Raw genomic sequence first — 120,794 nt, 5'->3', positions numbered from 1 at the left:
GGCGCAGCGGGTTGCATGTTCATCATTATTATTAATTAAATAAATGTGATCACGGAAAAAACAATAAACAAAGAGAACGACAGACGACAGTTTCACAGGCTACGACAACTAGCAGTGCGAAATACAACTACCCACAAAATACAAACAAAACCCATACCTATATATAGGACTCTCAATCAAAGGCAACTACAAACACCTGCCTCCAATTGAGAGTCCAACACCCAATCCTAAACATAGAAAAACTAAACTAGACAGAACGTAGAAAATACAACCTAGAACACAAAACCCAGAACATACATAAATAAAACACCCCTCTACAATACACATAACCCACAATACACATAAACCACTTAAACAAATTCCCTCTGCCACGTCCTGACCAAACTACAATACAAATAATACCTAAACTGGTCAGGACGTGACAATATCGCTAGATAGCTACTCTACTGGTGCCAAAATTTGACTGCAGGGTGTCAGTAAATATAAATAAAAGTTTACGCTATTTATCTATGGCAAAGGTACTGTGAGGGAAATTTTCTGTTAAACCCTACTAATGCTTGTGTACTAAAATATCCTTCTTTGGGCTTGAGTTTCTTTAACTAACTCATATAAGCTAAGTAACAAAGATAATTAAGATGTCTTATCTGCAGAACATTTACATACATTTACATTTACATCCCAATTTGTAAGTCGCTCTGGATAAGAGCGTCTGCTAAATGACTTAAATGTAAATGTTATCTGCAGAAAATGCTTATATGATTGAACTGTTGAAACTCTTGTTATTAGAAGACTCCTTTCGGACTCTGGTGTTGGCAGCTGCACTTCCGCCCTCATATGGGCCTCAGTCATCTTGGGTCCAGAGGGGAGAAGTCAGTCTTATCTATCACATGTCCCTGTTGCTATGCAGAATATCAGCAAGGAGTATGGCAAAGGAGGTCAGAAGGAATCATTGTTTCCATATGTGAACTGTGTGTCTTTATTGATAACCATGTGAAGGGATGACGTGAGTAATGGGGAACCAATCACTTGTCTCCACAGTGTCTGTGCGTCAGTCACCTCCTCCTAGGGGGAGATTGTTCTCTCCCCTAGTTCAAGGTGGAAACTAAGTAACAACAAATGTCCTAACTTCTTAGTACTGAACAAAACAAGTTATTTGTATTTTGGGCCAAGGTCTGGCACAGGATGTGTGGGGTTAGTGTTTGGAACCATTGTACGTCATAACTGAAGTTGCACCTGAGATAGTATAAAACCCAGAAGCTAACTCCACTCAGGGGGCTCTCACTCCACCACCTGCGGGGGAGGGGCGACCAGCCTCCTTGTTATAACCAGCCTCCTCATAAGTCTTTTAATAAAAGTAATACCTTGATTGATTGTTCATTTTGCCTCTCATTATTGATTAAGGGTAGAATTTCCACCACATTCTTGGCGAGCTTGCCAGGAGGTGTAACTCCACCCGCTGACCGTTCCTGAGGACCTGGGTAAAACTGTGCACAGGGGGCTCCAAATTGAGACCACAGGGAAGTCGCACTCCTGAGGAGGAGCAGATTAAGATCTGCCTAAGGATCCAACAGGAAGACTGGGCGGGTGGATACCACCTCCGAACATAGTATCAAAAAAATAATTTGAATCCCCTGTTGAGGGTACACTCGGAGCGAGGTCTTCCTTAGGAGGGCCACAGTTGACGTAACTGGAAAGACTGAGTTGAATTGATGAGAGTGTTTAAGTGAGGTATCCTTGGACATAATTGTTAATTAGCCAGTTGCAGGAAACCAAGATTCCAGCTCCGTGGTACTGATTTGATCACAGTAGGATGTGGTGTGGTGGTGTGGAGTGAAGGACCAGAGCGCGAGTGCACTCGGCTTGGCGAAGCTCATTGAACGAGGGAACAGAGTACAGATGACAGAGTGCTAAACATTTGGCTTGGTGAAGTTCAATGTATTATGTGGAGCAAGGGACCAGTGTACAAATGACAGAGTGCTAAACATTTGGCTCGGTGAAGCTCAATTTATGAATGTAATGAATAAAATGTTTTGTTGTAAATAAGGTAAACATGCATGCCCTGGGTTACTATTGGTAGATGTCGTGAGAATTTAGATCTTTATGAAACTTCACCTGAAGTAGAGTTTAGGGAATACAAGGTACAATTGGATTTTTGGGACTGTGTTACATAATTAGATAGGAAACAATTTTGCATATTTGGGTAAACATAAAAGGAGTTGTATCACAGTTGTTGCAATAGGTAACATTCCCGTGTGGAGACAACATCCCATTCTGGGGCTATTGATTAGGCAATGCTCTGAGGGTAATATTGGAAACCCTTTACAAGTGACCAAGATTTTGAAATCTAAAAACAGCGCTAACCGGTTTTCCTCGTCTGCCTCATTCCCCTGTGTGTTCGTGTTCCTGTGTGTGTGTGTGTGAATGTGATATGAGAGTAGAAATAAGTGTTCATCTGAAGTTTGGATAAATAACATACAGAAATTATCATAATAATATATTGAAATGTGTGATTTAAATGTGTTTAATACGTTTCGATATATAGCGTTATCTTGGGGTTCCGTCCATCACTGCCCATCATAGAATATCACGGGGTAAGGGCAAGTCTATAATTCTGGAAGTCTAGAGTTTATGGATTCTGCTGGGAGTGTTTGCAGAGCTGCCGTGTAGCAACCGGGAGTCGTTGGAAATGCACATGGAGTGGTTCATTAATGTGAGTACCTAGGATTCTAACGTTATGTATGGATTCTGTGAAAATGCGACAAATTGTATGTGTGTATAATCGATTACTAGAGATTTGATGAAGTAATGATGGAACTAAATGATGAATAATATACTAACTTGCGCACCCAGACATAGACGTATGTCTGGTGGGAAAATAGTTAATACGAGTTTTTTCTGACTTGGTCTCCTTCATGGATCATTTGATATAAGGTTGAAGCATTATATGACTGTCTAAATACTTATGGGATATTTTCCGTCCAGGTAATACATTTAGAGAAACTGCCCTTAATGCCTGAAAAAAATGTATTTTTTTCCAGTAAGAGATGAGTTGCTATATTTATTGAATAGATCCTTTTCCCATACAGGTACAGTGAATTAAGATGGAATCTCGACGTAATTTATACGTCATACAAAGCCAAATTAGGGTTAGCGTCAAACAAATTATCTTTGCGGAGCTACTGTGATGTAGTAAAGTAATTTAAATATGTTGCATGAGAAAAGATAATCTGCTTTTATTACAAGGCGCAAGATCTGGTTTTGAGTCAATGGATGTCAATTTAATTTGTTTGGCTGCTATGATAGATCCCTTTTGCGCATGTGGAAATCTCTGTGAAGAAACACTTGACTGGACTTTAAGGCTATTTTCTGGTAAATTGTGTCCGTATTATATGTCAGATGTTAAAATTAAAACTACAGACCGTTATAATTGGATGACCTTCGGGATTTGATTGTCATTTCAATAGCATTGGGTCTATGTTACTGACTGTTTCTGATTGTGATTTCAACTATTGTCATGTTTTTTTTCTTAGAAAGTTATAGCAGCCATTGATTTGTTTTAAGATATAAACTGGACGATTTTGCAGCTTGCTTAGTTCAATTTTGAACGACCCTTTAATCACCTGATAATATTAATGATATGGATATGAACTGAATCTATGCTTGTGTTACGAACCCATTTTGCCCTGCAGTCTAGGGGCGATGGAAACAAGACCCGTAACATATATCATGCAAATCATAACAGTGAAAAGGAACAGTGAGAACTAAAATAAATCCACAGACAACCTAAACCTACCTTCAAACACTTACGGTTTATTTGTTAAACACACGGTAATGGGGGGTGAGGGGGCTGAGCTGGACCCATGGAAAGAAATAATAAATATCCCAAAACCCCTAAGCTAGTATTACTTGCTTCAATAACCGCTAGCTAACTAACCAATAAAATACAGAGGGTGGTCCGCCCAGTTCTAACTAGGTTTCTTAGACAATGTTTTCCTACGGGTAATGTATGCCCATGGGCGACTTGTCTTGCTATCCCCTTTTCCTACCAACAAACAAACAGTCATACACCATAACAATACATAATAACGGACAAATGTGACATGTAGGTGCAAAAACAAAAGCGAGATCCCTCCAGAGACAACTGATTGGGATTATTTTAAACCAAGAGAAAGGGGATGTGATTGGGTAAGGGAAAAGGAGCAGGTGTGTCTTCTGATTGGCGACCGATGAGTGACACCTGTGACTAGGGCAGAAGGAAAGAAAACAAATACACACACAGGATACCTGTATCCCTAACAGCTTGTTAAAAAAAATGCAAGTGTTTGTTTTATTACCTGTAGCCTGATCAGAAGGGACAGTTACTAAATCTAATGAATTTTAATAAATAACTAAATATGGGTATTCATTATTGCATGATAACAAGGCTACAACAGCAATGGATTGATGTTGTGGACAGAAAGAGGCTCTATCATTGTGAACTATTGGCTCCCATCGAAATGTATTTTTTTCCCCTTATGAATTTGACGGATGTATTTTATTTAGCGCATTACCGTAGAGCTCCGCTATGCCCACGGTGCTGTCCATCTCTGTATGGCTCCAACAGCCAATCAAACAGCACAGGGCCTTGGCTATGGCGTGTGTTGGAGGAGAGAGAGAGATAGAGGATAGCTCACTATCACTCTGTGCTGTTCTTCACAGTATCATTAACTCCAAATATACAGTGGAGGATTTCACTCAGACACACGGCAGTGCATGGCTGGGTCAGTACCTGGACTCTATGTCTGCGCCCAGAGGGCTGGAATGTGCAGGGTTTTTCTTCAGCCCAGTATAAACCTGACTCTGCTAATTGAGGTAGTAGTATGTCTCTGCTCCCTGCAGCTCCTGTTTATCCCAGTCGTTCATCGTTGCCAGCAGCTCATAGAACACATGGTAATTCCTCTCCTCGTTGGCCTGATGACAATACAGTAAAAGTCTGGTGAACCAAGTCTCTGATTCAGTACAGACTGAGGCTAGGAGTAATACGCACCCAATCGTCTCACCTGGAAGACAACTCGTGACTTTTCAAGGAAGAACTTTGACATTGAAGTCCCCACCACCACACCAATGTCGACCTATAACATGATAGAAATAAATGTTTTCTCCTATTTTATGCCAATTGAACACAACCTTGTTTATCTAATGGGTGAAAGAGAAGAAGTTACCAGAGGAGGACTTAGTGGAGAATGTGGCGGTGAAGGTATTTGCCAAAGCGACTAGAGTTGTTGTTGAGGACGGTCTTGGCATTACCAAAACTCTGAAAGATCGTCAGCACCTCCATGGGCTCTCTGAGGTTATTGTTCCTGCCCTGGTACATAAAGCCGAGACTTGGACTATCCGCTTGGTGGCCTCAGTCTTACCTGATCCACTCTGGCCGCTATAGAAAGACGCAACAGACTGTAGACTAGAGGACAGACCAATACCGTACTCTAAAGAGAGAAAGAAATAAACTGGTGCCTCTGACGTACTTTATGACGATCAACTGTTCTTTTGGTGAGCTCTGAGATTGGCTGAAGGCAGCATCAGCGATGGCATAGACATGATTGCATCAATACAGAAACTTCCACAGACTTGCATTAGCAACAGGAGGGTTCCCTTGGCACTAGTCTCTGCTTGTTACTTTGCCGTTACTCAGGTTGGTGGCATAGTAATAGTAATCGTTGTGTCACTCTTTTGTATTTGTATTTATTATGGGTCACCATTAGTTCCTGTCAAGGCAGCAGTTAGTCTTCCTGGGGTTTATTAGGGGTCCCCATTAGTTCCTGTCAAGGCTGCAGCTACTCTTCCTGGGGTTTATTAGGGGTCCCCATTAGTTCCTGTCAAGGCAGCAGCGACTCTTCCTGGGGTTTATTAGGGGTCCCCATTTGTTCCTGTCAAAGCAGCAGCTACTCTTCCTGGAGTTTATTAAGGATTACCATTAGTTCCTGCCAGGGCAGCAGTTTCAGTTGTAGGGTTACCTACGTAGATGGCGTCACGGTAAAACCTCATCTTCAGATTCAGCAGCAGAAAGCTCTCACACACCTCCCTAAAGACAAACACCAGTTAACACAGAGGTGTGCGTGTTTGTGTTGGCTGTGCATTGCATTAGCTCTCACTTGTAGTGTAGCTGGGACAGTTCCTCCACCTCCACAGCCAGGTCAGTCCCTGCCATCACTACTTGGGAAAGGTGAGCCCAGAACGGGTATGCGTCAGCCACACGGCCCCCTTACAGAACCAGGCACAATGGATGTCTCATCTCTTCTAACCCACTTACCTTCATTATTTTGCTATCTTCTTGTGCTACTCTGTAACTGTAGTTACTCTCTTTGCATTATCCTCTAACCCTATCCCCCAGCCTCATCTCCCCCTCATAGCCACTCGACTACAGGCAAACAAATACACCTGTATTTCTGGAAAGGTCTGACTGTGATAGCTGACATACGGTAGGTCTGAATCAGCATTTATTTGTGCTCTGCTCTGTTGTATTGGCACTGACTGGCAAACAAATCGACTAGTAGAGGTCTCTGATGGGTTTTAGTCAGTAAACACTGACTGACAGCGAATAGGTTCTGTGTTACATATTGAACCAGCATTAAATCAAATTCTATTTGTCAGATGAGCCGAATACAAAACTCCGGTACCTTACGGTGAAATGCTTACTTACAAGCCCTTAACACTTATATTTCTATAAACTGCATTGTTGGTTAAGAAAGTATTTACTAAAATAAATTGAAGTATAAATAAACAAAATAATAGAAAAATAAATAATTAAAGAGCAACAATAAAATAACAGTAGCGAGGCTATATACAGGGGGTACAGAGTCAATGTGCGGGGGCACAGGTTAGTCGAGGTAATATATACATATAGGTAGAGGTAAACTAACAGTCTAAGCACACCAAGACAGTCGTGAAGAGGGCACGACAAAACCTATTCCCCCTCAGGAGACTGAAAAGATTTGATATGGGTCCTCAGATCCTCAAAAGGTTTTACAGCTACACCATCGAGAGCATCCTGATGGATTGCGTCACTGCCTGGTATGGCAACTGCTCAGCCTCCGACCGCAAGGCACTACAGAGGGTAGTGTGTACGGCCCAGTACATCACCGGGACCAAGCTTCCTGCCATCCAGGACCTCTATACCAGGCGGTGTCAGAGGAAGGCCCTAAAAATTGTCAAAGACTCCAGCCACCCTAGTCATAGACTGTTCTCTCTGCTACCGCACGGCAAGCAGTACCGGAGTGCCAAGTCTAGGTCCAAGAGACTTCTAAAGAGCTTCTACACCCAAGCCATGACTCCTGAACAGCTGATCAAATGGCTATCCAGACTTTTGTCATTTTTTTCATTTCACTTCACCAATTTGGACAATTTTGTGTATGTCCATTACATGAAATACAAATCCATTTAAATTACAGGTCGTAATGCAACAAAATAGGAGTCGTGCTTGGCCATGCAGTCATGGGTGAACAGGGAGTACAGGAGGGGACTGAGCACGCACCTCTGTGTTGAGGATCAGCATGGCAGATGTGTTGTTACCTACCCTTACCAACTGGGGGGCGGCTCGTCAGGAAGTCCAGGATCCAGTTGCAGAGGGAGGTGTTTAGTCCCAGGGTCCTTAGCTTAGTGATGAGCTTTGAGGGCACTATGGTGTTGAACGCTTAGCTGTAGTCAATTAATAGCATTCTCACGTAGGTGTTCCTTTTGTCCAGGTGGGAAAGGGTAGTGTGGAGTGCAATAGAGATTGCATAATCTGTGAATCTCCTAGGGCGGTATAAAAATTGGAGTGTGTCTAGGGTTTCTGGAATAATGGTATTGAGTTGAGCCATGACCAGCCTTTCAAAGCACTTCATAGCTACAGACATGAGTGCTACGGGTTGGTAGTCATTTAGGCAGGTTACCTTAGTGTTCTTGGGCACAGGGACTATGGTGGTCTGCTTGAAACAAGTTGGTATTACAGACTCGGTCAGGGACGAAAATGTCAGTGAAGACACTTGCCAGTTGGTCAGCGCATGCTCGGAGTACACATCCTGGTAATATGTCTGGCCCTGCAGTCTTGTGAATGTTGACCTGTTTAAAGGTCTTCCTCACATCGGCTACAGAGAGCGTGATCACACAGTCGTCCGGAACAGCTGATGCTCTGATGCATGCTTCAGTGTTGCTTGCCTCGTAGCAAGCATAGAAGTAATTTAGCTCATCTGGTAGGTTCGTAACATTAGGAGTTACGGTTTGCTCCTCCAGTTATTTACATGGAAATGCTACGAAAATAAAGGCTTTTCAAATTATGAATTTTCCTCACATCATTCAACAATAGTGTCTTTGTCAGGGTAAGCAAGCATTTGTTTGTATATATTGGGTGTTAATCAATGGGTGGCAGTTGTTTCTAATCCCTTTGTGTTGTTGAGGCAGCTCTCCAGCATGTCCTGAGCAGGTTCCCCCAGACTCCTCTCCCATCCTGGCCTGCTCCCCATCCTCATACACTGTCCACTTGGTCAGCTTCTCCACTATCTGCTAGGGCAGGAGGGTATCCTGAGGGTAGGGCAGATTGGGGCGGTAGTGGGGTTTTGTATCATGATAATAATTCATGATAATACATCGGCTATGATCACGATAATTGCTACATTGTGATAATGGCTCTCTCTTGATAACTGAGTGAGCCGTATACATAACCAGGCTGTGAGGGGGGACTGTGAGCTATTATCATGATAAAAATTAAACAATTAAATTCATTAATCATCTGTAACCTTTAACACTTGAGGAGGGTGAGGTCTGGTTCCAGCAGGCTGTACTGGCTGGCCTGGTTGTGTTGGCAGGATTCCATTGGCTTTGCCCAGCTTGTTTATTCTGGGGAGCACGATGGTGGCTGGAGGGAAGGTGGAGTGGGGATCCAGAGACTCTGCTCTTGCTGGCCAAGCTGGTATTACTAGCCACACACGGTCATCCTGTGTTTGAGCAGGTGGCTCCCTCCCTCTGCTTGATGGCTTGGAGAGTGAGCCAGTGGGAGACACCAATAACCTGGGTCACTGCTCAGTTTGAACCCTTTGGGCATCTTCCCCCTGATCCAGCCCGAGACATGTCGTAGAGTCATCACGCCATTCCTACAAGCGATGAGACGGTCCGTGGGTTTGGCTGAGACTGCATCTGTAGACCTGGCTGTAGCTGCTTCCTCTCCAGGCTTTGCCAGCAGCTTACTGGTCCTGTATCGAATAGACGCCATCTTGACTCTGCCCAGGACCAGGCCAATGTTTTTCCTGTTCAGGCCAATGTTTTCTTCGCCATCTTGTTGTTCCTCTTTCGCTCGTTCCTGTTCTCCTTTGTCAGATGGGCTTTGAGGACTTTTCTTTTTGCTTTCAACAGCATCATCAATGATGGGCCTTTAGGGTTTTTTGATGTAGCTGAGGTAGCTTCATCCTCCTGCGTCTCCACTGGGGAAGAAGCATCGTTGTCTTTGTTGTCATCATCACCTTTCAGAGTCTGAGCTCCTTCCTCTGCTTTCCGTTTCCCTCTGCTTTAATGGGTTTCTATTGTTACGGGTTTGTCAGCCATCTTGGATTTCAGACCCCAGCTGGGTCAGGGACGCTGGTTGTCAAACTGAGTGGGGAGCCAGGCCCAGCCAATCTGAATGAGTTAACCCACAAAATGTCTTTATTACATAAATGCAGATATCTTAATAGACAAGTACACCAGGTCATGTAACGAGCTTGTCAACCAGAGTCAGTCAGCATTAGGACACAGTTTGATGTTTTACACCCTGATCCCCACTTGACACACAGGCCATAGGTTAGATCAAGTTTAGCTACTGACCCCATTAGCTACAGGATCACAAAAGTACCATCATAGTTCCTGTACTGTGTAGTGAAGTGTATTAGCACACCACATAGGACTTGCTACGATTAACTACCACAAAGACAAAAATAATTTCAGATTTTTGTTTTTTGGTTAATGTTAAACATTTTAATAATAATTTATTACATTGCAAAAAAATAAAAACATCCTACGTGGTTATAAATGTTTGATCTCCGCTTGAAGTAACACCAGCGGTAGATGGGTCTAAATGATGTGCCACCTCTATAGGTATTCAGGTGTCGCTGGTGAACGAGGGAGTGGAACGGTGAGAGCAGGTGTGTAGAGATTGACAATAGCTGATGACAGACAAGGGAGAGACGGAGGGATGGATAGAATGAAAGAGCAGTGCCTTCTCTTGGATAGAGATACCATCTGTGCTCTGGAATGCACAGGCTAAGCTCTCCTATTTCTTGCTTCATTTTCCTCCCCCTCTTCTTCACAGTAAATTCATATCACCTTTTATCAGTTCAAGAGCATTATATCTCATCTACAAAACATGCAACTGAAAATGTTTTACTTATGGACCAGGTAACTGTCAGCAATATAAAATGGCATTTGATTGGCTACATGAGTAAACAAATATGCTCTAAACAGAACATTCTGGCAGAGATCATTATAGTCCATATGGGCCAAGGTGCTTTGTGTCATGTTTGAGCTGACAATAAATACATTCTCCCTTTCACCACCATTACAGCGTGAACGGTCTGGTCTTTGAGAGCAATCTTATAGGAGATGTTACGTTTCAGCAAAGCGATGGTGGACCAGCCAATTAGTGCTGCTCAATAATAGATAATTAAAACGCTTGGCTGTGCTTGTATGACAACCGATCCCTACTTTATCCACTTGACCGGCCAGCACCAAACTCACCAGGCTCAGGGTATACCCTCGGATGAACATACCTTGTTGTGAATGTGCCGATTAAAGGGGAGGAGAGTCAGAGCAAGGCTTGAATCAGGAACCCTAATGTTCAATCAAGCAGTCAATAAAGTCCAACTTCATAGAAAGGAACAGACATGAACTCTTGTGAAAAAAAACTTGTATTCATTTTCCAGCAGGACATTATGTAGTGTGAAAGTTAGCAATCCAAAAATTAGGGTTCTCATACTCGACCATTCACTACAAAAATATATTCTAGAGACCATAAAATGCTAAAATACCCAGCATTTCGGAGAAACAGTACCAAAATATTTCCTTGTAAGATCCGACTATAGCAGCCAACCCCCATTAACAAAACAGGCCCAACTGCAGGCCTAGAATCATCATATAGTACATATATATATTAAACATTTGACTACAATATCTTAAAATTACATTCCTAAATTACATTATTCAATGCGGTGTTCAAAACAAAAGACGTTTAACATGATAAAAATGCAAAACCCCCATAGAAAGTTGTTCCCCTAGACATTGTGTGCTACACGGTAGTGGACAAGTACCTACGACAGGTTATAACTTATAACTGGTTATTACACCTTAACGAGCGGACGGTAGGGGAGGCAAAGAGGGAGGTCAGTTAGCAAAAACCGCTTGGGGAGATATTTACGGCACAGTGGTCTTGCACGACTAGTCTGGTAGTTAGATCAGTTTCTGAGGTTGGCTAAAGCAGGAACAGGGCATGTATACACAAGGAATGCTGATCTAGGATCTGTCCATATAATCTTATAAACCTAAACTGATCCTAGATCATCACTCCTACTCAGAGGCTTTGTGGATACGGGTTATTTTTCTGGCTGCCAGGCTGATGTTCTAGGATTAGGTTTGGTTTAGAATTAACTGTTCCGATTCGCCCCAAACAATGTCTTGTCAGCATTAGCAACAAACTACCATGTCAAACAGGTCACTTTCTAAACATTCTTGTACAATTCCCCCCCCCCCCCCCCCAATCCATCTAGATTGTAGGTTGAATCAAAACAAAAATACTAAAATCACATGTCAAATTAAATTACAAATAAAATGGGAATAAAAACATGTCCATTGTTCCTCCCTGTATCACCCAGTCTCCAACCTTGTCTCTCTCGGAGACGAAGGCAAGCGAGGATGTGCCGAGGCAGGGTTGGGATTGGACGAAACAGAGTTCCACAGGTCAGCTTGGGTTCAAATGGTGAAAGGCTGAAGGTCGGAAGGCCGTGACTGGGGTCGGGGTGAGGAGAGAATGGGTGGGTGAGCGAGTAGGGTGTGTTAAATGCAATTATGGCTTGTGTGTGAATGTGTTTGAACTGTTAGTGGCTTTGGACAAGCGTGTCAGCGGAATGACCATATCATTACCACTGTGTTGCAGGTGTAGAGGTACCAAGTGTAGGATGGTATTACAGTACAGTGGTTGGTCTCTAGGCACAGCCGGTGGACCCTGTCTCCTCTCTAGATGGGCACAAATCACACCCTAGTCCTCATACACTACTCGCCCTATATGGGCTTGGTAAAAAGCAGTGCACTACTTGGGGAAAAGAGTGCTATTTGGGACACACAGTGAGTCAGTCTTTTTGGGTTAGGGGGTGAGGTTTCAGTCTCTGGGGGCTAGGGGTCATGGTTCAGGGGTCAGTAGTGGCAGTATTAGTAGTGTTGGCGTAGTTTGCTAGGCAGACTCCACGACGTCTCATGACCAGGAAGGATTGGCTCAGTCTTGAGAGACAGAGAGAGAAAAAGACATGAGCAAAACAAATGAACAGCCTCAATGCCATTGTCATAGCAATCATCATCATCACCACCATTGTGATACTCATAATACCATTTCAGACCTGGGTCCAAATATCTGTTACTTTGACATAAATAGTAGGCATTCAGTGGCTGAATATGTTTGTGCATTTGGAAATACACTTGGAAAATATTTGAAAAAAACTAAAATATATTGACTAAAATACACTCCCAAGCATTTAACCTAGGTATTTGAAAATATACTGAAATATAAACACAATATAAAAAGTGTTGGTCCCATGTTTCATGAGTAGAAATAAAATATCCCAGAAATGTTCCATATGCAAAAAAAGCCCTTTTCTTTAAAATTCTGTGCACAAATTTGTTTACATCCCTGTTAGTGAGCATTTCTCCTTTGCCAAGATAATCCATCCACCTGACAGGTGTGTCATATCAACAAGCTGATTAAACATGATCATTACACAGGTGCACCTTGTGATGGACAATAAAAATAAAATGTGCAGTTGTCACACAACACAATGCCACAGATGTCTTGAGGGAACATGCAATTGGCATGCTGACTGCAGAAATGCCCACCAGAGCTGTTGCCAGAGAATTGAATGTTCATTTCTCTACCATGAGCAGCCTCAGTCGTTTTAGAGAATTTGGCAGCATGTCTAACCGGCCTCATAACCACGTGTAGCCACACCAGCTCAGGACCTCCACATCTGGGTTCTTCCCCTGCGGGATTGTATGAGTCCAACCACCCAGACAGCTGATGGAACTGAGGAGTATTTCTGTAAGCAATAAAGCCGATTTGTGGGGGAAAACTCATTCTGATTGGCTGGGCCCACCAAGGCCCACCTATAGCTGTGCCCCTGCCCAGTCATGTGAAATCCATAGATTAAGTTCTAATTTATTTATTGCAATTGACTGATTTCCTTATATGAACTGTAACTCAGTAAAACCTTAACTGTTGCATGTTGCGTTGATATTTTGGTTCGGTATAGTTCTAGGTGTGATGGTCTTCCTTTCTCCTGATTGGTTCACTGGGACAAGTATTGCGGCTTCATGTGATCTCTGTCTGGTCACGTTTTCATTCATCTCGGTTAACCCAGAACTAAAAGCTTGCGTAATATGGTCAGATGCTTAGTTATGTTTAGGTAGTGTCTGTCAACGAGAGATTATTAAAATGTAAACTCCCTCCCACTGTAGGCTGGCAACATTCATTTAAATGGACTGTCATCCTAGTGGGTATGTCACAGTCGAGGCCAGGTTCACAGTGAGGTCACTATAAAAGAGGAATTCAAAATGCTCACTAAAGTAGTGCACTGGACCTTTACTAGTCCTGTATTAGAGGACTGATATAGCTGTCTGTAACACTGGGCCTTTACTCGTCCTGTATTAGAGGACTGATATAGCTGTCTGTAACACTGGGCCTTTACTAGTCCTGTATTAGAGGACTGATATAGCTGTCTGTAACACTGGACCTTTACTAGTCCTGTATTAGAGGACTGATATAGCTGTCTGTAACACTGGACGTTTACTAGTCCTGTATTAGAGGACTGATATAGCTGTCTAACACTGGGCCTTGACTAGTCCTGTATTAGAGGACTGATATAGCTGTCTAACACTGGGCCTTTACTAGTCCTGTATTAGAGGACTGATATAGCTGTCTCTAACACGGGCAGAAAATATAATATTTGAACCCAGTTCTTCACTGATCATATCAAACTCACCTCCATTGGTCAGCACCTTCCCTCCAGCGAGAGCACTCTTCACGTTGTTCTCCAGGAACGTCCTGTAGCAAACACAAATGAGTACCAACAAAACACCTTGGAAGGAGCAGCTAGCCTAGCGCTTTAGCGCATTGGGCCAGTAACCGAAAGGTCGCTGGTTCGAATCTCTGAGCTGACTTGGTGAAAAGTCTGTCTGTGCCCTTGAGAAAGGCACTTAAATCCTAATTGCTCCTGTAAATCGCTCTGATCAGAGCGTCTGCTAAATGACTCAAATGTACAGTACCAGTCAAGTTTGGACACACCTACAAAGCTGTCAGAGGCAAACGGTGGCTACCTTAAAGAATCTCAAATATATTTTGATTTGTTTAGCACTTTTTTGGTTACTACATGATTCCATGTGTTATTTCATAGTTTTGATGTCTTCACTATTATTCTACAATGTAGAAAATAGTCAAAATAAAGAAAAACCCTGGAATGAGTAGGTGTTGTAAAACTTTTGACTGGTACTGTCAATGTAAAATGTAACGGTTTGTCATGAACACTTGGCTTTAGGGCCGAATACTCACGGCTGGTATCCTTCTAGAGACTTCTGGATCTCCTGAAGCACAGCTGTAAGGAACGAACAGGTCAGACAACAGACACATAATGATGATTGACAGTTGCCATGAGTTAAGTTGGTTATGATGAAACATGCAGTAAGGTGGTCGTGGGTTGCTATGTAACAGACAGAGCTGGATGCCAACAGGACAGTTAGAGTAGACACACTTCAATGTGGCTCAGCTGGTGAGATCATGGCAGTAGCAAACATCAAGGTTGCTGGTTCAATCCCCCACAGTGATCACATCCTAAAACGCTGTTTTGGTTACGGTTATGTTCTGCGGGCTACTCACTCTCGTCATTCAGCAAAGCATGCTCCATCACACGTCTAGCAGAGCTCTCTGTAAACAAACAGCACGGCAGGATGCAGTCAGCACATCAACACACGCAGCATGATCGACAACCAGTGTGTGTGTGTGTGTACAAACTGTCATCTTAAACACACATGCAGCAAGCTGATCAACACACAGACCGGCTGACAGCCTAACAGAAACCTTCCTACTGTTAGGCACAGACACGATGTAGTACTAGTGACATAACTACAGCTAACATTATACTGTAGTTGTTTACATCTTACCCATGTCATCGGTGTCCCGCGTGGAATTTCTGGAATGACAGAGAAAAAAAAAAAACTTCAGTAAAACGTGAAAAGGTTAGTTGAATCAAAAAGTAACGGTCAGAAAGCAGTGCTTCCAAAGTCGATAGTGAATACCACTAAAAGAGAAGCAGTGGGAGTGTACCTGTGCTTCACAGACGGCCCGTCAGGCTGCGCCCGAGGCAGGGTGGTGCTGGGCGTTTGGGAGGGCACCTCCACTAGAGACCTGGGCTCCACCACACAGCGAGCGGACAGAGAGAAACGCTCAAACTCAGACGGAGAGATCAGGTAGAAACCTGGAGAGGAGAAAGAAGCTGAACACATGAAATGGAAAATGCTTGTGAGAGGTCAAATGTGTGGTTGTCTCTCGCCCTACCCTGTCCGTGTTTGGTGAAGACACAGGATGCGATGCCGCTGACGTCCTCTCTGCGGATACAGGGGTACTGGACCTGCAATTTCACCCCCGGCAATGACACCACGTGGAGGTCTCCCTGATTGGTCAGGACGGTGAGGCCGCTCTCACCGTAGTCCTCCGAGCGGTTGCTGCCGAACCAGGCCACGCCCACCCTGCGCACGCGCGAACCATCGATGGCGGTGAGCTTTAACTTCATCTTAGCGCTCACCTTCGGCAGGGTGAACACCTGGAAACAGACAAACATTACATATTCATTTAAAAGTCTTGGAGGACAAAACATTCTGCGTTTCTTTATCAACCTGTGGCCAAATAAAGTCTCCCCATCAGATGAGTGAGAGTGGGTAAGATGTGCGTGTTCTCACCTTGAACTGTTCCTCTGATATGACCAGTAGCTGGTGGCAGCCCTGCATGTCAGCTGAGCGGGCCAGGTCGTGGGCCACCTCCAGGGGCTCAGGCAGAGGGGAACCGTGGCCGTCCAACACCACGATGCCCACGACTGGAGCACGGTGCATCAGCTGGATCTCCTTAGCTGAGAGAGAGATGGACGAGAGGAGAGGGTCGACGGAGAGAGGTGGACGAGAGGAGAGGGTCGACGGAGAGAGATTGACGAGAGGAGAGGGTCAATGGAGGCACGAGGGAGAGAGATGAACAAGAGGAGAAAAAGGCATGCTCTCACCAGGGTGGGCGGAGACGGGGTCCTCTGCTCTGCGTTCCACAGGCGGTAGGCGGAGCTGGTAGGCGAATACCGAGCCCCCATTGGTCCCTGCCCAGAGAGAGGGCGTGTGATGGGAGCCTTTTGGACGAGAGAGGAATGAGAAATATGAGACATCAAACATTAAATACCCCAGGGTCTGTGTGTGTGTGTGTGTGTGTCTGTCTGTCTTACTGTCTGAGAGGAAAGTGTCAGCGAAGTACAGCGTGCGAACGAGGCCAGTGAAGGAGTCGTCTGAGGATCGAGCCTCTATCTTTCTCTGAACAGGAGCCAACTCCATCTCTGCTAGCTCAGCCTCCAGACGAGCATTGGCCTCCTGCACCTAGACACACAGAGACAGAGGAGCCTGTTTGAGACACTTCCTGTCTTCAACAACTGTGATCTTTAGGAACTTGGTTCAATAAGGATATATGCAGTCATGTTTTATTTTTATTTTGTTGTTTACCTTAGCAGCGCTGTTGACGTGGTGTTTGCGTAAAGACACTCGGCTGCGTCTGATCCTCCTGAAGGACTGGCGGAGAGACTTCTTAATGCTCTTTACTCTGGACAGAGGACCTTCCATAGCCAGCTGGTCACTGGGGTTCAGAGTACACCTACAGGGGAGGGTTAACACACTGTAGTCTATATCCCATCTCGACTACCTGTCGTTATATTGAAGACATACAGGCAGAAAGATGCAGAAACACACTTACCTGACGAGGACGTTGCTTTTCTGCTGGTAGTCGTAGAGTCCGAAGCCGTGGCTGGTCCCGAAGGTCACTAGCTTCCACTCAGAGTGCAGGGTTAGGGCGGTGACAACGGCAGGAGGCTGACACTGGACCAGGGCAAAGGGCTGGAATCCTGGGGGGAACCTCACCGGCTCCTCCTTCACCTCCAGACGCGTGTGGCCCTGATAGGGACAGATGGTTAGAGACGTTATAGAACGTTACCCGAAACGTTATACAATGTATTGATCACTCAGTCTTTATGCTCAATGAAATCCAATTAAATAAAAAAATTGCATTGCAGTGTTTACGCAGATTTTTATAACGTAATGTTGTTTACCTTCCAGCGGAAGCCCTCCTGTCCCTGTAACAGGTCAGCTACCGTGGCTTCCACCGTCTGTTCCGCTGCCTCATCATTCAGCTCTAACACCAGGATCTACAGAGGGAGAGGTCAGACGATCAGTGTGCTGTTCTGTTGTTAATGACAGATAATAGAGAAGACTTCCCACTGATGATCCAGTGCTCTATAAAAGGATGGGAGACCAGTTTCATTAGTTATCATATTACAATATAGGAGAGCTATGCAGCCTGGGTCTGGAAAATGGGTCGTTCACTGAATGCGTGACTGTCTGTGAGCCAAATAGCCTCAGGAAAAGATTGGCATGGGGAGCGAAGACCTAGTGCCAAAGAATGTTGGAAATGAAGACAGCAGCAGTAATGCCCAAATATGTACGCCGCTGCGCTTTGACTCCTGGCCACCAGAGGGAGCAGTGGTTGTTTCCCCTGGTCAACTCACCTGTCCAGCGGTGCCAGCTACAGTCAGGTAACCGCTGTATTTACACAGATGGATCTTCTGAACGCCCAGGCGAGGGTCATCACTGTACGGGTCAAAACAACCCACCTGGGGGGGGAGGAGAGGGACCGTCTCAGAATGAATAACCAGCCGAATCACACCCTGAGTCAGTACAAACATTTCCTCTAACAGAAACACACCTTCCTCCAGGGACACCATTATGTTATTACACACACACACCTTCCTCCAGGGACACCATTATGTTATTACACACACACACCTTCCTCCAGGGACACCATTATGTTATTACACACACACACCTTCCTCCAGGGACACCCTTGTTATTACACACACACACACACACACACACACACACACACACACACACACACACACACACACCTTCCTCCAGGGACACCATTATGTTATTACACACACCTTCCTCCAGGGACACCATTATGTTATTACACACACACACCTTCCTCCAGGGACACCCTTGTTATTACACACACACACACACACACACACACACACACACACACACACACACCTTCCTCCAGGGACACCATTATGTTATTACACACACCTTCCTCCAGGGACACCATTATGTTATTACACACACACACACCATTATGTTATTACACACACACACACCATTATGTTATTACACACACACAAACCTTCCTCCAGGGACACCATTATGTTATTACACACACACACACCATTATGTTATTACACACAAACCTTCCTACAGGGACACCATTATGTTATATTACACACACACACACACACACACACACACACACACACACACACACACACACACAAACCTTCCTACAGGGACACCATTATGTTATTACACACACATCAGAATGGTGGTAACTTTGGTTATTTATATATACCCCCCCACCTTTCTGAAAGGTGGCCACTCTCCCTCCGTGCACTGGTTCATGTTGTCATTGGGTTCTGCGTCAGTGAGGAACACCCCTGCCGTGCTCAGCTTGTACATGGGGTACAGACAGACCCCCGACGCATCCCAGAAACGGACCGTACCGTCCTCGTGCCTGGGAGAGAGGATATTAGGACACGTTTGTGAGAATTAACAACCGGAGAAACAACTTGACTTTAACCCTTTCAAACCCTATTCACGGTCTCCACATAGTATCTGTGTTAAATGTTGCTAACTTGTAATGAAACTTGAAATGAAGCTGATGAGCTGTGAATGTCCACTGACCCTGTGAGAAGTAGGTCTCGCTGAGGAGCGTCGGGAGACAGGTTCTGTCCTCCTGTTATAGGCCACGGCTAGACAGAGGGAGAGAGAAGGGATGGGGGGAGAAAAGGCGGATGAGAGAGAGAAGGGATGGGGGGAGAAAAGGCGGATGAGAGAGAGAAGGGATGGGGGGAGAAAAGGCAGATGAGAGAGAGAAGGGATGGGGGGGAGAAAAGGCGGATGAGAGAGAGAAGGGATGGGGGGGAAAAGGCGGATGAGAGAGAGAAGGGATGGGGGGGAAAAGGCGGATGAGAGAGAAGGGATGGGGGGGAAAAGGCGGATGAGAGAGAGAAGGGATGGGGGGGAGAAGGCGGATGAGAGAGAGAAGGCCGATGCGAGAGAGAAGGGATGGGGGAGAAGGCGGATGAGAGAGAGAAGGGATGGGGGGAGAAAGCGGATGAGAGAGAGAAGCGGATGAGACAAGGGATGGGGGAGAAAGCGGATGAGACAAGGGATGGGGGAGAAAGCGGATGAGACAAGGGATGGGGGAGAAAGCGGATGAGACAAGGGATGGGGGGAGAAAGCGGATGAGACAAGGGATGGGGGGAGAAAGCGGATGAGACAAGGGATGGGGGGAGAAAGCGGATGAGACAAGGGATGGGGGAGAAAGCGGATGAGAGAAGGGATGGGGGAGAAAGCGGATGAGAGAAGGGATGGGGGAGAAAGCGGATGAGAGAAGGGATGGGGGAGAAAGCGGATGAGAGAAGGAGAGAGAGAAGGGATGGGGGAGAAAGCGGATGAGAGAAGGGATGGGGGGAGAAAGCGGATGAGAGAGTTTAGTCAATTTGAGCTCCATCAATTCAGACTGACTTTCTGCTCAGGTGTTTGCATGGGTGCCTGTATGTGTGGTGCAGGAACTTGCTTGAGCAGTGTGTGTGTGTGTGTGCACGCGCGCGCGCGCCACCTACCTTCTTAGAGTAGTGTGTGTTCTGCAGTGCTCCGGCAGACAGGACCTTCTCCCACAGCTTCAGTGGTATAGCAGAGACATGGTGGGAGCAGGTGATGGCAGAGCAGTGGAGAGGGACCAGGTACGGAGTCTGGATGACTGGCCACCCTTCAGTCTGGAGATCTATCACTACCAACTCCTCCTCTACTAAGACCACCAACGCACTGGGGTCGCCTGGACAGAGGGAGAGGGGTTAGACTGGGTGTGTGTGGGTGTGTGTGTGGGTGTGTGTATCCCCCTTGCCTTTCTACCTGTATGGTCTGGTCCGTCTCTGATGACAAAGAAGTCGATGATTCTGGAGGTGAAGTCCAGAGCCACGTGTGTTTTACTGTGGATCACACTGATAGAGTGTCTGTCTCCGTAGCTGGCCCGGGGCATGCCGCCACTGAGGAACAGGAAAGGAGGCCTGGACACACGGAGAAGACAGACGACCAGATCTTTACAGTTGGATTCATGTGGAACAGGTTGACGCAGCGAGAGGAAGGGGACACAGACAGACAAAGGAAAGAAACTCACCCTTGTTCTGTAGGGAGCTGGATGATTTTAGAGATGGCCTTACAGGGGAAGTGGCCTACACAGGAGAGACAAACCGTCCAATCAATCAACTAACCCATTCAATCAATACCGTCCTCACCCGTCACTGTGTTCTGTGAGGTTCAACAGAGAGGAACAGGACATTGACTTGTGATGCCCCCTCACCGTACGGTACTTCAGACTTCTCCTGTTCGCTCTGTGTCCCCTCCCCGGCCACCATCCAGCGACAGTAGCTCCCGTCGCTATGGGAACTGAGAACATGGCCACCGTCCTCCGTCCACCACACGCTCTCTAGTTGCTAGAGAGACACACAGCCAAACAGGAAGTCAAGACCAGAGCCCTCGAGACGCAGACATCAACACAGAGACTCACACTGTACCTGAGTAGCGGGGATGTGTTTGACGGCTGATTGGCGCTCCAGGTCCCAGATGACCATGATGCCTCGTCCGTAGCCAATCAGAACCTGGCGTGGGTTGACAGGATTCTCCTGTAAGGACTCGACATGCTCCAAGCTCCTACGACCTCCATAGTCCTCTGGTAAACTACAGAGGGAGGAAACGACAGGGTTGGGTTTTAGCATCATTATGGATAGCCTAGTGGTTAGAGCGTTGGGCCAGTAACCGAAAGGTTGCTGGATCGAATCCCCAAGCTGACAAGGTAAAATTCTGTCGTTCTGCCCCTGAACAAGGCAGGTAACCCACTGTTCCCCGGTAGGCCGTCATTGTAAATAAGAATTTGTTCTTAATTGACTTGTCTAGTTAAATAAAAGGTTCAATATATTTTTTTTTATATAAAATGGATCAACTGTTTGTGTACGTGTGTGAGAGAATGTCTGGGAGGTATTAACATTAATCAATAACAGATTCCATCTGTTTAGGGGAAAAATATTTCCAACTCAATGAGCCAATAAAAGGCAGTACACTAGTGTGTGTACCTGTTGGTGACGTTCTCCAGGCTAATGTTCCTCTCCTCTAGTTCTCTGAAGCCCGGTACCTCCACTACGAACACGTGTCCCCCCTCTGTTCCCAGAAACAACAGGTCCCCAGAGGAGTGGGTCAGCACCGCCGTCACACGAGTCACACTGGGAGAAGCACTGACGGAGGGAACGAGAAATGGGTACAGTTAAGAGGTTGAATCTGCCAAAGACCAAGTTAAAAAGGGTATTACAGTAAGAAGAAATAGTAAATGTAAAATAAGATATTTAAAACTACTCGCTCAAAGACACTATGGAGAGGCTACAGAATGATATTACAATGAAAGCCAAATGACCTGCTCTAAAGTGCAGAAGTATGAAGAACAATATTGTTATAATGGGAATAAAGGAGTATGAAGAACAATATTGTTATAATGGGAATAAAGGAGTATGAAGAACAATATTGTTATAATGGGAATAAAGGAGTATGAAGAACAATATTGTTATAATGGGAATAAAGGAGTATGAAGAACAATATTGTTATAATGGGAATAAAGGAGTATGAAGAACAATAGATATAATGGGAATAACGGAGGATGAAAACTAAAACAATCAGTCAACGGAGGAAAAAGTCAAGGTGTTCACGAAAGGCAATCTCAAGATGAAAGACAGGTGGATACAACTGGCTGACCGTTTCAGTGGCAGAGGGGAGGGAAGGCCCAGTCCCATAGTAGCTATGCTAACTCACTACCAAATGAAGAGAGCCTTGTTACAACAGGGTAGGGAGCTGAAGAACACCCCCTTCTCTATTAATGAACAATTTCCCCATGAAATAGTGGAGACGACATGCCCAGTACCCCACTTTCAAAAGGCTCTGAGCAGAGAAGCAGAATGTTCACGTAGTGGTCAATAAACTGTAGGTAAACAACCAAATGTTCAAGGACTGGAAGATTCCAACGTAGCTGTGAGAGATACCTACCTCCTGAAGTAGTCCCCCATAAAACACTACCACATTACAATCATCGATTCATTTTTACAATTGTTTTACATTTTTATGCATGGACTAGTTTTATTAATGCATTACGGAACCGTGGACTTTACATGAGGTTGGACATGTGGGAAAACAATTGAGCATGGCGGACTAATCCATTTTTTTACCTTATTTAGGCAATACGGAACTTTGGACTATATGGACTTAAATTTGATTTTGATTCAGGGAATGCGAAGAAGGGTAAGGCTGATTTTTTAAAATTAATTTCATTTGTAGATTGCACAGGCAGTATATTAGAAATACCACGGTAGTTTTTGTTTGATATGGCCTAATTGTAGAGATCGGGTATATTATGATTATATTACGGCCATTTTTGGCAGATGTGAATCGGAGCTAAAAGAATTTAAGATAATGTAATGTAATAAATATAAGGCATCCCGAGTGGTGCAGCGGTCTAAGGCACTGCGTTGCTAAAGCCTCCACTACAGACCCGGGTTTGATCCCGGCTGTATCCCTTTATGGGTAGTGTGATGCGTAACACATTTTTACTGGGAATCATTATTGGCTGTTAGAATGGATGTTCCTTTTTGCCGGAATATAACAGGATATAATAAGGATATGAAATATGTCTCTCTGTTGATAGGCAGCATGCAGGTGATGGACAAAGAACTAATCTTTTTCCTCTTCTCTAATATTTTAGAACAAATCGGATCCAGAGAACTATGCAGGTCAGGCTGACGCGCTTATAGCCAATCGGATCCAGAGAACTGTGAAGGTCAGGCTGACGCGCTTATAGCCAATCGGATCCAGAGAACTGTGCAGGTCAGGCTGACGCGCTTATAGCCAATCGGATCCAGAGAACTGTGCAGGCCAGGCTGACGTGCTTATAGCCTTGCCTTGGACTTTCTTAATATGAGCATGAATCTACAATATTGTGCTGTTATTATTTCTAATATAATCTCGTATTATTATTTTACTGACTTTCCCATCTTATTTGGTTAGTTCTCTTAAAGCACCGTCAGATATGCAATAGACATACAGGGCTTTGAACGTGTGAGTGAAGGGTTTCAGTATTGAATGATGTGATCATGGGAATGCTCAAATTCCCCTCTGGCCTACGCCAATTGGCAGCAAAGGGTTTGTCTTAGGACCCAAAGGTGCGTCATGAGTCAGGGAGATGGTCTGATGGTCTTATTGACAACAAACCTAGATTAAACAAACACTTGATTCAACATGGAGTTTTTCCATTTAAATTATTATACAAAATTCTTGCCACCAACAGAATATGCTGTATATGCTTTCGGAAAGTATTCAGACCTCTTGACTTTTTCTAAATTTGGTTACAGCCTTCTATTTTTTTTTTTTTTTTAATCTACACACAATACCCCAATATTAAAAACAAAAAAACATATTTACATAAGTATTCAGACCCTTTGCTATGAGACTCAAATTGAGCTCAGGTGCATCCTGTTTCCATTGATCATCCTTGAGATGTTTCTACAACTTGATTGGAGTCCACCTGTGGTAAATTCAATCGATTGGACATGATTTGGAAAGGCACACACCTGTCTATATAAAGTCCCACAGTTGACAGTGCAGGTCAGAGCAAAAACCAAGCCATGATGTCGAAGGAATTGTCTGTAGAGCTTCAGGGACTAGTCTCTGAATGTCCTTCAGTGGCCCAGCCAGAGACTTGAACATCTCTGAAGAGACCTAAAAATAACTGTGCAGCAACACTCCCCATCCAACCTGATAGAGCTTGAGAGGATCTGCAGAGAAGAATGGGAGAAACTCCCCAAATACAGGTGTGCCAAGCTTGTAGCATCATGCTCAAGACGACTCGAGGTTTTAATCACTGCCAAAGGTGCTTCAACAAAGTACTGAGTAAAGGGTCTGAAAACTTATGTAAATGTAATATTTCCATTTTAATTTTTTTAAATAAATTTGCCCTCCCCCAAAAAAACGTGTTTGCTTTGTCATTACGGGGTATTGTGTGTAGATTGATAAGGAGAAAAAACGTAATCAATTATAGAATAAGGCTGTAACCTAACAAAATGTGGAAAAAGTCAAAGGGTCTGAATATTTTTAGAATGCACTGTAAGGGGCATACAACAATCTCAGCTCTGTAGATTTTCCTGATAAAAGACAGAATCACAAGATTATTTATTCTGGTATTGCCCCTATGTAGCTTGTTTCTGGTCACAGGTTCAGGAATGGTATAAAAATAAAATAAAATCATTCAATTAAAATGTACCTCACAAATAGCAGTGTCGGGCGATTTGGAATGCCATAGTCAAATCAATCAATAATATAATACTCGTAGGAAAGGTTTTCATGTTTCGCTGACAATCTGTGGATACTATACAATTAGAAAGGATCAAAATTCATGCTAAACATCAAGGAACAATTGAAATATATGGCACATGGAAACCAAACAAGGTCTATGGTGATAGGTGGGATGGGCTGAGAGGTGGGATTAAAGAGCTCATGTTCGGTAGAGTATTATTGTGATGTGATTGCTGTATATAAAAAGTACCACGTATGTAAAAATGGATGTATATGTAGCAGAAAGGCATTACAAACTAAAAAAGGTGTGTCCTCCAAATAGGTCGGGGGTGGTGGATGGGTTAGTTAAACTAAAAATAGACTATTTAAGGTGCATACGTGTTTGTCATTGAACGTGTGCATGTCACCATTTTCAATCGAGTTCTGTGCCTCTCAGTGCGTCTCTTACATGGCGATACAACGAGTGTGTGAGAGAAATCAAGTCAGGAAGTGGTGGGGTGTTATGTAGTGTGTGTCTCACCCCGGTGGTCCAGTAAGTGTGAAGCGGCCTATCTCCAGCAGCTCAGAGACTCCTTGGTGAGCTCTGAGGGTCCACATGTGGAGACTGTTGTCATCCAACAGAGTCACCAAGTCAACCTATTCAACACAGACCAACCAGGGACGTTGGCCACAGCTTCACTACTAACATTTCCAGCAATGTCAATAGGACCAGTAATGGGAGCACATAGCTATCACATACAGGGCTCTACATGAATATTTTATAGAACTTTAAAAAGTTAGGAGCACAATATAAAGCCTAGGAGCACCAGAATATCTGTGTAATTGATTGACATATAGCATATCAGGCCTATATGAATTCTAGTTACTTTTGAAGCAAGTTGTGCTATAAAGACATTTGATTATTAGAAAAAGCTGAAAGAAAAACCTGTCAATGATATGAGTCATCTGTGCAATATCAGTTTCTACATCAGTACTACCTATTGACATGCACGACATTGAACATTCTACACTGTCTCTTTAACAGCCTCAAGTTAGTGAGTGACGACATGCAAGAGATCAGTCATTCATACCTATGATCATTGATCTCCTATAATAAGATATGCCCCTTCCTTTCTTTCTTTCTGTGATGTTTAGAAGTACTGGTAAAGTTACCAGGAAGTTATCTCAGCTAGCTAACACGACTGAACAAGGTGTAAACAAATGCCTGTGAGTAATTTTGAGACGACCCGCGACATGGTTTATGAACTGGGCCTAAGAACTCCCTTTATGGTCCACCAGCCACTGTGGCCAATATATTTATTTGCGATAATAACAAAACAAAAAGTTCTTGGCTTTGTAAGCTTGTCTTTTTGTGATTTCACCTAGTTTATCCCCCTTCAGGTTTTCACTCAAAATCAATCTAAACATGTTTTATTTATTTTTTTAATAGATAAAAACAACCAAATTGGATGTTCTAAGTCCACAACAATGCTTAAAGTACAGCAAGAAAATACTTTTCAGGTCTGGGGAAGAAAATATTTTTGGGGAGGGTATAATTAAAAAGAAAACATGGCACCTAAAGAAACTGGTATTTGTACTGCATGTACAATAGCAGAGTTAGCGAAACAAAAGACCACCCGATTGAAACAAATCATCATGATATCATAATCATTCTGCCAGGTAAGCCTACTTCTAATTTGGAAAGTTTTCTGGGAATGCCTTTAGCAATGACTGGCTGGCTACAGTAAGTGGTAGACAGAGGGATTCCCATGCCGTCACGTCTTCATAAAGTTACAAGAAATACAACAATAACAGATGCCTTCTTTAAATGTAAGCTTTTCTCTCCAGGGCACTCAGAAACAACGGCCCAGTGAAGACTATTACTATCTGGGAGAGTTATCTTTCTGGTCACACTGGTGCTCCTAAAATAAAATGTCAGGTCGCACAGAAAGTTATAGGTTTTCAGTAACAGGTGTGAATGGAGCATGAGATAAGGGGTTGCCACAGCACTCTTCAGGCCTGTACAGTAGGCGTGTACAGTAGGCGTGTGTGTGGAGCAGCCACTCACCTGCTGTGGTAAGAAATGGACCTGTGTTACGGCAGCGTTCTCATCATGTAGACCCATGAACTCGACACCTGGAGCCCCATAACTTACCTCGGGTTAAAGAACACACACACACACACCTGAAGCATTCATAGACTTACACACGTGTTTCTGTTACTACACTGTACTGAAAGGGTCCACATGCATCTACAGAAAGAGATTGTCTGTTCTGTCAGTCTTATCTGACTGCCCTGCCATTGGCTAATATTACATTTATTCATAGAATTTGTTTTGTATTAGAACCGAACAATGTGCCCCATTGTGTGACAGAGTTATAATGATGGGTTATCGTAGGGAATGAATGGGGATAGTGTGCCGACTGGTTCCACACGGTCAATGAGCACGATTGTGTCAGATGAATCAAAGCGCACTAAAAACAGAGATACAAAAACACACACAACGCCTGTCTGGTACAGTCAGGGCTGAGCAATAGCCTGGAAAAATAACTCCACACAAATACACACTAACCACAGACAGCTAAAGCAGAGGGTAACTGAGACCAACTGGGTCAAATATGTTGATGCTTAAATGTTGCACTCTTACACAGCCATCCAGCCCTCTCTCCCTCTGAGTGTCTATTGAAGGATACAGTTTGATGGCTCCAGAGCGTGTGCCGATGGCCAGGAGCTGTAGAGTGGGACTGAAGACCAGAGCACTGGGCTGGTGGGGAAAACCATGCTCCACCGTCTATGGGGGAGAGAGGAGGGAGAGGGAGAGAGGGGAGAGAAAGGAGAGAAGAGAAAGTAAAGAGAAAAAAATGAGGGGGAGAAAGCAAGAAAGAGGATAATAGAGGGGGAGAGAGGGTAAAGAGATAGGAGAGAGAGGAGAGAGGAGAGAGAAATCTATTGGGTGAAATACCATCACAGCAGAAAGATGTGACCTGTTGCCAGAGAAGAGCAACCACCATTTTATATACAAGCCATATTTATGTTTATTTATTTTCCCATTTGTACTTCAACTATTTGCACATTGTTACAACACTGTATATAGCCATAAGACATTTGAAATGTCTATTCCTTTTACATTTTTGCGAGTGTAATCTTTACTGATTATTTAGGATTGTTTATTTCACTTTTGTTTATTATCTATTTCACTTGCTTTGGCAATGTTAATGTGTTTCCCATGTGAATAAAGCCCTTTGAATTGAGAGAAGTTATAGAAACTGGCAGGACAAATCAACTGACAATTGTCTGGAATTGGGATCATAACCTTATTGTAGAGATTAGAGATGAGATTAGAGATCAGATCGACTCTTACCTTGTTGAACCCATAGAGCTCCTGTTTGATCCGATCTCTGTGGGACTCCTGTCCATGTCTCCTAAACCTCTTCATACTCACTGGAATCTGAGGAGCACACAGGCCCAACCACTACACCTCTACAGAGGGAGAGGGACAGAGATTAAAGAGGTATAAAGGGAAGTACAATAGCCTAGCAGACAACAGTCTCCACTCCCTATCTGAGGAACATGGACGAGAGATAAAGAGACCATAAAACTTCCTGGAGGAAGAAAAAGGAACTAAGGAAACAGCAACGAGGAAGTGAAGACTAACAGATGGGGCAGAAAACTAAACAGGGGCTCCTGGAAAAACATGGCTCAGGTGGTGTGTGTAGGCCACTGACAGAGATGAGAGAAAGGAATTCCACAGGCAGAGCATGGTCTACTCTCCTGATCTCTGTGGTCCACACACACCCCGCCTCCTAAACTGCCTGAGGGGGAAGGGCTAGTCACAGACAGGAGCTAGGGGTCAGGGAAAGACCATTGTTCTACAACACACAGACGTTGACGAAAACACCTGTCACACAGACCAGAGGTTTCAGACAGAGGAAAAGGGGAAAGAGAAAGAGTAATTATTTTCTTTATGAATAACATTTGCAGAACGTTTAGGGCGTAATGAACCATGACCCAATCACAACCCTTTGAAAACAAATCTCTCCTCTTGTAGACAGTTTAAACCTCTGGACCTCATTCTACCGGGAAGAGGAAGGAAGAGTATTGACAGCTTTCTCTTCATCTCTACACATACCAGTACATTTCCTAAGCCCCATCGCATGAAGGAGAGAGGCTATACTCACAGGTTGGTTAGACCATACTTCAGAGGTCTAAGGTCTTCGTCTAGTGGTCTGACTGAACTCAACCCAGTGGTCTAAGGCTCAGAGTCTAGTGGTCTGACTGAACTCAACCCAGTGGTCTAAGGCTCAGAGTATAGTGGTCTGACTGAACTCAACCCAGTGGTCTAAGGCTCAGAGTATAGTGGTCTGACTGAACTCAACCTCAAAGCTGCGTCTCCCTGGGTGATGACAAGAATGTTCCCCTCAAAAGACCCACAAAAAACACCTACACAAAACAGGCTAGTGTTTCAGGTCTGTATGATGATCAAGTAAAAAAAAATGATAAAAAAAAAGAAAAAGAAATAAAAAAAAGGGGGAAACTAGACTTTCATAAAAATGACAATACTGTAGGCCTGGCCAACTCAGTCGTCTCATTTTGAGTCGAGACGAGACAGAGAGACATACTTTTGATATTATTAAACACCCTGATATCAGCTACAGAATGCTGTTAGTCATTAGGCATGTGAGGGATTATGGGATAGTGGAGGACTGACTCACACTCACACCCTCACTAAGTAAACTTCCTCATTTGGATCCTGTAGACGCAGCGGGATGAAGAAGTGGTGCATTTAAGGATTTGGGGAGGGTGGGCTAAACTGAGCCTAGATCTGTATCAAAGAAATAGGCTAGGCTACATTGATTTAGTTGAATAGAAGAGAGGCGATGCTTTAACATGGAATGACTGATTCCATGTTAAATTTTGTGTAGAATTTGCAAGGACCACGTGTGTTCTAGTTGTACCAGCTATTCTGTTCCTCAGTGTGTTCTCCAGTAGAGCAGCAGGGCAGAAGGATCTCCTAACATAGGCTGGGTGGAAAAGCAGGACCTTGGTTTCAGCATATGACGACCACCTTGGTCAGTCACCCCCTATAGTGGTACTTAGGCTGAGGAGAACAGACTCAAGGGAGGACATACCCTACGTCACCAGAAGAAAACACTCGCTGACTACATGGTGAATAACTTTAGGCTTTCAACCAGTGTGACAGCAAGGCCTACCCAGTAATTCAACACTAGGCTCCCGTTGGAGCAGAGCAGTCAGTGCCGTTTAACATGAGGGAGGACCATTCTTATTTTTATGACCATGGCAGCAAATTACTGCATATTCCATTCATTTAACATCAATAGGTTTAGGCTACTACATGATACTACTTTCCCTATACCCACGATGAGGTAGCTACAACCAAGCCTATGAATGAAAGTTTACAATGTAGGTGAACACAGGTCGAGAGAGTCTACTACTCAGCACATTTTATGCAGTGCTAGCTAGCTGTAGCTTATGCTTTCAGTACTAGATTCATTCTCTGATCCTTTGATTGGGTGGACATCATGTCACTTCATGCTGCAAGAGCTCTGATCGCTTGGAGGACATCTTTCGAAAGTTGTCATAATTACTGTGTAAGTTTATGGATAGTCAATGTACCCAGAGGAGGATGGAAGCTAGCTGTCCTCCGGCTACACCATGGTGCTACCCTGCTGTTGAGGCTACTGTAGACCATTGCAAAACAGCGTGTTGAGTATAGTTTTATCTAAAAGGGATAGCTTTTAAACATTTCCCTATTTTTTTATGAAGTTCACTGAGAATGAGTCCTCCCCTTCCTCCACTGATGAGCATCCATTGGAACAGAGTAGTGTTCAGAACTCAACTCTGCCTCTTTCTCCCGCAGCTTTTCTTCAGAGTACAGTAGGGTGGGAAAATGTGGCAAACTGAAAATGAGTGACTTATTCAAGGCTACAGTATAGATACAGGAATCATGTGCACGTAAGTCACACATGACATCTCCCAACAGACCTAGCCTACATTTCCAGTCATATCACTGTAGACAGTATTCTGGCAGTTAGGGGGAAGTCCCCATAGGGAAGGGATTTTATCTGTTCGTTACAAGGTCAGGGCCAGAAACTAAGTAGGAAACATCCCCATTGTTAGTGAGAGTGGACAACAAAGCCATTCTATTAGACTAACAGTGAAATCAGACATGGATTTCCCCAGGAATTCCTGATGGACAGTGCAAATGGAAATGCGTTAAGGAATGGTTACACAGACAGGCGTGTCACATCGTCACACACAGAGCAACTCTCTGCCAGGGCTGCTAAGCCTTTAGCCACTGTTTGATTGGTGTCATCAGAAATGACATCAGCATTGTAGAAGAGCAAGGCAGGGTACACTGTCTACCCTCCAGGACATCTACAGCACTCAATGTCACAGGAAGGCCAAGAAGACAATCAAGGACCTCAGCCACCCAGCTACGACCTGTTCAACCTGCTACCATCTTGAAGGGTAGACAGAAGCTGAAGTCTCTCGGTCCCAGTTTTGATGCACCTGTACCATCTCCAGGCCATCAGACTGTTAAATAGTCACCACTAGCCGGCCTCAGCCCACTACCTGCCCTGAACATCAGTCAGTGTTCTAGCTGGCCTCAGCCCACTACCCTGCCCTGAACATCAGTCAGTGTTCTAGCCAGCTACCAGCTGGTACTCTACCCTGCACCTTAGAGGCTACTTTGCCCTATGTACATAGTTATTGAACACTGGTCACTTGTTTACATACCATTTCATCCAATGTACATACTGTATTCTAGTCACGGCTCATCCTATATAAACTTATTTTTGTATTTTTCTGGATTGTGTGTACACTGTTTTTACTGCGTGGCACCTACAATAACATTTGCAAATGTGTACGTGACCAATAAACTTTCATAATAAATTCACACCAATGTCAATAAAGCTTCATATTCTTGACCAACAATGAGAGCAGCGTTGTTTTAAAGAGTGACTGTCCCTAACAAGCAATGTTTTGAAAACAGCCTGGGGGCATCGATATGAGTCAGAAAATGTTATTCTTGAGTCACAATTTACTACAAAGTGTAAATAGGATAATTTTGGTCATAGTCTCGTCCACCCAAAAAAAACTATAAATCGAGATTTGAGAGATTATTAGAAGAAAATAATTGTTCCACGGAATGAAGGGTACCGCAACAGTTTTCCTTGGGTTGAGTTTATTTCAATCCTGCCCACAGCTGGCAGCACGGAAATCACCATAAATTCGGAGTGCAGCTGCACGCGACCCGATCGTAATACCCATGGTCAATTTGGTTTGACATTCAATATCCCTATGGGGCTCGTTAGGGACCATCAGTAAATTACACAATGTACGAGACAATTCCCAACATATATATATATTTTTTTTAATTAAAATTGCTCCAAATTACTGACTTAAAAACCAACTATAAAATTGGGGCCAAGCTTCCTGCCATCCAGGACCTATATACTAGGCGGTGTCAGAGGAAGGCCCAAAAAATTGTCAAAGACTCCAGTCACCCAAGTCATAGACTGTTCTCTCTGCTACCGCATGGCAAGCGGTACCAGAGCGCCCAGTCTAGGACCAAAAGGCTCCTTAGCAGCTTCTACCCCCAAGCCATAAGACTGCTGAACAATTAATTAATCAAATGGCCACCCGGACTATTACATTCACCCCCCCACATCAACACCATCTCACAGTAGCCAAGCCAAAATCCGTGGATATTTTATATCGACTTTCTTTTAAAATACCTAAATGGACCGTAAATGAACTCACTACAAACCATCACCTCATGAACTTAAGGAAATCCCAAGTATCATGAATAGATTGGAACTAGGGAATATATGGAGGCTTAAATATCCTGACCTAGTTGAATATACAGTCGTGGCCAAAAATATTGCCACCCTTGCACTTTTTTCAAATGATGCACCATTGCTTCCAGAAAACTATTGAAATTAAAACATATTTTGGTATGCACATATGCATGTCTTCGGTATGCAGTTGAACAAAGCAAAAAAATCTGAATAATTTACTAAAGCTTAGCTAATTCCACAAAGAAATCCTAAAATGGCCCGGACAATATTAAATCGCCATCTTCTAGAAGTTGTTAGAAATAATTCGATTTCAAGCAGGTGATTCTCATTTACTTTGGAATTGAACTCACCTGTGGTAAGTTGCAGGTGCCTGAAATATAAAAAACATTTTTTTTTTTTTTTTTAAATCACTCATTCAACCAGTTTGAAAAGAGAAAAGGACTCATTCTCCTGTTTTGTGTCACTGTGTGTACCGCAATGAACATGGAGAAAATTCTCTAGTTATCTGAAGAGGTCAGACTCAAGATTGTACCAAGCATGGACAATCTCCAGAGACCTTGATGTTCCTGTTTCCACCGTACGTAATGTTATCAACAAGTTTAAGGCCAATGCCACTGTAGCCAGCCTCACTGGATGTGGCCCAAAGAGAGAACTTGATGGAAGATTGCAGTGAAGGATTGTTTGAATGGTGGAGAAAGCACCTCAGTCAACTGCCACACAGATTCAAGCTGACCTTCAGACACAAAGTACGACAGTTTCAAATCGCACTATCCATCGCCAACTCAATGAAATGGAGTTGTGGTAGAAGACACAGGAGGACCGCACTACTGACCGAGACATAAGTCCTAACTGCAATTTGCCAGACATGCTGAACATGCCAAAATCCTTCTGGGAGAATGTCCTGTGGACAGATCAAATTAGAGATTTTTGGTAAAGCACACCATCTATGTTTACAGAAAAGAAAATTAAGCTTTCAGGTTCAGTGATGTTTTGGGGTTGCTTTGCTGCCTTTGGCACTGGGTGCCTTGAACTTGTGCATGGCATCATGAAATCAGGTCAATACCAAGGTATTTTGGAGCGCAATGTCAGACCCAGTGTCAGAAAGCTGGGTCTACATCAAAGGCCATGGGTCTTCCAGCAGGACAATGACCCCAAACAAACTTCAAAAAGCTCCCAGGAATGGTTCAAGACAAAACACTGGACTGTTCAGCAAGGAGTCCAGATCTAAATCCCATTGAAAACTTGGAGAGATCTGAAAACAGCAGTTAGGAGAAGGCACCCTTCTAATCTGGGAGAACTAGAGCAGAAGAGGGCCAAACTGCCAGAGGTGCAGGAAGCTCATTGATGGTTATAGGAAGCACTTGATTGCAGTTATTTTGACCAAAGGCTGTGCTAACAAATATTAAGTCTAGGGTGTCAATGCTATGTTTATTTTCTGATTTAAAATGGACATATTAAGTTCTGAATCAAAAGAAGGTTCTGTAATATTAACAGTGAAATGAAGAATTGTGGAGACCAAAAACATCGTTCAATTTCAACTTATTTTTAGGGAAAATTGTGAGTTACTTGAAAAAAGTGCAAGGGTGCCAATATTTTTGGCCACGACTGTACATGGCGGAGGATCAATCAAGCTAGTCATCTTGACTACTTTCTTAAGCCATTCTCACTGGCACCAAAAGTTAAAAAAATAATAATAATAATAATAAAAAAAAAAAGTGTTGATAGGGGACCGAATGTGGACGGACAATCAAATAATTGGCATATACATTACTCTTACAGAATGTCCACGTAGACGAGGGTATTGGAAATTGAAGCCTATTGGACGATAACTTGTTTTTTAGCAGGACAATAATTTATAAATGACTTTTTCCCAACATAATAGGTACAGCAGATCCCCTAATCATATGGGCCTAGAGAACATACAATCCAATAATTTTTAAAACAAAAGCCATTTTAGGTCAAAAGAGTCCATATTAACAAAGGAAATAGATGGACTAATGGTACAGATAGATAGCAATACAAAACTACCAGGAGGCACAGAATACATTAGGAGGAAAAAATAAAAGAAATTGAGGAACTTATTCAAGATCAAGTGTAATAGCTTATAACAAAAATTAAGTGAACTGGATGGAATATGGGGAAAATACACAAAATAAATAACTTTTTCATCTTCAACATAAATTCTTCCAAAAATAATTTACTAAAACTTTTTACAAATGACTGAGTCACCCATGCTTCACCAAACAATAGTTTGAAAGAGGCAGCAAAGTACTTTAAGCATATGTTTTTGCCTTTGTCTAATGGAGGAGGCTAAGTTAATTCTAAGATCTGTTTTCTTCTATTAACAATGTAAAATGAACAGCTGTACAGAAAGACTCATGTGAAGGCCAAATTACAGAGGAGGAACTTCTTGACGCAATTAAAGCTTAAGTCCAGGAAAACTCCAGGGCTGGATGGCCTACCAGTTGAGGTATAAACCTTTTTTGGTGTACTCAGACGACCATCAGGATGTTTTAACCACTCTGCTAAAAATGGTAGATTACCAGATATTGGAGGCACCTTAACTTTAGTGTTGCGATTAATATTTTCAATTTTTTTTGGCAAATGCATAGTGCATAGAATAATAATAAAAAGGTATTGTTGGATATTATTCATCCTAAATCTGAGTTTTTACATGGACGATACAATGGAGATAAGACAATAACTGGAAAAAATAGAACACTGAAATATCTGGGAAACCAGGCCTGGTTTCATAGCTGGCTTTGAAAAGACTTTTGATAAAGTAGGTCTGAAATGTATATATTAATGCCTGGAATATTTCAATTGGAGAATTTATACAATGGGTTCAAGTTATGTATAGCAACCCTAGGTGTAAAATTGTAAATAATGCTACTTCTCAGAAAGTATTAGACTGTCAAGAGGAGTAAAACAAGGTGGTCCACTATCGATCGGCATATCTATTTATTAGGGCCATCAAAATGTTAGCTATTAAAAAAAATCTGATACAACAATAATATCAAGGGGCTAGAAATCCAGGGCATAAAAACAAAAAAAGGTGCCATTGTACGCTGATGATTAATGTTCTTTTAAATCCACAATTTAGATCCTGCCACAGCCTCAGAGGATTGAGATCATTTTTGTGTAATTTCTGTGATAATGTCTCATCCCATGTTCAAGAATGGCCCTTTTCCCTTTATTCAGATTACAACCTCTCACTTTCGGTTATTTGAAAATGAAATCATCTCAAATATCTCTAGTTTTTAAACAAGCCATAGAAAGTTTATTAGTAATTTATTGACAGTCCCTAACTAGCCCCAGAGAGGTTATCCACTCTCAAACCAACTTTGCCATGGTCCCACACCAGCCAGCTGAAGCTAATTGGCAAAAGAAGTGCGCTTTAAGACCTAGTTAGGCTGTTAACAAGTTACCCAGAAGGGTGGGTGACTGTGTACTGTTTTTGCAGTGTATTTTCAAACGCTTGTGAACACACCCACGCGACAACCACATTAAACCACCCTCCAAAGACAACTCAGTTGGCTTCAGTCATGGCCACTGTATTTCTTAATGACCAAGCCCAAAAACGAGGTCAAATCAGGAAGTTCATCCCCCCTTTAAGAAAGAGTGGGGGCAAAATGCAGGTGATATTGCTGCATCTTATGACTCTTTGGGTTGGGCAGTATGCATATTTTCATATTGGAGCAGCATGTGTAGAGTCTGCAAGTTACTAGGGCAACGGGCCTGCCTTATCCGCTTGGGGGGGGGAGGAAGCAGACAGGCGGAGAACAGAGAGAAAAACTCAAGATCAAGATAGGACTGGCAGCTGTAAAGACAAGTCATCCGAAGGGCTTTGAACTTCTCAAACACGGCAGAAAGCCAACAATAAGATGCCCCGTCACCTTATTAATTCATCCGCTTACTTAGGGAACGCAGAAATCTACATTTGTCCACGCAGGAAACAAAGAACGTATAAGACATATCTTGCAGATTTAAAATGGTTCTTATGGTAATTTCTGCTCGGCATCACTCATTTTGTGCTTCAGTTTCACTTCAATCGGATGACAATTAACAAACGGGCATTCTAACAGCAGACAGTGCTGACTGATGTGTAGCTACTTTTCTCTTGGTGTAGCCAAGACGCAAGATTAACTTGAAGCAAAACAATAGGAAATATAGTTCACTACATTCCTTCTATTGTAAACATATGAAATAGGATGGGAATGCATCGTTTTTGAAAAACATAACTTGCTTTTTCATTTACTTGTGTGGCTGCTAGCCAAATAGTGTTGCACTTCTGTTAACGGATGAATGCCGTTTTCTGCCAAATGCGTCTCATTAATGAATTTTCTGTGAAGGGAAACTATAGTTGGATGTCCATGATCACGCTATTGAAGCAAAAAAAAATAAAAAATCTTTACTTTCAATATAAAATGCGACTCATCAATACACAGCTGGACTCACCTGCTCCTGCTTTCTCCCATTGTGCTATTTACAAACACCTGACTAACTCAACTGTTCTGAGGAACTACGGTTAGCTTCCTAATGTCAAATAAAGTGACAGGTGAAGTGAAGAACGCTATCTGCTTTCTCTCCTAACATATTGCGCAAGTTGACTACTGGTATTTACTTAAAGTAGCAACAAAATATTCAAATATTGAAAAACGTCAAATAAATTGATTCAATGGTACTGAATACCACGGTATACACGGTACACCGCCTAAGCCTAATGACTAAGACAAAATTAATATGAAATTCTCCTGAAATACTTGGTTACGGGAAATCACACCCATTCTTGGTTAGTTCGCAACCCCTCAAAACGTGACATCAAATTCCCAGCATTCTGTCAACTTGAACCATCAGACAGGTGAGAGAGATGTCAGAGGGAGAAAAAAAATACACTAACGTGTCTGGACAGGGCACCAACACTGCAGGTAAACTAGGCTAAATAACATACTACTACTACTACTAGAGCCTCGTCTTGAAAACAACATAGCTGGCATTCTGCTTCAGACCAAGTTGCCAGGAAATGCCTGCCATCTTAAGTATTCTACTTACATTCTTATGCAATCGCCAGCTATGTCAGGGCTTTAAATTTAAGATATACTACTAATAAGTTACTCCCATGGAACAGAGTCAAAACAAATAGTTGATCAAACCAGAAGAGGGAAATGATGTCCATTGTTAGAAGTGTGGCTAGAAAACTAAAATGAGCCTAATTCGCTCTCTTCACACACACACACAACCTGTCTGACAAGTGCAGTAATCAACAATACAGTCAAGGTGAATTACCTGTGTTGGCAAGAAAACACCTCTCCCGTCCTCCTCCCAATCCCTTCCCTCGCTCACAGCATAAAGGAGGTGCTCTCCCTCAGTGTCAGTTACCCTCTCCTGATCCCTCTTCTCTAAGGAAGGGGGGGCTTTTCGAGTTTCACTGACCCTTATAAAAATGTAGTCACGCTTCTTGGTGAATTTGCAAATAGACTCTTAACCGTCGGCCTAAGAAGCAAGAAGAGTGCAGGGCGGAACGTTTAGTCGGCCTGCATGAGCATTACATCCAAACATCAGAGAGAGAAAGGGCAGGCAGCCGCCTGTGTAAAGCTAGTACAGTCTGAACCATAGTCCCTCATTGCAGGGCTATTCTTAGTGATGACTCGACTCCCACTCACTCATTTCAGTCAGCATGAACTGATGTTGCCTGCATGTTCCAATACTGTAGAAACATATTGCCTTGGTTGAGGTAGTGTAGGCCTAATCACTGATCTGACGAGGTTGAATAGGTGAAACCAACAACGCGATGAGAACCTTTATTTCAAGGGTAATTGGATCAAGGAACAATGTGTTCACTGGGCCTCTGTACCACAGCAGTGAGCGGCTGCTCTTCTCGCCGTGTCAGTCTAAGGACAGAAACAAGATAAATGTCTGGGTGTGGTCGGCAGGAAGTCACACAGCGCCGCTCAACCCCTCTTTCCGGTAATCACAGTTCACAAATTGGCCACGTTGCGGTATGGTGACAATGCTACTAGCTGTATTATTGCTCATAACCAAGTGTGTGGAGTAGAGTGCACACTGACATTATCATCCCCTTGCGGGATGTTTGATGGTGGTATAATGCATCAAGCGAAGCGTTTCAACGGACTGGGTAGCGTAGGCCTACAGAGTCTTGACTATAGACAGAGGAATTACAGTCCTCCCAACCACCTGCAAGGGAATACACTACCTTGTCTAGTTGCTCATCTTTTACAGTTGGCCTACTTTCTGACGCTTTAGTTCGCTACCTAGAATGGCACCTAGAGGCTTTAGTAAAACAAGGGAGGTATGTTCACAGTGACTCTACTTCCTCTCACGTCTCACTGGCTAACCACAGACAACTTCTCCTGCGAGGTAAATGGTTCCACATTGGCAAACAGGAGTCAGCCTAACTAGGACAGTCTACGGTATGTGGGCTTAACGAGCCACCAACAGGACAGTTTAGTAAGGGAGTGCACCTAGGCCACTCGACACAGGCTTGATAGGGTCATGTTTTAGCTTGTAAACCTATGAAGGCCTGTTGTTGCCCTTGTACAGTTGGGGAAACTCAGGTTGAAAGTGAAAGTTAGACAGGTGAGATTTGGAGAATGAAAGTGGTCACTGGTTAGTCAGTTGATCATTGTTTTGTAAACTTGCTGTATCTGTCCATCATTTTATGCTTTCCTGTCATTCAACACTTGGCTAAGTAGTAAGCACCCATATCATGGTCTCTAGAGCTACTCTAATGAAAACAAACAGCCATAGAGATTCGATCTCTACGTTTCCTTGGCTTTCCTTATCAAGACTGATCTACATTTTGTGACAGGCGGTTGTTTTGATGGGAGAGTAAGCCTCGTTTCAGGTCGAAGTTTATCATGTCCCAACAGCTGTGGTATGCTGGGAACAAAGGGGTGTTGTTTGGCTAGCACAGCTGCAGGTGGGAATGAAGGAGTGGGCAGTGCCAGTGGACTGTCTGTCCTAGTCTTTTTTCCCCCATGCATATAAACCTATAGAAGCCAAATTCTTTAGGCGGGGGGGGGGGCAATAGAGCAAGGTGAGGTACACCATGTCGTAGTGGTAGGAAAACACTGGCATGTCCAAAGGAACAGCAAGCTCGACTCATTGAGTGAAGAGTTGACACTTGTAAAAGCCATATTAAAAAAAAAAGAAATGAGTGCAAATTAATTACTGCATATTTGCATAGGTTTAATAGAACTGCAAACAGATGACAGGCAGTTGACAGACTGACTCACTGTCATATGAATACAATCTTAGGCATTCTCACTGTTACCAGAGCCAAGAATAAAGTGACGGTCATGTTTGACCCAAAACAGTCCTATGCTATTGACATTGGTCCTGAGGGCAAGATTGTTGTAATTTTGGTCATGAATTAATCCAAACCGGTGTAACAATGCCCCCCCCAAAAACAGACAATTACTCATTGATGAAACCCTACTCTACCGTCGACTTAACTCTCAACCTGCGAGCTGGAGAGACACGCCTTGCTCCTTAGTCCCTACCACCTCCTACGCCTTCCTTAAAATAAACTTAAAAAACAAGATCAGCTTAAAAAATATCTTTGTCAGTTTCTCCCTCATGAGATACAAAATCAGTTATTAGCATAATTTCTTGTTACTTTTTAAACTAGATTCATATCATACATTGTAAGTTACATCACATTCACATATACAGTACCAGTCAAAAGTTGACACACCTACTCATTCAAGGGTTTTATTTTTACTATTTTCTATATTGTAAAATAGTGAAGACATCAAATCTATGAACTAACACATATGGAATCATGTAGTAACCAAAAAAAAAGTGTTAAACAAAACATAAAATAGCCTGGAAGTGTGTTGGTTGGTCATTGTCCTGTCGAAAAACAAATGACAGTCCCACTAAACACAAACCAGATGGGATGGCATGTCACTGTGGGAGCAATCCTGGTTGTGTGCCTTTAAATTCTAAATAATTCACTGGCAGTGGTCACCAGCAAAGAACCATCACACCTCCTCCACGCTTCATGGTGGGAACCACACATTCGGTGATCACCCGTTCACCTACTCGGCATCTCACAAAGACACGGCGGGTGAAACCCAAAATCTCAAATTTGGAATCATCAAACCAAAGGACAGATTTCCACCGGTCAAATGTCCATTGCTAATGTTTCTTGGTCCAAGCAAGTCTCTTCTTATTGGTGTCCTTTAGTAGTGGTTTCTTTGCAGCAATTCGACCATGAAGGCCCGATTCACGCAGTCTCCTCTGAACAGTTGATGTTGTGATGTGTCTGTTACTTGAACTCTGTGAAGCATTTATTTGGGCTGAAATCTGAGGCTGGTAACTAATGAACTTGTCCTCTGCAGCAGAGTTAACTCTGGCTTCCTTTCCTGTGGCGGTCCTCATGAGAGCCAGTTTCATCATAGCGCTGGATGGTTTTTTGCGACTGCATTAGAAGAAACTTTCAAAAATAGGCCTGGATCACAGTCAGCGTTCCAATTCATTCCAAAGGTGTTCGATGGGGTTGAGGTCAGCGCTCTGTGCAGGCCAATCAAGTTGCATTCGGGCAGGTAGGGTTCTCCTGGCATCCGCAAAACCCAGAGTTGTCCGTTGGAATGCCAGATGGTTTAGTGCAATTGCGCATGGTGATCTTAAGCTTGTGTGTAGCTGCTCGGCCATGGAACCCCATTTCATGAAGCTCCTGCTGAACAGTTATTGTGCGGATGTTGCTTCTAGAGGCAGTTTGGAACTTGGTCATGAGTGTTGCAACCGAGGACAGACAATATTTACACGCTACAGCACTCGGCGGTCCCGTTCTGTGAGCCTGTGTGGCCTACCACTTCGCAGCGGAGTTGTTGTTGCTCCTAGACATTTCCACTTCACAATAACAGTACTTACAGTTGACCGGGGCAGCTCTAGCAGGGCAGAAATTTAACGAACTGACTTGTTGGAAAGGTGGCATCCTATGACAGTGTCAAATTGAAACTCACAGCTCTTCAGTAAGGCCATTCTACTGCCAATGTTCGTATATTGAGATTGCAAGGATGTGTGCTTGATTGTATACACCTGTCAGCAACGGGTGTGGCTGAAATAGACAAATCCACTACTTTGAAGGGGTGTCCACATACTTGTGTGTATGTATATATAGCTATATATTAAGTCAATAACTTCCCATCAGCAAGCTGACTAAAAACGTGAATTGTTTGTGATGATGGCCATGGTGAGTTTGTTTAGTTATTTCACTAGCCAATTAAACTCAAAGGCACGATTTAGCCCATCGTAAACCGTGGAGTTGAGTTTAGTCGGCTACTAACTAGTTATTTCACCAACTTGTGCAGCAAATAAGTTAATGGCCAATTTGCTAGTTAGCCAACAGCTACTTGTTTCAGTCCCTTGTATATAAAAGTAAAGATTATGATTTCATATGCGTTTAAGGTTTACAGACCCTTTCCTTCCTGGACGTTGAATGGAATTAATGGCTTGGCAGCGGTTAACCAACAACACAGTCAAGCTAACCTAGCTACAGTTAGTTAGCCAGCTAGTTAACCACAAGATGCTAGCTGGAAAATCAAGAGAACGTTACCTACTTGTTAGCTAGTTTAACCAGCTAGTTAGCATGTACCCGTTGTTATCCCCGAGTCCCTTAACTACAATACATACGTTGACTTAAACTCAAAACAGTAGCTGGCAAGTCATCTTGCCCATCATAATTTGATAACATAACTAGCTGTCTAGTTAGTTATTTGGCTAACTAACGACTGTCTACAGCACCTGTAGAAGCGACACTCCTCTTTTGCTCGGGCCCTTCGAAACTCACCTTACTCCGAACGTGTCCACTATGCTTTCACCCGCTAATTCACAGCGCTTGGTCGGCGTCCAGTTTGGCCACGTCTCAACTTCACTAACCAATATAAAATCGAATCAGAATCCAAAGCACGTCGTCGGCTTGTCTTGAAATACGTTAACTCAGATCCTGTGTTTGTTTGGTAGCTATTCCACTTTTCTTTCCTTTGCCCAGCCAAGGCAGCCTCGATGTTTCCTGATGATGCCCCTGACCCACAGAGCGCAACTTGACTGGCTAGCCTCTTCTGAGCAACTCCTCCTTTCACCTCCCCTTCCGGGATACGAATCAGCAGGGGAGGGGGGCATGAGCAAAGAAATAGGTTTGGCTCCGAATGTAATATATATTAAAAAAAGGAATTTCCCCAAATACATTTTCAGATGTTGCATTAAGTATAAGGTCTCAAACTCATTCTGAAGTTTAGAAGATTGTTTATTTTTGTAGAATTGCCTTATTTATAGTGGAACAATCATCCCATATTTATGGCACTTTTCTAATTGTACAAAACAACATTATTACAGTCTTTCAGATGCAACCACAAGAGATTATACTTTACTTGATTTAGTGCTTGGCAATTACTAACTGTATTAATATCATGATAGTTTAAGACACTCTGAAGTAGTCTTACAATAGATTGCTTTACCTGCTCATTTCACCCCCACAGGATTGATTAAACATTGCTACATAAGCGAACAAAAGATCCTTGAAAAATCAGTAGGAATGTGTTCGTTTTTTGCGATGAAGTTGTACATAATGGGAAAATGTAGTGCTTGCTCTTCATAGACTCATGACCCTAGCTCCTTGTGAGGGAGTTGTGATGTAGAAAGTTGGGGATCCACTGTATCGCTCCTGTAGAGAGAAATCCAAAGCTAATAAGTTAATTTATTTGCTTTTGAGTTCATTCAAAATATTGAAAACAGTCATGTAAGGATAAAAGTGAAGCCATCATCAGCATATTGCTTGCACATAGATGTTTCCTTCAGGATCTGCAAACAAAGCTGCATTGGGGACTGAGTAGATGGATAAGAGGAAGAGACTAGCTGTTTTCCAACCAGGCATCTTTCCTCTTCCATACTAATATTTTCCTCTCACATACTTCCTCCTTCCTCCATTCTAAAATTACACATCACATCCCCCTTCCTCCTACAGTACAGATGCCCTATCCCATCTGGACAAGAGGAATACCTAGTTGAGAATTCTGTTAATTGACTACAGCTCAGCATTCAACACCATAGTACCCTCCAAGCTCATCAAGCTCGAGGCCCTATAGGTCTGAACCCCGCCCTGTGTAACTGGGTCCTGACCTTCCTGATGGGCCGCCCCCAGGTGGTGAAGGTAGGAAACAACATCTCCACTTCGCTGATCCTCAACACTGGTGCCCCACAAGGGTGCGTGCTCAGCATGCATGCCTCCAACTCAATCATCAAGTTTGCAGACGACACAACAGTAGTAGGCCTGATTACCAACAATGACGAGACAGCCTACAGGGAGGAGGTGAGGGCCCTGGGTGTGTGGTGCCAGGAAAATAACATTTCACTCAACGTCAACAAAACAAAGGAGCTGATCGTGGACTTCAGGAAACAGCAGAGGGAGCACCCCCCTATCCACATCGACGGGACAGCAGTGGAGAAGTTGGAAAGCTTGAAGTTCCTCGGCGTACACATCACGGACAAACTGAAATCATCCACCCATACAGCCAGTGCGGTGAAGAAGGGGCAAAAGCGCCTCTTCAACCTCAGGAGGCTGAAGAAATGTGGCTTGGCACCTAAAATCCTCAAAGTTTTACAGATGATAGCAATTGATAGCACCTGTCGGGCTCTCCAGAGGGAGGTGCGGTCTGCCCAACGCATCACTAGGGGCAAACTACCTGCCCTCCAGGATCTTTTTGGCCTTCCTGTGACATCGGGTGCTGTACCCGATGTCACAGGAAGGCCAAAAAGATCCTGGAGGGCAGGTAGTTTACCCCTAGTGATGTGTTGGGCAGACCGCACCTCCCTCGGGAGAGCCCGACCACCACCTCCCTCTGGAGAGCCCAACCACCCGAGCCACTGCCTGTTCACACCACTATCATCCAGAAGGCGAGGTCAGTACAGGTGCATCATAGCTGGGACCAACAGACTGAAAAACAGCTTCAATCTCAAGGCCATCAGACTGTTAAATAGCCATCACTAGCACATTAGAGGCTGCTGCCCTTTATACAGTTGAAGTCGGAGGTTTACATACACCTTAGCCAAATACCTTTATATGCACTTTTTCCCAATTCCTGACATTTAATCCATGTAAAAAAAAAAAAAACAGTTTTAGGTCAGTTAGGATCACCACTTTTATTTTAAGAATGTGAAATGTCAGAATAATAGTAGAGAGAATGATTTATTTCAGCTTTTATATCTTTCATCACATCACTGACCCAGTGGGTCAGAAGTTTACATACACTCAATTGGTATTTGGTAGCATTGCCTTTAAATTGTTTAACTTGGGTCAAATGTTTTGGGTAGCCTTCCACAAGCTTCCCACAATAAGTTGGGTCAATTTTGGCCCATTCCTCCTGACAAAGCTGGTGTAACTGAGTCAGGTTTGTAGGCCTCCTTGCTTGCACACGCTTTTTCAGTTCTGCCCACACATTTTCTATGGGATTGAGGTCAGGGCTTTGTGATGGCCACTCTAATACCTTGACTTTGTTGTCCTTAAGCCATTTTGCCACAACTTCGGAAGTATGCTTTGGGTGATTGTCCATTTGGAAAACCCATTTGCGACCAAGCTTTAACTTCCTGGCTGATGTCTTGAGATGTTGCTTCAATATATCCATATAATTTTTCTTCCTCATGATGCCATCTATTTTGTGAAGTGCACCTGTCCCTCCTGCAGCAAAGCACCCTCACAACATGATGCTGCCACCCCCGTGCTTCCCGGTTGGGATGGTGTTCTTCGGCTTGCAAGCCTCCCCCTTTTTCCTCCAAACATAACGATGGTCAAACAGTTATATTTTTGTTTCATCAAACCAGAGGACATTTCTCCAAAAGTACAATCTTTGTCCCTATTTGCAGTTGCAAACCGTAGTCTGGCTTTTTAATGGCGGGTTTGGAAAAATGACTTGTATCATGCACAAAGTAGATGTCCTAACCGACTTGCCAAAACTATAGTTTGTTAACAAGAAATTTGTGGAGTGGTTGAAAACGAGTTTTAATGACTCCAACCTAAGTGTATGTAAACTTCCGACTTCAACTGTACATAGACTTGAAATCACTCGCCACTTTAATAATGGAACACTTGTCACTTTAATAATATTTAGCATTACTCATCTCATATGTATATACTGTATTCTATTCTACTGTATCTGTCTGTCGCTCCGACATTGCTCGTCCAAATATTGATATATTCTTTATTCCTTTACTTTAGATTTGTGTTTATTGTTGTGAATTTCTTAGATATTACTTGTTAGATCTTACTGAACTGTTGGAGCTAGAAACACAAGTATTTCGCTACACCCGCAATAACATCTGCTAAACATGTGTATGTGACCAATAACATTTTATTTGAGGAAAGTAACTTCAATCAGTCTGACTGATAGGGGGTTCAGGGAGAAATACCTTTCATTTAGTAGTGTTTATTAAATTGATGAGCTGAAAACATATCTACAGATTGGTCAGTTTATTACACATTACACTGTAACACTGTTTTACAAAACAGTACCAACAAATGTACTCATACCCGCTCTGTGGAATGGTCGGATCACCCCTCCTACCAACGCAGCACACTCTCTCACAGACAATCCACAAACTCTAACACACCCTGTCTGCGTCCCTCTCTTTAAGAAATGCACTGATCATCAACAGGATGAGCTGACAACCATTCCTTATTGTTGGGGACAGGGTCTATTCTGTAAATCCAGATGAAGACCTACCCTACAGTTTAGAACAGACTCCACAGCAGGGCTACTGAGGTCAGAGTTCGTTAGAGGGTTCAGATTGCAGGATCAGTCTCAGCTTCACATCAAAGAGAGGATTGTAAACATTATAGATCGACCTCTCCAATGTTAGTAAAGTCTGTTAGTTATAGACCATTCATAAGCAGTAATTTTCAGTAGGTTGGAAACAATATAGGGTGACGTTTGTTATTTTAGTAAGTCTATGACTGGTGGTTGAGTGGTGAGCTGGAATGAGCTATATCACTACCGTACAAGCTGCAGAGTACGGCAGTTCAAAATGTCCATGGGGTCAGGGGTCACTGAGTCGACCCTAAAACCCTCCGCCAGAGACACCGTCAGCAGCTCCTCCACAAACCCGCGCGTGTCTTTGACCTCACAGGGGCTGCAGCGCGGCATGATGACATCACAGAGGTCCCCAGAGTGGGTCTGTGTGGCCCAAGAGTCCGAGACGACGAGTCCTCGGTACTGCTGTTTCTCATACTGGTCCTGGGGAAGTTCGTCTGGCCGGGGAACCCACTCCAGTTTGAGCCGGTTGTGGCGCTGGTCACTGGGGAGGGGGGAGGTAGGACCCTGGGTGGTACGGTAGGAGAAACGCTCACAGAGGAGAACCAGAAAGGCACGCCAGGTACAGAAGATTTCGGCGGTGAGGATGCGCACTGAGCATGTGCGGAGTTCATAGTTCTCGGGAGCACGGCGTAGGTTGAAGTGTAGCACACGCACCTGGAATGAGAACGACAGGTTGATGCTAAAGTGCTAATGTGGAATGTGGAGGCACACCCACGTTCCACATTAACCAACCCATATGCACACACGCATGCTTAGACTACAACGCTAGCAAACACGCAAAAAAATACACACACACACACACACACACACACACACACACCTGGCAGTCCACATCCACCAGCAGCATGGCTCCTCTGGGTGCGTCTCTCAGGCTGAGCGGTCCGGCCTCGACACGCCGCCGTATCTCATCCAGTAGGGGGCGTATCTGGAAGAAATCTGCCTCCCTCCTCAGCAGCCTCATCTCAGAGAACCCCTCCGGCAGGTCCAGGGAGCTGGAACGCAGGAAGTTCAGGATATAGCGGAAAACTTTCCCATCGCGGTCGATGAACACGTTTCCCCGTTTGTCCCGGAGCGTGGAGATCTGTCCGGTGAACATAGCCCCCAGCATGGAGTCTTGGTAGCGTGTCAGTGTGTCCAGAGTCGTGGTGTAGATCTCACCGCCAACGTTGAGAGACACGGGATCCGACAGGGAGTTACTGTTGCTGTTAGTGTTGCTGTCCGGGGAGTTTAGGTTTAGCATCCTCAGGCACTGAGACGACCTCTGCTCAGGTTAGAACACTAGATTAGAACACTCTGGATTGGAAGTGGTGGAACTCTTGTGGAACACTCCTGTTTTTGTCTCTTTCTATGGAATGCAGTGCTGTTCAAACAAAGTTAGAAGTTTCAAGTGTCTTTTGTATCCTGAAGACACTTTCGTTTCAGAGGTGGAAGGGCGAATCTGTATCCGGGATATGAGCGAGTCACAAAAAGACCCAAGAATGATGAGAAGACAAAAAGATCCGAAAAAATAGTCTCAGTGTGTCTGGAAGCTGGATCTGTAAAAAGCCGGTGTTCTGCGCAGGTAGATTTATCTATCAGTAGTTTTGTTTCTTCATCGTCTTGTGCTGTTTAGGATTCCTGTCAGTGAGCTGAGGCCTGGCTAGTTGCATAAGGCTGTTTGTTTCAGAGCTGCTGGCAGTGGGAGACGGGAGAGAAGGACAGCGAGGCGACCGGACTCGAATGCTAATAAAGGGACTCTGCTAGTTTTTATTCTCCTGCCTTCTCTCTCTCTCTGTCTTAAAGTGACAGAAGAGATTCTAAAAGCGCTTTTATCCACAGTGATTAGTTTACGCAAGCTTGTCACCAAGTCCCTTTCACACAGTGTGTGTGTGTCTCAAATCAAATTTTATTGGTCACATACTCATATTTAGCAGATGTTATTGCGGGTGTAGCGAAATGCTTGTGTTCCTAGCTCCAACAGTGCAGTAGTATCTAACAATTCACCTGCTGTGTGTGTGTGTTCTTCCTCACCTGCATGTTCTGCATGGTCCTGTCTATGGCTTCAGCCTGCAGTAGTGTGACGGTACATCCTCCAAACCCTCCCCCTGTCATCCTGCTGCCAAACACACCCTCCACCTCCACGGCTGCAGACACCAGCTCATCCAGCTCCTTGCAGCTCACTTCATACAAGTCCCTGACAGTAGGGAACACATTACCGAGGGATGCATTTCTATCATGGTTTTCATTAATAAAAAAAGTATTCAGGACATTAATACATTGACTGCGTTGAGGATTTCTTTGAGGGTGTTCTCTATTCACCTGAGTGAGTTGTGGCTTTCCACCATGAGTTTGCCAAACTCTTTGTAGGCCCCTTTCTTCAGGGCCTCTGCTGCCTGGGCCGTCCGCTCTATCTCCTCAATTACATGACGAGCCCTTCGATAGGTCTCATCGTCCAATCGGCTCTTAGCATCTGGAACAATGGGGGAAATCACAAGAAATGTCAGAACACAATGATTGACTGTATTAGACTAGAACATCCTCTCGTTCTTACCCTCCAGGTCCTTCAGTGTGGCATCTCTCAGGCTGGCCTTTTCCAAGATGGCAGCTGCCTCCTCACACTGTCGTCGTCTGCTAGGGTACTCGCTGCCCGTCAGAGAATGTTTCACGTTCGAGTTACTGATGAGGATGACAAGGCCTGGGTCTGACAGAGGGACAGGAGTGGCCTCCAGAGACCTGAGCGGACAACAGCAGCGTATTACACAGTAAAAAGACAGTAACAACCCTTTTAAGTACAGCGTTACTTTACCATGAGCCTATAGACTTTAGCATTAGCCATAACACTTGAGCCTATAACCAGGCCTGTTACCTGCAGTCTATGAGTAGAGCATGAGCCTCCCTGCCCAGCACAGAGACAAACTGGTCCATGATGCCGCAGGGCACACCTGCATGGGTGTGTTCTGCCTTCTGGCACGCCACCGCCTTCGCCACCTTGTCCCCGTCATCTGAGGAGGGTAGTGGGATGGCATTATGACATGTAGCTTCACTCACAGACTATTGGATGTCACCCAAATATAGTCCACTCACCTGGCTTGAGCTGCTGTAGGAATGTGTACATGGCTACCTCTAGAGAGGCTGAGCTGGACAGACCTCCTCCTAGAGGGACACTACTGGCTATCACTGCCCTGAACCCTGGGACTGGAGGAGCTGAAGGGAGGGATGGGGAGAGAGAGCGGACAGAGAGAGGCAGAGAGATAGAGATATAGAGAGGGGGAAACATAGAGAGAGGGGGGAGACAGAGTGAGAGAGAGAGAGCAAGAGAAAGAGGGGGGAGAGAGTGAGAGATACAGAGAGAGGGAGAGACAGTGAGAGATATATACGAGGGGGAGACAGAGAGAAGGAGGAGACAGAGTGAGAGATATAGAGAGGGGGAGACAGCGAGATTTTATAATATATATATAGGGGGAGACAGAGAGCGAGAGAGAGGAGAGTGAGAGAAAGGGGGTGAGAGAAAGAGACAGAGAGTGACACATCACATCACATTTCAACAGGACTCATGATATTGTTTTCCATTCACCTCTGTAGTGCTGCACCACTCCTTTGACATAATTGGCCCAGCTGGGTTTCCCAGGAGACAGAAGAGCTTTGTCATTGGGCAAGTCAAAGTCCACTCTCCTGGGCTCCTCCACATCTTTAGCAGCAGTAATGATGGAGGCACTCTGGCCAGAGGTCCTACTGCCAACCACCACCGTCACCATGGGCAGAGCCTGGCACAAGGATGAAAGAGATACCGCATTGGAGATATGTGACTGACTGATGAGTGCTTCTGGGCTGGGGATCTGTAAAACCATGTTCATTAAATAGTACCCGCAAAACACCCGTCTCAACGTCAACAGTGAAGAGGCGACTCTGAGATGCTGGCCTTCTAGGCAGAGTTGCAAAGAAAAAGTCATATCTCAGACTGGCCAATAAAAATAAAAGATTAAGATGGGCGAAAGAACACAGACACTGGACAGAGGAACTCTGCCTAGAAGGCCAGCATTCCGGAGTTGCCTCTTCTCTGTTGACGTTGAGACTGGTGTTTTGCAGGTACTATTTAAAGAAGCTGCCAGTTGAGGACTTGTGAGGCATCTGTTTCTCAAACTAGACACTCTAATGTACAGTGGGGAGAACAAGTATTTGATACACTGTCGATTTTGCATGTTTTCCTACTTACAAACCATGTAGAGGTCTGCAATTTTTATCATAGGTACACTTCAACTGTGAGAGACGGAATCTAAAACAAAAATCCAGAAAATCACATTGTATGATTTTTAAGTAATTCATTTGCATTTTATTGCATGACATAAGTATTTGATCACCTACCAACCAGTAATAATTCCGGCTCTCACAGACCTGTTAGTTTATCTTTAAGAAGCCCTCCTGTTCTCCACTCATTACCTGTATTAGCTGCACCTGTTTGAACTCGTTACCTGTATAAAATACACCTGTCCACACACTCAATCAAACAGACTCCAACCTCTCCACAATGGCCAAGACCAGAGAGCTGTGTAAGGACATCAGGGATAAAATTGTAGACCTGCACAAGGCTGGGATGGGCTACAGGACAATAGGCAAGCAGCTTGGTGAGAAGGCAACAACTGTTGGCACAATTCTTAGAAAATGGAAGAAGTTAAAGATGACGGTCAATCACCCTCAGTCTGGGGCTCCATGCAAGATCTCACCTCGTGGGGCATCAATGATCATGAGGAAGGTGAGGGATCAGCCCAGGACTACACGGCAAGACCTGGTCAATGACCTGAAGAGAGCTGGGACCACAGTCTCAAAGAAAACCATTAGTAACACACTACGCCGTCATGGATTAAAATCCTGCAGCGCACGCAAGGTCCCCCTGCTCAAGCCAGTGCATGTCCAGGCCCGTCTGAAGTTTGCCAATGACCATCTGGATGATCCAGAGGAGGAATGGGAGAAGGTCATGTGGTCTGATGAGACAAAAATATAGCTTTTTGGTCTAAACTCCACTCACTGTGTTTGGAGGAAGTAGAAGGATGAGTACAACCCCAAGAACACCATCCCAACCGTGAAGCATGGAGGTGGAAACATCATTCTTTGGGGATGCTTTTCTGCAAAGGGGACAGGACGACTGCACTGTATTGAGGGGAGGATGGATGGGGCCATGTATCGCGAGATCTTGGCCAACAACCTCCTTCCCTCAATAAGAGCATTGAAGATGGGTCATGGCTGGGTCTTCCAGCATGACAACGACCCGAAACACACAGCCAGGGCAACTAAGGAGTGGCTCCGTAAGAAGCATCGCAAGGTCCTGGAGTGTCCTAGCCAGTCTCCAGACCTGAACCCAATAGAAAATCTTTGGAGGGAGCTGAAAGTCCGTATTGCCCAGCGACAGCCCCGAAACCTGAAGGATCTGGAGAAGGTCTGTATGGAGGAGTGGGCCAAAATCCCTGCTGCAGTGTGTGCAAATCTGGTCAAGAACTACAGGAAACGTATGATCTCTGTAATTGCAAACAAAGGTTTCTGTACCAAATATTAAGTTCTGCTTTTCTGATGTATCAAATACTTATGTCATGCAATAAAATGCAAATTAATTACTTAAATCATACAATGTGATTTTCTGGATTTTTGTTTTAGATTCCGTCTCTCACAGTTGAAGTGTACCTATGATATAAATTACAGACCTCTACATGCTTTGTAAGTAGGAAAACCTGCAAAATCGGCAGTGTATGAAATACTTGTTCTCCCCACTGTACTTGTCCTCTTGCTCAGTTGTGCACCGGGGCCTCACACTCCTCTTTCTATTTTGGTTAGAGCCAGTTTGCGCTGTTCTGTGAAGTAGTACACAGTGTTGTATGAGATCTTCAGTTTCTTGGCAATTTCTCACATGGAATAGCCTACATTTCTCAGAACAAGAATAGACTGACACGTTTCAGAAGAGTTCTTTGTTTCTGGCCATTTTTGAGCCTGTAATCGAACCCACAAATGCTGATGCTCCAGATACTCAACTAGTTTAAAAAAGGCCAGTTTTATTGCTTCTTTAATCAGGACAAAAGTTTTCAGCTGTGCTAACATAATTGCAAAAGGGTTTCTAATGATCAATTAGCCTTTTAAAATGATAAAACATAAATTAGCTAACACAACGTGCCATTGGAACACAAGAATGTTGGTTGCTGATAATGGGCCTCTGTACGCCTATGTAGATATTCCATTAAAAAAAAAATCTGCCGTTTCCAGCTACAATAGTCATTTACAACATTAACAATGTCTACACTGTATTTCTGATCAATTTGATGTTATTTTAATGGATAAATGTGCATTACTTTTAAAAACAAGGACATTTCTTAGTGACCCCAAACTTCTGAATGGTAGTGTACATCTCCAATGTCTCCTTTGCTTCTGGGCTGGGGATCTGTACAGCCATGTAATGTACATCTCCAATGTCTCCTCACCTACATACAATGACCCTGTACTAATCAAATAATAACCACATACACTACCAGTCAAAAGTTTGGACACACCACCTCATTTAAGGGTTTTTCTTTATTTTTACATTTTTCTACATTGTAGAATAATAGTGAAGACATCAAAACTATGAAATAACACATATTATGGAATCATGTAGTAACCAAAAAAGTGCTAAACTAATGAAAATATATTTTATATTTGAGATTCTTCAAAGTAGCCACCCTTTGCCTTGACCGCTTTGCAAACTCTTGGCATTCTCTCAACCACCTTCATGAGGTAGTCACCTGGAATGAATGTCAATTAACACGTGTGCCTTGTTAAATGTTAATTTGTGAAATGTCTTTCCGTCTTAATGCGTTTGAGCCAATCAGTTGTATTGTGACAAGGTAGGGGTGGTATACAGAAGATACCCCTTTGGTAAAAAACCAAGTCCATATTATGGCAAGAACAGCTCAAATAAGCAAAGAGAAACGACAGTCCATCATTACTGAAAGACATGAAGGTCAGTCAATCCGGAACATTTCAAGATCTTTTAAAGTTTCTTCAAGTGCAGTCGCAAACACCATCAAGTGCTATGATGAAACTGGTTCTCATGAGGACCACCACAGGAAAGAAAGACCAGGAGTTACCTCTGCTGCAGAGGATAAGTTCATTAGAGTTAACTGCACCTCAGATTGCAACCTAAATAAATGCTTCAGAGTTCAAGTAACATCTCAAAACTGTTTAGAGGAGACTGCATGAATCAGGCCTTCATGGTCGAATTGATGCAAAGAAACCACTACTATAGGACACCAAAGAAGAGACTTGATTGGGCCAAGAAACACGAGCAATGGACATTAAATCGGTTGAAATCTGTCCTTGGGTCTGATGAGTCCAAATTTGAGATGGTTGGTTCCAACCACAGTGTCTTTGTGAGAGTAGGTAGACGGATGATCTCATGTGTTGTTACCACCGTGATGCATGGAGGAGGTGGTGTGATGATTTGGGGGTGCTTTGCTGGTGACACTGTGATTTATTTAGAATTCAAGGCACACTTAACCAGCATGGCTACCACAGCATTCTGCAGCGATATGCCATCCCATCTGGTTTGCGCTTGAGCCTGCCTGCCCAGCACAAACTATCATTTGTTTTTCAACAGGACAATGACACAAAACACACCTCCAGGCTGTGTAAGAGCTATTTGACCAAGGAGAGTGATTGAGTGCTGCATCAGATGACCTGAACTCCACAATCACCTGACCTCAACCCATTTGAGATGGTTTGGGACGATGCATCCAAAAAGTGCTCAGCATATGTGGGAACTCCTTCAAGACTGTTGGAAAAGCATTCCTCATGAAGCTGGTTGAGAGACTGCCAAGAGTTTCATCAAGACAAAGGGAGGCTACTTTGAAGAATCTCAAATATAAAATATATTTTGATTTGTTTAACACTTTTTTGGTTACTATATGATTCCCTATGTGTTATTTCATTGTTTTGACGTGTTCACTAATAGTCTACAATGTAAAATAATAAAATAAAAAATGAAGAAAATAAAGAAAAACCCATGAATGATTAGGTGTATCCAAACTTTTGACTGGTACTGTACTTCAGCTGTCAATGCAAACGGCAGGGATTTCATGAATCTGTGCACCCAGTGTGGACTGGACTATAAAAGTGACCCTTTTCAGTCCTAAATAAACAACCATTGATATCATAAACACAACTTTCATAACATTATTACCATAGGGAGGACGAATCCTTGGTTGTAGTCGATGTGCTCCCCTATCAGGTTGACCCTGCCTGGGGCACACACTGCCACCTGTGGACCATCTCCCCCGAAGCTCTGCTCGTACACACGTCGAGCCTCGGCAACCAACTCGGACACACTCGGGACTGGACTAGCCATGAATGGAGCAGACGAGTAGAGGAGACAAATCACGAACTCAGAGTCCAAAATCCAGCCGCAGCACTTTGTAAACTTCAACCATTAAAATCTTACGTGAGGTTCTAAGTTTGAGATACCGTTTGAATCACGATAAATAATAGTGTATTACAAGTAAAAAAAAACGAATAAATCTTTCTTGGAGTTGGATTAACGTTACAATATGATTGTGATAATATGACATGTGTCAGCTGACTCACTTCCTGAATTGGGCTGGTTTGTTTTTTCCCTACGATTGGCTTAGAAAGGTCACATGACACTGTCAGCTGCGTCCCTTCCCTAAAACTAATGTACAAGGAAATAGACAACGTTTCATTGAAATGACTAGTAAAAGTCTACAATCCAAAATACATTGGACAAGGGTGGATTTTTTGTCGGTGAAATAGATTATGTGACAAATAGCGCATGGAAAATATTTTTTTTGTGTGCAAATATTGTAATGAATAATCATCATGTCGAAGTCATTGGTCTCACGTAATGCTACTTTATGTTGTTCTCTCTACAACCATCTCTTTTTAGGTAGAATGCTTATATCTTTTTGTGCTAATGTTATACTTTTCGCTTAAAAATCTTTCAACTAGTGGATGAAATCTAGCCATTGATAACTAACTAGCACAGTACTGCAAACTTTTGCAATGGTGTGGGTCTAGTACCCAAAACTTCCTTTGTGATATCAGCTGGGGGATTAGCTCAAATGGTAGAGCGCTCGCTTAGCATGCGAGAGGTAGCGGGATCGATGCCCGCATCCTCCACTATTTTTCGCAGCAACTCCCGAGATATTAAAGGCAACGATGTCTAGTATTTGTGAAGTGAATATTTATTATCCAATACAATGCATGTTCAACACGTTTCCATGCCTTCCCTCGATCTCTTTCAGTAGAGGGCTGTATGTTCTCATCCAACTAGAGATAACTGTCAAAATAAAGGAAACACTTGAGTAAATGAGGGATACAAAGTATATTGTCACTGCACTCTATACTCCCCTGTAAGTTGGTGATCTCTGTATACCCGTCACAAGACCCACTGGTTGATACTTATTTATTAAACCCTCTTAGGCCTCACTCCCCCCTATATGAGATATCTACTGCAGCCCTCATCCTCCACATACAACACCCGTTCTGCCAGTCACATTCTGTTAAAGGTCCCCAAAGTACACACATCCCTGGTCCTCCTCTTTTCAGTTCGCTGCAGCTAGCGACTGGAACGAGCTGCAATAAACACTCAAACTGGACAGTTTTTTAAATCTCAATCTCTTCATTCAAATACTCAATCATGGACACTTACTGACAGTTGTGGCTGCTTTGTGTGATGTATTGTTGTCTCTACCTTCTTGACCTTTGTGCTGTTGTCTGTGCCCAATAATGTTTGTACCATGTTTTGTGCTGCTACCATGTTGTGTTGCTACCATGTTGTTTATGTTGTGTTGCTACCATGCTGTGTTGTCATGTGTTGCTGCCTTGCTATGTTGTCTTAGGTCTCTCTTGTCTTAGGTCTCTCTTTATGTAGTGTTGTGTTGTCTCTCTTGTTTTGATGTGTGTTTTGTCCTATATTTATATTGTATTTATTATATATTTTTTAAACCCAGGCCGGCCCCGCAGGAGGCCTTTTGCCTTTTGGTAAGCCGTCATTGTAAATAAGAATTTGTTAGCTGACTTGCCTAGTTAAATAAAGGTTAAATAAATCAATTAAATAAATATTGAAAGCAGGTGCTTCCACATAGGTGTGGTTCCTTAATTAAGTAATTAAAACATAACAACACCATGCTTAGGGTCATGCATAAAACTGCCCAGTTGCCCATTATTTTGGCTACAATTGCTAGAAGAAGCGATCTCAGTGACTTTGAAAGAGAGGTCTCAAAGGAGCACAGGGGGTTTAAAGAGTGTGTGTGTGCTTGTATCTCAGTCACCAGATCTCAACCCAATTGAACACTTATGGGAGATTATGTAGTGGTGCCTGAGACACAACCGTCAACATATAACACCAAATGACGGAATTTAATGTGATATAATGGTGTCGCATCCCTCAAATAGAGTTCAAGCAGTGGTGTAAAGTACTTAAGTAAACATACTTTAAAGTACTACTTAAGTTGTTTTTGGGGGTATCTGTACTTTACTATTTATATTTTTACTTCACTACAATTTTTACTTCACTACATTCCTAAAGACACTTATGTACTTTTTACTTCATACATTTTCCCTGACACTCAAAAGTACTCGTTACGTTATGAATGGCTACAATGACAGGAAAACAGTCCAATTCACGCTCGTATCAAGAGAACATCCCTGGTCATCCCAATTGCCTCTGATCTGGCGGACTCACTAAACACACATGCTTTGTTTGTCTGTGTTGGAGTGTGCCCCTGGTTATCCTTGAATAAAAAAACAAGAAAATGGTGCCAACTGTAGAGCCTGTGCAATTTCAACCAGTGTTGATCATTCAGGCCAATATCAAGTGTATTTTTTTTTTAATAAACAATTGGTTCATGACCAACCCTTCAAAGATGTATGATTTAAAGTCGGAAGAAGAGTTATTGCACTAAATAAATAAAATAATATATATTCAAGGAAATGGAGAAAAGGAGAGGGAAGGGTGGAGAAGTGCTGAAATTAGGTCCCGTTGCTATGGAGATGTCTCTCACCATTGCAATGAGGTCTAGAATGCTAAAGACACACACACACACCACACACACACACACACACACACACACACACACACACACACACACACACACACACACACACACACACACTTTACAGCCCTGAGTGGGAGTGAAGGGGAGCAGAAGCAAGAGCAGTCTGAGCGGGGTGACTAAAAACAGCTTGCGCCACCCGCAGAGGGAAGGTGAGGGAACGTTCCAACGCTGTGGTCTGGACCTGTTTCGTCTGGAGACCGACAACACAGGTAAATACTGTAGTCTCACATTGCCAGACTTCATAGTCTCATATTCACTTGCCTACTGGAACACAAGGAAAGCAGAAGATTGAGGCTTTAGGTAGTACTATTTCAAATAGGTAACACGACAATACCTATTTGTGTGTGTGTGTGTCCTGGGTCGTAGTACGTGCAGCATGCGGTGGTGTAGGACCCTCAGTCAGACCTCCTGTTCTACCTGCCTCACCCTCCTCACCCCAACCCCCCTTCCCTCAACTCCCTCCCCTTCTCCGCTGCACGTGTGGGTCCATCCCAATCCCTGTCTGACCTGCCTCCAGACCCCAGCTACAGCCACAGTCACAACCTGCAAGCCAATGTCCTAACCCTGTCTGGTGTGTGTGTGAAAACACCTTAAACAGCTCTGTTGTCTCTCATGGTGTTTCAGAGGAGGACCTGCTGAGGCCTCAACATCAGACACAGCAGTGTCCAACAGTCCTTCAAAATCAGACAGTGGCTGCTACTCCCAGGGAACACTTCTCAATCCCACACGTAAGACCTGCCTGACCAGTACACTCCAGACCTAAGTTCTAGACATACAGTATCTTGCCCTGACTATATGCTCCTAACATATTTCCTGCAATGAACATATGCTGTACTGTTTATATTTCTGGTTATATTCTTGACATTTATCATCTAACTCCCTTCATCTCCTCATTCTTTTAACCCAATTACCCCTCTCTCCTGCCCTCCCTCCATCAATCAATCCCTCCCTCCCTCGCATTTGCAGCTCCTACTCCGAGTCTGCCTTTCTCCAGCCTCACCCACACCCACCCAGAGACACCCACCTCTCCGAGGCAACAAAGCCCACCCACAGGAGCTCTGGCCTGGGCCTGGGCACCAGGCCTTCCAGGTGTCCTGGAGCCAGCCAGTTTCCTAGACATCGAGGCAGACACTCAGGGAGCTCTCACTCGGCTGATACAGCTCAGAGGCCCCCCCAGGCTTCTAGTGGAGGTGGAAGAGATCAACATGAAGGCCCTGGAGCGAGGTGCAGGGCAAACCTGGATTTCAGAGGGCCCTGAGACAGACAGAGATTGAGAGAGAGAGAGAGAAATGGAGAGAGAGAGACTGACAGAAAAGTGCCTACTACTATGGGTATATAGTGTATGAACCTTTAAGGTTCCACTAAGCTATGAAGTGTGTACTATACTTCAAGATACAAGTTTTCCCACTGTTGTTTACCTATTTATTAGCGCTTCTGCGTTTGAAATTCAACTTATGTATGATGGGATTTTTTACCTATTTACTAGTGCTTCTGTGTTAGAAATGGACACACCTAATCAATCAAGGCTTTTTCTTTATTTGTACTATTTTCTACATTGTAGAAAAATAGTGAAGACATCAAAACATGAAATTACACATATGGAATCATGTAGTAACTAAAAAAGTGTTCAACAAATAGTAGCCACCCTTAGCCTTGATGACAGCTTTGCACCCTCTTGGCATTCTCGCAACCAGCTTCACCTGGAATGCTTTTCCAACAGTCTTGAAGGAGTTCCCACATATGCTGAGCACTTGTTGGCTGCTTGTCCTTCACTCTGCGGTTGAACTCATCCCAAACCATGTCATTTGGGTTGAGGTCGGGTGATTGTGGGGGCCAGGTCATCTGATGCAGCACTCCATCACTCTTCTTCTTGGTAAAATAGCCCTTACACAGCCTAGAGGTGTGTTGGATCATTGATCTGTTGAAAAACAAATGATAGTCCCACTAAGTGCAGATGATAGTCCCACACCAGATGGGATGGCGTATCGCTGGAGAATGCTGTGGTAGCCATGCTGGTTAAGTGTGCCTTGAATTCTAAATAAATCACTGACAGTGTCATCAGCAAAGCACCCACACACCATCACACCTCCTTCTCAATGCTTCATGGTGGGAACCACACACACAGAGATCATCCGTTCACCTACTCTGCGTCTCACAAAGACACGGCGGTTGGAACCAAAAATCTCAAATTTGGACTAATCAGATCAACGGACAGATTTCCACCGGTCTAATGTCCATTGCTCGTGTTTCTTGACCCAAGCAAGCCTCTTTTTCTTATTAGTGTCCTTTAGTAGTGGTTTCTTTGCAGCAATTCGACCATGAAGGCCTGATTCATGCAGTCTCCTCTGAACAGTTGATGTTGAGAAGTGTCTGTGAACACTTTGAAGCGTTTATTTGGGCTGCAACCTGAGGTGCAGTTAACTCTAATGAACTTATCCTCTGCAGCAGAGGTAACTCTGGGTCTTCCTTTCCTGTGGTGGTCCTTATGAGAGCCAGTTTCATCATAGCGCTTGATAGTTTTGCGATTGCACTTGAAGAAACTTTAAAAGTTCTTGACATTTTCCGTATTGACTGACCTTCATGTCTTTCAGTAATGATGGACTGTCGTTTCTCTTTGCTTATTTGAGCTGTTCTTGCCATAATATGGACTTGGTCTTTTACCAAATAGGGCTATCTTCTGTATACCACCCCTACCTTGTCACAATACAACTGATTGGCTCAAACGCATTAAGAAGGAAAGAAATTCCACAAATTATCTTTTAACAAGGCACACTTGTTAATTGAAATGCATTCCAGGTGACTACCTCATGAAGCTGGTTGAGAGAATGCCAAGAGTTTGCAAAGCTGTCATCAAAACATATTTCGATTTGTTTTCATTCCCTAATCACACTGAATGTATTTAGTCCTCTGTTTCCCTCCATGTCTTTGTGTGAAATTGTTTTGATGTTATGTGTGTATTGTTACGCGCCAGACTTTTGTTTATTGTTCCATGTTTTGGGCACGTTGTTATGTACTTCTGTGCTTTCGTTTGGACTGGAATTAAAAGTGTCCCTGTTAACTACACTCTGCTCTCCTGCACCTGACTTCGCCTCCAGTACACACCCGTAACAAAACTTATGACAATTATAACTAACGGTCGTCGTAATGGATGGACCAAGGCGCAGCAGGTTGAGTGCTCATATTTAACTTTTAATGTGAACACTTAATAAACAAAACAAGAAACCGATAAATGGACGACAAACAGTCTTGCTGTCATGTCCTGACCAGTAATAGGGGTTATTTGTTATTGTAGTTTGGTCAGGACGTGGCAGGGGGTGTTTGTTTTATGTGGTTCGGGCTATGTATTTAGGTAGAGGGGTGTTTGGTTTATGTGGTCCGGGGTTTGTTAGTCTGTTCTATGTTAGTGTATTTCTATGTTCTGTCTAATCTATTGTAGTTCTATGTTTAGTTAATTGGAGTTGGACCTTCAATTGGAGGCAGTTGGTTATCGTTGCCTCTGATTGAAAGTCCTATAATTAGGAGTTTGTTTGTCATGGGATATTGTGGGAGATTGTGCTTGTTTACCAACGATGCTGATGTAAGCATGAGAATGGATAGCACTTAACACTTTCCACTATGTCAGGCAGCAGAGAAGGCAGAAACATGTATTTTGGCGTCTTCTTCCTAAATTAATTATTGATCCACCAGGAGAACTTTAGTTTGAAATAAACAATTTGATTACTGATGACCTATAGGTATTCTGGTGTAATTCAGCAAATTCCTATAATATCATAGTGTCATGACGTTGGCCTCTTTTGGTACAGGGAGGACAGTTGACCCCCTCCCCTTTTGCACCATCCCCCAACCTACCTTCCCCCACCCAGTCCCTGTGTGAAGGAGTGGTAAAATTCCAGGAGAGTCTCTGGCCACATGGCCCATAGAGAGACACAGGAAATTCTTCCAACTCACAGAATTGGGGAGCCAAGCGACATTTGTGTTCTGGAGAAGGTATGGAAGATTGGTGAAGAATCCAGCTACGAACTGGTCCGCTTGGTACAATTTTGTGATACTCAGAAGAGACAATATAGCCATATTACCATAAAACTGTTTATATAATAGCCTCAGCTTGAGACTTGCATCATAATGGTTGTATAAAATGTATTAATAAGGATAAAGCTATTTGTAATACATTGAGATGCTATGTACTGATGTTAATGTGATAGAATTGGATTTCTGTACCAAGCTTCACTCAGCCATCGGCACGCCCCCAAGGGACACAGACAGGACCAGGCGTCATTTGACAAGCCTGTTCAAGGGTCACTATAAAACTATACCCTGAGCTACATTTCTCCAGACCAGGCCTCCACTCCATGGCCAATAGGTTTTACCATCCAATTCCTCTACTGAAAGTGAACTACACCACGTGGTTAACTTTTAGACTATCGAGACCGACAGAATAAGAACAAGTCTTTGATATTAATTATTAGTCTGCAGCTAAGTAAATTATATCATCGAATGCGAAGACCAACGAAACATCCATTCTATAACGACATTAATGAATGTCGCTTTGAAAGATCCATTCTAACCGAGAGAGAGAGAGAGAGAGAACTCTCCATCAGAACGACGCTCGAACAAGGATCCCGACGACACATGAGCGTAAATATATATTGATTGCAATTGTTCCCGAATGAGTGAGCCTTCAATTGTCAATTGTTAATATTAATGAACTCTGTGTAACTTCTCAGCTGACCGTTTATGACCCATTGTCTAACAGACCAGCCATGCCTGTTAGCCATTAGGGCACATTACTATACCAATCATTTGTGACGATAATTACTGTTTGTATGTTTTCTGTTAATTACTTAGTGTAGTAAATAAATGATTTTAAGACAATTGATGTATGGATGATTTTAGTAAAGACTGGGTTCGTGCAGATACAACAATTTACGACGTTTGGAATGAGACTGAACGCGAGGTAAAATACACCATTTAAATCAGAAGATAATCGGCCTATATTATAATATAGGAAAGTTATATTAGGAAAATTATAACTTTGTAATCTGAATATTCTCCTTGGTGCCCCGATCTCCTAGTTAATTACAATTAAACGATTAATCAGTTTGATCGGGTGATAATAATTACAGGGAGTTAATTGATAAACATGTCTTCAGTTTAATGGTACCCCAAAGACACGACAATAGGGTAGGGGGAGGTATTTATTAATACAAATAATTATTTCATTATTTGATCTTCTCTAGTTGGCTTACTTTGGAGTGATCTCCATTGGAACTCCACCTCAGTCCTTCACTGTCATCTTTGACACTGGCTCATCCAACCTGTGGATCCCCTCCATCTACTGCAGCAGCGCAGCTTGTGGTTTGTAACGCACACACGCACAAACACACACAGACACGCACAAACACACACACACACACAAACACTCCCAGACTAATCGTGTCTCCCCTCTTTCCAGCCAACCACAACAAGTTCAACCCCGGTTTGTCCTCTACCTTCAAGAATGCTGGAAAGAGCCTGTCCATCCAATACGGCACTGGCAGTATGACTGGCTTCGAGGGCTTCGACACCGTTGTGGTAAGGAACAGAATTCAACACAACAACATGAGGACTGGAAACATTGTGTAGATTTCAGTACTATCTCAAATATTATCCTCTTCTTCCTTCTTCCTCTCCCCTCTTCTTCTCCTCCACTTCCTACTCCTCCTGGTCCTCTGTAGGTGGGTGGGATCCCTGTAAAGAACCAGATCTTTGGGCTGAGTCAGTCGGAGGCTCCCTTCATGGCTCATATGAAGGCTGATGGTATCCTGGGTCTGGCTTACCCCCGCCTGGCAGCCTCTCAGGCCACACCAGTCTTTGATAACATGATGACCCAGCATTCTCTGGGTCATCATGTTGTTCTCTGTCTACCTGACTCGGTGAGTGGTCAGAGTGGAGGTCAACAAGGGCTGTGTCTGAAATGGAACCCTAATCCCTATATAGTGCACTACTTTTGACCAGAGCCACATGGCTCCCAAATACCATCATGACTTGGCGGACATGGAACTATGAACTGATGCAACCTCTCTCTGTCTCTCTCTCTGTCTCTCTCTCTGTCTCTCTCTCTGTCTCTCTGTCTGTGTTGTCGTCCATCTTCAGTAACATCTCCAGCATGGCCCGTGCTGTGGGAGCCTACTCCGCCAACGGAGACGTAAGTCATATAATATTGTTTTGGTGATGTGTCACGAAGAACCAGGCATAATGTTTTGTAAATGATTTGTTCCCATTACCACTACTGACATAACTCAACAAGATCCAGAAAAGAAGTCATACAGTCTACCTCACAAAGCAAACGCTGTTTAATTCATCGTCTCTCTCTCCTCTCATATCTCTCTCTCCTCCCTCTATTTGTCTCTCTCTCTTTTCAGAATGTGGTGAACTGTAACAACATCAACAACATGCCAGCGATGGTCTTCCACATCCACGGACAGGCCTTCACTCTCCCAGCCTCCACCTACGTCCGCCAGGTGTGTGTGTGTGGGTGTGTGTGTGTGTGTGTGTGTGTGTGTGTGTGTGTCTGTGGTGTGTGTAGATCTTACGTAGCCATGAAGTGACTGTAACATTGTTTTGACTAGTTCTCTCTCTCTCTCTGCCACCCATACAGTCCACCTACTATGGCTGCCGCACCGGTCTCCAGTCTAGTAACTCTGACCTGTGGATTCTGGGTGACATCTTCATCCGACAGTACTATTCCATCTTCAGCAGAGCCCAGAACATGGTGGGTCTGGCCCTGGCTAGATAATCAAACACAGATCAACAATGGATCCCGTAACGCCATATGAACAACAAAATGAGCGTATCTCTCCAGTGCAATCGTATATATTCTAAAGCTAATTTGAGTAGTTTGTGATAGGAAGTGATACTGCTCTATGTCTATAACTGTTACTAGTTCATCCAAAATAATAAAATGGAGTCTTAGCGTGATGAGTGGTCTGATGGTCTTTTTTGGTTCATTCGTGCTATGATTATGAATAAAGCACGCACTGCATAATCAATCTGAAAACATAAAACCTATGTCCATGCATCTATTCACTTCATTTCCTGTAGTGCCACCATGTGGCCAATCATGTGACTACTCTATGGCCCCAAACTCTGTGCCAAAACTGGCAGAGTTGGTTGGAGAGTTGGACTTGCTGTGTCAAGCAAAAGTAGGCAACCACTTCACTGAGCCAGCCAGTCCTTTGACAATGACAAGGCACATTGGATTATGGAGGTTAAGACTCTCAAGCACACGGTCGTCATGAAAAAAATAAAAAATGCCGCTTTGCCCAGCTCTCTGCTAAGTACCACTCTCCTGAGAGGTGACAAGCCGCACAGCCAATGATTTAAATATACACTAGATCAGTGGTTCCCCAACTCTTTATAGTCCCGTACCCCTTCAAACATTCAACCTCCAGCTGCCTACCCCCTCCAGCACCAGGGTCAGCGCACTCTCAATGTTGTTGACATCATTTTAAGCCTGCCACACACACACTATACGATACATTTATTAAACATAAGAATGAGTGTGAGTTTTTTATCACAACCCGGCTCGTGGGAAGTGACAAAGAGCTCTTATAGGACCAAGGCACAATTAATAATATAATAATCAATAATTTTGCTCTTTATTAAACCATCTTACGTATAAAATTGTGAATAACTCACCACAGGTTAATGAGACGGGTGTGCTTGAAAGGATGCACATAACTCTGCAATGTTGGGTTGTATTGGAGAGAGTCTCAGTCTTAAATCATTTTCCACACACAGTCTGTGCCTGTATTTAGTTTTCATGCTAGTGAGGGCCGAGAATCCACTCTCACAGGGCATCAGTGAGAGTGGACTTGCAAAGTGGTTGCAAAGTGCATCAGTATCTTAAAAGCGCGATTTGCCAAGGCAGGAAACTCTTAGCGCAGCCCAATCCAGTAATCTAGCAGTGGCATCTGGTTAAATAAAGTAACATTTTCACAGAACTGCTTGTTGCAATTTGGAGGCAGGGCATGAAAGGCATAACGAATCCAGTGGTTTGTGTCATCCGTTTTTTGGAAAGTACCTGCGTAATTGCGCACCCAACTCACTCTGGTGCTTCGCTATATCACATTTGACATTGTCCATAAGCTTGAGTTAATATGCACACAAAAAAATCATACAATGATGGAAAGACCTGTGTGTTGTCCTTGTTTATGCAGACAGAGAAGAGCTCCAACTTCTTAATCATAGCCTCAATTTTGTTCCGCACATTGGATATAGTTGCGGAGAGTCCCTGTAATCCTAGATTCAGATCATTCAGGTGAGAAAAAACATCACCCAGATAGGCCAGTTGTGTGAGAAACTCATCATCATGCAAGCGGTCAGACAAGTGAAAATTATGGTCAGTAAAGAAAACTTAAGATCATCTCTCAATTTAAAAGAAATTTGTCAATACTTTGCCCCTTGATAACCTGCAGACTTTTGTATGTTGTAAAAGCGTTGCATAGCGCAGAAAATACACGAGCGTTCAGGGGCCTTAAAATAAACATCCTTAAAGTCTAATTGTAACTTTAAAATGATATTATGTGAGCTAACATTAAAATAAGCATCCTTAAAGTCTAATTTCTAGGAAGTACTAATGGTACTGTCCCCATTCATACATAGGTGCTTTTTGAAAGTGTCACGACTTCTGCCGAAGTCGATGCCCCTCCTTATTCGGGTGGTGCTCGGCAATCGATGTCACTGGTCTTCTAGCCACCATTGATCCGTTTTTCATTTTCCATTGGTTTTGTCTGGTGTCCTTACACACTTGTTTCTTATCCCAGTAATTACATGTTGTGTATTTAACCTTCTGTTTCCCTTCATTTCTCTGTCGGTGATTGTTTGTTATGTTATGTACGTGTTGTTTATGTATCGGTGTGCGACGGGTTATTTTTACCTGGAATATTTAGTACGTTGGTTTTGGGAGTTTGTTTTCTTTAATAAATACTCCATTTTGAACCACTTTGGTTTCTCCTGCACCTGACTTCCCTGCCACCTACATAAACGTATTATGACACAAAGCCTATGTCAAATTCTCCAGTGACTTTAATTGGCTCCAATTAGTTTAATTGGCTCCAATGAGTGTAATTGACTCCAATGCCTGTAATTGACTCCAATGAGCGCAATTGGTGCCAATGAGTGTAATTGACATCAATGAGTGTAATTGACTCTATTGACTGTAATTGGCTCCAATGAGTGTAATTTACTCCAATTCGTTTAATTGGATCCAATGTGTGTAATTGTCTCAAATTAGTTTAATTGGCTCCAATTAGTTTAATTGGTGCCAATGAGTGTAATTGACTCCAATGCCTGTAATTGACTCCAATGAGCGCAATTGGTGCCAATGAGTGTAATTGACATCAATGAGTGTAATTGACTCTATTGACTGTAATTGGCTCCAATGAGTGTAATTGACTCCAATTCGTTTAATTGGATCCAATGTGTGTAATTGACTCCAATGAGTGTAATTGACTCCAATGAGTGTAATTGACTCCAATGAGTGTAATTGACTCCAATGTGTGTAATTGACTCAATGTTAGGAGTTGAGAAATAAAGTTGACATCAATAGAAAGAAGATATTCTCATATTTTCTACTGTAGGTAAATCCAACATATTTATTCTGTTGTTGCTAGCGATATTCGTGAAACATACAAATATATTTACTATTTGTTTGACTTTTTGGGGTTTTGTTTTACATATTTTCTCAGGACCCATGCAGTACCTCTCCGGTTGAATAACCCTGCTTTACGGTGTTCTGCAGTTTAGAGATAAAAGACTTCCCACTGGGGACAGACGTCAGTTCAACGTCTAGTTTTTATTTACATTTGGTTCTGTTGTCAACTAATGTGAATAAAACGTGAAATCAACCGTTGGATTTAGGTTAAAAGTTGGGTGACAAAAATACAAAATTCCCTTACGTTGATGACTTGTTGCAAATCCAATCAGTTTTTGAAGCAATATCTCAAGACATCAGACAGGAAGTTGAAGCTTGGTCGCAAATGGGTCTTCCAAATGGACAATGACCAAAATACTTTCAAAGTTGCGGCAATAAGGACAACAAAGTCAAGGTATTGGAGTGGCCTTCACAAAGCCCTGACCTCAATCCTATGGAAAATATGTGGGCAGAACTGAAAAAGCTTGTGCGAGCAAGGATAACTACAAACCTAACTCAGTTACACCAGCTCTGTCAGGAGGAATGGGCCAAAATTCACCCAATTTATTGTGGGAAGCTTGTGGAAGGCTACCCGAAGCGTTTGCTACCAAATACTAATTGAGTGTATGTAAACTTCTGACCCACAGGGAATGTGATGAAATAAATAAAAGCTGAAATAAATAATTATCTCAACTATTATTCTGACATTTCACATTCTTAAAATAAAGTGGTGATCCTAACTGACCTAATACAGGGAATTTTTACTAGGATTAAATGTCAGGAATAGTGAAAAACTGAGTTTAAATGTATTTGGCTAAGGTGCATGTAAACTTCTGACTTCAACTGTACATATTCGGGGGGCTGGGGTTGTTTACCTTTTACTTCTTGTGTATCTATTGTATAAAACAATATTTAAATGGAGGATAATTTCTTTCATCTCAAAGGACCATGGCATATATATTTTTCTTGCTGATCAATGAAGACATACGGCCACTTGGCCCAGAAGTAACGTTGTGTTTTGTGTTGAATGTCCTATATATTTTCTATTTGAAACATATAGTGACATTTATCTTTAAATAATCACCAAGATATTTGTTAACATTGTGAATGTTCTCATAAATGTGCCATGTTAGTTAATGAAATAATCCCTTGCTGATAGGCATCGTATTCTAACAGAGATACAGTAATCTTAATAAGGCTGCCTAATCCAAAAGTAAACCGTGTGAGGGAAAAGTGTGCTGATTGGAGGGTATTTGCAAGTGGGGACCTTTACTTTATATCACTGAGTCAACACAAGACATCTCATCTCCTAGAGAGAAGTCTGGCAGGTTAGCCATTATATGATTAGAACTGGCACTTTTCAACAGTATACACATATTACTGTAATGTAGCCATTGGAACCAACATACTGTGGACTACCGAGGTAATCGTTAGATTGACATTGTCTCGAGGTCGTCCATTATTTCACCAGTACTTATCATGGCAGGTGGAAACGCTCTTATCGTAGCGATAAAGGAATGCAGAGGTAGAACTGTGGACCGTCTATATATAAGGCAACACACACACGTCTCAGATCACTCATCCACAGGCATCTACAGGTGAGTCTGGTTCCTTTCAAGGTCTCTACTTTGCTTGGTTTGCGCTGAGCAAAAGAACTGCGATACATTGCGTTTGATGGGTTGATTGACGAATTGCTTCTTTGCACAGGTGAACGAGTTCTACAGGGGACAGCTGAGCAGACCAGCCATCGCATCATGAAGTGGGCTATCGTTCTGTGTGCCATGGTGGCACTCTCCGAATGCATCATCCAGTACGTTAATCCTACTATACTCCTGCTATACTCCTGCAATACTCCTGCTATACTCCTGCTATACTCCCGCTATACTCCTGCTGTACTCCTGCTATGGTCCTGCTATACTCCTGCTATACTGCTACTATTCTTCTGCTATTCTCCTGCTATACTCTTTCAATAAACCCACTATTCTCCTGCTATACTCCTACTATTCTCCTGCTATACTCCCGCTATACTCCTACTATACTCCTGCTATACTTCTACTATTCTCCTGCTATTCTCCTGCTATACCCCTGCAATACTCCTACTATACTCCCGCTATTCTCCCGCTATATTCCTGCTATACTCCTGCTATACTCCTGCTATACTCCTTCTATTCTCCTGCTACACTCTTGCTACACTCCTGCTATACCCCAACTCTACTCCTGCTATACTCCTACTATACCTCTGCTATACTCCTGCTATACTCTTGCTACACTCCTGCTATACTCCTACTATTCTCCTGCTATTCTCCTGCTATACTCCTGCTATACCCCTGCTATAACCCTATACTCGTGCTATACTCCTGCTATACTCCTACTCTTCTCCTGCTATACTCATACTATTCTCCTGCTATACTCCTGCTATACTCCTGCTATACTCCTGCTATACTCCTACTATTCTCCTGCTATACTCCTACTATACCCCTGCTATCCTCCTGCTATACTCCTGCTATTCTCCTGCTATACCCCTGCTATACTCCTGCTATACTCCTGCTATACTCCTGCTATACTCCTATATTTACATTACACAACAGATCAGAAGGCAGTGAAAGGAATAATACCCCAAAATGAGTGAATGATTTGAATAGTCACACACAGTTGTTTAGCCTATGCTGCCATAAAGTTTATTGCAATGGTTTGACCAGAAAGTCTTGGACCTTTGACCAGAAACTTGCTGGAACTGAGCTACTTGCCTAACCAGACTTTGTCCTCCTCAACAGGGTGCCGCTGATCAAGGGGAAGAGTGCCAGGGAGAGCCTGGAGGAGCAGGGTCTGTGGGATGAGTACAGAGGGAAGTTCCCTTTCAACCCCACCAGGTTTGACGACCAGAGCCTCTCTGTCTCCAGCGAGCAGATGACCAACGACGCTGATGTAAGCATGAGAATGGATAGCACTTAACACTTTCCACTATGTAAGGCAGCAGAGAAGGCAGAAACACATCTTTTGGCGTCTTCTTCCTAAATGAATTATTGATCCACCAGGAGAACTTTAGTTTGAAATCAACAATTCGATTACTGATGACCTATAGGTATTCTGGTGTAATTCAGCTAATTCTTATAATATCATAGGGTAGGGGGAGGTATTTATTAATACAAATAATTATTTCATTATTTGATCTTCTCTAGTTGGCTTACTTTGGAGTGATCTCCATTGGAACTCCACCTCAGTCCTTCACTGTCATCTTTGACACTGGCTCATCCAACCTGTGGATCCCCTCCATCTACTGCAGCAGCGCAGCTTGTGGTTTGTAACGCACACACGCACAAACACACACAGACACGCACAAACACACACACACACACAAACACTCCCAGACTAATCGTGTCTCCCCTCTTTCCAGCCAACCACAACAAGTTCAACCCCGGTTTGTCCTCTACCTTCAAGAATGCTGGAAAGAGCCTGTCCATCCAATACGGCACTGGCAGTATGACTGGCTTCGAGGGCTTCGACACCGTTGTGGTAAGGAACAGAATTCAACACAACCACATGAGGACTGGAATCATTGTGTAGATTTCAGAACTATCTCAAATATTCTCCTCTTCTTCCTTCTTCCTCTCCCCTCTTCTTCTCCTCCACTTCCTACTCCTCCTGGTCCTCTGTAGGTGGGTGGGATCCCTGTGAAGAACCAGATCTTTGGGCTGAGTCAATCGGAGGCTCCCTTCATGGCTCATATGAAGGCTGATGGTATCCTGGGTCTGGCTTACCCCCGCCTGGCAGCCTCTCAGGCCACACCAGTCTTTGACAACATGATGACCCAGCATCTCGTCAACCAGGACATGTTCTCTGTCTACCTGACTCGGTGAGTGGTCAGAGTGGAGGTCAACCAGGGCTGTGTCTGAAATAGAACCCTAATCTCTATACAGTGCACTACTTTTGACCAGAGCCACATGGCTCCCACATACCATCATGGCTTGGCAGACATGGAACAATGAACTGACGCAACCTCTCTCTCGCTCTCTCTCTTTCTCTCTCTCTCTCTCTCTCTCCTTTCTCTCTCTCTCTCCCCCCCCCTCTCTCTCCCCCCTCTCTCTCTCACCCCTCTCTCTCTCCCCCTCACACTCCTCCACTCTCTCTCCCTGTTGTCGTCCATCTTCAGTAACTCTGCGGTAGGTAGCATGGTGACCTTCGGAGGCGTTGACCCCAACCACTATTACGGCCAGATCGCATGGATCCCCCTGTCCTCTCAGATGTACTGGCAGATCACGGTCGACAGGTACTGTTGCAGTTACAGAACGTTTTATAGAGTTATAAATGGTTATTAATGGGTTATATAATCCTATGAAACTGGTAGATTAAGTGGTTAAGTGCAGTTCTCAAGCAGCCATCTCCTCCTGATCTGTGTATATATGTGTGTCCATTGCAGTGTGACTGTGAACGGCCAGATTGTGGCCTGTAACGGCGGCTGCCAGGCTATCGTGGACACCGGCACCTCTAATATTGTGGGACCTCAGGCCGACATCTCCAGCATGGCCCGTGCTGTGGGAGCCTACTCCGCCAACGGAGACGTAAGTCATATAATATTGTTTTGGTGATGTGTCACTAAGAACCAGGCATAATGTTGTGTAAATGATTTGTTCCCATCACCACTACTGACATAACTCAACAAGATCCAGAAAAGAAGTCACACAGTCTACCTCACAAAGCAAACGCTGTTTAATTCATCGTCTCTCTCTCCTCTCATATCTCTCTCTCCTCCCTCTATTTGTCTCTCTCTCTTTTCAGAATGTGGTGAACTGTAACAACATCAACAACATGCCAGCGATGGTCTTCCACATCCACGGACAGGCCTTCACTCTCCCAGCCTCCACCTACGTCCGCCAGGTGTGTGTGTGTGTGTGTGTGTGTGTGTGTGTGTGTGTGTGTGTGTGTGTGTGTGTGTATGGTGTGTGTAGATCTTACGTAGCCATGAAGTGACCGTAACATTGTTTTGACTAGTTCTCTCTCTCTCTGCCACCCATACAGTCCACCTACTATGGCTGCCGCACCGGTCTCCAGTCTAGTAACTCTGACCTGTGGATTCTGGGTGACATCTTCATCCGACAGTATTATTCCATCTTCAGCAGAGCCCAGAACATGGTGGGTCTGGCCCTGGCTAGATAATCAAACACAGATCAACAATGGATCCCGTAACGCCATATGAACAACAAAATGAGCGTATCTCTCCAGTGCAATCGTATATATTCTAAAGCTAATTTGTGTAGTTTGTGATAGGAAGTGATACAGCTCTATGTCTATAATTGTTATTAGTTCATCCAAAATAATAAAACGGAGTCTTAGCGTGATGAGTGGTCTGATGGTCTTTTTTGGTTCATTCGTGCTATGATTATGAATAAAGCACGCACTGCATAATCAATCTGAAAACATAAAAACTATGTCCATGCATCTATTCACTTCCTTTCCTGTAATGCCACCACGTGGCCAATCATGTGACTACTCTATGGCCCCAAACTCTGTGCCAAAACTGGCAGAGTTGGATGGAGAGTTGGACTTGCTGTGTCAAGCAAAAGTAGGCAACCACTCCACTGAGCCAGCCAGTCCTTTGACAATGACAAGGCACATTGGATTATGGAGGTTAAGACTCGCCATCATTTTAAGCCTGCCACACACACACTATACGATACATTTATTAAACATAGGAATGAGTGTGAGTTTTTATCACAACCCGGGTCGTGGGAAGTGACAAAGAGCTTTTATAGGATCAAGGCACAAATAATAATATAATAATCAATACTTTTGCTCTTTATTAAACCATCTTACATATAAAATTGTGAATAACTCACCACAGGTTAATGAGAAGGGTGTGCTTTAAAGGATGCACATTACTCTGCAATGTTGGGTTGTATTGGAGAGAGTCCCAGTCTTAAATCATTTTCCACACACAGTCTGTGCCTGTATTTAGTTTTCATGCTAGTGAGGCCCGAGAATCCACACTCACATAGGTACATGGTTGCAAAGGGCATCAGTGTCTTAAAAGCGCGATTTGCCAAGGCAGGAAACTCTGAGTGCAGCCCAATCCAGTTATCTGGCAGTGGTTTCTGGTTAAATAAAATATTCACAGAACCGCTTGTTGCAATTTGGAGGCAGGGCCTGAAAGGCATAACGAATCCAGTGGTTTGTGTCATCCGTTTTGGGAAAGTACCTGTGTAATTGCGCACCCAACTAACTCAAGTGCTTCTCTATATCACATTTGACATTGTCCGTAAGCTTGAGTTAATTTGCACACAAAAAATCATACAATGATGGAAAGACCTGTGTGTTGTCTTTGTTAATGCAGACAGAGAATGTAACGGGTGTCTTGAGGATCAGACCAAAACGCAGCGGGAACGTGTATACTCATCTTCTTTTTAATGTTGAAGAAGGAAAACAAACAAATCACGTATACAAAAACAATAAACGACACTAAACAGTCCTGTCAGGTGTACAGACACAAAACAGGAGACAACTACCCACAAAATCCCACAGAAAAACACCTCTCTTAAATAGGACCTTCAATTAGAAGCAACTAGGAGCAGCTGCTTCCAATTGAAGGTCAACCCCATTAACTAAACATAGAACTAGACATACTAGATAAACATAGAATATACTAACATAGAACATAGCCCAACAAACCCCGAAACACTCGTAAGAGGGGTGTTTGTTTCATAATAACATAACCCAACAAACCCTGAACCACATAAAAAAAAACCCTGCCACGTCCTGACCAAACAACAATAACAAACAACCCCTTTACTGGTCAGAACGTCACAGAGAAGCAAGCGGTCAGACAAGTGAAAATGATGGTTAGTAAAGAAAACTTAAGCTGGTCTCTGAATTAAAAATAATGTGTGAATACTTTGCCCCTTGATAAGCAGCACATTTCTGTATGTTGTAAAAACGTTGCATAGTGCAGAAAATACACGAGAGTTCAGGGGCCTTAAAATAAACATCCTTAAAGTCTAATTGTAACTTTAAAATTATATTATGTGAGCTAACATTAAAATAAGCATCCTTAAAGTCTAATTTCTAGGAATTACTAATGGTACTGTCCCCATTCATACACAGGTGCTTTTTCAAAGCCTATGTCAAACACTCCAGTGCCTGTAATTGGCTCCAATGAGTGTAATTGGCTTCAATGAGTGTAATTGGATCCAATGTGTGTAATTGGCTCCAATTTGAGTAATTGACTCCAATTAGTTTAATTGGCTCCGATGTGTGTAATTGACTCCAATTTCTTTAATTGGCGCCAATTAGTGTAATTGAGTCCTATGTGTGTAATTGACTCCAATGTGTGTAATTGACTCCAATGAGTGTAATTGACTCCAATGAGTGTAATTGACTCCAATGAGTGTAATTGACTCCAATGTGTGTAATTGACTCAATGTTAGGAGTTGAGAAATAAAGTTGACATCAATAGAAATAATATATTGTCATATTTTCTACTGTAGGTAAATCCAACATATTTATTCTGTTGTTGCTAGCGATATTCGTAAAACATACAAATATATTTAGTATTTGTTTGACTTTTTGGGGTTTTGTTTTACATATTTTCTCAGGACCCATGCAGTACCTCTCCGGTTGAATAACCCTGCTTTACGGTGTTCTGCAGTTTAGAGATAAAAGACTTCCCACTGGGGACAGACGTCAGTTCAACGTCTAGTTTTTATTTACATTTGGTTCTGTTGTCAACTAATGTGAATAAAACGTGAAATCAACCGTTGGATTTAGGTTAAAAGTTGGGTGACAAAAAGACAAAATTCCCTTACGTTGACGACTTGTTGCAAATCCAATCAGTTTTTGAAGCAACATATCAAGACATCAGTCAGGAAGTTGAAGCTTGGTCGCAAATGGGTCTTCCAAATGGACAATGACCCCAAGCAAACTTCCAAAGTTGTGGCATATTCCTTTCAAAGTTGTGGCAATAAGGACAACAAAGTCAAGGTATTGGAGTGGCCTTCACAAAGCCCTGACCTCAATCCTCTGGAAGATTTGTGGGCAGAACTGAAAAAGCTTGTGCGAGCAAGGATAACTACAAACCTAACTCAGTTACACCAGCTCTGTCAGGAGGAATGGGCCAAAATTCACCCAATTTATTGTGGGAAGCTTGTGGAAGGCTACCCGAAGCGTTTGCTACCAAATACTAATTGAGTGTATGTAAACTTCTGACCCACAGGGAATGTGATGAAATAAATAAAAGCTGAAATAAATTATTCTCTCAACTATTATTCTGACATTTCACATTCTTAAAATAAAGTGGTGATGCTAACTGACCTAAAACAGGGAATTTTTACTAGGATTAAACGTCAGGAATTGTGAAAAACTGAGGTTAAATGTATTTGGCTAAGGTGCATGTAAACTTCTGACTTCAACTGTACATATTCGGGGGGCTGGGGTTGTTTACCTTTTACTTCTTGTGTATCTATTGTATAAAAAAAGATTTAAATAGAGGATAATTTTTTTAATCTCAAAGGACCATGGCATATATATTTTTCTTGCTGATCAATGAAGACATACGGCCACTTGGCCCAGAAGTAACGTTGTGTTTTGTGTTGAATGTCCTTTATATTTGCTATTTGAAACATATAGTGACATTTATCTTTAAATAATCACCAAGATATTTGTTAACATTGTGAATGTTCTCATAAATGTGCAATGTTAGTTAATGAAATAATCCCTGGCTGATAGGCATCGTATTCTAACAGAGATACAGTAATCTTAATAAGGCTGCCTAATCCAAAAGTAAACCGTGTGAGGGAAAAGTGTGCTGATAGGAGGGTATTTGCAAGTGGGGACCTTTACTTTATATCACTGAGTCAACACTAGTCATCTCATCTCCTAGAGAGAAGTCTGGCAGGTTAGCCATTATATGATTAGAACGGGCACTTTTCAACAGTATACACATATTACTGTAATGTAGCCATTGGAACCAACATACTGTGGACTACCGAGGTAATCGTTAGATTGACATTGTCTCGAGGTCGTCCATTATTTCACCAGTACTTATCATGGCAGGTGGAAACGCTCTTATCGTAGCGATAAAGGAATGCAGAGGTAGAACTGTGGACCGTCTATATATAAGGCAACACACACACGTCTCAGATCACTCATCCACAGGCATCTACAGGTGAGTCTGGTTCCTTTCAAGGTCTCTACTTTGCTTGGTTTGCGCTGAGCAAAAGAACTGCGATACATTGCGTTTGATGGGTTGATTGACGAATTGCTTCTTTGCACAGGTGAACGAGTTCTACAGGGGACAGCTGAGCAGACAAGCCATCACATCATGAAGTGGGCTATCGTTCTGTGTGCCATGGTGGCTCTCTCCGAATGCATCATCCAGTACGTTAATCCTACTATACTCCTGCTATAACTCCTGCAATACTCCTGCTATACTCCTGCTGTACTCCCGCTATACTCCTGCTGTACTCCTGCTATGGTCCCGCTATACTCCTGCTATACTGCTACTATACTACTACTATTCTTCTGCTATTCTCCTGCTATACTCCTGCTATACTCCTGCTGTACTCCTGCTATGGTCCCGCTATACTCCTGCTGTTCTGCTACTATTCTTCTGCTATTCTCCTGCTATACTCTTTCAATAAACCCACTATTCGCCTGCTATACTCCTACTATTCTCCTGCTATACTCCCGCTATACTCCTACTATACTCCCGCTATACTCAAGCTATACTCCTGCTATACTTCTACTATTCTCCTGCTATTCTCCTGCCATACCCCTGCAATACTCCTACTATACTCCTGCTATTCTCCCGCTATATTCCTGCTATACTCCTGCTATACTCCCGCTATACTCCTGCTATACTCCTACTATTCTCCTGCTACACTCTTGCTACACTCCTGCTATACCCCAACTCTACTCCTGCTATACTCCTGCTATACCTCTGCTATACTCCTGCTATACTCCTGCTACACTCCTGCTATACTCCTACTATTCTCCTGCTATACTCCTGCTATACCCCTGCTATACCCCTATACTCGTGCTATACTCCTGCTATACTCCTACTCTTCTCCTGCTGTACTCATACTATTCTCCTGCTATACTCCTGCTATACTCCTGCTATACTCCTGCTATACTCCTACTATTCTCCTGCTATACTCCTACTATACCCCTGCTATCCTCCTGCTATACTCCTGCTATTCTCCTGCTATACCCCTGCTATACTCTTGCTATACTCCTGCTATACTCCTGCTATACTCCTATATTTACATTACACAACAGATCAGAAGGCAGTGAAAGGAATAATACCCCAAAATGAGTGAATGATTTGAATAGTCACACACAGTTGTTTAGCCTATGCTGCCATAAAGTTTATTGCAATGGTTTGACCAGAAAGTCTTGGACCTTTGACCAGAAACTTGCTGGAACTGAGCTACTTGCCTAACCAGACTTTGTCCTCCTCAACAGGGTGCCGCTGATCAAGGGGAAGAGTGCCAGGGAGAGCCTGGAGGAGCAGGGTCTGTGGGATGAGTACAGAGGGAAGTTCCCTTTCAACCCCACCAGGTTTGACGACCAGAGCCTCTCTGTCTCCAGCGAGCAGATGACCAACGACGCTGATGTAAGCATGAGAATGGATAGCACTTAACACTTTCCACTATGTAAGGCAGCAGAGAAGGCAGAAACACATCTTTTGGCGTCTTCTTCCTAAATGAATTATTGATCCACCAGGAGAACTTTAGTTTGAAATCAACAATTCGATTACTGATGACCTATAGGTATTCTGGTGTAATTCAGCTAATTCTTATAATATCATAGGGTAGGGGGAGGGATTTATTAATACAAATAATTATTTCATTATTTGATCTTCTCTAGTTGGCTTACTTTGGAGTGATCTCCATTGGAACTCCACCTCAGTCCTTCACTGTCATCTTTGACACTGGCTCATCCAACCTGTGGATTCCCTCCATCTACTGCAGCAGCGCAGCTTGTGGTTTGTAACGCACACACGCACAAACACACACAGACACGCACAAACACACACACACACAAACACTCCCAGACTAATCGTGTCTCCCCTCTTTCCAGCCAACCACAACAAGTTCAACCCCGGTTTGTCCTCTACCTTCAAGAATGCTGGAAAGAGCCTGTCCATCCAATACGGCACTGGCAGTATGACTGGCTTCGAGGGCTTCGACACCGTTGTGGTAAGGAACAGAATTCAACACAACAACATGAGGACTGGAATCATTGTGTAGATTTCAGAACTATCTCAAATATTCTCCTCTTCTTCCTTCTTCCTCTCCCCTCTTCTCCTCCACTTCCTACTCATCCTGGTCCTCTGTAGGTGGGTGGGATCCCTGTGAAGAACCAGATCTTTGGGCTGAGTCAATCGGAGGCTCCCTTCATGGCTCATATGAAGGCTGATGGTATCCTGGGTCTGGCTTACCCCCGCCTGGCAGCCTCTCAGGCCACACCAGTCTTTGACAACATGATGACCCAGCATCTCGTCAACCAGGACATGTTCTCTGTCTACCTGACTCGGTGAGTGGTCAGAGTGGAGGTCAACCAGGGCTGTGTCTGAAATAGAACCCGAATCCCTATACAGTGCACTACTTTTGACCAGAGCCACATGGCTCCCACATACCGTCATGGCTTGGCAGACATGGAACTATGAACTGACGCAACCTCTCTCTCTCTCTCTCTCGCTCTCTCTCTCTCTCTCTCTCTCTCCGTTCTCTCTCTCTCTCTCTCTTATCCCCCCCTCTCTCTCTCCCCCCTCTCTCTCTCCCCCTCACACTCCTCCACTCTCTCTCCCTGTTGTCTTCCATCTTCAGTAACTCTGCGGTAGGTAGCATGGTGACCTTCGGAGGCGTTGACCCCAACCACTACTACGGCCAGATCGCATGGATCCCCCTGTCCTCTCAGATGTACTGGCAGATCACCGTCGACAGGTACTGTTGCAGTTACAGAACGTTTTATAGAGTTATAAATGGTTATTAATGGGTTATATAATCCTATGAAACTGGTAGATGAAGTGGTTAAGTGCAGTTCTCAAGCAGCCATCTCCTCCTGATCAGTGTATATATGTGTGTCCATTGCAGTGTGACTGTGAACGGCCAGATTGTGGCCTGTAACGGCGGCTGCCAGGCTATCGTGGACACCGGCACCTCTAATATTGTGGGACCTCAGGCCGACATCTCCAGCATGGCCCGTGCTGTGGGAGCCTACTCCGCCAACGGAGACGTAAGTCATATAATATTGTTTTGGTGATGTGTCACGAAGAACCAGGCATAATGTTGTGTAAATGATTTGTTCCCATCACCACTACTGACATAACTCAACAAGATCCAGAAAAGAAGTCACACAGTCTACCTCACAAAGCAAACGCTGTTTAATTCATCGTCTCTCTCTCCTCTCATATCTCTCTCTCCTCCCTCTATTTGTCTCTCTCTCTTTTCAGAATGTGGTGAACTGTAACAACATCAACAACATGCCAGCGATGGTCTTCCACATCCACGGACAGGCCTTCACTCTCCCAGCCTCCACCTATGTCCGCCAGGTGTGTGTGTGTGTGTGTGTGTGTCTGTGTCTGTGTGTGTGTGTCTGTGTGTGTGTGTGTGTGTGTGTGTGTGTGTGTGTGTGTGTGTGTGTGTGTGTGTGTGTGTGTGTGTGTGTGTGTGTGTGTGTGTGTGTGTGTGTGTGTGTGTGTGTGTGTAGATCTTACGTAGCCATGAAGTGACTGTAACATTGTTTTGACTAGTTCTCTCTCTCTCTGCCACCCGTACAGTCCACCTACTATGGCTGCCGCACCGGTCTCCAGTCTAGTAACTCTGACCTGTGGATTCTGGGTGACATCTTCATCCGACAGTACTATTCCATCTTCAGCAGAGCCCAGAACATGGTGGGTCTGGCCCTGGCTAGATAATCAAACACAGATCAACAATGGATCCCGTAACGCCATATGAACAACAAAATGAGCGTATCTCTCCAGTGCAATCGTATCTATTCTAAAGCTAATTTGAGTAGTTTGTGATAGGAAGTGATACAGCTCTATGTCTATAACTGTTATTAGTTCATCCAAAATAATAAAACGGAGTCTTAGCGTGATGAGTGGTCTGATGGTCTTTTTTGGTTCATTCGTGCTATGATTATGAATAAAGCACGCACTGCATAATCAATCTGAAAACATAAAAACTATGTCCATGCATCTATTCACTTCCTTTCCTGTAGTGCCACCACGTGGCCAATCATGTGACTGCTCTATGGCCCCAAACTCTGTGCCAAAACTGGCAGAGTTGGATGGAGAGTTGGACTTGCTGTGTCAAGAAAAGTAGGCAACCACTCCACTGAGCCAGCCAGTCCTTTGACAATGACAAGGCACATTGGATTATGGAGGTTAAGACTCGCCATCATTTTAAGCCTGCCACACACACACTATACGATACATTTATTAAACATGAGAATGAGTGTGAGTTTTAATCACAACCCGACTCGTGGGAAGTGACAAAGAGCTTTTATAGGACCAAGGCACAAATAATAATATAAGAATCAATACTTTTGCTCTTTATTAAACCATCTTACATATAAAATTGTGAATAACTCACCACAGGTTAACGAGAAGGGTGTGCTTGAAAGTATGCACATAACTCTGCAATGTTGGGTTCTATTGGAGAGAGTCTCAGTCTTAAATTATTTTCCACACACAGTCTGTGCCTGTATTTAGTTTTCATGCTAGTGAGGGCCGAGAATCCACTCTCACATAGGTACGTGGTTGCAAAGGGCATCAGTGTCTTAAAAGCGCGATTTGCCAAGGCAGGAAACTCTGAGCGCAGCCCAATCCAGTAATCTAGCAGTGGCTTCTGGTTAAATAAAATATTCACAGAACCGCTTGTTGCAATTTGGAGGCAGGGCCTGAAAGGCATAACGAATCCAGTGGTTTGTGTCATCCGTTTTGGGAAAGTACCTGTGTAATTGCGCACCCAACTCACTCAGGTGCTTCTCTATATCACATTTGACATTGTCCGTAAGCTTGAGTTAATTTGCACACAAAAAATCATACAATGATGGAAAGACCTGTGTGTTGTCCTTGTTAATGCAGACAGAGAATGTAACGGGTGTCTTGAGGATCAGACCAAAACGCAGCGGGAACGTGTATACTCATCTTCTTTTTAATGTTGAAGAAGGAAAACAAACAAATCACGTATACAAAAACAATAAACGACACTAAACAGTCCTGTCAGGTGTACAGACACAAAACAGGAGACAACTACCCACAAAATCCCACAGAAAAACACATCTCTTAAATAGGACCTTCAATTAGAAGCAACTAGGAGCAGCTGCTTCCAATTGAAGGTCAACCCCATTAACTAGACATACTAGATAAACATAGAAATATACTAACATAGAACATAGCCCAACAAACCCCGAAACACTCTAAACTTTCACCCAGCTTACATAATAACATAACCCAACAAATCCCGAACCACATAGAAAAACACCCCCTGCCACGTCCTGACCAAACTACAAATAACCCCTTTACTGGTCAGAGCGTGACAGTTCCCCCCCCCCCAAAGGTGCAGACCCCGGTTGCACCTAAAACAACGAAGCAAAACCTAATCCAATAATTCTAAACATAAACAAAAAAATAATCCCCAACTAAAGGGAGGGAAGGGAGGGTGGCCACCGTCACCGACGGTTCTAGTGCTACACGCCCCCTCTTCAACCCACCTACTATGGAGGTGGCTCAGGCTCCGGCCTTACTCCCCAACCTAACCTGTCCACCCCCGCTAAATACTTATTAAATGTTTCCCCTCCCGAAGTCTCTGGGCTATGGCCCATCGCTGAAGACCTCGGTCTGATGTGCGTCGCTGGAGACCTCGGGCTGATGCGCGTCGCTAGAGACCTCGGGTTGAAGGGCGACTCTGGCTGCGCCGATTCCGGACTGTAGTGCAACTCTGGCTGCGCCGATTCCGGACTGTAGGGCGACTCTCTCGGCTCCGGACTGTGGGCCGTCTCTCTCGGCTCCGGACTGTGGGCCGTCTCTCTCGGCTCCGGACTGTGGGCCGTCTCTCTCGGCTCTGGACTGTGGGCCGTCTCTCTACGGGGCACTGTCGCCGGAAGCTCTGGACGGGGCACTGTCGCCGGACACTCTGGACGGGGCACTGTTGCCGGAAACTCTGGACGAGGCACTGTTGCCAGAAGCTCTGGACGAGGCACTGTCGTCGGAAGCTCTGGACGGGGACTGCACACTGAAGGCCTGATGCGTGGGGCTGTCTTAGGACGTGCCAGACTAGGGACACGCACCACAGGGCTAGTGCAAGGAGCAGGAGCAGGACGAGCTGGACTGGGCTGACACACTGGACGCCTGGTGCATGGGGCTGGTAGTGGAGGTACCAGACTGGAGACACGCACCCCAAGGCTAGTGCGAGGAGCGGGAACAGGATTCACCGGGCCATGGTTAAGCACTGGAGGTCTGGAGCGCACCTCCTGCACAACCCGTCCTGGGTGGATGGTAATAGTAGCCCTGTACAAGTGGAGTGCTGGCACAGGGCGAACTGGGCTGTGCAGAGGCCTGATGGTTGCCGTGTGTAGAGCAGGCGTAGGGTAGCCTTACCCTAGGAGGTGCTCAGGTGGCCAGATGTGCTGCGCAGGCATCCTCCTTCCAGGCTGGATGCCCACTCTAGCACGGCACTTGCGAGGGGCTGGGATTGCTCACACCGGACTGTGCATGCGCATGGGCGAGATCGTGCGCACTTCCGCATACTCCGGCGCTCTCCACTCCATAAGCCCCCCATAATAAGCACGGGGAGTTGGCTTAGGGCTAACCCTTGGCCCAGCCAAACTACCCGTATGCCCCCCCAAAACAATTTCTTGGGGGTGCCTCTTGTGCTTCCCAATCGGTGCGTATAAAGCCTCATAACGGCGCGCTCTGCCTTGGCTGCCTCTATCTCCTCCGGTGGGCGACGGTATTCAACAGCCTGGTGCCATGGTCCAGCCCCGTCCAGAATTTCCTCCCATGTCCACGACTCCCTGTAGTCAACCTGCTGCTCCTTCCTCCGCTGCTTGGTCCTTTGGTGGTGGGTAGTTCTGTAACGGGTGTCGTAAAGATCAGACCAAAACGCAGCGGGAACGTGTATACTCATTTTCTTTTTAATGTTGAAGAAGGAAAACAAACAAATCACGTATACAAAAACAATAAACGACACTAAACAGTCCTGTCAGGTGTACAGACACAAAACAGGAGACAACTACCCACAAAATCCCACAGAAAAACACATCTCTTAAATAGGACCTTCAATTAGAAGCAACTAGGAGCAGCTGCTTCCAATTGAAGGTCAACCCCATTAACTAAACATAGAACTAGACATACTAGATAAACATAGAAATATACTAACATAGAACATAGCCCGACAAACCCCGAAACACTCGTAAGAGGGTTGTTTGTTTCATAATAACATAACCCAACAAACCCCGAACCACATAAAAAAAAACCCTGCCACGTCCTGACCAAACAACAATAACAAATAACCCCTTTACTGGTCAGAACGTCACAGAGAAGCAAGCGGTCAGACAAGTGAAAATGATGGTCAGTAAAGAAAACTTAAGCTCGTCTCTCAATTAAAAAGAAATGTGTCAATACTTTGCCCCTTGATAAGCAGCATATTTCTGTATGTTGTAAAAACGTTGCATAGTGCAGAAAATACACGAGAGTTCAGGGGCCTTAAAATAAACATCCTTAAAGTCTAATTGTAACTTTAAAATTATATTATGTGAGCTAACATTAAAATAAGCATCCTTAAAGTCTAATTTCTAGGAATTACTAATGGTACTGTCCCCATTCATACACAGGTGCTTTTTCAAAGCCTATGTCAAAGACTCCAGTGCCTGTAATTGCCTCCAATAAGTGTAATTGGCTTCAATGAGTGTAATTGGATCCAATGTGTGTAATTGGCTCCAATGTGTGTAATTGACTCCAATTAGTTTAATTGGCTCCAATGTGTGTAATTGACTCCAATTTGTTTAATTGGCGCCAATTAGTGTAATTGACTCCTATGTGTGTAATTGACTCCAATGTGTGTAATTGACTCCAATGAGTGTAATTGACTCCAATGAGTGTAATTGACTCCAATGAGTGTAATTGACTCCAATGTGTGTAATTGACTCAATGTTAGGAGTTGAGAAATAAAGTTGACATCAATAGAAATAATATATTGTCATATTTTCTACTGTAGGTAAATCCAACATATTTATTCTGTTGTTGCTAGCGATATTCGTAAAACATACAAATATATTTAGTATTTGTTTGACTTTTTGGGGTTTTGTTTTACATATTTTCTCAGGACCCATGCAGTACCTCTCCGGTTGAATAACCCTGCTTTACGGTGTTCTGCAGTTTAGAGATAAAAGACTTCCCACTGGGGACAGACGTCAGTTCAACGTCTAGTTTTTATTTACATTTGGTTCTGTTGTCAACTAATGTGAATAAAACGTGAAATCAACAAAATAATTCACCATCCCATTGGATTTAGGTTAAAAGTTGGGTGACAAAAAGACAAAATTCCCTTACGTTGACGACTTGTTGCAAATCCAATCAGTTTTTGAAGCAACATATCAAGACATCAGTCAGGAAGTTGAAGCTTGGTCGCAAATGGGTCTTCCAAATGGACAATGACCCCAAGCAAACTTCCAAAGTTGTGGCAAATTACTTTCAAAGTTGTGGCAATAAGGACAACAAAGTCAAGGTATTGGAGTGGCCTTCACAAAGCCCTGACCTCAATCCTATGGAAGATTTGTGGGCAGAACTGAAAAAGCTTGTGCGAGCAAGGATAACTACAAACCTAACTCAGTTACACCAGCTCTGTCAGGAGGAATGGGCCAAAATTCACCCAACTTATTGTGGGAAGCTTGTGGAAGGCTACCCGAAACGTTTGCTACCAAATACTAATTGAGTGTATGTAAACTTCTGACCCAGTGGGAATGTGATGAAATAAATAAAAGCTGAAATAAATAATTCTCTCAACTATTATTCTGACATTTCACATTCTTAAAATAAAGTGGTGATGCTAACTGACCTAAAACAGGGAATTTTTACTAGGATTAAACGTCAGGAATTGTGAAAAACTGAGGTTAAATGTATTTGGCTAAGGTGCATGTAAACTTCTGACTTCAACTGTACATATTCGGGGGGCTGGGGTTGTTTACCTTTTACTTCTTGTGTATCTATTGTATAAAAAAAGATTTAAATAGAGGATAATTTTTTTAATCTCAAAGGACCATGGCATATATATTTTTCTTGCTGATCAATGAAGACATACGGCCACTTGGCCCAGAAGTAACGTTGTGTTTTGTGTTGAATGTCCTTTATATTTGCTATTTGAAACATATAGTGACATTTATCTTTAAATAATCACCAAGATATTTGTTAACATTGTGAATGTTCTCATAAATGTGCAATGTTAGTTAATGAAATAATCCCTGGCTGATAGGCATCGTATTCTAACAGAGATACAGTAATCTTAATAAGGCTGCCTAATCCAAAAGTAAACCGTGTGAGGGAAAAGTGTGCTGATAGGAGGGTATTTGCAAGTGGGGACCTTTACTTTATATCACTGAGTCAACACTAGTCATCTCATCTCCTAGAGAGAAGTCTGGCAGGTTAGCCATTATATGATTAGAACGGGCACTTTTCAACAGTATACACATATTACTGTAATGTAGCCATTGGAACCAACATACTGTGGACTACCGAGGTAATCGTTAGATTGACATTGTCTCGAGGTCGTCCATTATTTCACCAGTACTTATCATGGCAGGTGGAAACGCTCTTATCGTAGCGATAAAGGAATGCAGAGGTAGAACTGTGGACCGTCTATATATAAGGCAACACACACACGTCTCAGATCACTCATCCACAGGCATCTACAGGTGAGTCTGGTTCCTTTCAAGGTCTCTACTTTGCTTGGTTTGCGCTGAGCAAAAGAACTGCGATACATTGCGTTTGATGGGTTGATTGACGAATTGCTTCTTTGCACAGGTGAACGAGTTCTACAGGGGACAGCTGAGCAGACAAGCCATCGCATCATGAAGTGGGCTATCGTTCTGTGTGCCATGGTGGCTCTCTCCGAATGCATCATCCAGTACGTTAATCCTACTATACTCCTGCTATAACTCCTGCAATACTCCTGCTATACTCCTGCTGTACTCCCGCTATACTCCTGCTGTACTCCTGCTATGGTCCCGCTATACTCCTGCTATACTGCTACTATACTACTACTATTCTTCTGCTATTCTCCTGCTATACTCCTGCTACACTCCCGCTATACTCCTGCTGTACTCCTGCTATGGTCCCGCTATTCTCCTGCTGTTCTGCTACTATTCATCTGCTATTCTCCTGCTATACTCTTTCAATAAACCCACTATTCGCCTGCTATACTCCTACTATTCTCCTGCTATACTCCCGCTATACTCCTACTATACTCCCGCTATACTCAAGCTATACTCCTGCTATACTTCTACTATTCTCCTGCTATTCTCCTGCCATACCCCTGCAATACTCCTACTATACTCCTGCTATTCTCCCGCTATATTCCTGCTATACTCCTGCTATACTCCCGCTATACTCCTGCTATACTCCTACTATTCTCCTGCTACACTCTTGCTACACTCCTGCTATACCCCAACTCTACTCCTGCTATACTCCTGCTATACCTCTGCTATACTCCTGCTATACTCCTGCTACACTCCTGCTATACTCCTACTATTCTCCTGCTATTCTCCTGCTATACTCCTGCTATACCCCTGCTATACCCCTATACTCGTGCTATACTCCTGCTATACTCCTACTCTTCTCCTGCTATACTCATACTATTCTCCTGCTATACTCCTGCTATACTCCTGCTATACTCCTGCTATACCCCTGCTATACTCCTGCTATACTCCTGCTATACTCCTGCTATACTCCTATATTTACATTACACAACAGATCAGAAGGCAGTGAAAGGAATAATACCCCAAAATGAGTGAATGATTTGAATAGTCACACACAGTTGTTTAGCCTATGCTGCCATAAAGTTTATTGCAATGGTTTGACCAGAAAGTCTTGGACCTTTGACCAGAAACTTGCTGGAACTGAGCTACTTGCCTAACCAGACTTTGTCCTCCTCAACAGGGTGCCGCTGATCAAGGGGAAGAGTGCCAGGGAGAGCCTGGAGGAGCAGGGTCTGTGGGATGAGTACAGAGGGAAGTTCCCTTTCAACCCCACCAGGTTTGACGACCAGAGCCTCTCTGTCTCCAGCGAGCAGATGACCAACGACGCTGATGTAAGCATGAGAATGGATAGCACTTAACACTTTCCACTATGTAAGGCAGCAGAGAAGGCAGAAACACATCTTTTGGCGTCTTCTTCCTAAATGAATTATTGATCCACCAGGAGAACTTTAGTTTGAAATCAACAATTCGATTACTGATGACCTATAGGTATTCTGGTGTAATTCAGCTAATTCTTATAATATCATAGGGTAGGGGGAGGTATTTATTAATACAAATAATTATTTCATTATTTGATCTTCTCTAGTTGGCTTACTTTGGAGTGATCTCCATTGGAACTCCACCTCAGTCCTTCACTGTCATCTTTGACACTGGCTCATCCAACCTGTGGATCCCCTCCATCTACTGCAGCAGCGCAGCTTGTGGTTTGTAACGCACACACGCACAAACACACACAGACACGCACAAACACACACACACACACAAACACTCCCAGACTAATCGTGTCTCCCCTCTTTCCAGCCAACCACAACAAGTTCAACCCCGGTTTGTCCTCTACCTTCAAGAATGCTGGAAAGAGCCTGTCCATCCAATACGGCACTGGCAGTATGACTGGCTTCGAGGGCTTCGACACCGTTGTGGTAAGGAACAGAATTCAACACAACAACATGAGGACTGGAATCATTGTGTAGATTTCAGAACTATCTCAAATATTCTCCTCTTCTTCCTTCTTCCTCTCCCCTCTTCTTCTCCTCCACTTCCTACTCCTCCTGGTCCTCTGTAGGTGGGTGGGATCCCTGTGAAGAACCAGATCTTTGGGCTGAGTCAATCGGAGGCTCCCTTCATGGCTCATATGAAGGCTGATGGTATCCTGGGTCTGGCTTACCCCCGCCTGGCAGCCTCTCAGGCCACACCAGTCTTTGACAACATGATGACCCAGCATCTCGTCAACCAGGACATGTTCTCTGTCTACCTGACTCGGTGAGTGGTCAGAGTGGAGGTCAACCAGGGCTGTGTCTGAAATGGAACCGTAATCCCTATATAGTGCACTACTTTTGACCAGAGCCACATGGCTCCCACATACCATCATGGCTTGGCAGACATGGAACAATGAACTGACGCACCCTCTCTCTCTCTCTCTCTCTCTCTCTCTCTCTCTGTCCCCTCTTTCTCTCTCCCCCCCTCTCTCTCTCTCCCCCCCCTCTCTCCCCCTCTATCTCTCTCCCCCTCACACTCCCACACTCTCTCTCCCTCTCTCTTTCTGGTGTCGTCCATCTTCAGAAACTCTGAGGTAGGTAGCATGGTGACCTTCGGAGGCATTGACCCCAACCACTACTACGGCCAGATCGCATGGATCCCCCTGTCCTCTCAGATGTACTGGCAGATCACCGTCGACAGGTACTGTTGCAGTTACAGAACGTTTTATAGGCTTATAAATGGTTATTAATGGGTTATATAATCCTATGAAACTGGTAGATGAAGTGGTTAAGAACAGTTCTCAAGCAGCCATCTCCTTCTGATCTGTGTATATCTGTGTGTCCATTGCAGTGTGACTGTGAACGGCCAGATTGTGGCCTGTAACGGTGGCTGCCAGGCTATCGTGGACACCGGCACTTCTAATATTGTGGGACCTCAGGCCGACATCTCCAGCATGGCCCGTGCTGTGGGAGCCTACTCCGCCAACGGAGACGTAAGTCATATAATATTGTTTTGGTGATGTGTCACTAAGAACCAGGCATAATGTTGTGTAAATGATTTGTTCCCATCACCAGTACTGACATAACTCAACAAGATCCAGAAAAGAAGTCACACAGTCTACCTCACTAAGCAAACGCTGTTCAAATCATCGTCTCTCTCTCTCCTCTCATACCTCTCTCTCCTCCCTCTATTTGTGTCTCTCTCTTTTCAGAATGTGGTGAACTGTAACAACATCAACAACATGCCAGCGATGGTCTTCCACATCCACGGACAGGCCTTCACTCTCCCAGCCTCCACCTACGTCCGCCAGGTGTGTGTGCATGTGTGTGTGTGTGTGTGTGGTGTGTGTAGATCTTACGTAGCCATGAAGTGACCGTAACATTGTTTTGACTAGTTCTCTCTCTCTCTGCCACCCATACAGTCCACCTACTATGGCTGCCGCACCGGTCTCCAGTCTAGTAACTCTGACCTGTGGATTCTGGGTGACATCTTCATCCGACAGTACTATTCCATCTTCAGCAGAGCCCAGAACATGGTGGGTCTGGCCCTGGCTAGATAATCAAACACAGATCAACAATGGATCCCGTAACGCCATATGAACAACAAAATGAGCGTATCTCTCCAGTGCAATCGTATCTATTCTAAAGCTAATTTGAGTAGTTTGTGATAGGAAGTGATACTGCTCTATGTCTATAACTGTTATTAGTTCATCCAAAATAATAAAACGCAGTCTTAGCGTGATGAGTTGTCTGATGGTTCATTCGTGCTATGATTATGAATAAAGCACGCACTGCATAATCAATCTGAAAACATGAAAACGTTGTCTATGCATCTATTCACTTCCTTTCCTGTAGTGCCACCATGTGGCCAATCATGCTGTCTTATCGGCTGCTATCTGAATAGGTCTATCGGCCAATTTTCTTGGGCAACTATAACTATAACTATTTTTGCCAATTGGATTGGTCCCCTCTACCACACGGAACCCCGCTAATCTACCGACGGAAACGCACGAGGTGCCTAAAAACTGACAATCTTCTGCCAACTTGCTACCCATGGCCCGGCTAGCTGTCTGAATCGCAACCGACCTCACTACTCACTGGACCCTTTTGATCACTTGGCTAAGCATGCCTCTCCTTAATGTCAATATGCCTTGTCCATTGCTGTTCTGGTTAGTTTTTATTGGCTTATTTCACTGTAGAGCCTCTAGCCCTGCTCATTATACCTTATCCAACCTCTCAGTTCCACCACCCACACATGTGATGACATCACCTGGTTTCAATTATGTTTCTAGAGACAATATCTCTCTCATCATCACTCAATGCCTAGGTTTACCTCCACTGTATTCACATCCTACCATACCTTTGTCTGTACATTATACCTTGAAGCTATTTCATCGCCCCCAGAAACCTGCTCTCTTTACTCTTTTACTCTCTACGTCCTTGACGACCAATTCTCATAGCTTTTAGCCGTACCCGTATCCTACTCCTCCTCTGTTCCTCTGGCGATGTAGAGGTGAATCCAGGCCCTGCAGTGCCTTGCTCCACTCCTATTCCCCAGGCGCTCTCTTTTGATGACTTCTGTAACTGTAATAGCCTTGGATTCATGCATGTTAACATTAGAAGCCTCCTCCCTAAGTTTGTTTTATTCACTGCTTTAGCACACTCTGCCAACCTGGATGTCCTAGCCGTGTCTGAATCCTGGCTTAGGAAGACCACCAAAAACTCTGAAATCTCCATTCCTAACTACAACATTTTCAGACAAGATAGAACGAGCAAAGGGGGCGGTGTTGCAATCTACTGCAGAGATAGCCTGCAGAGTTCTGTCCTACTATCTAGGTCTGTACGCAAACAATTAGAACTTCTACTTTTAAAAATCCACCTCTCTAAAAACAAGTCTCTCACCATTTCCGCCTGCTATAGACCACCCTCAGCCCCCAGCTGTGCTCTGGACACCATATGTGAACTGATTGCCCCCATCTATCTTCAGCGCTCGTGCTGCTAGGTGACCTAAACTGGGACATGCTTAAGACCCCAGCCACCCTACAATCTAAGCTTGATGCCCTCAATCTCACACAAAGTATCAATGAACCTACCAGGTACCACCCCAAAGCCGTAAACACGGGCACCCTCATAGATATCATCCTAACCAATTTGACCTCTGCTGTTTTCAACCAAGATCTCAGCGATCACTGCCTCATTGCCTGCATCCGTAATGGGTCAGCGGTCAAACGACCTCCACTCATCACTGTCAAACGCTCCCTGAAACACTTCAGCGAGCAGGCCTTTCTAATCGACCTGGCCCGGGTATCCTGGAAGGATATTGACCTCATCCTTTCAGTATAGGATGCCTGGTTATTTTTTTTAAATGCCTTCCTCACCATCTTAAATAAGCATGCCCCATTCAAGAAATTTAGAACCTGGAACAGATATAGCCCTTTGTTCTCTCCAGACCTGACTGCCCTTAACCTGTTAGGGCTAGGGGGCAGTATTTACACGGCCGGATAAAAAACGTACCCGATTTAATCTGGTTATTACTACTGCCCAGAAACTAGAATATGCATATAATTATTGGCTTTGGATAGAAAACACCCTAAAGTTTCTAAAACTGTTTGAATGGTGTCTGTGAGTATAACAGAACTCATATGGCAGGCAAAAACCTGAGAAGATTCTGTACAGGAAGTACCCTCTCTGACCATTCCTTGGGCTTCTTGGCTCTGTTTATTGAAAACTTAGGATCTTTGCTGTAACGTGACACTTCCTACGGCTCCCATAGGCTCTCAGAACCCGGGAAAAAGCTGTATGATGTAATTCCAGCCCCAGGCTGAAAAAAATTAGCGCCTTTGGTAAGTGCTCTATCAGAGGACCATCAGACTGAGGCGCGTGCATGGGGCGACACCATGTTTTTATTTTCTCTCTCTTTGTACTAAAACACGCTTTCCCGGTCGGAATATTATCGCTTTTTTACGAGGAAAATGGCATAAAAAATTATTTTAACCTGTTAGGGCTAGGGGGCAGCATTGACACGGCTGGATAAAAAACATACCCGATTTAATCTGGTTACCACTCCTACCCAGTAACTAGAATATGCATATACTTATTACATATGGATAGAAAACACCCTAAATTTTCTAAAACTGTTTGAATGGTGTCTGTGAGTATAACAGAACTCAAATGGCAGGTCAAAACCTGAGAGATTCCTTTACAGGAAGTGGCCTGTCTGACCATTTGTTGAACTTCTTTTCCATCTCTATCATTTACTAAGGATCTCTGCTCTAACGTGACACTTCCCACGTCGTCCATAGGCGCTCAGAGCCCGGGAAAAAACAGAATGTCGTCATTCCAGCCCCAGGCTGAAACACATTATATCCTTTCTCAAGTGGCCGATCAAGAGACACTAGCTTATGCGCGTGACCCCGACCGCCCCCGCCTTTGGGATTTTTTCCTCTGTTTGCCGAAAAGGAGATTCCCTGTCGGAATATTATCGCTTTTCTACGAGAAAAATGTCGTAAAAATTGATTTTAAACAGCGGTTGACATGCTTCGAAGTACGGTAATGGAATACTTAGAATTTTATTGTCACGAATTGCGCCATGCGCGTGACACTTCTTTACTATTTCGGATAGTGTCTGGAACGCACGAACAAAACGCCGCTATTCGGATATAACGATGGATTATTTTGGACCAAACCAACATTTGTTATTGAAGTAGCAGTCCTGGGTGTGTATTCTGACGAAGACAACAAAAGGTAATGAAACTTTTATAATAGTAAATATGATTATGGTGAGTGCTAAACTTGCCGGGTGTCTAAATAGCGAGCCCGTGATGCCTGGGCTATGTACTTAGAATATTGCAAAATGTGCTTTCACCAAAAAGCTATTTTAAAATCGGACATATCGAGTGCATAGAGGAGGTCTGTATCTATAATTCTTAAAATAATTGTTATGCTTTTTGTGAACGTTTATCGTGAGTAATTTAGTAAAATGTTAGCGAATTCCCCGGAAGTTTGCGGGGGGTATGCTAGTTCTGAACGTCACATGCTAATGTAAAAAGCTGGTTTTTGATATAAATATGAACTTGATTGAACAAAACATGCATGTATTGTATAACATAATGTCCTAGGGTTGTCATCTGATGAAGATCATCAAAGGTGAGTGCTGCATTTAGCTGTCTTCTGGGTTTTGGTGACATTATATGCTGGCTTGAAAAATGGGTGTCTGATTATTTCTGGCTTGGTACTCTGCTGACATAATCTAATGTTTTGCTTTCGTTGTAAAGCCTTTTTGAAATCGGACAGTGTGGTTAGATTAACGAGAGTCTTGTCTTTAAATGGCTGTAAAATAGTCATATGTTTGAGAAATTGAAGTAATAGGATTTTTAAGGTTTTGAAAATCGCGCCACAGGATAGCAGTGGCTGTTACGTAGGTGGGACGAATTCGTCCCGCCTAGCCTAGAGAGGTTAAACAGCGGTTGACATGCTTCGAAGTACGGTAATGGAATATTTAGAATTTTTTTGGCACGAAACGCGTCGGGCGCGTCACCCTTCTTTACCCTTTCGGATAGTGTCTTGAACGCACGATATAACTTTGGATATAACTATGGATTATTTTGAACCAAACCAATATTTGTTATTGAAGTAGAAGTCCTGGGAGTGCATTCTGACGAAGAACAGCAAAGGTAATAACATTTTTCTTATAGTAAATCTGACTTTGGTGAGGGCTAAACTTGGTGGGTGTCTAAATAGCTAGCCATGTGATGCCGGGCTATCTACTTAGAATATTGCAAAATGCGCTTTCACCGAAAAGCTATTTTAAAATCGAACATTGCGAGTGCATAGAGGAGTTCTGTATCTATAATTCTTAAAATAATTGTTATGTTTTTTGTGTACGTTTATTGTGAATAATTTTGTAAATTCACCGGAAGTTTGCGGGGGGTGTGCTAGTTCTGAACGTCACATGCTAATGTAAAAAGCTGTTTTTTGATATAAATATGAACTTGATTGAACAAAACATGCATGTATTGTATAACATAATGTCCTAAGATTGTCATCTGATGAAGATCATCAAAGGTTAGTGCTGCATTTAGCTGTGATTTGGGTTTATGTGACATTATATGCTAGCTTGAAAAATGGGTGTCTGATTATTTCTGGCTGGGTACTCTGCTGACATAATCTAATGTTTTGCTTTCGTTGTAAAGCCTTTTTGAAATCGGACAATGTGGTTAGATTAACGAGAGTCTTGTCTTTAAAATGGTGTAAAATAGTCATATGTTTGAGAAATTGAAGTAATAGCATTTCTAAGGTATTTGAATAACGCGCCACGGGATTCCACTGGCTGTTACGTAGGTGGGACGAAATTGTCCCACTGGCCCTAGAGAAGTTAACCAACACAAAAACATCCTGTGGCGTTCTGCATTAGCATCGAACAGCCCCCGTGATATGCAACTTTTCAGGGAAGTTAGAAACCAATATACACAGGCAGTTAGAAAAGCAAAGGCTAGCTTTTTCAAGCAGAAATGTATTTCCTGCAACACAAACTCAAAAAAGTTCTGGGACACTGTAAAGTCCTTGGAGAATAAGAGCACCTCCTCCCAGCTGCCCACTGCACTGAGGATAGGAAACTGTCACCACCGATAAATCCACTATAATTGAGAATTTCAATAAGCATTTTTCTACGGCTGGCCATTCTTTCCACCTGGCTACACCTACCCCGGTCAACAGCACTGCACCCTCGTCAGCAACTCGCCCAAGCCTTCCCCATTTCTCCTTCTCACAAATCCAGTCAGCTGATGTTCTGAAAGAGCTGCAAAATCTGGACCCCTACAAATCAGCCGGGCTAGACAATCTGGACCCTTTCTTTCTAAAATGATCTGCCGAAATTGTTGCAACCCCTATTACTAGCCTGTTCAACCTCTCGTGTCGTCTGAGATTCCCAAAGATTGGAAAGCAGCTGCGGTCATCCCCCTCTTCAAAGGGGGGGACACTCTTGACCCAAACTGCTACAGACCTATATCTATCCTACCCTGCCTTTCTAAAGTCTTCGAAATCCAAGTCAACAAACAGATTACCGACCATTTCGAATCCCACCGCACCTTCTCCGGTATGCAATCTGGTTTCAGAGCTGGTCATGGGTGCACCTCAGCCACGCTCAAGGTCCTAAACGATATCTTAACCGCCATCGATAAGAAACAATGCTGTGCAGCCGTATTCATTGACCTGGCCAAGGCTTTCAACTCTGTCAATCACCACATCCTCATCGACAGACTCAATAGCCTTGGTTTCTCAAATGATTGCCTCGCCTGGTTCACCAACTATTTCTCTGATAGAGTTCAGTGTGTCAAACCGGAGGGCCTGTTGTCTGGGCCTCTGGCAGTCTCTATGGGGGTGCCACAGGGTTCAATTCTTGGGCCGACTCTTTTCTCTGTATACATCAATGATGTCACTCTTGCTGCTGGTGAGTCGCTGATCCACCTCTACGCAGACGACACCATTCTGTATACTTCTGGCCCTTCTTTGGACACTGTGTTAACTACCCTCCAGACGAGCTTCAATGCATACAACTCTCCTTCCGTGGCCTCCAACTGCTCTAAATTACAAGTAAAACTAAATGCATGCTCTTCAACCGATCGCTGCCTGCAGCTGCCTCTCTGGGCGGTTCTGACTTAGAATATGTGGACAACAACAAATACCTAGGTGTCTGGTTAGACTGTAAACTCTCCTTCCAGACTCACAACAAACATCTCCAATCCAAAGTTAAATCTAGAATTGGCTTCCTATTTCGCAACAAAGTATCATTCACGCATGCTGCCAAACATACCCTCGTAAAACTGACCACCCTACCGATCCTCGACTTCGGCGACGTCATTTACAAAATAGCCTCCAATACCCTACTCAATAAATTGGATGCAGTCTATCACAGTGCCATCCGTTTTGTCACCAAAGCCCCATATACTACCCACCACTGTGACCTGTACACTCTCGTTGGCTGGCCCTTGCTTCATACTTGTCGCCAAACCCACTGGCTCCAGGTCATCTAAAAGACCCTTCTTACGTTCTCCCCTCGGGTGTAGCTCGCCTGAGGAGGAGACGTAAATGCCTGTGCTTACGCACACAAGGTAAACCAGATGGATGGGGAAGAAATGTGGGGTGTAATGAGCGGAAATAACCAGACCACAACCAGAACTCAAGGTTAGCACTCGGGGGATGTTTAGTTAAGCAATTAAACAAGCAAATAAACAAACAATATAAAACACCCGTAAAGAATCAGTAAGAAAACAAAAAAAACAACAACCAGGGAACGTAAGAGAAGGGAATGTTTGGGGTCCAATTAATAAAAATAAACAAAAGGTCCCTCCTCTTCTACACATATAATCCTTCCTAACACACTCTAAACCCTAACCCACTGTCCTACCTGATTCCAAGAAAATACAAGGGTGACACCCACCCGGCTAATCTAGTGTATAAAACAATGGGTTATCTCCGTGGGAATGTACACCCATGGGCAGATCTACATTTTCCCTTCTCCAGGACTTAGTTAGGGTGGAGTACCTCAAGAGGACAGGCTGAAACACAAACAAAGATAAATTAAAACAACAAATCATCAAATCCTCAACTAGCCAAACAAAAAACACGTGTCCCCTCTCTCTCTCTCTCTCTCTCTCTCTCTTCTCACACGGCAAACAGATATCTTCTCGTCAATCAGCTACAGCTGCCAGGACTCCCGACCGAAGCCACGCCCACCATCGTCAGCCGCAACTCAGTACACCTGTAATGCCTAGGACACAAACAAACTAACATGGGAAAATGGGGAGCAAGAAAAACGTGTCACACGTAACAACCCTGCTAGGTAAAGTTCCCCCTTATCTCAGCTCGCTGGTCACCATAGCAGCACCCACCCGTAGCACGCGCTCCAGCAGGTATATCTCTCTGGTCACCCCCAAAGCCAATTCCTCCTTCGGCCACCTCTCCTTCCAGTTCTCTGCTGCCAATGACTGGAACGAACTACAAAAATCTCTAAAACTGGAAACACTCATCTCCCTCACTAGCTTTAAGCACCAGCTGTCAGAGCAGCTCACAGATTACTGCACCTGTACATAGCCCATCTATAATTTAGCCGAAACCACTACCTCTTCTCCTACTGTATTTATTTATTTATTTATTTTGCTCCTTTGCACCCCATTATTTCTATTTCTACTTTGCACTTTCTTCCACTGCAAATCTACCATTCCAGTGTTTTTTACTTGCTATATTGTATTTACTTCGCCACCATGGCCTTTTTTGCCTTTACCTCCCTTTTCTCATCTCATTTGTTCACTTTGAAAATATACTTTTTTTTCTACTATATTATTGACTGTAGGTTTGTTTTACTCCATGTGTAACTCTGTGTTGTTATATGTGTCAAACGGCTTTGCTTTATCTTGGCCAGGTCGCAATTGTAAATGAGATCTTGTTCTCAACTTGCCTACCTGGATAAATAAAGGTGAAATAAATACATAAATAAATGTGACTACTCTATGGCCCCAAACTCTGTGCCAAAACTGGCAGAGTTGGTTGGAGAGTTGGACTTGCTGTGTCAAGCAAAAGTAGGCAACCACTCCACTGAGCCAGCCAGTCCTTTGACAATGACAAGGCACATTGGATTATGGATGTTAAGACTCTCAAGCACACGGTCGTCATGAAAAAAATAAAAAATGCCGCTTTGCCCAGCTCTCTGCTAAGTACCACTCTCCTGACAGGTGACAAGCCGCACAGCCAATGATTTAAATATACACTAGATCAGTGGTTCCCCAACATTTTATAGTCCCGTACCCCTTCAAACATTCAACCTCCAGCTGCCTACCCCCTCCAGCACCAGGGTCAGCGCACTCTCAATGTTGTTTTTGACATCATTTTAAGCTTGCCACACACATACTATACAATACATTTATTAAACATAAGAATGAGTGTGAGTTTTTTGTCACAACCCGGCTCGTGGGAAGTGACAAAGAGCTCTTATAGGACCAAGGCACAAATAATAATATAATAACCAATAATTTTGCTCTTTATTTAACTATCTTACATATATAATTGTGAATAACTCACCACAGGTTAATGAGAAGGGTGTGCTTGAAAGTATGCACATAACTCTGCAATGTTGGGTTGTATTGGAGAGAGTCTCAGTCTTAAATCATTTTCCACACACAGTCTGTGCCTGTATTTCGTTTTCATGCTAGTGAGGGCCGAGAATCCACTCTCACATAGGTACGTGGTTGCAAATGGCAACAGTGTCTTAAAAGCGCGATTTGCCAAGGCAGGAAACTCTGAGCGCAGCCCAATCCAGTAATCTAGCAGTGGCTTCTGGTTAAATAAAATAACATTTTCACAGAACCGCTTGTTGCAATTTGGAGGCAGGGCATGAAAGGCATAACGAATCCAGTGGTTTGTGTCATCCGTTTTTTGGAAAGTACCTGCGTAATTGCGCACCCAACTCACTCAGGTGCTTCGCTATATCACATTTGACATTGCCCGTAAGCTTGAGTTAATTTGCACACAAAAAATCATACAATGATGGAAAGACCTGTGTGTTCTCCTTGTTAATACAGACAGAGAAGAGCTCCAACTTCTTAATCATAGCCTCAATTTTGTTCCGCACATTGGATATAGTTGCGGAGAGTCCCTGTAATCCTAGATTCAGATCATTCAGGTGAGAAAAAAAACATCATCCAGATAGGCCAGTTGTGTGAGAAACTCGTCATCATGTAAGAGGTCAGACAAGTGAAAATGATGGTCAGTAAAGAAAACTTAAACTTGTCTCTCAATTAAAAAGAAATGTGTCAATACTTTGCCCCTTGATAAGCAGCACATTTGTGTATGTTGTAAAAGCGTTGCATAGCGCAGAAAATACACGAGAGTTCAGGGGCCTTAAAGTAAACATCCTTAAAGTCTAATTGTAACTTTAAAATTATATTACGTGAGCTAACATTAAAATAAGCATCCTTAAAGTCTAATTTCTAGGAAGTACTAATGGAACTGTCCACATTCATACACAGGTGCTTTTTCAAAGCCTATGTCAAAAACTACAGTGACGGTAATTGGCTCCAATGAGTGTAATTGGCTCCAATTAGATTTATTGGCTTCAATGAGTGTAATTGGATCCAATGTGTGTAATTGGCTCCAATGAGTGTAATTGGAATCAATGTGTGTAACTGACTCCAATTAGTTTAATTGGCTCCAATGTGTGTAATTGCTCCCATTAGTTTAATTGGCGCCAATGAGTGAAATTGACTCCAATGAGTGTAATTGACTCCAATATGTGTAATTGACTCCAATGAGTGTAATTGACCCCAAAGTGTAATTGACTCCAATGTGTAATTGACTCCAATGTGTGTAATTGACTCCAATGTGTGTAATTGACACCAATATGTGTAATTGACTCCTAAGTGTAATTGGCTCCAATGTGTGTAATTGACTCCAATGAGTGTAATTGACTCCAAAGTGTAATTGACCCCAAAGTGTAATTGACTCCAATGTGTGTAATTGACTCCAATGTGTGTAATTGACTCCAATATGTGTAATTGACTCCTAAGTGTGAAATTGACTCCAATGTGTGTAATTGACTCCAATGAGTGTAATTGACTCCAAAGTGTAATTGACTCCAAAGTGTAATTGGCTCCAATGAGTGTAATTGACTCCAATGAGTGTACTTGACTCCAATATGTGTAATTGACTCAATGTTAGGAGTTGAGAAATAAAGTTGACATCAATAGAAAGAAGATATTCTCATATTTTCTACTGTAGGTAAATCCAACATATTTATTCTGTTGTTGCTAGCGATATTCGTAAAACATACAAATATATTTAGTATTTGTTTGACTTTTTGGGGTTTTGTTTTACATATTTTCTCAGGACCCATGCAGTACCTCTCCGGTTGAATAACCCTGCTTTACGGTGTTCTGCAGTTTAGAGATAAAAGACTTCCCACTGGGGACAGACGTCAGTTCAACGTCTAGTTTTTATTTACATTTGGTTCTGTTGTCAACTAATGTGAATAAAACGTGAAATCAACAAAATAATTCACCATCCCATTGGATTTAGGTTAAAAGTTGGGTGACAAAAAGACAAAATTCCCTTACGTTGACGACTTGTTGCAAATCCAATCAGTTTTTGAAGCAACATCTCAAGACATCAGTCAGGAAGTTGAAGCTTGGTCGCAAATGGGTCTTCCAAATGGACAATGACCCCATGCAAACTTCCAAAGTTGTGGCAAAATACTTTCAAAGTTGTGGCAATAAGGACAACAAAGTCAAGGTATTGGAGTGGCCTTCACAAAACCCTGACCTCAATCCCATGGATAATTTGTGGGCAGAACTGAAAAAGCTTGTGCGAGTTACACCAGCTCTGTCAGGAGGAATGGGCCAAAATTCACCCGACTTATTGTGGGAAGCTTGTGGAAGGCTACCCGAAACGTTTGCTACCAAATACTAATTGAGTGTATGTAAACTTCTGACCCAGTGGGAACGTGATGAAATAAATAAAAGCTGAAATAAATAATTCTCTCAACTATTATTCTGACATTTCACATTCTTAAAATAAAGTGGTGATCCTAACTGACCTAAAACAGGGAATCTTTACTAGGATTAAATGTCAGGAATTGTGAAAAACTGAGTTTAAATTATTTGGCTAAGGTGTATGTAAACTTCTGACTTCAACTGTACATATTCGGGGGACTGGGTTTGTTTACCTTTTACTTCTTGTGTATGTATCTATTGTATAAAAAAATATTTAAATAGAGTATAATTGTTTTAATCTCAAAGGACCATGGCAGATATATTTTTCTTTCTGATCAGTGAAGACATACGGCCACTTGGCCCAGAAGTAACATTGTGTTTTGTGTTGAATGTCCTTTATGTTTTCTATTTGAAACATATTGTGACATTTATCTTTAAATAATGACCAAGATATTTGTTAACATTGTGAATGTTCACATAAATGTGCCATGTTAGTTAACTCTTGACGGGCTCGCCCCGTATGCGGGATGGACATCCTGCGAAAAAATCCTATTGCCATTAGCATAACAAAATGTAATATATATTTTTTTCAAATATAGGACTATGTTATACTGTTTTATAGATACACCTCTCCTGAATCCAACCACATTGTCCGATTTCAAAAAGGCTTTACAGCAAAAGCAAAACATTAGATTATGTTAGAGGAGTATATCGTAAAAGTAGCCACATAGCCAATTTCCGACCAACCACATTCATCACAAATAACCAAAAAACAGCTAAATGCAGCACTAACCTTTGACAATCTTCATCAGATGACACTCCTAGGACATCATGTTACACAATACATGCATTCTTTTGTTCGAAAAAGTTCATATTTATATATAAAAACAGCATTTTACATCGGCGCGTGACGTTGACTAACTATTTTCCCTCAAATGCGTCCGGTGAAACAGCACTACAATTTACTAAATTACTATTCGAAAACATTTTTAAAATGTAATATTGTCATTCTAAGATTTATAGATTAGCATCTCTTGAAAGCACCTGCAATGCCAGATTTAAAAATAACTTTACTGGGTAATCACACTTTGCGATAAAAGGGGATGCGATACTCAGAAAAATAGGCTAGCAATACAGGTCAGCGCCATCTTGGAACAATCGCATATCAAATCTAGTCTTGTATACTATTGTCAATAATCCCTTACCTTTGATTATCTTCATGAGAAGGCACTTCCAGGAATCCCAGGTCCACAACAAATGTATTTTCGTTCGAAAAAGTTAATCCTTTACGTCCCAATAGCTTGTTCTTGTTAACGCGTTCTGAAGGCTGCTCCAAAAGTTCCGTCGGCCGCGGGACTTCTCTCTCAACAAAATGTATATATTTTTTTATTTAGGTTCGTTCAAACATGTCAAACGTTGTATAACCTCTCTAGGCTAGGCGGGACGAATTCGTCCCACCTACGTAACAGCCACTGCTATCCTGTGGCGCGATTTTCAAAACCTTAAAAATCCTATTACTTCAATTTCTCAAACATATGACTATTTTACAGCCATTTAAAGACAAGACTCTCGTTAATCTAACCACACTGTCCGATTTCAAAAAGGCTTTACAACGAAAGCAAAACATTAGATTATGTCAGCAGAGTACCAAGCCAGAAATAATCAGACACCCATTTTTCAAGCCAGCATATAATGTCACCAAAACCCAGAAGACAGCTAAATGCAGCACTCACCTTTGATGATCTTCATCAGATGACAACCCTAGGACATTATGTTATACAATACATGCATGTTTTGTTCAATCAAGTTCATATTTATATCAAAAACCAGCTTTTTACATTAGCATGTGACGTTCAGAACTAGCATACTTCCGGGGAATTCGCTAACATTTTACTAAATTACTCACGATAAACGTTCACAAAAAGCATAACAATTATTTTAAGAATTATAGATACAGACCTCCTCTATGCACTCGATATGTCCGATTTTAAAATAGCTTTTTGGTGAAAGCACATTTTGCAATATTCTAAGTACATAGCCCAGGCATCACGGGCTCGCTATTTAGACACCCGGCAAGTTTAGCACTCACCATAATCATATTTACTATTATAAAAGTTTGATTACCTTTTGTTGTCTTCGTCAGAATACACACCCAGGACTGCTACTTCAATAACAAATGTTGGTTTGGTCCAAAATAATCCATCGTTATATCCGAATAGCGGCGTTTTGTTCGTGCGTTCCAGACACTATCCGAAATAGTAAAGAAGTGTCACGCGCATGGCGCAATTCGTGACAATAAAATTCTAAGTATTCCATTACCGTACTTCGAAGCATGTCAACCGCTGTTTAAAATCAATTTTTACGACATTTTTCTTGTAGAAAAGCGATAATATTCCGACAGGGAATCTCCTTTTCGGCAAACAGAGGAAAAAATCCCAAAGGCGGGGGCGGTCGGGGTCACGCGCATAAGCCAGTGTCCCTTGATCGGCCACTTGAGAAAGGCGATAATGTGTTTCAGCCTGGGGCTGGAATGACGACATTCTGTTTTTTCCCGGGCTCTGAGCGCCTATGGACGACGTGGGAAGTGTCACGTTAGAGCAGAGATCCTTAGTAAATGATAGAGATGGAAAAGAAGTTCAAGAAATGGTCAGACAGGCCACTTCCTGTAAAGGAATCTCTCAGGTTTTGACCTGCCATTTGAGTTCTGTTATACTCACAGACACCATTCAAACAGTTTTAGAAAATTTAGGGTGTTTTCTATCCATATGTAATAAGTATATGCATATTCTAGTTACTGGGTAGGAGTGGTAACCAGATTAAATCGGGTATGTTTTTTATCCAGCCGTGTCAATACTGCCCCCTAGCCCTAACAGGATAACATAAATCTTTAGGGCCTTTTTCAACCAGAGCTCCAATAACATTCAAGGGGGACGATTGCATTGTCTTTCAAAACGTTTCGAAAGGGGAGGGTAGCCAGGGGTGCCGGCGTCATAATGGTGATGGCCCTCCTCATGTGACCACGTTCCACAGACTCTCATTGTGTCAGTTTTCACAGTAGAAGGGTCAAACCACTTTGTAAAGACTGGGGACATCTAGTGGAAGCAATAGGAAGTGCTCAATGAACCATTGCTCACGGTGTGATTTATAGGCAAAGTGATGAAGTTGAGTCCGCAATTCAGAATTCCACTTCCTGTTACGATCTGTCTCGGGGTTTTGACTGCCATATGAGTTCTGTTATACTCACAGACACCATTCAAACAGTTTTAGAAACTTTAGGGTGTTTTCTATCCACAAGTATTAATTATATGCATATCCTAGCTTCTGAGTTTGAGTAGGAGGCCGTTTAAAATGGGCACGAATTGTTTTCAAAAATCGCTGTAGCGCCCCCTATCCTAGGCGACCGTCAAAAGGTTAATGAAATAATCCCTGGCTGATAGGCATCGTATTCTAACAGAGATACAGAAGCCTTAATAAGGCTGCATAATCCAAAAGTAAACCGTGTGAGGGAAAAGTGTGCTGATAGGAGGGTATTTGCAAGTGGGGACCTTTACTTTATATCACTGAGTCAACACAAGACATCTCATCTCCTAGAGAGTTGTCCGGCAGGTTAGCCATTATATGATTAGAACTGGCACTTTTCAACAGTATACACACATTACTGTAATGTAGCCATTGGAACCAACATACTGTGGACTACCGAGGTAATCGACAGATTGACATTGTCTCGAGGTCGTCCATTATTTCACCAGTACTTATCATGGCAGGTGGAAACGCTCTTATCGTAGCGATAAAGGAATACAGAGGTAGAACTGTGGACCGTCTATATATAAGGCAACACACACACGTCTCAGATCACTCATCCACAGGCATCTACAGGTGAGTCTGGTTCCTTTCAAGGTCTCTACTTTGCTTGGTTTGCGCTGAGCAAAAGAACTGCGATACATTGCGTTTGATGGGTTGATTGACGAATTGCTTCTTTGCACAGGTGAACGAGTTCTACAGGGGACAGCTGAGCAGACCAGACATCGCATCATGAAGTGGGCTATCGTTCTGTGTGCCATGGTGGCTCTCTCCGAATGCATCATCCAGTATGTTAATCCTACTATACGCCTGTAATACTCCTGCAATACTCCTGCTATACTCCCGCTTTACTCCCGCTATACTCCTGCTGTACTCCCGCTATGCTCCTGCTATACTTCTGCTATTCTCCTGCTATACTCTTTCAAAACTCCCACTATTCTCCTGCTATACTCCCACTATTCTCCTGCTATACTCCAGCTATGCTCCTGTTCTACTCCTGCTATACTCCTACTATTCTCCTGCTATACTCCCGCTATACACCAGCTCTACTCCTGCGATACCTCTGCTATACTCCTGCTATACCCCTGCTACACTCTTGCTATACTCCAACTATTCTCCTGCTATTCTCCTGCAATACCCCTGCTATACCCCTGCTATACTCGTGCTACACTCCTGCTATGCTCCTACTATTCTCCTGCTATACTCCTACTCTTCTCCTACTTTACTCCTGCTATACTCCTGCTATACTCCTGCTATACCCCTGCTATACTCCTGCTATACTCCCGCTATACTCCTGATGTACTCCCGCTATACTCCCGCTATACTCCTGCTATACTCCTACTATTCTTCTGCTATTCTCCTGCTATACTCTTTCAATACTCCCGCTATTCTCCTGCTATACTACTACTATTTTTCTGCTATACTCCTGCTATACTCCTACTATAATTCCTGCTATAAGCAAGCTATACTCCTGCTATACTTCTACTATTATCTTGCTATTCTCCTGCTATCCCCCTCCTATACTCCTACTATATTCCTGCTATTCTCCCGCTATATTCCAGCTATACCCCTGCTGTACTCCTGCTATACTCCTGCTATACTCCTACTATTCTCCTGCTAACTCCCACTATACCCCAACTCTACTCCTGCTATACTCCTGCTATACTCCTACTATTCTCCTGCTATACTCCCACTATACCCCAACTCTACTCCTGCTATACTCCTGCTATACTCCCACTATTCTCCTGCTATACTCCAGCTATGTTCCTGTTCTACTCCTGCTATACTCCTACTATTCTCCTGCTATACTCCCGCTATACACCAGCTCTACTCCTGCGATACCTCTGCTATACTCCTGCTATACCCCTGCTACACTCTTGCTATACTCCAACTATTCTCCTGCTATTCTCCTGCAATACCCCTGCTATACCCCTGCTATACTCGTGCTACACTCCTGCTATGCTCCTACTATTCTCCTGCTATACTCCTACTCTTCTCCTACTTTACTCCTGCTATACTCCTGCTATACTCCTGCTATACCCCTGCTATACTCCTGCTGTACTCCTGCTATACTCCTGCTATACTCCTACTATTCTCCTGCTAACTCCCACTATACCCCAACTCTACTCCTGCTATACTCCTGCTATACTCCTACTATTCTCCTGCTATACTCCCACTATACCCCAACTCTACTCCTGCTATACTCCTGCTATACTCCCGCTATACTCCTGCTATACTCCTTCTATTCTTCTGCTATTCTCCTGCTATACTCTTTCAATACTCCCACTATTCTCCTGCTATACTCCTACTATTCTCCTGCTATACTCCCACTATACCCCAACTCTACTCCTGTTATACTCCTGCTATACTCCCGCTATACTCCTGCTATACTCCTTCTATTCTTCTGCTATTCTCCTGCTATACTCTTTCAATACTCCCACTATTCTTCTGCTATACTCCTACTACTCTCCTGCTATACTCCTACTATACTCCTGCTATACGCAAGCTATACTCCTGCTATACTTCTACTATTTCCTGCTATTCTCCCGCTATATCCCTGCTATACTCCTACTTTATTCCCGCTATATTCCCGCTATACTCCTGTTATACTCCTGCTATACTCCTGGTATACTCCTACTATTCTCCTGCTATATTCACACTATACCCCAGCTCTACTCTTGCTATACTCCTGCTATACTCCTGCTATACCCCTGCTACACTCCTGCTATTCTCCTGCTATACCCCTGCTATACCCCTGCTATACTCATGCTATACTCCTGCTATAATCCTGCTATACTCCTGCTATTCTCCTGCTATTCTCCTGCTATACCCCTGCTATACCCCTGCTATACCCCTGCTATACTCCTGCTATACTCGTGCAATACTACTATATTTACATTACACAACAGATCAGAAGGCAGTGAAAGAAATAATACCCCAAAATGAGTGAATGATTTGAATAGTCACACACAGTTGTTTAGCCTATGGTGCCATAAGGTTTATTGCAATGGTTTAACCAGAAGGTCTTGGACCTTTGACCAGAAACTTGCTGGAACTGAGCTGCTTGCCTAACCAGACTTTGTCCTCCTCTACAGGGTGCCGCTGATCAAGGGGAAGAGTGCCAGGGAGAGACTGGAGGAGCAGGGTCTGTGGGATGAGTACAGAGTGAAGTTCCCTTTCAACCCCACCAGGTTTGACGACCAGAGCCTCTCTGTCTCCAGCGAGCAGATGACCAACGACGCTGATGTAAGCATGAGAATGGATAGCACTTAACACTTTCCACTATGTAAGGCAGCAGAGAAGGCAGAAACACGTCTTTTGGCATCTTCTTCCTAATTTAATTATTGATTCACCAGGAGAACTTTAGTTTGAAATCAACAATTCCATTACTGATGACCTATAGGTATTCTGGTGTAATTCAGATAATTCTTATAATATCATAGGGTAGAGGGAGGTATTTATTAATAGAAATAATTATTTCATTATTTGATCTTCTCTAGTTGGCTTACTTTGGAGTGATCTCCATTGGAACTATAAGCTTTGACTATGTACAGACTCAGTGAACATAGCCTGGCTATTGAGAAAGGCCGCCGTAGGCAGACCTGGCTCTCAAGAGAAGACAGGCTATGTGCACACTGCGCACAAAATGAGGTGGAAACTGAGCTGCACTTTCTAACCTCCTGCCAAATGTATGACCATATTAGAGACACATATTTCCCTCAGATTACACAGATCCACAAAGAATTCGAAAACTCCCATATCTATTGGGTGAAATACCACAATGTACCATCACAGCAGCAAGTTTTGTGACCTGTTGCCACAAGAAAAGGGCAACCAGTGAAGGATAAACACCATTGTAAATTCAACCCATATTTATGTTTATTTATTTTCCCTTTTGTACTTTAACTATTTGCATATCGTTACAACACTGTACATATGTATAATATGACATTTGTAATGTCTTTATTATTTTGGAACTTCTGTGAGTGAACTGTTTACTGTTCATTTGTATTGTTTATTTAACTTTTGTATATTATCTACCTCACTTGCTTTGGCAATGTTAACATATGTTTCCCATGCCAATAATGTGCCTTGAATTGAATTGACAGAGAGAGAGGTCAGAACAGGATGATGGGGGAGAGAGAGAGAGAGGTCAGAACAGGATGATGGAGAGAGAGAGCAAGAGAGAGAGAGAGGTCAGAAGAGGATGATGGAGAGAGAGAGAGAGAGAGAGAGAGGTCAGAACAGGATGATGGAGAGAGAGAGAGAGAGAGAGAGAGGTCAGAACAGGATGATGGAGAGAGAGAGAGAGAAAGAGAGAGAGAGGTCAGAACAGGATGATGGAGAGAGAGACAGAGAGAGAGAGAGACAGAGAGAGAGAGGTCAGAATAGGATGATGGAGAGAGAGACAGAGAGAGAGAGAGACAGAGAGAGAGAGGTCAGAATAGGATGATGAGAGAGAGAGAGAGAGGTCAGAACAGGACGATGGAGAGAGAGAGAGGTCAGAATAGGATGATGGAGAGAGAGAGAGAGGTCAGAATAGGATGATGGAGAGAGAGGGAGGTCAGAATAGGATGTTGGAGAGAGAGAGAGAGGTCAGAATAGGATGATGGAGAGAGAGAGACAGAGAGAGAGAGGTCAGAACAGGATGATGGAGAGAGAGAGAGAGAGAGAGAACAGGATGATTCTCCATATTTCACCCAGTAGATATGGGAGTTTATCAAAAGCAGGTTTGTTTTTGAATTCTTTGTGGATCTGTGTAATCTGAGGGAATCTGTCTCTCTCTCACTCCTTCATCCTGTTCTGACCTCTCTCTCTCTGTCTCTCTCTCTCTCCATCATCCTGTACTGACCTCTCTCTCTCTCTCTCTCTCTCTGTCATTCTGTTCTGACCTCTCTCTCTGTCTCTCTCTCTCTCCATCATCCTGTACTGACCTCTCTCTCTCTCTCTCTCTGTCATTCTGTTCTGACCTCTCTCTCTGTCTCTCTCTCTCTCCGTCATCCTGTACTGACCTCTCGCTCTCTCTCTCTCTCTCTCTCTCTCTGTCATTCTGTTCTGACCTCTCTCTCTGTCTCTCTCTCTCTCCGTCATCCTGTACTGACCTCTCTCTCTCTCTCTCTCTCCGTCATTCTGTTCTGACCTCTCTCTCTTTCTCTCTCTCCGTCATTCTGTTCTGACCTCTCTCTCTCTCTCGCTCTCTCTCCGTCATTCTGTTCTGACCTCTCTCTCTCCATCATTCTGTTCTGACCTCTCTCTCTCTCCATCATCCTGTACTGACCTCTCTCTCTCTCTCTCTCTCTCTGTCATTCTGTTCTGACCTCTCTCTCTGTCTCTCTCTCTCTCCGTCATCCTGTACTGACCTCTCTCTCTCTCTCTCTCTCCGTCATTCTGTTCTGACCTCTCTCTCTTTCTCTCTCTCCGTCATTCTGTTCTGACCTCTCTCTCTGTCTCTCTCTCTCTCCGTCATTCTGTACTGACCTCTCTCTCTCCATCATTCTGTTATGACCTCTCTCTCTCTCCATCATTCTGTTATGACCTCTCTCTCTCTGTCATTCTGTTCTGACCTCTCTCTCTGTCTCTCTCTCTCTCTGTCTCTCTCTCTGTCATTCTGTTCTGACCTCTCTCTCTGTCTCTCTCTCTGTCATTCTGTTCTGACCTCTCTCTCTGTCTCTCTCTCTGTCATTCTGTTCTGACCTCTCTCTCTGTCTCTCTCTCTGTCATTCTGTTCTGACCTCTCTCTCTCCATCATTCTGTTATGACCTCTCTCTCTCTGTCATTCTGTTATGACCTCTCTCTCTGTCTCTCTCTCTGTCATTCTGTTCTGACCTCTCTCTCTGTCTCTCTCTCTGTCATTCTGTTCTGACCTCTCTCTCTGTCTCTCTCTCTGTCATTCTGTTCTGACCTCTCTCTGTCTCTCTCTCTCCATCATTCTGTTCTGACCTCTCTCTCTGTCTCTCTCTCTGTCATTCTGTTCTGACCTCTCTCTGTCTCTCTCTCTGTCATTCTGTTATGAACTCTCTCTCTTGTCTCTCTCTCTCCGTCATCCTGTTCTGAACTCTCCCTGTCTCTATCGCTCTCCGTCATTCTGTTCTGACCTCTCTCTCTGTCTCTCTCTCTGTCATTCTGTTCTGACCTCTCTCTGTCTCTCTCTCTCCATCATTCTGTTCTGACCTCTCTCTCTGTCTCTCTCTCTGTCATTCTGTTCTGACCTCTCTCTCTGTCTCTCTCTCTGTCATTCTGTTATGAACTCTCTCTCTTGTCTCTCTCTCTCCATCATCCTGTTCTGACCTCTCAATTCAATTCAATTGACTTTATTCACATGGCAAGTTCATTATTACTTACATTGTCAAAGTTACATATACACAAAGTATACATATAGAATGTATATATATATATATATATATAACGCACACACGCACAAACACACACACACAGACACGCACAAACACACACACACACAAACACTCCCAGACTAATCGTGTCTCCCCTCTTTCCAGCCAACCACAACAAGTTCAACCCCGGTTTGTCCTCTACCTTCAAGAATGCTGGAAAGAGCCTGTCCATCCAATACGGCACTGGCAGTATGACTGGCTTCGAGGGCTTCGACACCGTTGTGGTAAGGAACAGAATTCAACACAACAACATGAGGACTGGAATCATTGTGTAGATTTCAGAACTATCTCAAATATTCTCCTCTTCTTCCTTCTTCCTCTGCCCTCTTCTTCTCCTCCTCTTCCTCCTATTCCTGGTCCTCTGTAGGTGGGTGGGATCCCTGTGAAGAACCAGATCTTTGGGCTGAGTCAATCGGAGGCTCCCTTCATGGCTCATATGAAGGCTGATGGTATCCTGGGTCTGGCTTACCCCCGCCTGGCAGCCTCTCAGGCCACACCAGTCTTTGACAACATGATGACCCAGCATCTCGTCAACCAGGACATGTTCTCTGTTTACCTGACTCGGTGAGTGGTCAGAGTGGAGGTCAACCAGGGCTGTGTCTGAAATGGAACCGTAATCCCTATATAGTGCACTACTTTTGACCAGAGCCACATGGCTCCCACATACCATCATGGCTTGGCAGACATGGAACAATGAACTGACGCACCCTCTCTCTCTCTCTCTCTCTCTCTCTCTCTCTCTCTCTCTGTCCCCTCTTTCTCTCTCCCCCCCTCGCTCTCTCCCCCCTCTCTCTCCCACTCACACTCCCCCACTCTCTCTCCCTCTCTCTCTCTGGTGTCGTCCATCTTCAGTAACTCTGAGGTAGGTAGCATGGTGACCTTCGGAGGCATTGACCCCAACCACTACAACGGCCAGATCGCATGGATCCCCCTGTCCTCTCAGATGTACTGGCAGATCACCGTCGACAGGTACTGTTGCAGTTACAGAATGTTTTATAGGGTTATAAATGGTTATTAATGGGTTATATAATCCTATGAAACTGGTTGATGAAGTGGTTAAGTACAGTTCTCAAGCAGCCATCTCCTCCTGATCAGTGTATATATGTGTGTCCATTGCAGTGTGACTGTGAACGGCCAGATTGTGGCCTGTAACGGCGGCTGCCAGGCAATCGTGGACACCGGCACTTCTAATATTGTGGGACCTCAGGCCGACATCTCCAGCATGGCCCGTGCTGTGGGAGCCTACTCCGCCAACGGAGGCGTAAGTCATATAATATTGTTTTGGTGATGTGTCACGAAGAACCAGGCATAATGTTGTGTAAATGATTTGTTCCCATCACCACTACTGACGTAACTCAACAAGATCCAGAAAAGAACTCACACAGTCTACCTCACAAAGCAAACGCTGTTCTATTCATCGTCTCTCTCTCCTCTCATATCTCTCTCTCCTCCCTCTATTTGTGTCTCTCTCTTTTCAGAATGTGGTGAACTGTAACAACATCAACAACATGCCAGCGATGGTCTTCCACATCCACGGACAGGCCTTCACTCTCCCAGCCTCCACCTACGTCCGCCAGGTGTGTGTGCATGTGTGTGTGTGTGGTGTGTGTGTGTGTGTGTGTGTGTGTGTGTGTGTGTGTGTGGTGTGTGTAGATCTTACGTAGCCATGAAGTGACCGTAACATTGTTTTGACTAGTTCTCTCTCTCTCTGCCACCCATACAGTCCACCTACTATGGCTGCCGCACCGGTCTCCATTCTAGTAACTCTGACCTGTGGATTCTGGGTGACATCTTCATCCGACAGTATTATTCCATCTTCAGCAGAGCCCAGAACATGGTGGGTCTGGCCCTGGCTAGATAATCAAACACAGATCAACAATGGATCCCGTAACGCCATATGAACAACAAAATGAGCGTATCTCTCCAGTGCAATCATATCTATTCTAAAGCTAATTTGTGTAGTTTGTGATAGGAAGTGATACAGCTCTATGTCTATAACTGTTATTAGTTCATCCAAAATAATAAAATGGAGTCTTAGCGTGATGAGTGGTCTGATGTTCTTTTTTGGTTCCTTCGTGCTATGATTATGAATAAAGCACGCACTGCATAATCAATCTGAAAACATAAAAACTATGTCCATGCATCTATTCACTTCCTTTCCTGTAGTGCCACCATGTGGCCAATCATGTGACTACTCTATGGCCCCAAACTCTGTGCCAAAACTGGCAGAGTTGGTTGGAGAGTTGGACTTGCTGTGTCAAGCAAAAGTAGGCAACCACTCCACTGAGCCAGCCAGTCTTTTGACAATGGCAAGGCACATTGGATTATGGATGTTAAGACTCTCAAGCACACGGTCGTCATGAAAAAAATAAAAAATGCCGCTTTGCCCAGCTCCCTGCTAAGTACCACTCTCCTGAGAGGTGACAAGCCGCACAGCCAATGATTTAAATATACAATAGATCAGTGGTTCCCCAACTTTTTATAGTCCCGTACCCCTTCAAACATTCAACCTCCAGCTGACTACCCCCTCCAGCACCAGGGTCAGCGCACTCTCAATGTTGTTTTTGACAGCATTTTAAGCTTGCCACACACATACTATACAATACATTTATTAAACATAAGAATGAGTGTGAGTTTTTTGTCACAACCCGGCTCTTGGGAAGTGACAAAGAGCTCTTATAGGACCAAGGCACAAATAATAATCGTACATATAAAATTGTGAACAACTCACCACAGGTTAATGAGAAGGGTCTGCTTGAAATGATGCACATAACTATGCAATGTTGGGTTCTATTGGAGAGAGTCTCAGTCTTAAATTATTTTCCACACACAGTCTGTGCCTGTATTTCGTTTTCATGCTAGTGAGGGCCGAGAATCCACTCTCACATAGGTACGTGGTTGCAAATGGCAACAGTGTCTTAAAAGCGCGATTTGCCAAGGCAGGAAACTCTGAGCACAGCCCATTCCAGTAATCTGGCAGTGGCTTCTGGTTAAATTAAATACAATTTCACAGAACCGCTTGTTGCAATTTCGATGAGGCTCTCTTGTTCAGATATTGGTAAGTTGACTGGAAACAGGGCATGAAAGGGATAATGAATCCAGTGGTTTGTGTCATCCGTTTCGAGACAGATACCTGCGTAATTGCGCATTCAGCTCACTCAGGTGCTTCGCTATATCACATTTGACATTGTCCGTAAGCTTGAGTTCATTTGCACACAAAAAATCTTACAATGATGGATAGACCTGTGTGTTTTCCTTGTTAATGCAGACAGAGAAGAGCTCCAACTTCTTCACTGTCTCTCAATTAAAAAAAAATGTGTCAATACTTTGCCCCTTGATAACCAGCACACTTCTGTATGTTGTAAAAGCATTACATAGCGCAGAAAATACACGAGAGTTCAGGGGCCTTAAAATAAACTTCCTTAAAGACTAATTGTAACTTTAAAATGATATTATGTGAGCTTACGTTAAAATAAGCATCCTTAAAGTCTAATTTCTAGGAAGTACTAATGGTACATTCATACACAGGTGCTTTTTCAAAGCCTATGTCAAAGACTCCAGGGACTGTAATTGGCTCCAATGAGTGTAATTGGCACCAATTAGTTCAATTGGCTTCAATGAGTGTAATTGGATCCAATGTGTGTAATTGGCTCCAATGAGTGTAATTGCAATCAATGTGTGTAATTGACTCCAATTAGTTTAATTGGCTCCAATTTGTGTAATTAGCTCCAATGAGTGTAATTGGCTTCAATTAGTTTAATTCGATCCAATGTGTGTAATTGGCTCCAATGAGTGTAATTGGATCCAATGTGTGTAATTGACTCCAATGAGTGTAATTGGCTTCAATTATTTTAATTGGCTCCAATTAGTGTAATTGGATCCAATGTGTGTAATTGACTCCAATGAGTTTAATCTGCTCCAATTAGTTGAATTGTCTCCAATTAGTTTAATTGGCTCCAATGTGTATAATTGGCTCCAATGAGCGTAATTGACTCCAATGAGTGTAATTGACTCCAATGCCTGTAATTGACTCCAATGCCTGTAATTGACTCCAATGAGTGTTATTGGCTCCAATGAGTCTAATTGACTCCAATGAGTTTAATTGACTCCAATGAGTGTAATTGACTCCAATGAGTGTAATTGACTCCAATATGTGTAATTGACTCCAATGAGCGCAATTGGTGCCAATGAGTGTAACTGACTCCAATGAGTGTAATTGACTCCAATGTGTGTAATTGACTCAATGTTAGGAGTTGAGAAATAAAGTTGACATCAATAGAAATAATATATTGTCATATTATCTACTGTAGGTAAATCCAACATATTTATTCTGTTGTTGCTAGCGATATTCGTAAAACATACAAATATATTTAGTATTTGTTTGACTTTTTGGGGTTTTGTTTTACATATTTTCTCAGGACCCATGCAGTACCTCTCCGGTTGAATAACCCTGCTTTACGGTGTTCTGCAGTTTAGAGATAAAAGACTTCCCACTGGGGACAGACGTCAGTTCAACGTCTAGTTTTTATTTACATTTGGTTCTGTTGTCAACTAATGTGAATAAAACGTGAAATCAACAAAATAATTCACCATCCCGTTGGATTTAGGTTAAAAGTTGGGTGACAAAAAGACAAGATTCCCTTACGTTGACGACTTGTTGCAAATCCAATCAGTTTTCCACGTCATCCAATTTTTGTTGTTGAAACAACGTTGATTCAATCAGTTTTTGCTTAGTGGCATGTTGGCTGAAAGGCTCTGGTGTAATCAACTAAAAGAAATTCAGTTAGGTCCCTCCACGTTTCATTTTTAAGAAACGTTTTCCAACAGAATCTGCGTGATGAATATGCCACTGATACTTTTAGCATGCTGTCACGGGTGTCGTAGGAATGAGCGGATCAAAGTGCAGCGTGTGTGTCGTTCCACATTTTATTTATACTGTGAAACTATGCAATATATAAATAAACTGACAAAAAAACAACAAACCGTGATGCAGAGGTGAAACATACACAACTCAAAAGTAATCTCCCACAAACCCAGGTGGAAAAAAACCCTACTTAAATATGACCTCCGATTAGAGACAACGAGGACCAGCTGCCTCTAATTGGAGATCATCTCAAACAAACCCAACATAGAAATACAAAACTAGAACCTGAACATAGAAATACAAAACATAGAAAAACAACCCCTGTCACGCCCTGACCTACTCTACCATAGAAAATAACATCTTACTATGGTCAGGACGTGACACATGCTTTGCTTTGACAGCTGTCACTGGCAGGGCTCACATGCGGGGAAGTAGCTAGCTACAGTAGCTAGCGATTATGGTAAGCTACTGTTGTCTAGCCAACACTGGTACCATGCAGCACTCATACCATGCATGCCAAGTACTATTCACCCAACAATAACACACACACACACACACACACACACACACACACACACACACACACACACACACACACACACACACACACACACACACACACACACACACACACACACACACACACACACACACACACACACACACACACACACACACACACACACACACACACACACACACACACACACACACACACACACACACACACACACACGCACGCACGCACGCACATACACACGCAGGCACGCACAAGCCCTTTGGATTGATGAGTCAGAGGCTTTTGATGAAGCTCATCTTCCTGTCAGTGAGTTACTCTGTCAGTGGGTTACTCTGTCAGTGGGTTACTCTGTCAGTGGGTTACTCTGTCAGTGGGTTACTCTGTCAGTGGGTTACTCTGTCTGTGGGTTACTCTGTCTGTGGGTTACTCTGTCTGTGGGTTACTCTGTCTGTGGGTCTCTCTGCCTGTGGGTTACTCTGTCTGTGGGTTACTCTGTCTGTGGGTTACTCTGTCTGTGGGTTACTCTGTCAGTGAGTTACTCTGTCAGTGGGTTACTCTGTCTGTGGGTTACTCTGTCTGTGGGTTACTCTGTCTGTGTGTGTGTAAACATGTAGTAAACAATTCCCCATATCTGCAATGTGCAAGCTGTTCAAAGTTCATATTAGTGGCTTGTGGGGTGTGTAAGGTAGGGTGAGTGGGTGTGTAAGGTAGGGTGAGGGGGTGTGTGAGGTAGGGTGAGGGGGTGTGTGAGGGGATGTGTCAGAGGGTGTGCAAGGTAGTGTGAGGGGGTGAGTGAGGGGATATGTGAGGGGGTGTGTAAGATAGTGTGAGGAGGTGTGTAAGGTAGTGTGAGGGGATGTGTGAGGGGGTGTGTAAGGTAGTGTGAGGGGGTGTGTAAGGTAGTGTGAGGGGATGTGTAAGGTAGTGTGAGGGGATGTGTAAGGTAGTGTGAGGGGATGTGTAAGGTAGTGTGAGGGGATGTGTAAGGTAGTGTGAGGGGATGTGTAAGGTAGTGTGAGGGGATGTGTAAGGTAGTGTGAGGGGGTGTGTAAGGTAGTGTGAGGGGATGTGTAAGGTAGTGTGAGGGGATGTAGAAGGTAGTGTGAGGGGATGTGTAAGGTAGTGTGAGGGGATGTGTAAGGTAGTGTGAGGGGATGTGTAAGGTAGTGTGAGGGGGTGTAGAAGGTAGTGTGAGGGGGTGTGTAAGGTAGTGTGAGGGGATGTGTAAGGTAGTGTGAGGGGGTGTTTGAGGGGATGTGTGAGGGGATGTGTAAGGTAGTGTGAGGGGGTGTGTAAGGTAGTGTGAGGGGGTGTGTAAGGTAGTGTGAGGGGATGTGTAAGGGGGTGTGTAAGGTAGTGTGAGGGGGTGTGTAAGGTAGTGTGAGGGGGTGTGTAAGGTAGTGTGAGGGGGTGTGTAAGGTAGTGTGAGGGGGTGTGTAAGGTAGTGTGAGGGGATGTGTAAGGTAGTGTGAGGGGATGTGTGAGGGGGTGTGTGAGGGGATGTGTGAGGGGGTGTGTAAGGTAGTGTGAGGGGATGTGTAAGGTAGTGTGAGGGGATGTGTGAGGGCAAGTGTGAGTGGGTGTCTGAGGGAGTGTTTGAGGGTGTGTCTGAGGGGGTGTGTCTGAGGGGGTGTGTGAGTGGCAAATATATTGGGGGGTATAACAACTGTGTGTCTGTATTCCGCTGTCTCTCAGTGGCAGAGTAACCGTGAAGCGTTGGAGTACAGCGGTGAGAGAGTTATAGAAGAAGAAGGGAACCTCTGTCCTAGCTAATCCCAGGGATACCTCGACCCCTGCCCCCTATTCCTGTGTTTCCTGTTTGTCTGTTGCCAGTTCATCTTGTTTTGTCAAGTCAACCAGCATGGTTTTCCATGCTCCTGCTTTTTCCTTTTCTCTGTTTTTGCTAGTCCTCCCAGTTTTGACCCTTGCCTGCCTTGACTCTGAACCCGTCTGCCTGACCATACTGCCTGCCCTGACCTCTAGCCTGCCTGTCACTCAGTACCTCCTGGACTCTGACCTTGTTATGATCTTTGCCTGTCCACGACCAATCTCTTGCCTGCCCCTTGGATTATAATAAATATCAGAGACTTGAACCCTCTGCCTCCCGTGTCTGCAACTGGGTCTCGCCCTGTACCCTTATAGATTTAGATGGTACAATGATACCCTACACTGTTCAGTGTTTGTTTTCTCACATAAACTGAAATTGAGGGAACAATGTAGAATTTTAGACATTTCCACTCCATAACACAGCCACAAAGACAGAACAGCTTTTCCATTTTGACAACAGATGCCGGCCCGGCGGGAGAAAGCAACAGGCAAATATCACAGCCAATCACAACACTGGTCGGATAGGTAACGCTCTGAAACAGTATCTTTCCATTATTACTGCAGATATATTATGAACATTTTCTGAAATTACAATGCAACAATTCTACAAAAATCCTATGTGTAGCACCTTTAAACCTGTCTCCTCCATCCTTAATTGGTCAATGACTTCATTAATCAGCTGTCCCCTGGAGCAGACAGACTTCTACTGGGGCTTTGGTGACTGGCCTGCTCCCTACCAACTACCAACACTTTCAAACTGATGGAGGGAGGCATGAGGGAGGGAGGGAGGGATAGAGGGAAGGAGAGAGGGAGACCCACCAACCAGGGGAACTTCAAAGCTTAGTAATCACCAAGCTGCCACTGTACTGCCAACTCACTGTGTCACTGAGCTACTGTGGAGAGAAATGATGCAGAGCTCCCCCTTCCCATTCTCTCTCCAGGTCTGATGTTATCAGGCTTTGCACATGTTGGTGCTGTGCTGGATGACAAGACTCTGCTGGAGAAAGCGTTGCAGGCTGCCCGCTTCCTAAAGGAACACCTGTGAGACGAGAGAACAACACATCATCCTTCGCTCCTGTTACCGAGGAGACAAGATGGAGGTGGAGAAGGGGTAAGATGGGGTGGAGCAGGGGTAAGATGGGATGGAGCAGGTATAAGATGGGGTGGAGCAAGGGAAAGATGGGGTGGAGCAGGGGTAAGATGGGGGGTGGAGCAGGTATAAGATGGGGGTGGAGCAGGGGTAAGATGGGGAAGCAGGTATAAGATGGGGGGTGGAGCAGGAGTAAGATGGGGTGGAGTAGAGGTAAGATGGGGGGTGGATTAGGAGAAGATGGGGTGGAGCAGGTATAAGATGGGGTGGAGCAGGTATAAGATGGGGGTGGAGCAGGTATAAGATGGGGTGGAGCAGGGGTACAATGGGGGAAGCAGGGGTAAGATGGAGTGGAATTGGGGTAAGATGGGGGTGGAGCAGGTATAAGATGGGGGTGGAGCAGGGGTAAGATGGGGGAAGCAGGAGTAAGATGGGGTGAAGCAGGTATAAGATGGGGGTGGAGTAGGAGTAAGATGGGGTGGAGCAGAGGTAAGATGGGGGGAGCAGGCGAAGATGGGGTGGAGCAGGTATAAGATGGGGTGGAGCAGTTGTAAGATGGGGTGGAGCAGGGGTAAGATGGGGTGGAGCAGGGATAAGATGGGGGGAGGAGCAGGAGTAAGATGGGGTGGAGCAGAGGTAAGATGGGGTGGAGCAGAGGTAAGATGGGGTGGAGCAGGTATAAGATGGGGTGGAGCAGGAGTACAATGGGGAAGCAGGGGTAAGATGGAATTGGGGTAAGATGGGGTGGAGCAGGTATAAGATGGGGTGGAGCAGGAGAAGATGAGGTGGAGCAGGTATAAGATGGGGTGGAGCAGGGGTACAATGGGGAAGCAGGGGTAAGATGGAGTGGAATTGGGGTAAGATGGGGTGGAGCAGGTATAAGATGGGGTGGAGCGGCAAGATGGGGTGGAGCAGGGGTGAAGCAGGTTTAAGATGGGGTGGAGCAGGGGTAAGATGGGGTGGATCAGGTATAAGATGGGGTGGAGCAGGTGTAAGATGGGGTGGAGCAAGTGTAAGATGGGCTGGAGCAGGGATAAGATGGGGGTGGAGAAGATGTAAGATGGGGTGGAAAGGGGTAAGATGGGGTGGAGCAGGGGTAAGATGGGGTGGAGCAGGGGTAAGATGGGGGGTGGAGCAGGGGTAAGATGGGGTGGAGCAGGGGTGGAGCAGGGGTAAGATGGGGGGTGGAGCAGGGGGTAAGATGGGGTGGAGCAGGGGTAAGATGGGGTGGAGCAGGGGTAAGATGGGGTGGAGCAGGGGTAAGATGGGGTGGAGCAGGGGTAAGATGGGGAGGATGTGATTGATGTGTGATAGTGTGATTTATGAAAAGGTTTCAGTTATCTGTTCATTATCTCAGGTGTGGAACGGACTGAACTGGGCAGGTACAGTAGGTGACAACACACCTTACAAACATTAATTTGACCCCCATGTTCTACGACTTTCACTAACTGTAACGGCTGTCGGGAGAGAGAGTAGACCAAGGCGCAGCGGAGATAGTGTTCATCATGATTTTAATTTAATAAAGAACACTACACAAAACAAAACGAGAAAACTGACAGCCAAACAGTCCTGTCAGGTGCAAAACACTCAACAGAAACAATTACCCACAAAACCCAAAGGAAAAACATGCTCCTTATGTATGACTCCCAATCAGCAACAACGAACTTCAGCTGTGCCTGATTGGGAGCCACACACGGCCCAAAACAAAGAAATACAAAAAACCTAGAAAACGAACATAGAACGCCCACCCAATGTAACACTCTGGCCTAACCAAAATAAAGAACAAAAAACCCCTCTCTATGGCCAGGGCGTTACAGTACCCCCCCCCCCCCCCCCCCCCCAAGGTGCGGACTCCGGCCGCAAAACCTGACACTGAAGGGGAGGGTCCAGGTGGGCGTTCTTACGGCGGCGGCTCAGGTGCGGGACGTGGCCTCTGCTCCACCCTCGGCGTCGCCCTCTTAGGCGGCGCACCTGGCCGCGCTGAAGGTCTGGTGGGCAACCCTGACTGCGCCCGGCT

The 120,794-nt window shown here is 43.7% G+C and overlaps 7 protein-coding genes and 1 non-coding gene across 9 annotated transcripts; 6 read left to right on the top strand and 2 right to left on the bottom strand.

Annotated features, from left to right (window-relative positions):
- Positions 1 to 10,874: 10,874 nt before the first annotated feature.
- On the bottom strand, positions 10,875 to 42,909 carry llgl2 (LLGL scribble cell polarity complex component 2). Its single transcript, XM_014158137.3, has 27 exons — positions 42,601 to 42,909; positions 28,322 to 28,440; positions 27,654 to 27,751; positions 27,029 to 27,110; positions 25,502 to 25,617; positions 21,726 to 21,884; positions 21,171 to 21,333; positions 20,957 to 21,089; positions 20,774 to 20,828; positions 20,509 to 20,663; positions 20,220 to 20,431; positions 19,276 to 19,343; positions 18,952 to 19,105; positions 18,045 to 18,149; positions 17,589 to 17,684; positions 17,237 to 17,433; positions 16,990 to 17,137; positions 16,719 to 16,866; positions 16,509 to 16,625; positions 16,195 to 16,361; positions 15,794 to 16,058; positions 15,563 to 15,713; positions 15,400 to 15,428; positions 15,116 to 15,163; positions 14,792 to 14,834; positions 14,226 to 14,287; positions 10,875 to 12,474 (listed from the first exon to the last, which is right to left on the bottom strand). Exons 2-27 carry the CDS (start codon positions 28,394 to 28,396, stop codon positions 12,470 to 12,472), a joined length of 3,051 nt encoding a protein of 1,016 aa, XP_014013612.2. The 5' UTR covers positions 28,397 to 28,440; positions 42,601 to 42,909; the 3' UTR covers positions 10,875 to 12,469.
- A 126-nt stretch (positions 42,910 to 43,035) lies between these two features.
- Positions 43,036 to 55,200, bottom strand: galk1 (galactokinase 1). 2 transcript variants are annotated; one of them, XM_014158141.3, is made up of 8 exons: positions 54,792 to 55,200; positions 50,169 to 50,358; positions 49,679 to 49,798; positions 49,461 to 49,596; positions 49,146 to 49,327; positions 48,914 to 49,064; positions 48,626 to 48,788; positions 43,036 to 43,473 (listed from the first exon to the last, which is right to left on the bottom strand). In XM_014158141.3, the coding sequence occupies exons 1-8, from the start codon at positions 54,954 to 54,956 to the stop codon at positions 43,402 to 43,404; spliced, it is 1,179 nt and encodes a 392-aa protein (XP_014013616.1). In that variant the 5' UTR covers positions 54,957 to 55,200; the 3' UTR covers positions 43,036 to 43,401. The 2 variants fall into 2 exon arrangements, with proteins under 2 accessions (XP_014013616.1, XP_014013615.1); XM_014158140.3 differs by lacking the exon at positions 43,036 to 43,473 and adding an exon at positions 46,258 to 47,269.
- Positions 55,201 to 55,671: 471 nt separating this feature from the next.
- trnaa-agc (transfer RNA alanine (anticodon AGC)) lies at positions 55,672 to 55,744 on the top strand. Its single transcript has one exon. It is a non-coding gene; the product is annotated as a tRNA-Ala (tRNA).
- Positions 55,745 to 58,060: 2,316 nt separating this feature from the next.
- On the top strand, positions 58,061 to 64,640 carry LOC106578904 (pepsin A-like). The gene is made up of 9 exons (XM_045701925.2): positions 58,061 to 58,164; positions 58,309 to 58,412; positions 58,651 to 58,895; positions 62,922 to 63,039; positions 63,137 to 63,255; positions 63,399 to 63,596; positions 63,794 to 63,868; positions 64,086 to 64,184; positions 64,322 to 64,640. The coding sequence occupies exons 1-9, from the start codon at positions 58,061 to 58,063 to the stop codon at positions 64,457 to 64,459; spliced, it is 1,200 nt and encodes a 399-aa protein (XP_045557881.2). The 3' UTR covers positions 64,460 to 64,640.
- Positions 64,641 to 69,064: 4,424 nt separating this feature from the next.
- Positions 69,065 to 72,693, top strand: LOC106578899 (pepsin A). Its single transcript, XM_014158142.3, has 9 exons — positions 69,065 to 69,167; positions 70,132 to 70,282; positions 70,537 to 70,654; positions 70,752 to 70,870; positions 71,014 to 71,210; positions 71,508 to 71,624; positions 71,775 to 71,916; positions 72,134 to 72,232; positions 72,374 to 72,693. Exons 1-9 carry the CDS (start codon positions 69,112 to 69,114, stop codon positions 72,509 to 72,511), a joined length of 1,137 nt encoding a protein of 378 aa, XP_014013617.2. The 5' UTR covers positions 69,065 to 69,111; the 3' UTR covers positions 72,512 to 72,693.
- A 3,927-nt stretch (positions 72,694 to 76,620) lies between these two features.
- On the top strand, positions 76,621 to 80,449 carry LOC106598987 (pepsin A). Its single transcript, XM_045702370.2, has 9 exons — positions 76,621 to 76,723; positions 77,810 to 77,960; positions 78,215 to 78,332; positions 78,428 to 78,546; positions 78,687 to 78,883; positions 79,177 to 79,293; positions 79,444 to 79,585; positions 79,803 to 79,901; positions 80,130 to 80,449. Exons 1-9 carry the CDS (start codon positions 76,668 to 76,670, stop codon positions 80,265 to 80,267), a joined length of 1,137 nt encoding a protein of 378 aa, XP_045558326.1. The 5' UTR covers positions 76,621 to 76,667; the 3' UTR covers positions 80,268 to 80,449.
- Positions 80,450 to 86,375: 5,926 nt separating this feature from the next.
- LOC123723796 (pepsin A-like) lies at positions 86,376 to 90,046 on the top strand. The gene is made up of 9 exons (XM_082965758.1): positions 86,376 to 86,478; positions 87,510 to 87,660; positions 87,915 to 88,032; positions 88,130 to 88,248; positions 88,392 to 88,588; positions 88,889 to 89,005; positions 89,156 to 89,297; positions 89,517 to 89,615; positions 89,727 to 90,046. The coding sequence occupies exons 1-9, from the start codon at positions 86,423 to 86,425 to the stop codon at positions 89,862 to 89,864; spliced, it is 1,137 nt and encodes a 378-aa protein (XP_082821884.1). The 5' UTR covers positions 86,376 to 86,422; the 3' UTR covers positions 89,865 to 90,046.
- A 14,723-nt stretch (positions 90,047 to 104,769) lies between these two features.
- LOC106578900 (pepsin A-like) lies at positions 104,770 to 112,519 on the top strand. Its single transcript, XM_082965757.1, has 9 exons — positions 104,770 to 104,872; positions 107,180 to 107,330; positions 107,585 to 107,643; positions 110,556 to 110,700; positions 110,844 to 111,040; positions 111,329 to 111,445; positions 111,596 to 111,737; positions 111,955 to 112,053; positions 112,200 to 112,519. The coding sequence occupies exons 1-9, from the start codon at positions 104,817 to 104,819 to the stop codon at positions 112,335 to 112,337; spliced, it is 1,104 nt and encodes a 367-aa protein (XP_082821883.1). The 5' UTR covers positions 104,770 to 104,816; the 3' UTR covers positions 112,338 to 112,519.
- Positions 112,520 to 120,794: the final 8,275 nt, after the last annotated feature.

This window comes from Salmo salar, chromosome 19 (assembly GCF_965601325.2).
Source record: "Salmo salar chromosome 19, fSalSal1, whole genome shotgun sequence".
NCBI lineage: Eukaryota > Metazoa > Chordata > Actinopteri > Salmoniformes > Salmonidae > Salmo > Salmo salar.
The sequence above is the reverse complement of the archived record's forward strand: the minus strand, read 5'-3'. Positions and strand labels throughout refer to the sequence as shown.

Coding starts and splice junctions, on each gene's coding strand:
- llgl2 (XM_014158137.3), bottom strand. CDS start 28,396: ATGAAGAGGTTTAGGAGACATGGACAGGAGTCCCACAGAGATCGGATC. Junction 25,618..27,028: donor TCCATTTCTTACCACAGCAG/GTGAGTGGCTGC, acceptor TGTGTTGAATAG/GTTGACTTGGTGACTCTGTT. Junction 14,835..15,115: donor TGCTTTGCTGAATGACGAGA/GTGAGTAGCCCG, acceptor CGTTCCTTACAG/CTGTGCTTCAGGAGATCCAG.
- galk1 (XM_014158140.3), bottom strand. CDS start 54,956: ATGGCTAGTCCAGTCCCGAGTGTGTCCGAGTTGGTTGCCGAGGCTCGA. Junction 50,359..54,791: donor AAGGATTCGTCCTCCCTATG/GTAATAATGTTA, acceptor TCCTTGTGCCAG/GCTCTGCCCATGGTGACGGT. Junction 47,270..48,625: donor GGACCATGCAGAACATGCAG/GTGAGGAAGAAC, acceptor TTCTCATTCCAG/GTGCGTGTGCTACACTTCAA.
- LOC106578904 (XM_045701925.2), top strand. CDS start 58,061: ATGCGGTGGTGTAGGACCCTCAGTCAGACCTCCTGTTCTACCTGCCTC. Junction 63,040..63,136: donor CTGCAGCAGCGCAGCTTGTG/GTTTGTAACGCA, acceptor CCCTCTTTCCAG/CCAACCACAACAAGTTCAAC. Junction 63,597..63,793: donor TTCTCTGTCTACCTGACTCG/GTGAGTGGTCAG, acceptor TCTGTCTCTCTG/TCTGTGTTGTCGTCCATCTT.
- LOC106578899 (XM_014158142.3), top strand. CDS start 69,112: ATGAAGTGGGCTATCGTTCTGTGTGCCATGGTGGCACTCTCCGAATGC. Junction 69,168..70,131: donor CTCTCCGAATGCATCATCCA/GTACGTTAATCC, acceptor CCTCCTCAACAG/GGTGCCGCTGATCAAGGGGA. Junction 71,625..71,774: donor TGGCAGATCACGGTCGACAG/GTACTGTTGCAG, acceptor TGTCCATTGCAG/TGTGACTGTGAACGGCCAGA.
- LOC106598987 (XM_045702370.2), top strand. CDS start 76,668: ATGAAGTGGGCTATCGTTCTGTGTGCCATGGTGGCTCTCTCCGAATGC. Junction 77,961..78,214: donor AGATGACCAACGACGCTGAT/GTAAGCATGAGA, acceptor GATCTTCTCTAG/TTGGCTTACTTTGGAGTGAT. Junction 79,294..79,443: donor TGGCAGATCACCGTCGACAG/GTACTGTTGCAG, acceptor TGTCCATTGCAG/TGTGACTGTGAACGGCCAGA.
- LOC123723796 (XM_082965758.1), top strand. CDS start 86,423: ATGAAGTGGGCTATCGTTCTGTGTGCCATGGTGGCTCTCTCCGAATGC. Junction 86,479..87,509: donor CTCTCCGAATGCATCATCCA/GTACGTTAATCC, acceptor CCTCCTCAACAG/GGTGCCGCTGATCAAGGGGA. Junction 88,589..88,888: donor TTCTCTGTCTACCTGACTCG/GTGAGTGGTCAG, acceptor GTCCATCTTCAG/AAACTCTGAGGTAGGTAGCA.
- LOC106578900 (XM_082965757.1), top strand. CDS start 104,817: ATGAAGTGGGCTATCGTTCTGTGTGCCATGGTGGCTCTCTCCGAATGC. Junction 111,446..111,595: donor TGGCAGATCACCGTCGACAG/GTACTGTTGCAG, acceptor TGTCCATTGCAG/TGTGACTGTGAACGGCCAGA. Junction 112,054..112,199: donor CCTCCACCTACGTCCGCCAG/GTGTGTGTGCAT, acceptor CCACCCATACAG/TCCACCTACTATGGCTGCCG.